The following is a 103669-nucleotide window of genomic DNA, read 5'->3' as shown; positions in this document are numbered from 1 at the left end:
ATTATCTTCTCCACTTTGATTCTCCAAGCATGAGCTGCAAGCCATGCATTCCATCTCTTTTCATGTTCATCAAATATATGTAAAGAAGATTGAAGTTGTTGGAGAAGAGATAATACAGAATTTTGAGAGAAAATTTTCAGAAAAAGAGACTGTCTTCTTCAGTTGGGCTGCTATGAGTTTTTCTTGTTTCTTCACATCTTCAAGTTGATATCAAGTGAAGACAGCAGCGGAACAGACGTTTTCTTGGAGAGTTCATCAAAGGTATATTATGAAAACTCACTTTTTGAGAAGAGCATGCTTTAGTTTTTGCCAAAATTAGTGAATTAGAATGCTTATGGATCCTTGATACTTCTACTGCAGGTTGTTTAAATGGATCATTGATACTTCTACTGCAGGTTGTTTAACTCTTTCATGGGTCTAGGATCGATGAGGGCAGTCATATTAGCATAATCTTGCATTTGTTGCTGGAAAGCTTCCTACACTTTGTTAGCAATGCGATTCTTAACAAAGTGGACAATACCCTTACAACTCTCCTCAACGAGTTACAGACATACCAATCCTCGCTGAAAAGTAAGGAGAGGAAGGGAGGTGAGGCAAATGTTGCCTTGTCTTCAAAGCAGTTCCATCAAGATTCGACCACAGGAATGAAGTCTGCACCTTCTACTTCTAACACTGGAAAGTGGAAGAAAAAGATGGTAAGGGGAAGGGGAAGGAGCTGGATAACCAACCACCTGTTACCCAACGGAATAGGCATCTGACGTCGGTTGACAAGGGAAAGTGTTTCTACTACAACCAAGACAGACACTAAAAGAGGAATTTTCCTCGTTGGTTGAAGGAAAATAAGGTGGCCAAGGCAAACAAAGGTAAATATGATTTACTTGTGTTAGAAACTTGCTTAGTGGAGAATGATGATTTTGCCTGGATAATTGATTCGAGCAGCACTAATCATGTTCGTTCTTCTTTTCAGGGGATTAGATCCTGGCGATAACTGAAGGCTGATGAAATGACGATGCGAGTAGGTACCGGGTACGTCGTCTCAACTGTGGCAGTGGGAGGGATTCAGTTGACTTTACAGAACAAATTTCTTATTTTACAAGATGTATTTGTAGTTCCTGGGTTGAAAAGGAACTTAATTTCTATAAAGTGCTTGTTACAATGCAAATATACTCTTTAGTTTAATGTGAATAAAGTGTTTATTCATAAAGATGGAGTAGAAATTTGTACAGTAAAACTGGAAAATAACTTATATGTGCTAAGGTCGTTAGAATTAATTTCCCTCCATAACATAGAGATGCTTGAAACTGTCGTAACTCCAAATAAACATCAACGTGTTTCTCCAAAAGAAAATGCCCAACTTTGGCACCTTCGATTAAGGCACATCAATCTCAATAGGATTGAGAGGTTGGTGAAGAATGACCTTCTAAGTGAGTTAGAGGAAAATTCTTTATCAATGTGTGAATCTTGCCTCAAGGGTAAGATGACTAAAAGGCCTTTTACTGGAAAAGGTTATCGAGCCAAAGAGCCTCTAGAGTTAGTGCATTCTTACCTTTGTGGTCCTATGAATATGCGATCCAGAGGAGGCTATGAGTATTTTATCAATTTTACTAATGATTACTCTAGGTATGGGTATGTTTATTTGATACAACGAAAGTCTGAATCCTTTGAAAAGTTCAGAGAGTTCAAGGTTGAAGTTGAAAATGTTGGGATTGGTGTCCTAATTCTCCCGGAGTCTCGTTATTTTGTAAAGATACACATTGTTTGATGAATAAAATAAGTGTTATTTAATTCTAGCATTTACTCATATCCAATAAACAAAGCTCCTTGGTTATCTTATGTGAAATTAAGCATGTATATGTGATATACAAGTGGATTATGGCTTAAGTGATAACCTAAATAGGTCTGTAGTATACGGATTAAGGTGGGATACGTGATCCTGGTGACATTACGGATACGACCCGCTTTGTGGAGGTTTGCAAGTGTTGTAAACTAATACAAATGGTAGATCCTAACCATTCATGTGGAGACGTGCGAGCGGAGGTGTCCTATATGAAGAACTTGTATAAGACCTAGACCATGATATGACTAGACTCTGTATATAACGTCGTTGATACTATAGACTTACATCTCACATAAACGACCATAGTTGACACGACCTCAATCTCGAGTGTTTTGGGAACTTCTGCCTTTGACGACGATCCTTTGATTAGTATGAGTGAGAGTGGCGAGATTGCCAACTCAACATGCCTACCTTTTTGGGGACTTGTCTGATATGAGAGCTGGGAACTCAATCTACAAGATGAAATTCACTCATTTCTCGAAGCAGGGATAAGTAGAGAGATTGCTCCCTTAAGGGCTGATTATGGGGCTTGAACATAGTGGCCACAGCTTCTCTTTGGAAGAGAAGACTCAGTCATAGTAAGACTATGACTTATGTTCGTTAGAGGGATTAGTGGTACTTAAGGAGATAAGTGTAACTACAATGGTAAAACGGTTATTGGCCAAGCTGTATTTACGAGCGATCTGTGAAGGGTTGTCGCACTGCTGATAGGTTAAGATGGACACATAATATATTTGTGGTAAGAAGAGTTCAACTGTCGGTCTTTAGTGGAGTGCCTGACAGTTAACGGATGGTGGATCCCATTACTAAAGAGTTTAGTCAGTTATTCACGTACCGTTAGAGCTTCGAGTTACAGGTCTACAAGGTCCCCTTGGTAGCTCAATGGATTCAGTTGAGGATCAATTATTGGTGTTAATTTTAAATGTTCAAATTGACAGGAGGTATTTTGATTATATATGATATAATCGGTATGAAGTATGAGATACATCTAGTGGAAGATTGATGTAAATGAGATTTACATTGAGTACCATGGAATAGAAAAAGAACTATGGTTAATATGTTTCATGAGATGAAATATTAAAACTATAGGTTGTAAATATAGTATGATAAGTTTGTTATCATTTATATTTATAATAATATTAATTATTGGATAATTAATTCTTTTTCTTCAATAACCAATTAAGGGTGTGGTTATTGGTGATTCATGGTAACCGTGAGTTAAAATGAAATTTATTTTTCTAATTTTAGTAAGGTTTTTACAAACATTGATTTTTTTTAATGAGTTTTCTCTCGCAAAAAGAAACTCACGGCACTTGTCAAGTAAATACGAATTTACTAAGCAACATCGTGTTTTAGTAAACGATCGTGTAGTGTTTTGTAGGCGACAGACATTGAGCTAAACGATCGCTTAACTTTTCTAGACAATCTTAGCTTTAGCTAAATGATTGGGCATCGACCTATGCGATAGGTTCCTGTCATCTCCCACTTGCCCAATCGTGTACACGATTGTTCTTTCCTCATTCGTCTGCCTCATACCAAGTCCGAACAGAGCCCACCCTTTGGATTCTCACACTGAGAATACCAAGGTAACCTTTTTGGTGGTGTCATACTCAACTCGACACCGTCGAGGTTCTGTGAAGGCCATTCGTGTTGCTAGAGTGTTCGTGATCGAGGCGATCGCTGAGAACGAGCGCGAAGTGTTCATGCAGAGTTGCGGTCGTGTTGTTCGAGCATTCTAGGTTACTGTGTTCGAGCGTTCGTGAGCAAGAAGCGTGGAGACGAGTCTACAAATGTTCGTAGAATTTCTCCTTGTTCATTTGTAGTTGTTCATAATTTATATATTGATTGTACAACCACATGTTTCTGTACGATTGTAATTTGTAATGTTCATTCATGATTGTAATTTGGAATGATATTATTTTCGCTGTTAATGAAAATCTCGAGTTTAATTTCCTTCAGATAATGCATTAGATAGATGGATTAAAACACTTTGATCGGATCAAGGTTGAGAGTTTTTGGATTCGGGATTCTAGGACTACTTAATAAAACATGGAATCATTTTCCAACTTCCAGCGTCGGGTACACCTCAGTAGAATGGTGTAGCGGAGAGGAGAAACATGACTTTATTGGACATGGTTCGTTCAATGATGAGTTACGCTTCCTTACCGAACTTATTTTGGGGTTTTGTAATGGAAACTGCAGTATATATACTCAACTGTGTTCCTTCCCAGAGTGTTGCGAGAACACCTCTGAAGTTGTGGAATAGGCGTCAAGCTAGATTACGTCACTTTCGCATATGAGGTTGCCGAACACATGTGCTTAAGGCCAATCAAAAGAAATTGGAACCACGGTTCAGGTTGTGCCTCTTTGTATACTCCTCAAGGAAGTTTTGTTTCCACAAATGTTACCTTCCTTGAGAAGTATCATATTAGGGAGCACAGCCTACGTAGTAAGGTTATATTACGTGAGCTTTCTAATGAAACTACTGAAACTTCAGGGTCTGCTTCATCAGCAAGAATTGTTGATGATAATTCATCTGGTAGGTCGGTTCCACCTCAAGAGTTTAAGGAACCTCAACACAGTAGGAGGGTTTCGAACCCATCTGTTCGCTATCTGGGTTTCACGAAAATCCTGGCTATGGTAGCCGATGGCGACGTTGAGGATTCGTTGTCTTATCAGAAGGCAATGGAGGATGTTGATCGAGATGAATGGGTCAAATCCATGGATCTCGAGATGGAGTCGATGTACTTCAACTAGTTTTGAGATCTTGTAGATGAGCCTGATGGGTTAAGACCTATAGGTTGTAAGTGGATCTACAAGAGGAAACGGGGTGCCGATGGGAAGGTGCAAACTTTAAAGGATCGACTTGTGGTAAAGGGTTAGATCTAGGTGGAGGGAGTCGACTATGAGGAGACTTCCTCGCCTATTGCCATGTTGAAGTCGATCTGCATCTTCCTGTCCATTGCCACTTATTATGATTATGAGATTTGGCAAATGGACGTCAAGACGGCCTTTCTGAATTGAAATCTCGAGGAGACCATTTATATTGTGCAGCCCGAGGGATTCATTGCCCAAGGTCAAGAGCAAAAGTTTACAAACTGAATCAGTCCATTTATGGGCTGAAACAGACGTCTCGATCTTGGAATATTTGGTTTGATACTATGATCACATCGTACGATTTTGACCAAAATGTTGACGAGCCTTGTGTCTATAAGAAGATCTCAATGGTTCAGTAGTGTTGTATGTAGACGATATCCTACTCATTGGGAATGATATAGGTTTACTGACTGCAGTTAAGAATTGGCTAGCGACCTAATTTCAAATGAAAGATTTGGAAGAGCCTCAGTTTGTTATGGGTATACAGATCTTTCAGGATCGTAGAAACAAATTGCTAGCGCTGTCTCAGGCATCGTACATTGACAAGATGTTGCTCAAGTACTTGATGCAGAACTCCAAAAGGGGCCTACTACCATTCAGCCATAGAGTTACACTGTTTAAGGAAATGTGTCCTAAAACGCCTCAAAAAGTTGAGAAGATGAGAGGGTCCCATATACATCTGTTGTTGGCAGTTTGATGTACGCGATACTCTGTACTAGACTAAACATCAACGATGCTATGAGAATAGTCAGTAGGTATCAGTCTAACCCAGGCTAGGGTCATTGAACCATAGTTAAGAACATCCTCAAGTATCTTCGGAGAACGAGGGACTACATGTTTATGTATGGAACTAGGGATTTTGATCCTTACTGAATACACGGATTTTGACTTTCAAACTGATAAGAACTCTTGAAAGTCCACTTTAGGGTCAATTTTTAATCTTAACGAAGGAGCAGTAGTGTGGCGAAACACTAAGTAGGGGTGCATCGCCGACTCCACGATGAAGGCCGAGTACATAGCGGCTTGCAAAGTTGCTAAGGAGGTCGTTTGGCTCAGGAAGTTCCTGACAGAGCTGGAAGTTGTTCCAGACATGTCTAGACCCATAATGCTCTATTGTGACAATAGTGGTGCTGTGACGAACTCCAAGGAGCCTAAGAGTCACGGGCGCGACAAACACATGGAGTGGAAGTATTGTCTGATCTGCGAGATAGTGCATCGAGGGGACATGATAGTTACAAAGATCATTTCGGAGCACAATGTTGCTGACCCGTTCATGAAAGCTCTCACGGCTATAGTGTTTGAGGGTAACCTTCAGAGCTTGGGTCTATGGGACCGCCCGCGGCTGGACTAGAGCAATTTGGAGATATTTTGTACAGGGCCTTAGTGCCCTAGTTTATTATTTTGTACTAGTTGTATGTACACCCTACTCGCTTTTGGAGTTGGGAACTCAGCTACACAAGATGGAATTCACTCATTCCCCAAAGCAGGAATAGGTAGATAGGTTGCTTCCTTAAGGGCTGATCTCGGGGCTTGAATGATGTGTTCAAGAATCTCAAAACTTTGAATGAAAAAGAAAATACTAACAACACCCTCAAATTTAGTTTCCTTAAGGGTTGATGCGTGACAACTCATCTAAGATGCCCAAGATTGGTTCTTGGACATCATCATGCAACAATCTATACAACTCATCATGTCCAGATCGATAAGCTCATTAAGTATTGGTGTGCTACATCGAGGTTCGTTGTGGAGGTTTGATGGATGCTTACTTATCTCACCAATGCCTGCCCAACGACCTGATTGTGAAGTATTTGGGTTGTGAAAGCTTGGGTCATCAATAATAGAGGTAGGCAGAAGAGGGGCTAGATGCGCCGACTCCTCAGAGATCAAAGTCTTTTCTTTCTCTTCTTCTATTGAAGGCAGAGGTGGAGTCTTTTACTGCAAATCAGGATGCGGGTGAGAAGGTATGTGTTCTTTCAAGAGAAAGAGAGGAGGAAGTGCATTGAGGTCAACCGCCGGTCTAGGGGACTCTTCTATTAATTTTTCATGAGGGGGGAGAAAGTATCTCAACCCAAAAATCTTCTTGTTGCGGAGAATTAGTCTTTCTCCTAGGTTACAGCGAAAGAGATTTTTCTTCTTGTACTTCAATTTGAAAAGAAGAAGATCTTATACAATCATCAACCTGAGAAGGCAGTGAGATGATATCCTTGCTTTCCTCTATTGGTAAAGAAGATGCGCGGAGCCGATCTTCTTCTTTAACTACTTTTAACACAATACTTGACGCTTGGATCTCAAAATCCCTCTTCACCAATCTCCTCCTCTTTTTGGGTTGTGAAGGTTGTGGGGAGGAAGTGGTCTCGGAGTGAGAAGGTCGTTTCTTTGTCGTTTTAGGCTTAACAGCCTGAGTCCCTTAACAATCGCCAGATGATGTTATTAGTGATAATTCCTTTGATAGGCACCTCCTGTTCATCTTCGATCAAGCCTGCATTGGCACATAGCCTCATCAAGTGTAAAGGAAGAAAAGCTAACTTCTAGGCTTGAAGAACATAGCCTAAATTTGGGAAGTAATGATATGGCCAACTTCCATGGAGACGTATCACATAATGCAGTAGATTACCATCACTTGGTCCCTTTATATAGATATTGGGGTTGATGCCCTAAAGTCTCGTGTCTTATAGTTTGTAAACTGTTTGTACGAACGCTTGTGTTGTATAATATATGATATTTACTTCACATTTTGATTTTGCTCAGTTGTATGTTTTATTTGCTTTACCACAAACCAATAAACATAAAATCCCTTGTTATTTGTATGTAACTTAAACATGTATTTGGTGACATACAAGTGGATCATGTCTTGAGTGATAACCAAAATGGTCTGTAGTATATGGATATATAAGGGAAACCTTATCTTAGTAACGCTACGGATGCGACCCGCTTTGTGGAATGGTCACAAGTATTATGACTTGTCACAAATGGTCTGATCCTGATCATTTATGTACGTGACATGTGAGCGAGGGCATCCTATACAAAGAGTTTGTATAAGTCCTAACCATAAAGTGTTAACGTCTCATTATATAACACCATTCATGACAGAGACTTCACTTCACTAGGATAACCATAAGTAACATGACCTCAATCCTGAGTGAGTTAGGAACTCCTACCATTGAGGTCGATCCTTTGATTTGTATGGGTGTGAGTGGCCAAGTCGCCGATTCAAACCTACCATTTTGGGGATTCGTCTGATTTGGGAGCTGGGAACTCAACTACACAAGATGAAATTCACTCCTTCCCCGAAGCAGGGTAGCTCCCTTAAGGGTTGATTCCAGGGCTTGAATGATGTTGCGCCATACACCTTATCATGGCCTGAGAGGTATCCACGCATATTGGGACCGTGTTGTATTGTTCATTAGAGGGATCAGTGGTAATTAAGAAGTTAGATGTAACTACAGGGGTAAAACAGTAAATTGGTCTAGCTGTATGTACGAGCATCTGTGACGGTTATCGTACTGTTGATTGGTTATATCTGATGCACACAGAAATATATCTGTGGTAAGAAGAGTTTAGTTGTCGGTCTTTAGTAGAATGCCTAGCAGTTAACAGATGATAAATCTCGTGGCTAAAGAGTTTAATTAGCTATTCACATACCGTTGGAGCTTTGAGCCATAGGTTCATAAGGTCCCCTTGGTAGCTCAATGGATTCAACTTGAGAATCAGTTTTTGGGTCAGTTTGAAGTATTCAAATTGACAAGAGGGAGTTTGATTATATATGATATTATTGAATTGGTTAATTAAATATGATGTGATTGACTTTATGTATGAGATACATTATTTGGAGGAAAATTGTTATAAGTATGATTTATATCTAATGGAGGAGAAAATACTATGGTTTATATGTGATATTGAACCATAGGTTAACGAATATAATATGATTATATTTATTTTTTAATTGGACAATTATAGGATAATTGTGCCGACTTTTTCTCCGTAACCGTGTGATAGTGGGAGATTTCATTCAGTTTTTGTAACTGAAGAATAAAATGAAATTTTTTTTCATTTTGCAAAGAGATCGGTCATTCGCTTACATGAAATGTATACTGCCTACCACACAGTAAACCGAAAGCCTACACGATAGCTCAAGGTTTCTACACGATCATATACATGTGCGCCTCTTTCTAAACATCACATAGGATTTGCTAAATGATCGTCTAGCCATTTCCTGAACGATCGCACACTCGATCATTTACTAAATGATCTCTATACGATCGCAGTCTATTTACTAAATGATTGTATATCTTTTTCTAAATGATCAAGCATTGTTTATACGATAGACCCGATATTCTCCCACTTGCTTGGTCATGGTATACAATCTTCATTTCCACATTCCCGCTACCAAATCCAACAGATTTCACATCACCTGGATTCTCACACCAAGAATACCGAGGGTTCTACATGGTGGTGTCATCCCCTTTTTTGTATTCGTGTGGAGGTCGTTCATGAGTAGACGATCGGTGTTTTGGTGAACGATTGGCTTGGACTTTCCCAGCGAGAGCGAGAGGAGCATTCCTTGGAGAGAATGAGATTTTGCTGAAAAAGAGTTCTTCAACTAGTACATATTTCGTTCTCTTGTTGTTTAATTGTTCAAAGCATGCCAGTAATTTATTGTATGTTGCATAACCTATCTGTTAGATTGTAAATGTGATAATTCTGTCACAATGTATTTGGAACGATCTGCTTCTATGCAGAGGTACTCTTGTATAAGAGTTCCTTCAATTGGTATCAGAATTGAAGGAATGCTTTGATTCATGAGGATCTTTGCTTAAGACAATGGTCAATGCATCTACAGGAGGATCTTTGCTTAAGAAGTTCATAAATAAAGCTAAAGAAATAATAGATATGATTGTAAACAACAATCAGAATTGGGGTGATGAAGAACATATTCCAATTTTTAAACTTTTGTTAAAATACAAGAAGTGGATACACTCGCATCCATGAACCAATAGTTGACAGCTATCGAAAATATGATTCAACATGTTATGAGGGACCACAAAAAAGTGGCAATTGTCCAAGTTGAACCTCAATCGCAAACCTGTTACCAAAAGGCGTAAGAGCACTGAGACCCGTATTCTAGCACCTATAACCCAGGATGACGGTTACACCCGGATTTTGCATGGGCAAAATCTAGTAACAGTACAGCTACATCTCAGCAGCAGGCGAGGAAGCTCCACCAGGATTCCTTCAAATGTCGCGACAGTAATTGCAAGTGCAGCCACCAACACCTCTCCTTGAGACGAGAACTACAATTATAGTGTTAGGTTTTATACCCTAAAACTCATAGATAGTAAATGTTATTAATTGACTGTTATCAATAAAGAGTTATAGATGTTAAATTAATAAATATTATTGTTTGTATTGTTGTCTATTTTATCTAAATAACCCTAAATCCAATAAACTAACATCCAAAGCTGCCTTATGACTCGAACTATATGTATATAGGGATCAATGTTCAAGATACAACCTAAAGGGTCTATAGTATAGGGATAAGGTTGGATACCCTATTATGGCAACACTATGGATACGACCCACTCTGTATTTGATACAAACGTTATAACATTCCGAGTATTTTGTAATTTAATTCAGCACTTTCTTTGTATTATTTAAGGACATTTTTGTCAGTTTGAAATTTAGTTGCTTAAAGGAAAACTTTGTATTTTTATGTTCATTAATGTAATTTCAAGTTAAAGTAAAAAATTGAGATTTTATTGGGATAATTGATTTAATTTGAAATTTGGGTTTTAAAGAGAAAAATGAAAGAATTATATATATATATACACACACACATAGTTATTTGGGTTTTAAAGAATAAAATAAAATAAAAAATGACAACCAGTATTTTATTTTATTTTAGTGTATTATTTCTTTTAAAATTAACCTTCTCCCTATCCATTTCGTTTGACCCACGCGACCCCTCACTCCCCCACCGAAATCCACGCCACCCTTCACACCGTGTTCCCCTCGCCGCTCAGGCCCAGCTGAATGCTGCCGTCGAAGCTCAGCTCATGCCAGGCAATTTGAGTTGCCGTTCACCGCTCGTTTCTTCGCGCCACCGCCAATCGCTCGCTTCTCCACGCCGCTGTCAGCCGTGGCCATCTACTTCAACCCAACTGTGCGTTAGATCCACCAATCATGGGTTCCGCTGTCACTGCTCAGATCTATCCAGCCGCCACACCTCAACGTCTAGCCCAGATCCGCTTCACCTCATCGTCAGATCTGCGCCATCACGCCGGATCTATTGCCTAGCCGCCAGCCACGCGCCGCCAGACTTTTTTTGTCACCGCCACTGTTGCTTGTGCCAAAATCTGGAAGTATTTGGGTAAGATATGAGTCTTTTAGAATTATCTTGAGGATTTTCGAATACTCGGTTGATTTTGGCTAAAATTGTGAATAACCATCATGTTTGGGCGATAGATTTGAGTGTTAGAAGAATTTCAAGGTCGAAATGGGTCGTGCAGTGTTGCAAAAGTTGTTTCGGGTTGGTCAAGAAAACTTTTGGTTGTGGATTTGATCTTGGACTGAGACACAACTTTTGTAAGTTAGTTTGAGGTTCGTTGGATTTACTTTGCTATATGTTTGGTTGTGGCCCCAGGATTTTAAAATTGTATTGTGTTTTGTGTTAGGGGATTTAATTCGGAGCTTACTTTCGTTGGAGACTTTTTTATTGGGTTGATTTTGGGTCTGATTTTGAGGTAAGTAATCTTACTACTGAAATCGCCTTTGTGTCAGACGATAAGATTAAGGATAATTTTGTTGGTTATAAGATTGAATGAATTGTTTAGAAAGAATATATGAGCATGTGATAATACGTTTGAAGCATGTTATATGTATGAGCATGATTTAGAATTTTTACGAGGTATATTAAAAGAACTATTGAGCTTAAGCCTAAATTATAAGATAAGGGACACTAGTACTGAACTTCCATAGTGATTGACGAAAATTAGATATATGTTGATGTACATGTTTTCATGAGATTTATTTTTGGATCTATGAATGTATGTCGTGTGATTTACCATTAAATTATGAATGATCCATTATGTAAATGTTTTAAGGAGTCTAATGCATGAAGAGATGTACTAGGGTCGATTCATTTTCACGAGATTACACATTCTTGTCGAGACTGATCTGCATGATATTATTTACAAGATTTTATAAGACTCATGAATAGGTAAACGTTACATGTAATATAATCTTTGATGCAATCTCTTTTCCTTTCCAATATTTGATTTATTTGTGTGCATGAAAGTGATGCATGTCTAGGAGCATTAGTGCATGAAAGAGATGTACTAGGGTCTTTATGTATGAAAGTGATACATACCTATAGGGGCCTGACGTGTACGAAAGAGGTGCACGCTCAATGGGTTATGTGTATACGAAAGAGGTGTATACATAACCATATGTACGAAAGAGGTGCACATCCCTGCATTCATAGAAAAAACCTGAGGTGTATTAAAGTGATGCATTCCTAGAGGGTTCAAAGTCTATGAAAAAGATATACATCGTACCTGATGTGTGTGAAAGTGATGCACGTCTAAAGGAAAGGTAAAAGAATGGGCCAATTAATATAAATCTTTAGGTCTCGCTAGTATAGAGTTTTAGTTCATGTGGTATTTATTGGACATAAATGCTTAGCCTGACCCCGGTAGTGGGGTTATTTACAAAGTATTTTATACTCATCATTTCCATGTTTATGTTTTAGGTAAGGGTAAGGACGCGCTGGCGAATGACAAGGAATTATCCGTGATCGAGCTACTAGGACCATCATATGCTTCCGCTCATGTTTTCAGGATTTTTTGGGTTTTTTATTTCTAGTTTTGATATATGAACTCAAGGATTTAGTATTTGCGCTTTAGACTTTTAAGGATGTTTTCTAGTTTTGTTTTATGGCTTTATGGGTACCCTACTATTCGAACTTCAGTTATTTGGTTTTTAATGAAATTAATCATTTTTCATCATTGGTTTTTACTAAGTTACGAAAAGATGTCAATTTGAATTTCATGCATGCATGTCTATAGTAACGGCCTAGCTTAGGTCCTAAGGAGTCGGGTGGTTACAAACGTAATGATCCAACGCGTTCGTGTAGGTGACACGTGAGTGAAGGTATCCTATGTAACGAGTTTGCATAAGACTGGACCGCAAAATAGTAACTACTGGATGTAGCACCATTGACTAGTTAGGTTTTTATTTCAATATGATGACTTAGGTGACTTAATCTTAATCCTGAGTCTATTATGAACTCCTGTTCACAAGGAATTGTCTTTTAATTTGCATAGGTAAGGGTGGTCAGTTCGCCGACCCAATATGTCTACCATTTTGGGGACGAGACCCAATGGGGAGCTGGAAAAATAATAATACAAGATGGAATTCACTGTCTCCCTCATTGAGGGTAAGTAGATGAGTATTCCCTTAAGTGGTGTCTCCAGGACTTGAACAAAGAGTCCTACCCTATAATTGGCCCGATACGGGTTCCTGTTTATTGGTGGACCATAAACAGGTTGTTCATTAAAGGAGCACTGGTACTTAAGGATTCAAAGGTAACCTAAGGGTAAAACGCAATTGACGTTGCGAACACTCGTGAAGGACTAACTTACTAGTATTAGTCTATATCTGTTGACACAAAAATATATTTGAAGTGAGAATAGTGCAGTTGTGGATCCTTAGTGGTGGAGTGTACCCACAGTTAATGAATATTGATTAACTTGGTTAATGAGTTTGATCGATTAATCTCATATCGTTGGAGCTTCTAATTGCTGGGGTTGATTCCCTAAATTTCGTAGGGTCATATAGTTTGTAAACTTTATATGAACAAACTCTTATGTGATTAATAATATATGATATTTTTATTCACCTTGTCTATAAAATATGTGATATTTTAGTTGCATTAACTACAAACCAATAAACTAACATCCAAGGTTATCGTTGTAACTTAAACATGTATGTGAAGACATATAGGTGGATCATGTTTAAGTGATAACCTAAATGGTTTGTAGTATATGGATAAGACTGAGTACCTTATCTTGGTGACACTAGTGTTACAAATGTTGTAAAGTGCTAGAAATGATCGATCCTGATGATTCATGTATTAGACATGTGAGCGGGATATTCCATACAAATGAGTCTGTATAAGTCCGGACAACGAAATGTTTAGTCTCATTATATGACGTCGTTCATAATAAATACTTTCATTTCACTAGGATGACTATAGGTAACATGACTTCAATCCTGAGTGAGTTGTGAACTCCTGCCTATGAGGGCGGTTCTTTGATTTGTATGGGTGAGAATGGCCAGATTGTCGACTCAACAAGCCTACCATTTTGGGGATTCGTCTGATTGGGGAGCTGGGAACACAACTACACAAGATTAAATTCACTCATTCCCTGAAGTAGGGGTAAGTAGATAAATTGCTCCCTTAATGGCTGATTTCGGGTCTTGAACAATGTGGTGTCACACCCTCTCCTATCCTGAGAGGGGATTAGTCATAGTGAGACTATGATCTATTGTTCATTAGAGGAATTAGTGGTACTTAAGGAGTTAGATGTAACTACAGAGGCAAGATGATAATTTGGCCTAGCTGTACTTACGAGCAATTTGTGAAGGGTCATCGTACTGTTGATTGGTTATATCCAATGGACATAGAAATATATCTGTAGTGTGAAGAGTGCAACTGTTAGTCTTTAGTAGAATGGCCGACAGTTAACAGATGGTGGATAATGTAATTAAAGAGTTTAATTAATTATTCATATACCGTTGGAGCTTCAAGATACAAGTCCATAAGGTCCCCTTGGTAGCTCAAAAGAATTTAGTCGATAATCAGTTTTTGGGTTAATTTGAATTGTTCAAATTAATGAGAGGGAATTTAATTGTATATGATATAATTAAATTGATTCAGTTATATATGATATAATTGTTATAATGTATTTGATACATTATAATTTAATTGGATGAAATAAATATTTGAATGGGATTCAAGTATATTTTCTATGAATGTGATTCATAGTTGTTATTTAATATAAATATAATTTATATTAAATGCCATAAAATAGAGAAAATGAACTATAGTTTATATTGTATATTATACAATATTAAAACTATAGGTTATGTGTTATATTTGATATAACATATAGTTTAATATAAATAAGATATGATAAGTTAGTTGTCATATTTATTTATATTATTTTATTATTTTGAATAATAAATTTATATTTTCTCTCCAACTATCTTAGTGGGTAGTTAATTGGTTTTATGGTAAAAGGAATAAAAGAAATTAGTTTCTATTATTCTTTACAAGACTAACATGAAAGTACCTACACGATAGAAGACTTTGCTAAACGATTGAACATCACAGAAACATTTTGTCTTCTTCAATCTTCATCTTCCTCCAAACTCAAACAAACCCTCCTATCCAAAATAGTCAGAACCCACCACTCGTGGGTTCTCACCCTGAGAATACCAAAGGCTCACTGTGGCAGTATCTTTTTTTTGTTCGTGAAGTTCTTGAAGAAAGTCTTCAAGTTGCTGAGTTCGAGGTTTGTAACCGTTCGAGGGATTTAAAAGAAGAAAGGTTCTTCAAAGGTAATATCTCTTGAATCATTTTCATTGTAAAAAGCATGTTATAATTTGTTTACGAATGCATATCTTGTATGTTTATTGTAAATTTAGTTTTCAATCAAAATGGAATTTGGATGATTCACTTTTGCTCAAGGATCTCCTGTGAAACGAGTTCATTCACTAATCTATAGGTCCACCAGGTCCCCTTGTTAGCTCACTAGAGAATACTTAAAGATGGATAATTTGAATGGTTCAAATTAATTTGAGAAAGCTATATATTAATAAGATTAATATATAATTAATTATGGATATGATCTATAATTAAATTGGAGAGCAATATTTAAATAAGATTCAAATTAATTCAAGTGAATTAATAGAGAGATCTTGCATAAATACATGGGATGTATATGATAGTTAAATGTATACACTAAATTGGGTTTGATGTATAAGCAGTTATTTAATTATTGTACAGATAAAAAAATTAAATGAGTGTTATTTAATTATGCAAATTAAAAAGTGTTACTTAATTGGATTAATTGATTAAATAAGTGTTATTTAATTAAATGGACTAATTAATTAAATAAATATTATTTTATTAATTATTAAAAAGGAAGATATATTAGGAAATATGCCTCACTCTTTTATAAATAAAGACCTTCCCATGACCCTTTGGCAACACACACTTTGATTGCAAAAAAATCTGACAATACACAACTCCTTAGTGTTATTGTGCAGAATTTTCTCTAAGTCATAAATCTTCTCAACTCACAAAAACACTTTTCTCCTCTCCCTCTCCCTCTCCCAATAGTTGGATACCACCTATCACTCTATTGGAATCTTAGAGAATTACAAGGTAACTTTTGTGGTAGTATTTGAGATCGCTCTAGGAGTTGTTCGTGATCGAGGCCATTTGGAGATTCGTTCATTGGAACCTTGGAGAAGATTGTTCGTGGCACTTGGGGAATCTACAAAGGTAAGAATCATCCTAACTCTTTCCCCAATAACATGCTAGTTTATGTGTTTATTCATTCTATTTAGTATAACGTTTTTGTTTATTGTAAAAATCGAATCATGGGATTCAATCCCTTAAGGTAGATTTACTAAGAGAATATATGGCAAGAAATGATGTCGCTCTTCATAACTTGGAGATACAAGTGGGACAACTAACTAAAGAGATTCAAAGTAGACCTCTAGGGACACTATCTAGTAGCACGAAGGCTCCAAAGTCAAATGGAAAAGAACACTACAAAGTTGTCACCCTAAGAAATGGGTTGGAATATGAAGGACCAAAAGTGCCTGGAAAGCAATAACATAACTAAGGAAGGATCAACTGATATTAAGTCTAAGGAAAGGATGACCCCAACAGTGGAAGAAAGAAAAATATGGCGGAAAAAGACAAAAAGAAAGAGGAATGAGAGTAGTTAGTGGTTGCAAAAGACAAGAAAACAGTTTGAGTGTACATGCTGCCAATACTTTTTCCCTATAGATTGAAAAAGGTGAACCAAGATACACAATTCAAGAAGTTCTTGAACATTTTAAAGCAGTTTCATATCAACATTCTACTAGTTGAGGAATTAGAGGAAATGCCCAACTATGTGAAATTTTCAAAACACATCCTGTTTAAGAAGCGCAACCTACCAAAGTATGAAATGGTTGCATTAACTGAGTGTTGTAACTCCTTGGTAAGCAGCAAGGTTCCTTCAAAGCTGAAAGACCCAGGAAACTTCACCATCCCGTGTTCTATTGGAGGACAAAGTCTATGCATAACACTATGCGATCTGGGAGCTAACATTAATCTGATGTCGTATTCAGTGTTTGCGCAGTTAGGGATTGGAAAAGTAAAGTTGACGACTGTAACTCTTCGATTAGCTGCCAAGTCCACAACTAAGCCAGTAGGAAAGATCGAAGATGTTTTGGTAAAGGTCGATAAGTTTGTGTTCCTTGCAGACTTCATAATTTTGGATTGTGAAGCAGGTAGAGAAGTACAAAAAATTCTAGGATGATCATTTTTAGCAACAAGGACTTTAATTGACGGACATAAGGGATAGTTAACCATACGAGCCAATGATTAGAAGATTACTTTTAATGTGTTAAAAGCATTAAAATTTCCATGAGACATGAAAGAATGTTCTTTAATTGAACAGTCCTACAACTTGACCCCACGTGAGATACATGAGTTCGTAAAAAAGGAAAGCTCGAGACGTAAGTTGGACGAGGAAACAAAAGATGTGGCAGAATAAGTCGATTACTTGCAAAATGTAGCCAACACTGCACCAGAAATGCTCTTCAAGGAAGGTAACACCAAATCATCTAAGCTTATAGAGGAAAATATCCAACAACCAAAACAAGATATGATGGAAGCTATCGATATGCAACTCAAATCAATAGTGTTCTCTCTTCTATAAAGTTTGAGTATTCACTTTAAAAAGTCGAGCTACAAAAATAGGGTTTTTAGAAAGAGAAGAAGAAAAGAGACACAATAGAAGGAAAGAGTTTGTACCACAAGTTTAAAGGACGGGAGACAAAAGCAACCCTTTAATTCATGTGATAGAACAATCAGTTTTCAAGGTAGGGAAATAGATGCTTTCAAGATGACCAGACAACAAGTGAAGGCAAGTTGGAAAGAAGTGTTGAATTGAGACAAAACCTTTGTCTTAGTCTAAGTGTAAGATTGGGCACTGAATGCACAGGTACGTTTTTGTTTTATTTTGTTTATTCTATTTTGTTAAAAAGAAAAAAAAAGAGTTTTGAGTTTTTATCTACTTTAATAAATAAACTCTTGTCTAGGTTGGTCTTGTCTAAAGAATAAGTATTTAAGATGACCGTAGGAAACACCTCAGCCTGAAAACTTACCCGAGAGTTTGTTTAGTTGGTTGAAATTTCTAATTTTTCATTTGAGTGTGCAAATAAAGAAAAAATGGGAAAGAGAAGGTTGTGCGCCCGCATCAAACGACTGTGACACCACCGTATCTTTGGAACGTGTGATGCTTTTATATAGTATCATGATGCAACTTCCTATTAATGTGGGAGGTATCATCAATCAAGTGATGTTGTAATGTGGCCCTAGAACAAGGGGACATTTGTTATTTCTCTCTCTAACCGCAAGTTGTGTGAAAGGGTCGGGGTGGTGATGGATGCGACTGAGGATGTCTACAAAGTTAAAGTTGTTATTGTTATAACTATGATTAAGAGGTTATAAAGGAATATGGTAGCTCGTAAGGGCAAATCCATAAAGACCCCATCCCTTGTTGTCCCCTCCTTCTGTCAAGGCAACTCCATCTGGGAGTTTTGTACCACCTTCTCTCCAGGAGGACACATTTGACATAGATTTTCATATTTTTTCTTTGGTAAAATAGGTTATAGTCTTAAGCCTCCACCCAGCAAAAAAGATGCCCCTCTCGGTTCTGCCCCTGTTTTTTATGCGCTTGCAGCAGCAGATGATGCTTCAGCAATACCTCATCAACAATTGCATAATATTAGTGCTTCTATTGTTGTAGGGGGCACTCAATTGGAGAGGTTTATGAGGTAGACCCGCGCATATTGGCAGTATGTTAGGGACTGTGTTGTGACTTTTATAACATTCCTTTCTCATGCTCGTCTTAGGCATTATTCGACTTTCGGGCCCTTCCTCGATCACATCTTCCAATATCCTGTTGATGAAGAATGAGACCCTAAATTTGATGATGATGCTCTAGCTCAATAGGGGAGTATCATGTTTCTTCTCTCGTTGTTTTCTCTTATGACTCAAAACTCCATTTATTTTGTTTTAATTTTTTTAGTGTTGTTCGGTTAAGTTTTTCTTTTCTTTTATGCTAGTTGTTATTTTTGTTGGTTACTATTATGAAGCTTTTGGTTGTTGTGCAAAAATGCTCTTCATGATAATACTTAGGACGTATCTCTTTTCTGTCTACCTTGCTTTTAACCCCAAAAAGATGCAAAACCAAGAGTTCCATATTTGTTTATTTGTGCAAAACCTTTATGGGCTAGTCTTCTGCATACACACTAGTTTTGTGTACCAAAAGATCCTAGCCATACATTTTGCAACCAAGCCGAAGCACCATTTTCTTGTTTTTGCCCCTTTTGTAGATTCTCTTTCTTAAACAATAAAGATATCATTTATTTTAAGTTTAAGGGGGGAGGGGGGGAAAACTCTTGCATTATGTTTATCAATGTAATATTTATTGTGAATATGTGTATATGTATGTATTCTAAGCCTTAAAAAAAAAAAATAGAAAGGGAGAGCTAGGATGACACTCCTCCTTTATAAGGTGGCTATAAAAAAGTAGCTAGAAGTAGAGCATGATATACTCGTGCTCTCTTTATGTGAAATGTTAGCTTAGAAAGTGAGTGTTTTACATCAAGTATGATTCTTGCTCGTAGTCAGATGCTCACAGGTAACTTCTAGGGTAAGTTGGAATGAAGGTGAGAATGACACCGAGGATCGTTCCTAGGCAAGAAAACTTTGAAAAAGAAGGGGAAAAAAAATAAAGAAAAATGTGAAGCCTTGTAAGATGTAAGCCTTAAGGCTAACAAAAAACGTAAGTTTGAGGGAAGGAAGGAAAAGTTCCTTATGTGATCTATATTAGTTTGATGTTAGGTGAGGTCGTGATATGTTGTGGATCCCCTTAGGGTCAATGATTGGTAGCTTAGCTAGTTTGGCATGTTGTGGTGGCAAGTGGGAAAGTTGAGCCTATAAGGATCGAATCCTGAGCGAAAGCGTTATTATCGTCTTACATTCGATTTTTCCATTTTAAATTAGAAAAAAATCAATAAGCTAAAAGATAGAATAAAAAGATAAACAACATAAATTAAATCTTACGACATTCTTTATAAAAAGAGAAACAATGGGAAGAACGATTTTTACCTTTTGTAGACCCTCGAGCTCCTCGAAATTCCTCTTATTCTTCACATGAACGTCTCCTCTATGATCACCAACACTACCATAAGAATAACCTTGTTATTCTCTAGGATTCCAAGAGTTGGATGAGTGGTCTCCAACCCTTAGAATAGGAAGAAATCAAGAGTTGTAGAGAGAGTGTAGAGAGGAATTAATTTGTGGAGTATGGGGTATGTTTTTCACCAAAAACAATTTTTGCCCTAAATGGGCTAATGAGATGATTATATATAGAGAAGGGTTTACCCCTTCTCCAAGCATTTTCATTTTTACCCTCGATCCAATTAATTAAATAACCACTTATTTAATTAATTGGCATATTAACTAAATAACTACATACTAAATCTAATTTAATATATATAGTTAATTAGTTAATATATATATATAAACATCACATGTTTATATTCTTCCACCTCTCTATCATTTCTTAATCAATTAGTTAACCATTAATTAATCAATCAAGTAACTATATTTAATATAGAGTCAACTAACATCTGAATATCACGTATTTATGTATATACATATCTTTAGGAATTCGACTCATATAAATCTAATATTTGAATCTCATTCAAATATATATATATTTTACATAATTTGAATTATAGATCACATCTATCAATATACAATTTCCTCAATTGATTTGACAATTCAAATCATTCATCATTAATATCATTTAGTGAGCTAACAAAGGGACCTGGTGGACCTACAAATCATAGGCCCCAACGAGATGAGATTAATTGACTAAACTCATTAAGCAAATTAATTAATATTCGCTAACTATGAGTACACTTCATTAAAGACTCATAACTGCATTTTTCTCACTGTATATATATTTCTGTGTCCACAGATACAGACCAATAACAACAAGTTAATCCTTCATGAGTGTTCGTAACATCAATTGGGTCAAATTACCGTTTTACCTGAGTTACCTCTGTATCCTTAAGTACCAGTGCTTCTCTAATGAATAACCTGTTTATGATCCAACTATCAAACAAAAATCCTTCCCGGGCCAATGAGAGAGCATGGCTCTTTTTTCAAGTCTCGGATGAAGGAACTCTAAATCTAGAGAACCAGTGAGCGAAAGAAAATCGTTCTAAACCTCATTGTGAAAGAACAAGAACATTTACAATTAAACAGAACAGTTATGCATCAAAGATAAAAATCACAACATGCTTCAAGGTTAAATACAAAAGGATCGAGTAAACATACCTTTGAAGAACCCTTTCTTCTAGTATTTCCTCGATCAAACTCGAACACGTTAATCAACACAAATGAAACGAGCAAATCAGCAAACAACACGAACTGGTAGATCCTCGATCACAATCAAGTAAAACTCGATCCTCGACACTACCATAAAGTTACCTTGGTATTCTCGATGTGAGAATCCAGGAGGTGTGGGCTCTGTATGGATTTGGGAAGAGGGAAGGAGGAACTAAACGATTGAGTAAGCGATCAAATAGGCGGCAGAAAGAATAAGTCTATCGTATAGAAAAACTCAATCGATCGTTTAGTAGCGAGTAACTATCGTATAGAATAGAAAAACTCGATCGATCGTTTACTCTTTCAACAAGTTATCGTATAACTTGATTCTTTTGCTCTTGTTATGACAAAATGAAAACTATTTTTACTTTATCCATCAGTTAGCCATAAACCGTGCGTAACCAACCACTAAGTCGATTATTGGAGAAAAAGATAACTAATTATCTCATAATTGATTATTTATAAATAAATACAATAACTACTTTACCATATTATATTTATAACCTATAGTTTTAATATCACATCATATGCAACATATAAACCATAGTTCTTTTTCTCCTTTATGGCATTTAATATAAATCATATTTATATTATTTCCTCTAATAAAATAATGTATCAAATACATTATATCAATTATATCACATATAATCGAATCAATTTAATTATATCATATATAATCAAATTCCCTCTTGTTAATTTGAACAATTCAGACTAACCCAGAAACTGATTCTCAACATGAATCAATTGAGCTACCAAGGGGACCTTATGAACCTGTAGCTTGAAGCTCCAACGGTACGTGAATAACTGACTAAACTCTTTAATCACGATATCCACCATCCCTTAACTGTCGGATACTCCACTAAAGACCGACAGCTGCACTCTTTGCACTACAAATATATTTCTGTGTCCATCGAATATAATCAATCAACGGTACAATGACCTTTCACAAATTGCTCGTAAGTACAGCTGGCCAAATTTGTCGTTTTGCCCCTGTAGTTACATCTAACTTCTTAAACACCATTGATCCTCTAATGAACAATACATCATAGTCTCACTATGACTAAACTCTTCTCGGGCAAAGAGAAGGTGTGGTGCCACATTGTTCAAGCCTTGGAATCAACCCTTAAGGGAGTAATTTATCTACTTGCCCCTGCTTTGGGGAAGGAGTAAATTTCGTCTTGTGTAGCTGAATTTCCAACTCCTCAATCAGACGAATCCCCAAAGTGGTAGGTTTGAGTCGACAATCTGGCCACTCGCACTCATGCAAATCAAAGGACCACCCTCATAGGTAGGAGTTCACAACTCACTCATGATTAAGGTCATGTTACCTATGGTCATCCTAGTGAAATGAAAGTCTCTATCATGAACGACGTTATATAACGAGACTAAACATTTCATGGTCCGGTCTTATATAAACTCCTTTGTATAGAGCATCCTCGCTCGCATGTCTAATACACGAATGATCAAGATCAGACCATTTGTAGCTCAATATAACATTTGTAACATCTACAAAGCGGGTCACACTCGTAGTGTCACTAGGATAAGGTTTCCCTCCTTTATCCATATACTACAGACCATTTAGGTTATCACTTAAAGCACGATCCACTTATATGTCTCCACATACATGTTTAAGTTACAACGATAACCAGGGATCTAAGTTTATTGGTTTGTGGTTAATGCAACTAAAATATCTCATATTTCATAGACTGGAGTGAATAAAATATCTCATATTATATATCACAAAACTGTTTGTTCATATAGATGTTTATAAACTACATGACCCTATGAGATTTAGGACATCAATCCCAACACCGAAGACATCACTCAAGGAAACACTCGTCTACTTACCCTAAAGTGTGGAATGAGTGAATTTCTTCTTGTATTATTATGTTCCCAGCTCCCTTCTCGATCTTGTCCCCAAAACGTAGGTTTATCGAGTTAGTGAACTGGCCACTCTCACCCATACAGATTAAAGGACAATCCTTCGTGAATAGGAGTTCATAATACACCCAAGGTTAAGATTAAGTTGCCCAAGTCATCCTATTGAAACAGAAACAGTTAGTCAACGACGTTACATTTAGTGGTTATATTTTGCAGTCTGGTCTCATGCAAACTCATTGCATAAGATACCCCCACTCGTATGTCACCTACCGATAACTTGTAGAAATACAAGTTATTTATGCCACCTTATCTAGATATTGCGGCCAAAAATTAGTAATTATGCATCAATTGTGTGAAAATTAGCCTAGTATTGCAATAATTATAAATGTTTGCAATTACACCCACTAACACCAAAAAGATGGAAGACAAGCCAAACTTTACTCTGTTTTGTAGGAGACCAAGTCACTGCTTGCGCTCAAGGCTCACGAGAGACTAATCAACGCATCTCTGTCACATTGCACCCGTCGATCCACAATGAAGAGACGATTACAGCAATGACGGCGTAATGCGACAGTCGATTCAAGAGCTGTGCTTCAACCGCATACATAATAAAAACAAACACCGCATGTGAACCTATGATCGAATGATGCAGCTGAGCAATGCAAGAGCGGAGGATTGAGACACGTGTACAACTAACAATTGTGCAGAATTGACAGTCTGATTTCATAATAGAAGGAATAATATCCCTCCATCTTTGAAATTACCATAAACATGAGTGGGGACCACAAGGCCAGAGTAAAAAATCTGCACCTATAAATACCCCATTGATTTCTGAGAAAATATATGCTACTTGATACGGGGCTAAGTGCTGCTAGATTGTAGAGAAAAGGCTGAGTTGAGTGCTTAAGAGAAGAAATCCGGGAAGAAGACGAGATAAGGTCAAAAAGTGAATCTCATATCCAATCTGCCATACACCCGATCGGAAGCTCTGTGCAAAAATCCTTGCTACCAATAGAGCAAGCCTGAGAGGAAAGCTCTTCCTACCATCAAATCTATCCTATCCGGCAAACAAATCTCCATTAAATCTGTGCCAAGACATTGACACTTATTTGTATCTATTCTATCTCTCTTTCATTGTGTATTTCATGTTTTCTTTATCTCTTTATTCACACACCATGTATCAAACGCTTAGTAGAAATATTAAATGTTTCGATAGATTCCATTTACCATTTTCTGTCTATTTCTGTTCACCCATCCATCACTTTCTTCATAATGTCTCTTAACCCCCCTGATGAGCAATATGAATCACTAAGAACTTAATCTGTATTAAATATATAAAATACGTTTAGCTAAAGCATGCTACACTTATTTGTATCTATTCTATCTCTCTTTCATTATGTATTTCATGTTTTCTTTATCTTTTTATTCACACACCATGTATCAAACGCTTAGTAGAAATATTAAATGTTTCGATAGATTCCATTTACCATTTTCTGTCTATTTCTGTTCACCCATCCATCACTTTCTTCATAATGTCTCTTAACCCCCCTGATGAGCAATATGAATCACTAAGAACTTAATCTGTATTAAATATATAAAATACGTTTAGCTAAAGCATGCTAGATGACATCTTCAACTGTGAGAGCAGAAGTGAAGGTGTCATTCTGATTTGCCGAGAGAAGGTCAGAAGAATGCGTTAACTAAAGTGAGCAGTACTTCTAGACATGGAAGCAACCTTACGTTCATTACGTTAGTTTCTGTTTCACCACAGACATATGGGAGCGCGACCGATCACTGAGAGGTGTACGCCAAGAGAAGAACGGAACAATATTTGTACCTTCAATCCAATTAAGAACTTGCGTTATTTGTATTATTTGTCTTTCTCTTTCTATTATGTTCATAAGACTTGTCGCCGCATCCCACGTCTTTGCATAACTTTCATAGCCAGCTTAATCCCAGCATCTTGTACATGAAGTTTGTATCTTATATCATCTAGCTTAGGTTTACTGTATTTTTATGTTTTTATCACATTTTTACTGTTTTCCTTTCTTTTATTGCAATTTATATACTTATACAAACTCATTTTTAAAGATTGAAAACCTGGTCGCATATATCATGAACATACCGCAATAACCTAAACCATTCCTCGTGTTCGACCTTGGATCACACCGAGAAACTTGCGGTGAAATTACACTTGGTTCCATCATAAGGAAACTTGTGACAACGCATGGCATACTACATGAACATCCATAATTAATGCATAACTAGAAGTAGTATCGCATTATTGTGAGCGATTTATATCATCAATCCAAACCCGTTACACCTACACGAACGTATTAGATCATTGCGTTTGTATCAAATAGAAAGTGGATTGTATCCATAATATCACCATGATAAGGTACCAACCTTATCCCTATACTATAAATCTTTTACGCAGTATCTTGAACATTAATCTTTGTATGTCTTCACATACTGTTCAAGACTAATATGACAGCCTTAGATGTTAGTTGATTATATTTAGGATTATTAAGACAAAATAGAATGCAACACAATGAATAAAATTTATTGAAATAACTTTGATAACTCTTTGTTAATGACGGTCAATTATTTACATTTACTATCTACGAGTTTTAGGGCATAAAACCCAACATAATCATTGGCTATATGGAAACTCTTGTGACGATTATCAAGGAGTTTATTGTTTGGCTAGTATTGGATTAGAGATCTCTTCTGAAAGTTGTTTTCTTTGCACTTATTAAACTGAGCATGCGTGTTTGGGCTTTAGGTATTTATTATTATTATTATATTTTTCTTGAGGGCAAGAAAAGATTCAAGTTTGGGGGGTGTTATGAATTGCATGTTTTTAAGCCATTTTTATGCACCTTTTACTAGGAAAAACGAGTTATCGCATGGGTTTTCTCTTGAATTTTGACTTAATTCACAAAAGTTAGCTTTCTAAGGTCTAATTGGGCTTTAATTATGATATTTGATGATTTAAAGCTAATTTTGGTGAGTTTTGGCAATTTTTGGCAACTTCTCTAGGATTTTAATCTGATGCACCAACGATAGTTTGATGTAGTTGCGTATTGGGCCCTAAAATTCTAGATTTCATATAATTCAAGATCGGTTTCGATTTTCTCGAGTATATCAGTTGTTCAGTTTCAATTTTACCTGGAAGTCGCTCAGACCTTGAATTTTGATCTTCCTCAACTACTTTAGGACTTATAAGAGGGAAATAAGCCCTCCAAGTGGAGATTATCAACTCCTTGGAACCCATTTTCTTCTTCATCATTTCTGTCATTTTCCAACAGTCACCTTGAATTCATTTTCACGTTTCAAGTTATAACCTTAAAAATGGAAGTTCTTCTAAGTTGTTTTGGCTCTAGGATTTCTTGTTTCACGGAAGTGAGTGTTGATGAATGATTTCCACATAGGAAAATGGGAGGTTACCCTAGGGAAAGGCTTGAAACTTGAAGATTTATCTCAAGTTCATTGGAGCTGCAATTGTCTAACATTTCTTTTCTTTTATTTATTTCTCGTAGTTATTTTTATTATGTTCATTTATTTCCAATCTAACTACATTACAGCTGGGTTTTTTTTTTTTATCTAATAAAAATGTTTATTTTGTCATTTATCATGAGCTAAATTGCTTTAAGGGTTCAACAATGTGCATGCCCTAGGATCTTTATGGCTTAAGTAATATTACACTTCACACCAACTTGATTTATGCATTCTCTTTATTGAAATTAAAGTTAATATTAGTAAATTAACCTGGCCACTTAATTTAACAATATAGTAGAACTTTAATGTTAAGAAGGCTAAAGTGTAAACAGATCTCACAAAGGGATATGGGATCTTGCCTAGGTATAGGAGGGTTACGTCACCTTAGGAATAAGAGACACCATAGGGTAAAGAAACTGAACTTAAATTAATTTAGGGTTCAGCTACCCAAGGGAATATTCGTTGGTAGCTACTTGTAACTCCTAAAGGAACTGGACACCAGACTGAATAGGTATAGATTTTTTCGCATGTATATTTCACTGTCTTGGTTGGGGGTGTTTAATGAACCAATTGTTAGGGTTGATGCCCTAAATCTTGTAGGGTCCTATAGTTTGAAAACACGTGTATGAAATGAGATAGTTTATTCACTACTATCTATGAAATATGAGATATTTTAATTACATTAACTACAAACCAATAAACTAAGATCTCTGGTTATCGTTATAACTTAAGCATGTATGTGGAGACATACAAATGGATCATGCCTTAAGTGATAACCTAAATGGTTTGTAATATATGGATAAAGGAGGGAAACCTTATCTTGGTGTGATATGGCCTGCTTTGTAGATGTTACAAGTGTTGTAAAGTGCTACAGATGATATGATCCTAGTCATTCATGTGGAAACATACGAGCGAGGGTATCCTATACAAAGGAGTTTGTATAAGACCGTACCACTAAATATTTAGTCTTGTTATATAACGGCACTCATGACAAAGACTTTCATTTCACTAGGATGACCATAGGTAACATGACCTTAATCATGAGTGAGTTGGGAGCTCCTGCCTATGAGAGCGATCCTTTGATTTACATGGGTGTGAGTGGCCAGATGTACTTACGAGCAATTTGTGAAGGGTCATCGTACTGTTGATTGGTTATATCCAGTGGACACATAAATATATCTATAGTGCGAAGAGTGCAGCTGTCGATTTTTAGTGGAATGCCCGACAGTTAACGAATGGTGGATATCATGATTAAAGAGTTTAGTCAGTTATTCACGTACTGTTGGAGCTTCAAGCTACAGATCCATAAGATCCCCTTGGTAGTTCAATGGATTCATGTTGAGAATCAGTTTTTGGCTTAGTTTGAAGTGTTCAAATTAACAAAAGGGATTTTGATTATATATGATATAATTAAATTAGTTCAATTATATGTGATATAATTGATTTGATATATTAGATACATTAATTTGAGAAATTACTATAAATATGATTTATATTAAATGCAGTAAAGGATAGAAAGAACTGTGGTTTAAATATTACATATAATGTGATATTAAAACTATAGGTTATAAATATAACATGATAAATTAGCTATTATATTTGTTTATAATAAAATAATTATAAGATAATTGTTTGGTTGGTTATTAATTTCTCCCTTAACCATTGCAAGTGGGAAATTTTAAATCAATTTTAATAGTTCATGGATAAAAGTGAAAAGGTTTCATTTTTTTTTATAATGACATCACATTTGATTGAGTGAAAGAAAAAGCTATACGATAGTCTTTGAGAGAGTGAACGATGAGGCATTGAGTTTACTAGACGACAGCTTCTTGTTTATTATACGATCAAGTACCTAGTCTATACGATAGACTTAGACATTCTCCCACTTACTCAATCATTTACTCGATCGTAGATTTCCTCGTTCCCTCTACCAAATTCACATAGAGCCCACACCTCTGGAATTATCACATTGAGAATACCTAGGTAACCTCTTGGCAGTGCCGAGTGTTTCTGTTTGAGGGTCGAAGATCGAGTTTTACTCGATAGTGTTCGAGGATCTGGCAGTTCGTGATTTGCACTGGTTGTTCGTTGCGTTCGTGAAATTGATCGAGTTTGTTGAAACACATGACTAGTGTAAATTGAGAAATACTCGAAGAAGAGTTCTTCAAAGGTATGTCACTCGATTTCCTTTGATTTTAAATGAAAAGCATGATGTAATTTACTCGATGATGCATAACTGTTCTTGTATGTTTGTAAATGCTTTGTTCTTTCACAATGGGTTTGGAACGATCTTGCTTCTGTTCACCAGTTCTCTTGTTTAAGAGTTCCTTCACCAACAACCTGAACAATCCGGATTACCCAACCCAAAATGTAAGGGTTGAGTTGGTTTAGTTTTATTCTTGGGTTGGCTAAAAAAAAAAATAGGTTGACCCATCCCAACCTGATTATATATATACATACACATATATATATTTCTCTTTGTTTAAAGCTTGATTAATTTGTGAATTCTTAATATTTTTCTTTTAAAATTGTTATGATATTTGTCTTTATTTAAAGTTTTTAATGAATATCATAGATATTTGGTATTTAATGTTTGAATTTTACGAGATTTTAGTTACTAGTTATGTGTTGCAGATAATTTTACATATTTTTAGTTAAAAAGAAAAAAAGTTTTAACCTGACAACCCAATCCGAATTTTAAGAGTTGAGTTGGGTTGGGTTGGAGATCTTGTTTGGGTGTTTTGGGTTGGTTGGGTTTTTCGAATTGGTCCAAAAAATACCCCACCCCACCCCAACCCAACTCATGTACACACCTATTCCTAGTGTGATGTGACCGCGTCACTTTCGATATAAAGTTTGAAAGGTTGAAGCACTGTTAGGCCTGTTAGATTACCATTATTTATTGTTTTATTTTTTACCTCGATTTCTACTCATTCACAACACAATTCATTTTGGTTACCTTTGGTTGCATTAAATTTACAGTATTGATCAAATTAAGCTATTGTTAGTCCTGTGGGTTCAATACTCTGAATACTTCGAGATTTTTACTTATTCGTCAGTGTATGCTTGCACTTAGACGTCACTTTTCTAAAATAGTTTACTTTCCATAAATTTGGTCGATCAACCTAGGTCTTTATAGTCCATAAAAGGTGTTGATTTCATCTATAAAGCATCAATGGAATAATCAACCACCAATCTATAAACTCTTAGAGTTTTTACTGTTTTCTATATTTTCATTTTTATGTAAGAACGCTCTAAAGAGTTATTGTTTGATCTTCTCTTATCTTGCAAAATCTCTTTCGAGTGTTTGATTTGAACGAACAAGCACAAGGTTATTGTTCATCTCGAAGTAATGGACTTAACTAGATTGGGATGCGATTTTGGAGAATTTTCTCGTGCTTTCTTTATTTTTCGTCTCTTGTACCGCTTTCTTCTTTTTACAACAATTCATTTTATATCTCTAGCTACTGGTGTTCATACCTTTACATTAGAATAAGTTTTGTATTATTTTTCTATTTTTTGGTAATATGAGTTCGTTTATTCTCTTTGTGTTCTTCATTTTCTCCGAGGAGTCGAATATAAGTTAAATTTGATTCATGTGGCTAAGTGTTGGTTAGGGTAGATTGCAAGTGCAATCTTATAGCATACAACTTAACCCTTCTCGACTCGAAAGGGCAAGGATGCAGGCTTATCTAGGTCGAATGCCAAATTGTGTATGGGTCTAGTTGGGCAAAATAAACGTGGGTACATAGTCCATCAGAAGGTTGAAACTTTATTTTGAATCCATCTTTATTTTATATCTTTTACATCATATCTTTCTCTACTGGTTTCTTACTGTGTACCATCACTTAATTTCTTTATTTCAGAAGCACATCACAAATCAAATCATTCAAGTTCTCTTACTCGAATTTTTTGGTAGAGTTTTTCCACAAAAAATAACAAAAGCTGGAATTATGGTGAGAAAAGGAAAAAAATCAATCTACACTTTTAAACTTTAAACTAATAATTCTATAAAATATATTATGTTCAGTTTGGGCAAACATCACATGACACTTAGGGGGTGTTTGACTCACCAACATGAGTTGAATTGAGTTGGTATAATATACCAACTCATTGTTTGGTCTACCAACTTTAAATGTTGGTGGAGTTGAGTTGGTATATTTTACCAACTCACCCCAACTCTCCCTTCTTCCCATGTTTTCAGTGGCTCCATACATTGGCCACTGCTACATTCCAAGAACTAACTCTAGTTTCCGACAACTACCTCCGATAATAATTCCGGTGATGAAATTCAACTCCGACAATCACCTCTGACGACAGCTATGGCGACCAACTTCGAGCTCCAACAACCTTCGCATGACCAACTCCGACAACCAGTTATGGCCTCCGATACCCACCTCTGGTGACCCAACTCTGATACCACCTTTACGCTACCAACTCTGACGACCAATTGGCTCCAACAACAAACTCTGATGACCAACTCCGACGACCACCTTCATAGGCTCCGACAATCACCTCTGACTACAAACTTCGATGAAAATCACATTCGATAGTCATCTTTGAGCGAACAACTCCAACGACCAACTCGATGTTCAACAACCACCTTCAACAAAAACTCCGATAACCAACTATAATACCATCTTCATGCGACTAACTTTGGGCTCTAGTTGTCACCTTCGACTACAATCTCTAGTGAAAATCATCTTCGATGATCAACTTCGACGACCACTTTCGCTCGACCAACTCTGGGATTTAAAAACCACATCCGATGACAAACTTCGACAAGCAACTCCAATACACCTTCACGTGACCAACATTAGGCTTAGACAACCACCCCTGACTACAAATTCCAGCAAAAACCATATCCATTATCAACTTCGACAATTACTTTCGGTTACTATAAGACTGATGACTGTTGAAATATGTTGTAGGGTTGTTGATTATATAAAAAATATTATTTTGTCTACATTAAGTGCAATATTTATACGTAACGAATTCACATATCAAATGAGTGTTATGAATATTTAGACAAGAAATATGTATGTAGTTGAAAAGTATGTAACATATAACAAAAGAAAAAAAAACCATAAAATGAAATTTTTTCTGGGAACATTTTCTAGCAAGAATTAGTGAAAAATAAAGATTTGTTCTCTGATAATTCTCCAAATTTAGAGGAAATAAAAGTGAAACTGTTGAAGAAATGTGGTGACATTCCATTAGTTGTTACAACGATGAGGGAGATTTAATTAAAAAAAATTCATGACATAGTAAAAATATAGAGCAACCATAGGAATAAAAAGATGATAATGAAATTCATGGAGAAAAATTAGATAGAATCAAAAGTTTTTATTTCGCTTTAGTTTCTCATTTTATTTAACCATATTTCTACAAGAAATGTAATTAGTTAATTGTTGTCCATTGCCCAAAAAAGAAAGAAAGAAAGAAAGAAAAGTTTTAAAAATTAAAAGAAAAAAATTGCAATCCCTATTTTTTTCAAACAAAGATGAGTAGAATTATTGAATAAAAAAGTTTCAAAACAAAAATAGTAATCATAAAAGCATATTATTTAGAGTTAAAAAAACTGTATACATATGAATTCAATTATGCACCCCAAACACAAACATATGAACTAGACCAAATAACTCTCACCCCAAACATAAACATATGAACTCTACACATATATGAACTCGAGACATCCCATCTCAACCCTGTTCCCTAAACAACCCCTTATAATTTTATAGAAAATTCTTATAAATAGAAAAATCTAAAAAATATAAAACACTTTTGGAACTTTTTGTTATATAAATATTTTTAAATATATATATTTTTTATATTTAAAAGGCCCTTCATTTTATCGATTAAACCTTAAACTTTTGTCTTAAAAAATAACCCTAAACATTCATGAATGAATAAATTGATTTTAATTGTCTTAGAGAGTATTCATTGATAAAAAAAACTTCAAAATTAAATTGATATAATAATAATAAGTTTTGAATTTAAATTGAAACAATTCTTTTATCCTGTAATTTTTTTTTAAAAAAAAAAAAAAAAAGCTAGCAAAGGATTTGAAAACCTTGAGTTCGGTTAAATTCCATTTTCCCCAAAACCAAGGATACAAAAATCCTGATGCAACTTAATCATCGCTTTCTTTGAAAACTTCAGTACCTGCAGTCACAGTCCCTTGATATTCTCCTGGCTTTCTACTCTAAAACCCGCCAAAATCGGCAGAATCAAATTGAGACAAGATTGGGCGTGGAAACTCGGAAGCCAGAAGAGAACGGAAGTCCGGTGGCAGAATTTGTGATATGAAATGGACCCAATTGTAGCAACAAAGGAGCTATCATTTCGTGTCGGTTTTTCCGGTCACAGCGGTCATCTCAGGGTCGAGCCTCTTTCAACTGTCGAGCGCTCCAACCCGATTCGATCGCTCCCGGATTTCATACTTGTAAGTTGTGTTTTCTTATAGTATAGCCCTTTTTGAAGCTTAAAGTTAGTATGTGGCTGCTTGCAGTTCTGTTTTGCAGTTGATTGTTTTTTGAACATTTCCGTTTTAAATTGTTTTTAGGGTTTATCAACATTATACTCTTTTTCATTTATGAGCATTGGGTTTTTAGAAATTATGCAATCTTGTGCATGTAGCAATCGCGGTGTTACAATTTCACTATAGCGTGTCTCCATGATTAAATTGCGTGCCACTTGCAAGCAAAAGCAAGCAAGGCGTAGGTGACGACACAATGGGCTATCTCGGACCCTCCACCCACATTTGTTTGAAAATGATTTTATAAAATGTGGTTGGAGAAAACATTTTTAAAGCATTTTTTACCGCATTAATAAAACCAACCATGCGTAAGCTTAAAAAGCATAGAAAAGGTCTACGATCATGTTGATTGGACCTTCCTAGACAAGGAGTTTGCATATTAGTGGAGGAGTGTTAGTTATTTCGTTTTCGTTAATGGGAGGTTAATGGGTTTGATCAAGGTCTCAAGAGGTTTTAGATAGGCTGACCCTCTAACCGCTTTTCTTTTCCTGCTTGTTGTGGATGTCCTGAGTAGAATTGTTTCTGAGGTCGTTGAAGGAAAACTTGTTGAGGCCTTTAAGGTTGCCAAGGCTAAAGTGCCTTGTCGATGTAGTAGGATTAGAGTAAAGAAAGAAGAAATCGTGGACTTTTTTCCCCCAAGATTTCGCAAGCACGATTACTGATCAAAGAAGACGCCCAAGAAGAAATAGTTGGTATAGGCAACAAAATCAAATTTGCTCCAAAAGACAGTGTTGGAACTCTGACTCAAGTGATTCGGAAGAGGAATTTTAACGTTAGAACTAATCAAGATCCACATTGGATATTTGATTCTAGCGGTTTAAGCGATGTAGATGTAAATGAAGATTGGAATACAGTTCGAAAAATAAAAACAAATCGACATTACCAAGAAAAAACTTGAAGATCTAATCAAACCAGTTTTTTTCAATAAATTATTGTGAGAGTTGGGACTGGATGATTCAGAAAGTGACTCAGAGTGTGAAAATTATTATGGCCAACATAAAACAGCACCCATGAATCATTACTACTACACCAATTCGAAGGTTGAATCGATTTCAAGAACAAGGTCAAATTTGGATGAAAACATAAATGAGGAGGAAATTTGGACAGTAATGGATAAAACTGGTAAAGATTGGAGAAAATTCAAGAAAAACAAGAATTGCCTCGAAGTTGTGAATTTGCGCACAAAAAAGCCAAGAGTCTCGGTTAAAGAGTGTAGGTGAACATGAGGAAATAAAAAACGAAAAGCAGTACAGAACAGAAGTTGATGAGAACAAAGATAATAGAAAAAAAGGAAAAATCCAAGCTACGAGGGAGACCAGCCACACAAGGAACAAATGAAGCGAAATTTGAAAGTGAAAGAAAGTCGTTGAAGAATTTGATATAAAAGGAGAAAGTGTAACTAGCTTGGAGCTTATGCGACCCAATCTGAAGGTTATAGGGAAGCCCGTGTTTTGTTATTTGGCTTGTTTTGTTGCATTTTTTGTCGGATCCCAGAACTTAAGGACACGACTGTACAACTTATAGAATCTATTATATTCAAATAAGGTCGTGCATTCCTCTGGAGATGTGAGTTTGCGAGGTCTGTGTGGAGTTATTTTTTTGAGGTGTTTGGCTTCATGTGCGCCCTCCATAGGGATGTGAGTGATATGATTGGAGAGTTCCTCCATCCACCTTTCCTGAAAAAGACCAATGTTTATGGCTCGTTGGGTGTGTGCTATTTTGTGAGATCTTTGGGAAGAGAGAAATAATAGTGTGTTTAGAGGTTTGGAGAGAGATCCAAGTGCTGTTTGGTTCCTTGTTAGATTTCATGTTTCTTTGTGGGTTTTGGTTTTGAAGGTCACTTGTAATTATCCTGATTGCACAATTGGAGTTCATTTCTTTATTGGGGGCTTCCTTTTGAGAAAAACTCTCAATATAACAGTTGAGGAAAAGACGTCCTTCAATTTTTCTTGCATATAAAGATGTCCTAGATCTTTGTTTTTCCCCTTCAGCAAGGAAAGATTTCTTGCCAACCTAAGTACATTGATTAAGGCATTAGTAATTTTCCTTATAGATGGAATGGTTGAATCTCCATCTCCATATTTATAATGTGATTTTCTAAACAAAAGGGATGCTTCTTAATTGCCACCAAGGCATCAACTTTGCACTGTATTTATTACCTAGGAATCAACTTTGCACTGTATTTATTTTTACTTTTGTTTCAAATTCAGCCACCTGCATTTCCTAAGGAAACTCCTGAAACGATAAAGAACTACATAGAAGAGACTTATCTCCAGCCAAGGTTAGACCCCGATGAATTCTCCCCTGAAAAAGTGGGAAGACAGTGGGATTTTGATTGGTTTGAAATGGCAAAAATATCCTTGGATCCATCTCAGCCAAGATCTGTCATGGTTCCTACATGGGTGTTGCCATTTGAACGCCCCAAGAAGGATGGAACTGCAGGAGGGACGTGGGAACCTGATTCTCTGCAGGTACTGCTTGATTGTAAATCAACGTTCTCAGCTATATTTACTTATGACCGACTTTCCAATTTGACTAATGTCTCTCATTAGGTGGATGTTTCCGAGTTAAACGTGGAGACTCAGGATTCTGGTTCACAGCCACGAGTGCCTGGACCAGCAAAAGATTTTGTAAGGGGAAGCATAAATAATCGTCCTTTTCGACCTGGGGGTTTGGACGATTCCCAATCTATTGATAGAATTCTTCCTGATGCAGCTTCTAATGGTGAGTGGGTTCATGAAGTTCTAAATGGTGGCCCTGCTCAATTTGTTCCACCTATTTTAAAGCAAGGATTGGACCTTGGTGATCTCAAGGTAATTTCTCTTATCATTGAGAACTATCAAACCAAATTCTGTTACTGGAGAATCTGTTGACTTTGTAGTTTGTTTATATTTATACTTTGCTCCTTTTTTTTTGTTGTTATAACTTTCTCTTTTGGGTTGTAAGGAATATCCTAACTCGTGGAATGTTTATGAGGACCAACGTTCATCTTCATTCAAGACCTCACCAGTTGAAAACCTGGTTTGTTATAATACCTTTGTTTCATTATAAATTGTTGAAAAGTATTTTTGTGTTTGGAGAATATTTATTGAACACCTTCCTTAATGAGCATCTTCGTTATCAAGTTATCCTGTTTCTGACTGAGCTATCTGCCAATTTCACAGCAGAGTGAATTGTCTGTACAATTTGATGATTTGTTCAAGAAGGCCTGGGAAGAGGATGCCATAGTATCTGTGGAAGATGGTGTGTGTTCTGGTATCTATAAACTGAAACACCATAATCTTAAATTGACGGTCATGTCCACGAGAGTGTCTTTTTGATACATAATGATGAAACACTGAATTCTACCATATTTGTATGTCACGAGTCACTTTCCTGCTTCAACTTTTTTCTTTTTGCCCTTAAACTTATTCCAAAAATGTTATTTTTTAAAGAAAAAGAATACAAAACTTTTTATTAAGGAAGTGAAAAGAGTCTAATAATCCGAGATACGAAAGGATACAAGGAATAACACATAACATTGATTAATAAAAACAAGAAACTTAGAAGAGCACAAAATTATAAAGAAGTAATGAATGCGGGCCAATTAGAATAGATATCTTGAATTGAAAATCCTTCAAACATTCATCTGTGCATTGAAAATTAACCTTCGTCTTCTTGGTTGGAAATATTTGCCTATTGGGTCTAAATATGTCCAGTCAGCATGTTGTCGTAGGAAACTTTATACACTTACAAAGCTTTGGCCTTTGAAGACTGAAAACAAGTTAACCACTATTCTTGTTAGTTGGTGCTTCAGGAGGTTGGTATGGTGGTATGACAGAATTGTCTTGGAATGTACTATAGCTGTAAGCATGATACACTTGCATGAAGGAAAACTTTATGTAAGGAGAATATATTCTTTTAATGAAAGTATGGTTCTTGTTGTTTGACTCCCTCTTTCAATCTCTTGTTATCTATTATAATGGTCGAGAAGGTCAATCACCGAAAGCAGAATCTATCAAGTCAGAAGCTCAAGTAAATGAGCTCGAAGCCATTAGCATTGCACCTGCACCTGGAATATCTGCGTTGGATGAAATTTTGTCCCTTGAATCTGGAGGATTGTCATTAAGACCCGATCAAGCTACTGATGGTGGAGGACAAAAGAGGGAGGTAAGTAGTTGTTTCAATCAGCTTTACATGTTAGCTTTTCATTCTTTTCTCTTTGTCACTGTTGTTTGCTTTGATTGATGAGCAGGCTTGGGTTGTAGTTGGTGACCGTGAAGAGATCTCTTTGCGCTTTCATGAGCTTGTACCTGATATGGCCCTTGATTTTCCTTTCGAATTAGACACTTTTCAGAAGGAGGTAGTTATTACTATTATTTTCTCAAGCAGAATCGAGTTTTATTTCTACAAAATATTAAATTTACTATAACCCAATAGCAAGCTTTTGAGTTTAGTGGTGGTTTAACATGGTATCATGGTAGGAGGTTCTATGTTCACATGTTTGTAAATGTCATTTTCTCTTCCATTAATATGGATATTCATTTATTGGGTCTTGTTTAAATTTCAGACCCACAAGTGTCGATGAGTTTTAGTACGAACAAAAGATTAAATTTCTTGATGTATTCAAAGGGAGTTCTTTTATTAAGAGAGAAGAATGAGCCAAAAACTCAACTCAGCCGTTTATATATAGGCTTGAGGGAACATCATCCTAGGGGAAAACAGCTTAATAACTAAAGGTGTAAAAATTACAAGAAATTAAGAATAAAGGGTATTTCTGAAGATTTAAAGAACAAGAAACAACCCAAAGAAATACAAGATTGTTCCAAGAAAGTACACGGAGCCCAAGAATAGATGCCCTACATCAGATCCATCTCTCCAAATGAACTTGTCCTCGCATTAGGTCTGTAAAGAAAACATCCGGTGCATGGTAAGGAAATATATCAGCCACATCGAAGGATTTGCTGATGTGTAAATGGGAAAGAAGATCCATGCAATAAGAATTATTCCCCAGTTTTTCAATGAGAGAAAAAGGGACCAGCTTCTTATTGGTGAGTGTGTTGTGATGGCCAGCTGGAAGGCAAGACATCCAGAAGTGCACCATTACTAAATCTCCAACAGCAAAATCCTTAACCCTATGATGAAAATCTGCCAGGGTTTTCTAAGAAGCATTAGCCTTCTCCAAATGTTCCTTAACTACAGAATGAGTAGATTTGAGAGGTCATGCTTTCAGCATCAGGACTAAGGTCGATAATAGATGGACCGTTAGCTAAACCCATTGTGAGATGAGGGAGAAAAGTGTAAACAATCTCAAATGGGGACTTCCTTGTAGACCAGTTCTTCATGTGATTAAAAGCAAACTCCGCTTGAGCCAAAATGAGGTCCCACTGTTTTGGCTCATCACCACATAGCAACGGACAAGATTGCCAAGAGTGCGATTGGTTGTCAATTATATCAGTGGAAGAAGAAAGAATACAAGAAGAAAAGAAAAACAAGAAGAAAAGGGAAGAAGAATGGAAAATGAAAAGACAGCCCGTGGAAGAAAGAATATGAGGAAAACGACAAGTCGGTGGGTTTAGGGTTAACATTGAAATCTGTGACATAGTATTTTGAAGTTATTGAACATTTGGCTATTTATTTCTCTATCTTCGACTTGGCTATTTATATTTATATCAATGTTATTTGTCGGTGTGAAACTACGATACACAATACATTATGATGCACATACACTTAATTTTAATTTTGATACATTTTGTTTCATCATTCAGGAGCTAACAACCTTGTTAAGGAAGATGTTTGGAAGTTTCTCCATGAGTTTTTTTGGAGAGTGGATTATTGATGTCTCAATGTATAAATCTACATTTTTCTTATTTTTGAAAGGGAAATGGCAAGGAGAGTGAAGAAGTTCAGGTTCATAAGCCTTGTCATGAGTCTATGTGAGACTATTGCTAAAGTTTTGGTTGATGGGTTGAGGAAGACCCTTCCTAGCACGATTTTTAACGTTCAGTGGGCTTTTATTTTGAGGAGACAAATTCTAGATCGGCTTTTATTTTGAGGCTATTGAGGATTTTAGGATGATGTAATTGTTAAGGTTGACTCTGAAAAAGCTTATGATCATGTAGATTAAGATTTGAGAAGATCCTTTTTCCTTGCTACTTCCTTCTTTATTTGGCCTGTCCTTTTAGAAAGAAGGTTAAAACTTCCAAAAGAATCAAATTCTATGCAAGACATTGCCTGTCTTGCATAGGAGAGCTAACACTATGAATTGTACCTAGTGATAATCTTCCTCCTTTATTGGCCGTGGTTCTGTAGGCCCAGTTGCTTTTGCTTTTGTTCGTTTTGTTTCTTCATTCTTATTTTTCTGAATGAAAGTTTGCTTCTTCTTCTATTCCAGACCTATGCCAATATTAAGAAACAATAAAAAAGTTTCCATCCATTTTTCATGATATTTAATACATGAATAATATATCTCATGATGGATGACCGTTGTTGGAGCTCCCTGATGTAGTAGGATCATGGTAAATTAGGATATTTTGGTTAAATCCTTAATTAATTAGGATTATGATTAGTTTCATTGGTTTATAGGATTAGGATTAGTTTCTTTGATTAATTAGGATTAGGATTAGTTTGCTTTACAATTCTCTATAAACAGAAGAATTGTCTTCTTGCATTAATAACTTTTGATTCATAATAAAGAATTCTTTAGACATCTGGAGATAATTCTCCTTTTATCTCTTTAGGCTACATCAATTTGGTATAAGAGCAGCTGTCTGGGACAACATTGACTGCCGCCGGTGGAAGACTGGAAAACTCTTGGCGACACCGATCACAAGAGGGAGCTTCGTGAGTTGTGCTCATTGTTGAACAGTCCATATCTATATAGGAGGAATCCTTTAAATTCTAGAAAGAAAGAAGATACCACTTTTTTTTTCAAGATTTTGCAAGAATGGATTATTACCGGTCAAGGAAGACGCCAAAGAAAAAATATAGCAGTTGGTATAGGCAAGAAAGTCAAATATACTCCTAAAAGTAGCGATGGCATTCTGACTCAAGTGATTCAGAAGAAGAATTCCAACATAATAATTTCTCTCGTGCTCGATTTTCTCAAAAGACCTATCATCATCCACATTGGAAATTTGGTAATAGTGTTGATATAAAGGCCCCCCAGTTGAGGTTGAAATTTGAAAGACTATAGGCAAGGAAAGGATTGGAGAGGATGCACCAGGAGGAGGCTTGACGATGGGCGGCTTCAAAGCGGTCTTGGCATCTAGTAGCTTTGTTATGGAAAATCCTTTGATTTTTTTCAAACCAAAGGTCTGTCAATAAGGCTTTTACTGCATTACACCATAACAGACGGATGGATTTGTGGAAAATGGGGCCGGCAAGGAGTTGAAACACATTACTTTTGAAATCATTGCACAAGATCCATGAAAAGTTGAAGAAACACAATAGCTTTTTCCAACACTAATTTGAATAAGGGCATGTAAAGAAGAGGTGAAGGGAGTCCTCACTATGTTGGAGGCAGAATGGGCAAGCTGTGGGAGAAAAGGAGGATGCTGGTTGCTTTCTCTGAAGAACTTCGGCTACATTCAGCTGACTGAAAAGCATAATCCAAATGAGGATGTTGACTCTTCTTGAACTCTTTGTTTTCCAAATAGCCGAGAAGAGGGGCTTTTCCAAGGGGGAGAATGGTGTTAGGTGGACTTTAAGGGATTTAACGATGTATTGGCCAGTGGTTGAGATGGACCACACTCTTTTATCAAAAGAGAGAGAAAGACTTCTACTTACAATTTTTCCTCAACAAGTCTTGGAAGGCCAACACTTCTTCATCTTTGAGCGACCTTCGGAAGGTGATGGACCAAGAAGCTATGCTACTATCCCAATGATCGGCAACTGAGCCATTGGGGAGCATGGTAATTCTAAATAAGCTTGGATAAAGGATGCCAAAGGGGGAAGGTCCTTCCCAAGTGTCTAACTAGAAAGCAATTCGGCTGCCATTACCAAGTTTGAAAGTGGCCAAAGATTCTACCTTAAGCCATGTCTTTGAGATGCTAATCCATGGACTTTTCAAGCTCCTACCACCTTTTCCTGCCGTGTACCAATCAAAAGCATCCTTACCATGAATACTTCTAACAACTTTGCCCCAAAGAGAGTTTTCCTCATAAAAAAATCTCCATCCCCATTTAGCAAGGAGTGCAATGTTCATAGATTTGAACCCCCCTAGGCCTAGACCACCATCTGCTATAGGTTTTTGAACCAATTCCCATTTAACCAAGTGATTTTGCTTGCTGCCCTTATTGCCTTCCCAAAAGAAGCTTCGAATTATCCTTTCCATTTTAGTTGCTACTCCTTCGGGCATAAGGAAGATGGCCAAGTAATGAGTTGGAAGGTTTGAGAGGACTGAGGTGCATAGAGTGGCTCTTCCACCCCTAGATAGATTGAATCTCCTCCATTTGTCAAGTTTACCTTGTACTTTGTCTAGGACCGGCCTCCAAAAGGAGGCTCTTTTCGAGTAACCCCTAGAGGCAATCCTAGATAATAAAAAGGAAGGTGGTCAGCCAAAACATTCAAAGAAGCCGCTGTATTATAAAGGTCACTGTCATCCACATTAATGCCATAGAGGGCTGATTTATCCCAATTTACCTTTTGCCCTGAACACCATTCAAAAAGCTCCACTGTATGATTAAGTTTTGACAGCATAGTGCTGTCATATTTGCAAAACAGTAAGGTATCGTCTGCAAATTGGAGTATGGAGACTTGAACTTGCTCTTTACCTACTAAAAAACCTTCAATGATGCCGGAGTGGTTGAGTCTGGAAATTAAAGCACTCAGTACTTCGCTGACTAGAAGATAAAGAAAAGGGGAGAGAGGATCACCTTGTCTTAGCCCTCTTGAAGCGGCCACTCTTCCCCTTGGTCTCCCGTCAATGAAGATCGAGTAAAGTGGGTTTTTGACACATCCCAATATCCATTCTATCCATTTCTAATTGAAATTCTTGGCCCATAGCACTTTTTCTAGAAAATCCCAATCAACTCGGTCGAAAGCTTTCTCCATATCAAGTTTAAGGATCCAACCCTTCTTCTTTTTTGCTCTATACTCTTCAACCGCTTCATTGGCTATAAGTATGGGATCCAAAATTTGCCTTCCTTCTATGAAAGCACATTGGGAGGGAGCAATGATGCTGGGCATAATCCCTTTCAATCTCTCAACTAGCACCTTAGCAATGACTTTGTAAATTAAGGAGATTAAGCTAATGGGTCTGTAATCATTGACCTTGATTGCTACTTCTTTTGAATTAAGCATATGAAGTTCTCCTTTATACACACATTGATCTTGCTATTCTTGTAGAAGTCATTAAAGGTATCTTGGAAGCTTGACTTTAGAATAGACCTAAATTTCAGCAAAAATTCTGTGGTGAAGCCATCGGGGCCTGGGGCTTTGCTTTTGCCAAGGGTTTTTATGGCTGAGAAGATTTCTGTGGCTGAAAAATTATTTTGCAGGAGGAGATTCTGATTCGAATTCACACAAGGCCAATCTAGGTTTAAAGGAAGATGCCTCTGCCCTGGTGAATTTAGAAAAAGGCTATTGTAAAAATTGATTATTAGGCTTTCAATTTCTGCACTTGACTTTGTTGACACTCCTTGCTCATCAAATAACTCATTTATAAAATTTCTCCTCTTTTTTGCTGCTAAGAATTTGTGGAAAAAGCTTGTATTCTCATCTCCTTGCTTGAGCCAATTTAACTTACTTTTCTGCAATAGGTTAATTTCTTCCAACCTATATAAGGCCATTAGTTCTGATTTTGATGAAGACCAAACTGCATAGTCATTGCTGGAAAGGGGGGAAATCTCGGCAAGAGTGTCCCAATTTTCTATTTCTGCTAGCAGCCTCTCCTCTTTCTGTTTTATTTCTTCCTTATTGCTGTGATGCCATTTTTTTACTGTTGTTTTCAATTTTTTCAGCTTTTGATTTAGTACAAACCCAGCCCATCCGTGTACTTTACTGTCAAACCATGCTTTCTCTATAATTTGGGTGCAATCTTTGTTAAGTAGCCAGCTATTGCAAAACCTGAAAGGTGAAGGACCCCAGCTGAAAGAGCCGGCTTCTAATAAAATTGGGTAGTGATCTGAAAAAATTTGGGCTTGTCTATTGGTTATAGAATTTTCAAATAACTCATCCTAATCTTTTGATATGAAGAAACGGTCTAGTAAGGATCTTGAAACAGTGATGCCTTCCCTTGACCACGTAAATTTCCCATTACTCAACCGGAATTCCATGAGTTTTGCTTGCTCAATGAATTTATTAAACTTTCTCATGCCTCTAGTACTTCTACCCAAGGGGAATCTTTCGTGTGCCCATCTTGTGATATTAAAATCACCACCCATACACCATGCCTCTTCACAACCAAGGAAAGTAGTTCTTCCCACACAAATTTTCTTTCTTTGTAATCGGTTGGCCCATATACATTAGTGACCCAACAAGTCTTTTTACAAGTAGTGTTGCATTTAATTGAGAGGGAGTAACCACCTTTGAGGGTTTCTACTACCGAAATCAAATTTGTGTCCCACATTGTCATGCCTGCCAGAAGTACCAAAAGATTCAACAAATTCCCATCCATCATCTTTAGAACTCCATATAGATTTAATGAAACTTGCATCAAAATTTTTCTTTTTGGATTCTTGAATTAGCACTATTGGAGGGTTAATTTTCTTTAAGAATTGTTTAAGGGCCAGTCTTTTATTATTGTCTTTGAGGTCTCTTGTGTTCCAGGATACTATCTTCATTTTTCGAGAAATGTGTTCAATGCCAACCAATGCTTAGTCCAGTATTAGGCTACAATCAGTAACTAAACTCAGTAGATATGCTGGGAGGTCAGAAGGGGTTGAAGGGGGGACTGAATGGGCAGGGTTGAGGGTTTTTATCCCAGAAGTAAAGTCCTCCTCTGTTTGAAATAGAGTAGTTAGGTCAGCAAGCAGGGATGCTTCCGAATTTGACTCTTCTTGATCTTCTGAATTGATGAACCAATCGTTTTCCTCAGTACTGATACTGAAAGGGGAATCAGGAGGGCAATCCTTCTCATTGATTGCTTGAGGTTTAGGGGGGAAGATTGGGATTTCTTTTGGTAATGGTCTAGCCGGGTTGGAAGGGGGAAGAGAAGATGGATATTCTGACATGGTAATAAAAGGTGTTCTGGAAATGATGGGATTCTGGCTTCTTGGAGCTGACCGGACACTGAATTGAGGGTGATGCTGAGGCTTTTGGGGGTGTTCCCTCAGATGCTTTCTTCTGATAAAATGCTTGGGAAAAGTCTTGAAGAGGCAAGAGGGGTGGCGTGCTCTGTTCAGCCGCTTATGGTATGCTTTGCAGAGTTTAAGGGTTGGTTTAGTGCTAAGGGGAGGAGGAGGAGGCTTGAAGGATGCAGAGACAGAGGTAAAGGTTGCTCTGTTAGGATAGGGGAGGGCAAGGTGGGGGGGGGGGGGGGGGGGCACAGGGGGCAGGGGAAGAGGAAGACTGGAGGGTAGTTTGGGTTTCGGACTTGGTTAAGACATGCTCAGAAGAGGAAGAGGCTGAAGGGAGCACCACGTTGCAAGGGATACAAAACTTTGCTTTCTTTTTTCTTTTTGGCGCAAGTGGCTTTTCAGATTAAAAAGGGAGATATTGGCTGGTACTTCTTTCTCTTTCTTCTTAATGGTAGAAGATGGACTAAAGTCTGGCCGTGGAACATGAGGGGTTTTGGTAATTAAACAAGGTGCCTTAGCTGGAGAAGCATTTAATTCAGGAGACTTTTCGGTTTCCTTTAGATTACAAAAGTTCCTCTCAGATGGCTATGGCTGCAAGGCAGGGGAGGGGGGGTTTTTCGACTTCCTTTGGATTAAAAAAATCCCTCTCAAAAGGCTGCGGCTGTGAGTTGGGGGGGGGGGGGCTTTTCAACTTCCATTCTTCCTAGATTTGCTTCGTCAGAACTTGAAAGGCGGTTTAACACCTCTTTTGACAATGACTTTTGGGATTTTGCATTATTACAAGTTGGCTTTTCGACTTCCCCTGTTTCTCTCATAATGAAATTCGAAGTCTGTGGCTTGTGGATCTCTTTCTTCTTTTCTGCTTTTACGCTTGGACTTCGTGAAAACTTAGGCTTGGATTTAGTTGACAATAGGAAAGACCAATTGGATAAATCAATTAAATCAATTTGGGAGGAGGCATCTTCATCCTTTAGGGCTTCTTGTAATCGAACTAGGTCTATTGGGTTGGAGAAATCCTTAAACAGGACTTTAGAAGGTAGTTTTGAAGGCCGATAACAACAAGCAATATCACCAAAATTTAAGTAAAAGCTTCCACAAATTTCATCCTTAATTTTAACGGTGGCTGGCATGAATCCACATAAAATTTTCCTTGACTTGAATTTTAGCTTCTAAACAGTTGATGAGATTAAGAGTTTCTGATACAATTGCAATTAGTCCACCAAAATAAGCCCCAATTGCCTCGAAAGTGCTTCTACACCAATAATCTAAGGGAAGGTTTTTGATTGTAATCCATCCCCCATAACCTTGCATTACTGAGGGCCTTCCATGAATAAAAAGGTTCCATTCTTTCAGAAGAAGATGAAAGGGACTGTACTTAGTCCATTTGCCCTGAATTGGCACTTTTTCGGTGAGGTCTCCTTGGCTGAGTTTGATGAGAGCTTTGTCTGCGAACAGAGGATTAATGACAACATTGGTGCCTAGACACTTACTTAGCTCTATCGCAATTTCCTTCCACCTGTTTGATGCCATAAGTCTTGAAATAATCCAAAGATTACTAAAATTTTCAGGCAAGACATCACCATTCTTCTTCAACCAGAAAGCAAGGTTGCTCTGTTTCTTCACGGGTGGAGTAGGGAAGGGTGGAAGGGGATACATTACGGGGGGTAGGGGTTTAGAGGTTTCTATAGGTTCGGGAGAGGAATTCCCACAAGAAGGTAGAGCGGGGCTGGTACTACCGACCGGTCTCTGTTTAGGAGAGGGAGAAAGTGAAAGAGAACTAACCTGGAAAACAGGGGGTATTTTGAAGTTTTGGATGCAACCATCGATCATTTCCTTAAAGTCTTGCCACCCTGCTTTTTCGTTGCCGAACGGGATATGGATGTTCCTTCTTCCTCCTGTGATTGGCCATACAACACATTCTACAAACCATTTCTCCTTTGCACAAAATTTGGCTAGCCTCATGAAGCTTTGATCAACTCTTTCCTTTAGTGAGAAAAATTCAAATGTGGAACCATATAGAAGTCTGCGAAAGCTCTCTAGAAGCCATTTAGTTGAGGTTAAGGAGAGAAGAATGGACTGTCCTTTCTTTAGGTCTTTTAAAAGGAAGTTCGATCCTTCTTGCTCCATAAGGAAGATGTGGTCAAGGATGCGGCAAAGTTAAAAGCCATGGCTGGAAACAGGGCAGAAACAGAGTAAGAGAGGAGGTCGGGGGAAGGGTAGGGGCTGGAAGGAGGGCAGAAGGAGAGGGGTGAGAGAGGCGATCAGAGGGAAGAAAGGCTAGGGAGGGCATGGTGAGCTCCGGTGGGGTGGTCGGAAGGGAGGGTGTGGGGGAAGGGAGAAAAGGAGGAGAGAGGGGAGAGCATTTTTTCCCCGCTGAAGTTTTCCAAGAATTAGTGCTCTTGAGAATCAATTGGCAAGACTTTAAGAACCTCAAGGAATTCAAGATCCATTAGCAAGAAACCAACATTTTAATCAGCCCATTAGAACTAACGAAAACCATCACTTGGGAAGAGATTTTGGATGTCAAATACCGGGATATATGATGGAGGATTCAGAATCTTCGGATGAAGGCTTTGTTGAGCATCATGAAAACTTGAATATGGCTCGAAGAAGATATTATGACGAAAGAACACCCATGAATCACCCCACCATAAATTTGGAGGTCGAAATATTTTCAAGAAAACAGAAATATTCAAATAAAAACATCTATCAGGAGGACTTTCGAAAGGGAATGGATGAAATTTGGATTCTTTTAGGGAAAATTAAGAAAGGCAGAATCATAATCGTCAAGATTTTTCAAGAAACCATCAAGAATTACATTTAATCATTCAAGAAGATGAAGAATACAATCAAACGAACTATGAAATTTTGCAGGAAACAAACACAACAGAGAACAAGTGCGAAGATGGAGAAGAGACACAAAATAAAACGTGAAATAAAATCACTTGACAAAAAGAAAGTAGAACATGCGAGGAGGAGCTTGCATTCGAAGAAGAGAAAATTGATGAAATCGAGGAAGGATACGCGAAAGATACACTTCAGGATCCCAAAAACAAGGTTCATAAACCTGTCAAAGGTGTTCTTAGGCTGGAAATTGAGAAGCATCATATTTGCCATGTTGACAATGAAAACATGTCAAGGTGGTAATGTGATCAGATGATATGATGGATAGTCTGGTTGATTCCACATTTAAGAAGCTCCAAAATTATGGTTCTGATAGCCATCATCTTTGTGGCAACTCGAAGATTTCTCATGAAAATGTCGATACAAATGCAAGTGATTTCCATGCACTTGATGAATTCCAATTTGGAGCCCACTCTCTACAATCCAGTCCATACCCAAATTTACTGAAATATGTAAAACTCATCTCCAATTGGCTTTTTCTTCAGACTTACAAAATGAGTTTTTCTTCATTACCTAAGGAATATGCTCATGTTTCACCAGTAGTAGATTTTCCTTCATTGGCATTGGATGAAAATTTGTTGTTCTTGCCATTGGATGGTCAGAAAAAATTTGGTTTGAATGGTTTACTTTTTTATTTCTATCTTCATTTTTGTTTCAAGAACTCGAGAACAAGTTTTTTTTAGGGATAGAATGATGTAGTAGGACCATAGTAAATTAGGATATCTTGGTTAAATCCTTAATTGATTAGGATTAGGATTGGTTTTCTTGATTGATTAGGATTATGATTAGTTCCCTTGGTTTATTAGGATTAGGATTAGTTTCTTTGATTAATAGGATAGGATTAGTTTGCTTTAAAATTCTCTATAAATAGAAGAATTGTCTTCTTGTATCGATAAATTTTGATATAATAAAGACTTCTTTAGATTCTTGGAGAGAATTCTCCTTTTATCTCTTTAGGCTACGTCACTCCCTTAAGTCGAGAGACAAAGGAACCGTTCTTTAGGGTTCAGGTTATGGAATGGTATTATGAAGCAAAAGGAACCGTTCTTTAATTTTGTTGAGTTTGTGGTGGGAGATGGTAGAATCATAAGGTTTTGGGAAGATCAATGGTGTGCTCCCCAACCTCTTGGGATCTTATACCATGACATCTATGTAATTTCCTAAAAAAAGAATGTTGTGGCCGTGGACTGTTGGAATGATTTGAATTAGGCTTGGGACCAAGGGTTGAGGAGAAGGCAAGATAGAGAAATCGGTAGCTCTATTACTCTTGCCCAGTTGCTGACTGATTGGGTGGTGAGTAGTACCAGGGATAGCTTACGCCGGAGGTTGGAGGCTTGGGGCAAGTTTTCTACCAAATCCACATTCCTGAAGATGACTATGGGGGTTTCGATAACTAAAATTCCTATGGTCAACCTTATTTGGAAGTTAAAAATTGCTAAAACAGTGAAGATCTTCCTCTGGTCTCTTGCTTACAGAAGTCTGAATACGGATGAAAAGCTCCAAAGGAAGTTCCCAAATTGGTCTCTCTCCCCCTGGATGTGCTATCTCTCCCTTCTATGTGCTATCTTTGTCTTAAGGAGATGGAGACCGTGGATCACTTGTTTTTACATTGTGAGTTTGCTTCTAAAGGATGGAGTATTAAGTTTGGGGTGGTTAGTTTTCTCCCTAAGAAGTTTGACGATTGGACGATGGATGGAAACTTTTGTAGAAAAGAAAGAATTCTTTGGAAATGTGCAACCCTTGCGCTTTTGTGGCATCTTTGGAATGAAAGGAATAGTAGGATATTTGATGAAATAAGTTTATCTCTTTTGATTCTTTTTGGGCTCTTTTTCAGCATACTGCCCCTTGGTGGTGTACAAATTACACAAAGCTCTTTTGTAATTATAGCCATTATTAACAACTGGAGGGCTCTTCGGGGGGATGGGGGGTGGGTGCCAAACCCCACCAGCTGTTCTTTTGCTTCTTTGTTTGGTATATTTCTCTGCTTCTTATATATATATATAGATAAAAGATGAATTCTGAGTACAAAGTACATTGGTACATCTATTGGAGAAGCATTGGTCGAATGTATGTGATTTAAGGGTAGAAAATAGGTCTTTTTTTAGTTACTTGACTCAATAATACCAGTGATGTTTGTTTTGGACTATTATTATAATTTTTATAGCACTTTACTTGTACTTTCGTTTGTCTTAAAGAAGCGTTTTTTCCTCTCCCTTTTTCTTTTTTCTTCCTCCATAAAAGGCAGGAATAACAATCAGTGATCTAACTTTGATTAATAGAGGTCTTTTTTTGAGCACTAGTGAATATGGTGGTTTATTGGGAGATACAATTGTTTGGCAGCTTATATTTTGCTAATTTTCTTCCCCCAATCCATATAATAAAGGTTCAATTGTTTCTGTTAAACTATGTGTCAGCCTTTTCAATCTCATACTTTCAATGGTTCTATATTCCCGCATCCATATAAGAGTTAGCTCACTATTGTGGTTGAAATTTGTCTGAGCTGTTGTATTTTTTTGGTAAAGAAAGATAGAGAAACTTGGGTTTTATCTGCAATGTTAGTATTTTTGCTAGTGTTCTTCAGTCAGCTCCCTATAGATAGATTTTGGTTATTTTGAAAGTTATTTTGTTTTACAGAGGTTGATCGGGCCTCTGGGTGCAGTATTGACGGTGAAGAAACCTTATGCTTGGCTTGGTTAGGTGTTTCTATTTTTAAGGATGAAACCAAATCCTATGGAGTGTTTTTAGAAGTTTTTAGCTGCTCCTATAGGCTCCTAGTTGTTCTAAGCTATTATTTTTTCTTTTATCGAGGCATATTTCCAATATAATTTTCTTTGTTTTTTGTTCATCCTTTCATTCCTTTTGGAGGTGGTATCTTTTGAGCATGAGTCTTTCTTTTCATTTATTCAATGAAAAAATTTCATTTTTGTTAAATTATTATATATAATGGATATTAACGAGACATCATTTTCCTTCCATTCTGTCTGCCACCCAACATAGTTCCGTATTTTAAATATCTGATTATCTATCTTTTGGTGGTGTTGCTGATACTTGATATTATTTTCTTTATGTAGATCTTGTAGTAATTAAGACCTAACACTTTTATTTGAAAGAAAAAGGCGAACCAAAAGACTTATTAGCTGTGGAATGAATAATTTTCTATTATTGTTTTGTGACCATTGCAGGCTATATATCATCTTGAAAAGGGTGATTCTGTATTTGTTGCTGCACATACTTCGGCTGGAAAGACTGTTGTTGCAGAGTATGCATTTGCTCTAGCCACCAAAGTATGACCCAATACATCCAAATTCACTATCACCTTTATGAACAACATAGTTGAACCTAACAGTTGACCATGCACTCGAGAGTCCTTTTATTTGTTTTTGCATATTCTTATTCATTGTAAGTGGAACTATTTATTCTTTGTGAATGCTAAGATTTTATTTCTGATCTTAATGTCATACAGCACTGTACCAGGGCCGTATATACAGCTCCCATCAAAACCATCAGTAATCAGAAGTATCGAGATTTTTGTGGGAAATTTGATGTTGGACTTCTGACTGGCGACGTTAGCCTGAGGCCAGAGGCTTCTTGCCTTATAATGACCACCGAAATATTAAGGTCAATGCTTTATCGAGGTGCTGATATTATTCGTGATATTGAATGGGTAAAGGAGCTTATTATGTGTTCATCTTTTAAACTGTAATTTCCTCCCTCTATGAGGACCTTTTCTGTTTTAAATTTTTGTCGTAAATTTTAGTTTCATAATAATATACTAATAAATTACATTAATTTATTTTTTTGCTTGCATGTTTATGGAGATAGGTTATATTTGACGAGGTGCATTATGTCAATGATATTGAAAGAGGTGTTGTTTGGGAAGAAGTTATCATTATGCTTCCAAGACATATCAATATTGTCCTTCTTTCAGCCACGGTATTGTTCTCCATTTAAGTCTCTACTGGTGTGAAGGCTAACTTGGGGGTGTGGGGAGCTAAAATGAGATATTCTTCCGTTATCTTAGTTTCTCTCTTTCCCTTTGTTTTAGAACTTTGAGGGCCACGATAATTCTACCAATAAGATATCCTAAAGTTATAGCAGTATGGACTATAGTGCTTGTTAACGTGGCAGCATAAATTGACTTTTTACTGATACTGTTTCATCTTCAATTTTAGGTTCCAAACACAATCGAATTTGCTGACTGGATTGGTAGGACGAAGCAAAAAAGAATTCATGTCACTGGGTAAGAAGAGATTTGAGACTTCTACTCCTAGCAGCCATATTTGGGAGCTTCAGGGGTTCTTTAACAGATAGTTAAAAACTCATATTTTGTAAGAAATAGTGTTTTGACCTAGAAATTTGTATGGCAGCGTAAGTTCTAAAAATAGTTTTGAGATCCATATTTGGATTATACACGCACCTAAAATTTATGATAGGATTTATTTTTCTTGTCCTTTTCTTTTCCCTACGCGCTTTATTTTATGGATGCTGTAAGATTGTCTTAATGTGATTTCTAGTTACTTGTCTTGACATGAAGGGATTTATTTATTATATATTTTTTATTTTTTTAACTGTTATTTTATTATTGTTGTCTTAATGTTTGTCGTTTTCAGGACTTCCAAAAGACCAGTACCTCTGGAGCATTGCATATTTTATTCTGGTGAATTGTATAAAATATGTGAAAGTGAAATTTTTTTATCTCATGGATTAAAAGCTGCCAAAGATGCATCCAAGAAAAAAAGTTTGAGTGTTGTTGGCGGCACTGGTGGATCTCATGTTGGGGCTTCAGTTGCAAATGACGGAGCAAGGAATCGAAAAATTGAAAGTTTTAATCGAAGTAAACAGAATAAGCATTCGGGTTCCCAGAATTTAGGGAACTTTTCAGGAACAAGTTGGGGAAATCAAAAGAATGGAGATGGCCAAAACAATTGGGGATCAAGGAGATCAGATGCTTCTTTGTGGTTGTTACTTATTAATAGGCTCTCTAAGAAATCTCTATTACCCGTATGCATTCTAAACCCTTTTAACACGCATTTCTATGAGTGCTTGTATGTGTGTGTATAGATTATATGTAGATCGTTCATTCGGATGTGTAATGTCCAAAGTAGGCTTCTTTGTTGTTCATGACTTCAGTAGGCCTCTTTGTTGTTCATGACTTCTTTTTCTCTTTCTTTTTTTAATTGTTTCTACTAACGCATTTTTTACTGCTATTTATGCATTGTACAGGTGGTTATATTTTGCTTCTCAAAAAATCGTTGTGATAAATCAGCTGACAGTATTTATAGTATTGACCTCACTAGTAGTTCTGAGAAAAGTGAAATTCGCGTCTTCTGTGACAAAGCATTTTCTCGTTTAAAGGGATCTGATAGAAGCTTACCTCAGGTTTGGTATATTGGATGCTTGACTAATTAATTAAGGTTAAATTATAAAAATACTCCTGAACATGGAGTTTGTTTTAATTAATACTCTCAAGGTTTTTTTTTTGTTTTTGTTTTTTTCCCCTGAAATGGAAACGAGCCTCTTCATTAATAAAAATGAAATGGAACTTTAGAAATTGGAGGAATAGAAATATTAATCTCCTTTTTCTCTTATTCAATATGTGCAAATTAGGTCTTCTAATATTAGGGGAAAGACCATTTACAAATATGGAAAGAATAAAAACAATAAAGGAAAAAATAAACATAAAGACAATAAAGGAAAAAATATTCATATACAAATATAGAAATTCCAACACTTCCCCTCAAGCTGGTTTGAAGATGGCTTCCATAGCCAGCTTGTCAATCAATCTGTCAAAATTTTTCTTTGGAAGGCCTTTAGTTAGCACATCAACAATTTGCTCTGATGTAGGAAGATAAAGAATACATATTGTTCCTGCTTCAATTTTTTCTTTAATAAAATGCTTATCAACCTCAATGTGTTTGGTTCTATTAGTGTAGAACTGGATTATGGGTAATAGAAATTGCAGCTTTATTGTCACAATAAATCCGTATAGGCATAGTCAAAGAAATCTTCAACTCTTCAAGTATCCTTTTGATCCATATGCTCTCACAAATTCCATGAGCCAAGGCTCTAAACTCTGCTTCAGTACTACTTCTGGCCACCACATTCTGTTTTTTACTCCTCCAAGTAATCAAATTTCCTCCAGCGAAGGAACAATAACCAGAGGTAGATCTTCTATCGGTAGTACTTCCAACCCAATCTGCGTCAGTATAGACTTCCATTTGGAAGTGATTATTCCTTTTGAATAGAATACCTTTTCTAGTAGACCCTTTCAAATATCTCAAAATTCTGTAGGCTGCTTCAGAATGAATTGGTCCAGGAGCATGCATAAACTGACTAACCATGCTCACAACAAATGCAATATCAGGACGTGTATGAGACTATCCATGCTGTTAGAAGTTTTATATTAGGTTCAATAGGAGTTTCTGCAACCTTGCAACCAGGCAAGCCTGTTTCTTTAAGTAAGTAAAGGACATACTTTCTTTGGTTAACAAAGATCTCCTTTTTTGATCTTGCAAATTCCATTCCTAGGAAAGATTTCAACGTTTCCAAGTCCTTAATTTGAAATTCACAAGCCAGTTTTTTCTTGAGATCAGCCAAGCTTGCTTCATCATCACCCGTGAGAATAATATCATCTACATAAACAATCAAAATTGAGATTTTATTATTCTCTGAAAGTTTATAAAATAATGTATGATCTGCTTGACTTTGAAGAAATCTATAATTGGATACAACTTTTCCAAAATGTTCAAACCAAGCTCTTGGGGCCTGTTCAAGACCATAGAGAATTTTTTTTTAATTTGCAAATTTTACTACAACCAACCTCCTCAAAACCTAGTGGTAAGCTCATAAAGACCTTTTCCTCAAGTTCACCATCCAGAAAAATATTTTTCACATCAAGTTGGTAAAACGGTCAATCTAAATTAACTGCAAGAAACACAAAAATTCTAATAGAGTTAATCTTTGCAACAGGGGCAAATGTTGCCTGATAATCAATTCCATATGTCTGAGTGAATTCTTTAGCTACCAGTCTGGCCTTGTATCTTCAGCATGACACTTTATGGTGAAGACCCATTTACACCCCACTGGTTTCTTATTCTTAGGTAATTCTACTATTTCCCAAGTTCCATTTTGTTTTAGAGCATTCATCTCCTCCATAACTGCTAATTTCCAATTTGGATCATCTAAACCCTCATGTATATTCTTTGGAACAAACATGTCATCAATCTTGGATGTGAAAGAGCTTGACTATTTGACAATTTTTGATATGACATAAAGTTTGCAATAGGATGTTTGGTACAACTGCGAATACCTTTTCTAAGAGCAATGGGAACATCGAGATCAGACACTACTGGAAAAGTACTTTGAGTAGTTGAAGGAGTAGGGATAGAAGAAGAATTAACATCGAGATCAGACACTACTTACTGGTAAAGTACTTTGAGTAGTTGAAGGAGTAGGAATAGAAGAAGAATTACCAGTTTCAGTCGTCGGGGTTTCAGATTGGTCATGGGAAGGACCAACTATCTTGTCTTGGTTCCCTTGATTGAATTTTCTTCTAGTATAAAACTTAAACTCAGGCACTTGATCAATATGATCATTTTGTAGTATTTCTCCCCCTGATTGAGAAGTTTCCACACTTGGCATCATAGATCTAGTAACATCTGTACGATTACGATTGGAAGAAGAAATACAAACATCCCAAAAATTTTCTTCCAAATTTGGCTTCTCCCCCTGAAGAGAATTTTGGGGAAAATAGGGTTGATTTTCTAAAAAAGACACATCCATACTCACAAACAATTTTTTTTTTATCAAAGGATCAAAACATTTAAAGAGTTTCTACACTTGGGGTTCCTTTGTTTCTCCCATATTCCTCTAAAGGGTAGCTAAGAATCTTAGTGCCCCAACTTGTGGGGTTTTGTCTTCCTCTGCTTGTATATTCTCGTCCTCTATATGAACAACTTTGCCTTTCAAGTCTGAGGCTAATGAGGCTTGAAAGGCGTTAAAGGCGTTAAAGGCTACTCGTTTCAGACATTCGTTTTCCTCGTGCTGCCCTTTGCATATATAACAGGATAGGGGGCGATAAAAATTATGTTGATTTGGCCCCCGCCATATATTTCCAGTCTTCTGTTGAAGTGGTTTACCATCCCCACTAGTGTCCCTGTCCTCCCTCACTATTTCTTGGTGGGCTTGAGCAATTGCTCTTACTCCCTCTACTCGGGGATCTTGAGTGTTGCCTCATCTCTTGCGATTCATCAATTAAGTCAAACAATCGTTCGGCCGTTGCATATGCGGCTGAGAAATCCTGTACTCTCTGTTCATATAGTTTTGTTTTCACCCACGGTTTCAGACCTTCGACAAAATAGAAAACTTTGTCTTTTTCGGACATATTTCGTATGTCCAACATCAGCCTGGAAAATTGTTTCACATAGTCTCTAATAGTGCCAGTATGTTTCAATTCTCGTAGCTTATGTCTTGCCAAAATTTCAACATTTTTAGGGAAGAACTGAGAACGTAATTCCTGTTTCAGTCTCTCCCATGTGTCGATGGTGCATTGATCCTCTTGGATGTCCATGAAACGGGACATCCACCATAACTTGACATCCTCCATTAGATGCATCATCGCCAAATTGATCTTTGACTCTTTAGTAGCTGTGTTTGTAGCTCTGAAATTATGCTCCATATCGAAGACAAAATTTTCTAGTGCTTTCACGTCACGAGCCCCACAGAAGGGCTTAGGCTCGGGTACTTTTATCCTGTTGAATTGGACTGCACCCCTAGCTGGGGCTTGGTTTCCCACCGCTCTCATGGTGAGGTTAACTCGTGGACTGATGTCAGCAATCTCTACCTGAACGGCATCGAGAGTGGCTTGAAAGTCTTCAGAAAACTCAGTCACCATCTGAATTATCGCTTTCTGCGAGCTATCTAGTTTTTTGACATGATCTTCCATTGGGACAACAGAAGTCATCGAGCCATCCCACGCTTGAAATTACCCTTTCTCATAGCTTTTGCTTCCAGGTTCTCAACCCCTATTAACAATTCCTTGACAGACATTTTGTCCAAGCGGCCAGCCACCACGTCGATTTCATTGGCCTTGTCATAGCTTTTGCTTCCAGGTTCTCGACCAACTGGTCAACATAGGACTTGCCCAATTGCTTCGTAGAGAGGGGAGGAAAGTACAAAGAGAGCCAAGTGGGAAACGAGAAAAAAAATGAAAGAGAAAAGAGAGTAAGAAACTCACCTACGGTGCCATGGCGGGTGAGAGAGATCCCAGAAGATGAGAAGAAGAAATGGAATAGAGAAGGGAAAAAGAGGAGTGGGAAATTGTGGGGGAGAGAGAAGGGGAAGAAAAGACCATTAAAAGAAAAGTTTGAAAATACATTTAGATTTCTTAATAAGGAAATCTTGGGAAAAGTTTGAAAAGACAATTAAATTTTTTTAATAAAGAAATCTTGGGAAGAGTAAAGCTGATGGTCTTTGGTGATGTTTCCAAAGTCGGAAACTCCATAGCAACCCGACAATATAGCAATAAAGAGGTTGTTTGGTTGGTTGGAATGTAATCAGGATTACGGGGAATCTGATTACAGTATTTAGAGTGCAAGGTTAGATTTGTTGTGTTACTGAATATGTGTTTGGATTGCAGGGTTGGAATTGGGTTAGGTTTGACTTTTTAAATTTTTTTTTTTTATAAAAGTTTATTTATTATTATTATTATTATTATTTTTAAATATGTTTTCTAGAGCATACCAAAAAAAAAAAAAAAAAAAAATATTATATCATATAAATCATAATTTTCTAACTTTTAAAGTACTTTCTAAATAAAAAATTTATCCCAGATGCAATTCAAAATCCACGTACCATAAATTTCTTTAGTGCACATACAAAAATTTTTCAAATCATTCGTACAAATCATTCATACAAAGAAAGATAGGTTCTAGCAGAAGATTCATATAAAAAAGTCGAAGACAGCAAATAGTTCATGCAAATAGACAGCAAATAATTTTTGGCTGTTGGAGTGACAAGGGAGAACTTCGATATTCCCTTTGCGTTAGAGGTTCTATAGATTAGGGTTTCAGAGACTAAAAGGACGTGAAATCAGAGAGGAAGACGAAGATCGAAGGAGCATTCATGGTGAAAATCAGATCATTGATTAAGGTTTTAGAGAGGAAGAAGATGGAAGAAGGAGAAAGCTTGTGGAAAGGAGAATACCAAACGAAGAGATTGAGAGAGAGGAGATAGTCTAAAACCACGGGAAGGTGAGGAACATTCATTACTTTGGAAACCGGGGGAAGTGATTACAAATCGTGGGAAGTGGGATGTGAAATGGTGGAATGTAAACTAATACCGCTTAAGTGGGATTGATTACAAAACCGGGCTGGATTACAATGAATCCAAATGTGGGCTTTGAAGCTCATTACATTACATTCCAATCTCATTCCCATCTACCAAACAACCCCAAATAGGTTTCTTAGCTTTTATAGTAATTTGATCGGCCGGTCAGGTTGGCATTTCTTGGGCTTACAGACCAACTGCCAAGTCGGTTTTGTATATTATAAAACCGATTTCGACTGAAATCGGTTCCATCGGTTTTGGATGGTTGACTTGGTTTTTCAGTCTCTTTTGATCACCTCTAGCAAACATGGGTGCTCCCTAGAATGAACGTGCTGTATTACCAATTGTTAGGATACCACCTAACAAGGAAACTCAAAGAAACACAAAGATTACAAAGATAGTAAAATTTGACAATATCAAGAGAAGTTATAATATACTAATAACTTTTTGAGAGGGTAATATACTAATAACTTTTTGAGAGGGTTATCTCTCTCTTACTAATATCATACTAATCTTACCCATATACCCCCGACTAGTACTCTCACAGAATTTAACAACAAAAGTTTTCAAGAGTGGTTTTGAAAAAAAAACTCAAACATCATGAGTTAAAATAAAACTTTTCCAAGTTCAGTAGTATAATTGAAACCAACCCATAAGATCAGTATTCACGGGAATAGTCACTTTGATTGGCACACTTTGGGTAAGGTGAGTTGTAGTCTTCATAGTCCTTGGATAAGTATCTCAAGATCGTGGATGAAAGTGGAAGTGCTGGCAGTGTATAAGTTAGGAAATGGCAGCCGAATAGCCTTCTGGCATGACCCTTGGTTAGACAGAATCCCACTTAAAATCAGTTTCCCGACCTTGTTTGGAATAGCCCTCAACCCAAACGGATCAGTTTTGAACCATTGAGATCATTATACTTCTTCTTGGTCTATCACTTTCAAAAGACTTTTTAAAAGAAGAAGAGATCGTAGAATTTCAAAATTTGCTACGATTTGTTTCCAAGAAAGAGGTAAAGTATTGCCAAGATACATGTTCTTGGTCTCTTGAAGCTAGTGGTTCTTTTTCAGTAAAATCATTGGTCAAGCATCTTTCTTTGGCTTCCCCTCTTGATAATTGTTTACAGAAAGCTTTATGGAAGTCAAAGTGTCCTTCGAGAGTGAGTATTACAGTTTGGATCATGCCGTTTGGATTGCTTAATTGGTCTTCTGTTTTACAACAGAAGCTGTTTTCTCACAGTTTATCTCCTAATTGGTGTGTTTTAAGTAAAGCGGAAGGGGAAGATCTACAACATTTATTCTTTGATTGTGCCTATGCCAATAATTGTTGGAGATCTCTTTTTGAATTCTTTAATATTTGTTGGGTTTTTGATAATGAATTCAAGAATAATGTGCAGCAGATTCTTATAGGGTCAAACTTTTAAGAAAATTTTAAATCTGTTGTGGATTAATGCAATGAAAGCTTTGCTCGTTGAACTTTGGTTTGAAAGAAACCTTGGTTTGCTCGTTTTGAGGCTGCTAGGCTTAATGTTGTAGAAGTTTTGGTTGAAAGCTGTCTTTTTGAATCTTTATTGGTTCATTGTAAGGACTGTTTTAGCATTGAACACTTTTTCATTGAGATTAACTTGTAGGATATGACAAGGGCGCTAAGGGGATGTCAACCTAGTTGAGATGTCCTGTGCGCCTATTGGTCCTTAGGAATTATGCTTTATGCTCTTTGTACACATCTCTTGTACTTTGAGCATTAATCTCATTTAATTATTATAATAAAAAGACTTGTTTCCTTTTAAAAAAAAATTGAAACCAACCCCATAGTTTAGGGGTATTTATGATAATTTAACCATTAATTAATTATTCAATGAACTCTTGCAATATTTATTAAAAAGATACGATATACAGATTGTTAGGGTTCAAGGACTTCTTCGTAGAGGGATTGGAGTGCATCATGCAGGTCTCCTTCCAATTGTTAAAGAAGTTGTTGAAATGCTATTTTGTCGTGGTGTGATAAAGGTAAAGTTGTCTTCTAACAATGCCCCAATTTTATATCATGTTTTTTTTTTTTTATTTATGAAAGAAACACTTTTGGTCCATCAAAAGTTTGAGTTGGGTAGCATTTTGGTTCTTGTTTCAAACAATGCATTTTACCCATGAGATTTGAGTGTGATAGCATTTCATTCTATAATGTCAGTTTTCGATTAATAAGCTTTCTGTTAACTTATTACCAGAAAATTGATGGCAGTGACCAAAATGCTACCAAACCCAAATCTTAGGGGTTAAAATATCGAGTTTGAAACTTTGGGATCAAAATGCTACCAAATCCAAACTCCATGGACTAAAAGTGGAACTTCCCCTTAATTTATCATGTTTCACTTACATTGATTTGAGAATTGCAATTGCATCTTGAGAGTTTACATTAGTCTTTTTTATTAACTAAATTCATTGGTTACAATGGAGTTCAAGCGATCACAGTAGGTCGATGCTTATCTCTGTTTTATTGCAGGTCTTGTTTTCAACAGAGACGTTTGCGATGGGAGTTAATGCACCAGCAAGAACGGTGGGTGTCATTAATCGTCATGGATTGTAATTGAAAAACATTCTTACATATAGTAGGTTTCCCATGGACATGTTCATATGTTTCTTCAAATTCAAGTTTGTTTCATGTATTGCCCTGATTATCTTTGTCAATTGCTGACGTCCTAAACTTAGCTCTTGAAAAGTGAGTTGTCCTTGTAAATTATCAGCTTAACTAGCCTGAATTTGAGCGTGGACTGTTGGGACCACGGTGTTTCTTTCACTCAATGCACAATCTTGTTCTTTATTTTCGGGTAGTTGTATGGCTAATATTCATATTCCTATCAGAAAATGTGAAAACATGGTCAAGAATCAAGATAGGAAAGTTAGTTGCTTTTCTAATGTCCAGGTCTTTTTTTATTTGCCAGGAGATTTATTGACAGTATGCTCTGCTTAGTTCATTTGAACAACTGACATTTTTTATTTTATATAATTTTTATCAAGAGCCGATCCATTCATTTATCTTATGTCTTATATCTGATCTCTAGTGGTTACTTACAGGTTGTTTTTGACACCTTAAGGAAGTTTGATGGGAAGGAGTTCAGGCAATTATTACCAGGGGAATATACCCAAATGGCGGGTCGTGCTGGTAGAAGGGGACTGGATAAAATTGGTACTGTCATTGTAATGTGTCGAGACGAGATTCCAGAAGAGAAGGATTTGAAGCATGTGATAGTTGGAACTGCTACCAAGCTTGAATCTCAATTCCGTTTGACCTATATTATGATCCTACATCTTCTTCGGGTGGAAGAGCTAAAGGTATGTTAGCATGCTTTGGGAAAAAGGTTCTCTCATAGATTATAATAAGCCAAAGGAAAGAATCTGTTAGGAAGCAAGGTGGCGCACATAAGGTGTATGTATATATATTTTTTGTTTACTTCTATTCTTTAATTTTCTTTATATTGTTATTCAAAGCACTATAGTTTTTCATATATAATATTTTCTTTACTATGCGCTCCATACACACAAAAAAATAAGCAAAAAAATGCTCCTTATTTTTTTGTTCACTGCACTTAAACTCCAAAGCATTGATGTCTTTTCGTGTGCTTTGCACTTTAAACATTATTTTTCTGAAACAAGATAACAAGTTTTTCATTAATGTGATAAAAAGGAAAATATTTCAAAAGATACAAACTCCTGACGAGTGAAAAAGTAAAAAGGTCATAAAGAGAGAGTACAAGAATCTTAAGCGGTCCAAATAAAAGCAAATAAATTATTACAAATATCACTAGGTGAAATAAGACGCAAATATCACTAGGAGAGCACCATTGGGATGCTCTGAAATTAACAATGTTGAAGCATTCAACTCAATCTTTTATTTATTTAAAAAAATTCCATTGATTTCACTCAAGTCACGACTCATAAATGATAACCGTTGTTCTTCGCACTTCAAAATCTAGAATACTTATTAAGACATTTTCTGATCAACAGCGAGAAATTTTAATCACATAGTTGAACATTTTGGTTGAGCGGTAAAGCATTTTTCTTGACTGTAGTAAAAGTTTTCTTCCTTTTCCATGTTGTTAATACTGGAGTATGTCAGTGCACTGTTCAAGTTCTCTTAATTCTGTCGATTTAACATGTCATGATAATTATCCCTACAGGTGGAAGACATGTTGAAAAGAAGTTTTGCTGAATTCCACGCACAGAAGAAACTCCCTGAAAAGCAGCAACTTTTAATGCGAAAGCTAGCTCAACCTACAAGAACAGTAGAGTATGTTTACTTTAAAGATATCTATTCACTTAGAAAGTCATTCCAAACGTGCCATTAATTACGTTTTGGGGATTAAATGAAAACTGAAGGAGGTAGAGAACCCTAAATTGATCAATCAAATTTAGCTATTCATAATGTTTCTTCCCAATTTTTTCATTTTGTTTCATTTCGTAAGGAATGCCTTTAATACATCTACCCTATGAGATAAGCCACTTTTTCCTTCGAGGATATACTCTGAGGTAAAATTTTGTCGGTAGATGTGTGGAAATTCATTGTAGGTTAATACTTTGTAGCATGAAGTTTCAACATCTTTTTCAAGATCACTTGCCATCTATTGTCATATTATGTACTAAATATTCAGAGACAAAATCATTTTCTTTTATTGTTCTTGTGCTAAGGCATGCTGGCATTTGTTTTAGATATTCATTTTGTATTGGGGTGTTTCAAATGACTCGAGAAGTAGTCTCCTCCATCTCCTCTTTGGGCCCTCTGTCCCAAAATCATATTTGATAGGGGTAAATGTAGCTAAGTGTCACGCGGTCAGCGTTTGAGATGACCAACGTGCGGCACTTGGAGGCTCTCTCTTGTCAAAGAGTGTACCAAGTAAGCCTTAAGAAGAGTTTTGGCCTATTCAAGGCACAAAGAAAGTCGCTTGAGAGGTTTTAAGATGAGTAGGCAAGGGGTCTTTGGAGTTTGAGTGAATGAGAGCTTTGTTGAATTGTCCAAAGGATGCTTTACAAATGATCTCCACTAGGCTATTTATACACATGCCCCACCGACTTAGGGGGCTTAGAACCGACCAAGGAGGTCGGTTAGTACACTCCTAGACACTTCTACATGTGTCTTAGATGCTTCTTAGGCCATACTAGGCCATTCCAGAACCTATCACGTATATACATGAATATTCTAGACACTTCTAGTCTACTCTAGACTCTTGTAGAGTGTTCTAGGGTATGTACATTTGGACTGAATGTTGGGACTGTCCAGCACGGTCTAGAGTCTTCCGGAACCATCCAGCATGTTCTAACACCTTCTCGGGTCTTCTAGAGGCTTCCGGGACCATCTAACATATTCTAGCACCTTGTGGCACTGTCTAGGGCCTTCCAAACGCATCTAGGGCGCTCATGAGGGGTGCTGGCCTTGTCCAACATCGTCTAGGTCTGTCTAGCCGTGTCTAGAGACTTCCAGGAGCTTCTCGGGCTGTCTGGAGTGCTCTTGGGTCGCCTAGTGTCACGGTCATGCTTGTCCAGGGCCTGTTGCCCATGGCCGCATGCCCGATCCGACCCCCTTCTAGCATACTTTCATATCTTGTATTGTATTAGCTTAGTTAGCTTGCTTTCTTTACATTTTCATTGTAAGTGACCACTCGCCCTTTTGCATATGCAAGGGCGCCAGTTGGCTTTTTGTCCAGAATGCACTATATGGAGATAAGACTAACCATCACTTCCTCATACCCGGAGTAGTACTCTATAAAGCTGTTGTTGTTGCTTATTGCTTTCTAGTCTACTATAATCTTTCTTTCTTTATTCACACTCACAAAACTTCTTACGAAAACCTTTTCTCTAAACCCGTTTTCTGAAACCGTTTTCCCTAAAACGGGGGTGGAGGTTGCGAGAGGCACTCGGTGTGCCATCGGCAGTCCGTATTCGAGTTGGCTGACTTGTTCGTGAGCGGGAACAAGTGCCGCACAATCGCTAAGAGAAGCTTCCGAAAGAGCGATTGTGACACCTAGCATCATCTGGAGGCATCTATCGTTGGGTCGCGTGCGTACGCCGCTCGCGTGCAGGGTTGCCCGACTAGGTGTTGCGCGCGCGCAGGCGCGCTCATGTTGGGGTGTGCGCGTCTGGACTTGCGCACGCTGGGTCTTCGGTCGCACGCCTGGGCGATGTGCGCGCGCGCTTGGCTGCGCGTACGGCCGCGTGCCTGTCCTCGCGCATGCTTGCGCTGATGGTCGTGCGCATGCCTGCTGTCTTGGGCGCTTGGCTGGGCGCCTGTCCAGGCATGTGTCTGCCTTGGCATGCCTTCGCCTGTCGACATGTTAGGCGTCCGTGATGGGCTTGCGCCAGGGATAGGGGCGCACGAATGGGCCATGTGTGGTGACTTGGGGAGGCCTTCCGACGAGTCATGACTCCTTCTCGGCGGTGCTAAAGGAGCCTTGGGCCTTCTATTGGCGCGATTTGGAAAGCCATTTTCGCGGGGTGTGACATAAGTCTGTTATTCAAAGATTTGGTTAGAGTGTAATAAAAAAGGTTTTCAAAACAAGAAGAGAAGTGGGATGGTGGAACCCCTACAACACTTGTAAGCATGGAGCGAAATGGGGATGGACTTCCCTCCCTCTCCCTTATGGGGTTTGGGAATAAGCTGTTCTTTGGGAAATGAATTAGTTTGTTTATGTCTAATTGGTGAAGTACCCAATCATTATCCACTGCTAAAGAGAAGAAAGCTCGAATAATATTTAGTTTTGCTGGGGGGAAAGGTTTTTAGTAATTAATATCACAGAATTGAGTGAATCATTTTGCAACCGGTTCTACTTTAAGCCTATCTATTTCTGCATTGGCTTTGTATTTGATGGTGGAGATCCATTTGCATCATTTAGTTTTCTTTCCTAGGAGTAGGTTTGTTATTTTCCATGTATTCTTCTTCTCCAAAGCATTTATTTCTTCCAAAACAACTTTCTGCCAATCAGTGTCCTTAAGGGCGTCATAAGCATTACTAAGGATTTGTATGTTGGATAGGTTAGAGGTGAACATATACTTAAGTAAACAATACAATTTTAAAGCTTCCTAAAAACATGTTAAAGCAATTCCTATGATGTAGCCTAAGAGATAAAAGGATAAACTCTCTTTACAAATTAAATCAAAATCTTTATTATCGATTAAAAGTTGTCTGTACAAGAAGACAATTTCTCAATTTATAGAGAATTGAGAAGCAAACTAATCCTAATTCTAATTAATCTAAGAAATTAATTATTTTCCTAATAAACCAAGAAAACTGATCCTAATCCTAATCAATTAAAGATTTAACAAAGATACCCTAATTTACCATAATCCTATTACATAACTCTAGCATTATCATAGTGAATATTTTGGATTTTATTGTTGAAGAGGTCGAGTATATGACATACAAATTTTAAAATATGATAGTAACCTTAGACTTTACTTTCATTAAAAACACCGAAGGGAGTTTAGTATGATCACCGATAAAAAAAACATAGCTCCTGTTATGGTTTTAACTCTACAATCCCCCAAATATGTTATGCATCATAGAAAAAGGATGAGAGAGCTCGTAGTTACTTACCAGGTATGAAGATCGAGTTTTCTTAGCCAATTCACACGACTCACGTTGAAAAACTTGAGAACTTCTACTAGAAATATCTGAAAAAATACGTTTCAAATACATAAAATTGGGTTGGCCTAAATGATCATATCATAACATCATTCTACTATCCTAATTGTCTGTAAAAGCAACAAAAATAGCTTTGTTAACACCTAACTTCTTGACTAGAGATTTGGGAATATCTGGGATGTAGTGACCCAATGATTATTTAGCATTGCCAATTTTCGTCCTCGAATTATAATGCAGAAAAATACAACTGCGTGAGTGAAATGTTGCAATGCAATTTTTTATAAAAGTGAGTTTGCTTATGGATAAAAGATTGCATTTAAGGTTTGGAACATGTAGAACATTTTCTAAGCTAAGATGTAAAACACAAGAACATTGTTTGTTCACACTATCTTAGAGTAATTCCCATAACGTGAGGCTCTGATACCATGTTGTTTTGCCAGGCAAAGATTTTGTTTATTCATCTTTGTACAAAGGTACAACCCTAACTCTAAAGAGAGGAGATTAGCCAAATAATGCAATGGAGAGGGAAATGAAAGAATTAAATGCAAAGAAAAGGAAATTACAGAAAAGAAAAAAACTTAATAAATACAATGGAAAAAGCTTTCCTATTTTCAACCTTTAAAAAGAACAGCAATGCTCTCCTTCTCGAATGGCTCAAGAGATTTACTCAAGAAGATGAATCCCTATGGAAGAAAATGATTATTAGTGATGTAAGAACAACCTTTGTTATTCTTGGTTCTTTGTTAGTTTCCTTTTAAGTCTTGTATTTTTCCCATGTATTAGTTCCGGTTCACCTTCTTAACCGGTTACCCATCCTTTCTGTTGAAGGCCCCTCTGTCTTCTATAAATAAAGCAGTCCATCATCAATAAAGTTTGAGGCATTCTTCACTTGTGTGCATATCAAGTGGTATAAGAGCCCCCGATCCAAGGTTGATTTATTTTCAAATTAGATCTTTTTTCACCCACAAAATCCATGGAAATGAAAGCATCCACCACAGATTGCCGATTGCAAGAAGTGGAATTGGCCATTGTGGACATTAACAAAAGCCTATTCACACCCGGGCTATGGATCAACTCGCACAACGGTTCACAACCTTTGCTGTAACTCAATCAGACAAATCCAAGGGCCCTAGATAACCGAGTAGCTAATGTTTGAGAGTTGAGTGTCCATGAAAGAAGGCAAGAAAGGATTCGAGATTTCCCTTTACCTGGGTTTATGGTTGACAATTCTGATTCCTCTTATGAAGAAGAGGAGTTTTATCAAGAACTTCAAGTTAGGAATCAACGAAGACAAAATGGAGATCTAGAAAACCAAGAACACCCTAATTACAATATCAAAATGGATCTTCCAACATTCAATGGTCGTATGGACATTGAAAGGTTTCTAGGTTGGGTCAAGAACGTTGAAAACTTCTTTGCCTACACCAATATTGTCGAAAGGAAGAAGGTTAAACTAGTAGCATATAAACTTCAAAGAGGTGTATTGGCATGGTGGGAGCAAATCGGAACAAATAGGAGATATTATGACAATCCTCCAATTCAAAATTGGCCCAAGATGTCGAGGTTAATGAAAAAGAGATTTCTTCCTATGAATTGTCAACAAGTTTTATACGGTAAATATCAAATTGCTAACAAGGAGATCGATCAATTGCTTATTACATTGAAGAAACCATCGACTTGGCGCTTGGAATAACATACCAGAAAATGAACATCAACAAATTGCAAGATTTGTCTTTGCTTTGCGTGAAGATATTATAAGGTTAGTAAGATATTATCTTGCTGATATGATTTCTTTGGCTACCAAGGTTGAAGAAGGAGAGGAACTAAAACCTGCAAGAACTTATCCAAGGAGGACTTCTTGGGACAAGCAACAATTCACTTCCAAGAAAACCAATCTCGATTACATTCAAAGCATATCTTTTGAAAGAACTACCCATGTTGGATTTCCTTTTATTTCTCTTGTAATATTGGATGTTTAATATGTATATATTTATTATTTATGTCTGTAATATTTTTGCCTTTTTTGGTTGTTGGTCTTTCTCCTATATAAGATCTTGTATTTGATTCATAAGTAAGAAGAATAATACTAAAACTTTTTTTCTAAGAAAGAAAAAGAGAGAGAGAAGAAAGAAAACCCTAAAAACCCTAGCTTCTACTGCCGCCGATCATCCATCTCTGCTTGATTGCCGCTGCCGGTCCTTGAAGCTTCATCGAAGCCACCGCCTAGCTCCACTCCAACCGAATTTCAGTCGCCGCTGCCAACTTTGATGTCCTTCATGTTTGTAGATCTGCCCTACTCGACTTAGACCCATTGTTTTTCAGACGTCTGCGTAGCCCTGCTCCGTTCTCCGCTCGTGGTTCAGTTCGCGTGGGTCTTTTGGGTGGAATTTTCTGGAGATTTGTTTGTGGCTATTTGTTAGATCCGCGCGTGGGTTTCCCATCAACCTCAGATCCACCGTCGTTCAACTAGCCCGAATCTGTTGCATGTCCACCCAACTCTGGTCGTCCATACTACTACATCGGCGCCGTCATGGGTTTCTCCAATCTACCGCCCAACATCATTTATCGTGTTTATGTGGGTTTCATAAGATAAGTTCGGTTCGGTTGGATCGGCCCAGTTCAATCAGTCAGCCCAGTGGATTCAGTTTTAGTTCAGCTGGTTTGGTTCGGTCCGATTCAGTTAACTTCAGTCAAATGGATTTGAATTCGGTTTGGTTCAGCAAGGCTGGTATAGTTTCTTAAATTGGCTTGATTCGGCTCAATTTGTTAAACCGGTTTGGTTCGATTCAAAGCTTTTTTCTTTTTCACTCTAACAATGCAGATTTGTTGTTGGCTCAAGCAACCCTAGTATGGAACAAATTCATCAACTCTTGCAATTATTACAATCCAATTTATTATTTGGTAATCTTTGTGTTTCCTTGGCACAAGTAGGTAACTATCCTCAAGCCTTTTCTTGTAATAGTTCATCCCCTTGGATCATAGATTCTGGGCTATTGATCACATGACTAGTTCATCTCACGTTTTTCATTCGTATTCTATTTCTTATGAAAATAAAAACATTAAAACTACAGATGGTAGTTATTCTCCTATTGCAGAAAAAGGAACCATTAAATTGACTGATAAACTTTCTTTGCAGTCTGTTCTCCATGTCCCTAACCTAGCATGTAACCTATTATCTATTAATAAACTTTATCGAGATTCTAATTGTCGAGTTATCTTCTTTGATTCTCATTGTATCTTTCAGCATCAAGAGTTGAGACAACAGATTTGGAGCGCTAGGATGCTTGATGGTTTCTACTATTTTGATCGAAGTTTTTTTTAGTAATAAAATAACTCAGGGTCTTAGTAGTATCAGTTCTCTTCCTGGTCGTGAACAAATCATGCTTTGGCATCATAGATTAGGACAACTCAATTTTCACTACTTAAACATTTGTTTCCAAATTTGTTCAAGAATATGGATTGTTCCTCTCTTCAATGTGAAAGTTGCATCTTTGCAAAAAGTCATCGATCCACATATTTCCCAAAACGATACACGGGCTCCAAATCATTTTATCTCATTCATAGTGATGTTTGGGGTCCTAAAATTTTGACTCATGATGGTAAAAATGGTTTATTACTTATATTGATGGTCGCACACATGTATCTTGGATCTATTTAATGACGAATAAATCTAAGGTGAAAGATTTTTTCAAACATTTTTATGATATGATTGGAACTCAATTTCAAACGAAAATCAGCATTTTATACTTTGATAATGGAACTGAGTATTTTAATGCATATTTGAGTGATTTTTTAAAGGATAAAGGCATTTTACATCAGTCTACATGTCGTGATACCCCTCAACAAAATGGGATTGTTGAACGAAAGAATAGATACATTTACTTGAAGTTGCACATACCATAATGTTTCCTATGCATGTTCCTAAGTATTTATGGGGGGAAGCTGTACTCACGACTACCTATTTGATAAATAGAATGCTTAGTAAAGTCTTGAATTTTAGAACTCCTTTGAATGTCTTAAAACTTTTTTTCCAACTTGTTACATATATTCTGATTTACCCATGAAGATTTTTGGTTGCACTGTATATGTTTACATACCTAGTTTTTCCCGATCAAAATTTGATCATAAAGCTACAAGGTGCATTTTTTGGGTTTATGCTTCACATCAAAAGGGTTACATAAGTTTTGATCCTTAGACAAACTTTTTTTTATGTGAGTATGGACGTGTCTTTCTTAGAAAGACAACCATATTTTGACAAAAATTCTCATCAGGGGGAGAAGTCAAATTTAGAAGATAATTTTTGGGATATATCTGAATCATTTCCTTATGTTAGTCACCTTGACATTTCTGTCCCAAGTCCTTCAATGTCAGATATAGAAATGTCTCATTAAGGGAGAGATACTTCAAATTGATCCTATAGGTCAAATTCTTGAGTTAAAGTTTTATGCTAGAAGAGCCAACAAGCAAAGGAACCGATTCTCTACACGAAACCAACTTGAAATTCCGATAAATGATGCTGGAAATTCTTTGCCAATTCCCGACGGTAAAAGGTCTGTTGATCCTTCTCCAATTTTGAATGTTCAAAATGCTTTACCTATTATTTCTGATCTTGATATTTCTATTGCTATTAGAAAAGGTACTAGGACTTGTACTAAATATCCTATTGCAAATTACATCTCACATGACAAATTGTCGAATAGCCATAAAACCTTCCCATCTAGGATAGACAACTTATTTGTTCCAAGGAATATACAAGAAGCCCTAGATGATCCAGATTAGAAAGTGGCTGTTATGGAGGAGATGAATGCTTTAAGACAAAATGGTACTTGGGAAATAACAAACTTATCCGAGGATAAGAAGATTGTGGGGTGTAAATGGGTGTTTACAATAAAGTGTAATGCTGATGGTAGTGTTGAAAGGTATAAAGGCAGATTGGTAACTAAAGGCTTTACTCAAATCTACGAAATTAATTATCCGGAGACTTTTGCTCCAGTTGCAAAGATCAACTCCATTAGAATCCTGTTGTATCTTGCAACTAACTTAGATTGACCTCTTCTTCAATTAGATGTTAGAAATGCTTTTCTCAATAGTGATTTAGAAGAGGAAATGCTTATGATTTGAAATGGAATTTGGAAATAACAAAGTTTGAAGATTAAAGAAATCATTATATGGTCTCAAATAGTCTCCAAAAGCTTGGTTTATTGAACGCTTTGGAAAAGCAGTCACTAGTTATGGATACCAGCGAAGTCAAGTAGACCATATAATCTTCTATAAACACTTTGAGAATAATAAAACTGCTATTTTAATCGTCTATGTTGATGATATTATTCTCACATGAAATGATGCAGAAGGTTTGGTTGATCTTAAGAAAAAGCTTGCAAGTGAGTTTCAAATCGAAGACTTGGGAACCTTAAAATATTTTTCAGGGATGGAGTTTGCAAGATCTAAAAAAGGGATTTTTGTTAATCAAAGGAAATATGTTATTGACTTGACAGATTTATTTGGTTGCCGGACAGTAGACACACCTATCGAACCGAATCTGAAATTACAAGTTGCAAGTCCTGAAGAAGTAAAGGACAAAGATAAATACCAAAGACTTGTAGGTCGATTGATCTACTTATCTCATACACGTCCAGATATAGCATTTGCAGTTGGTATGGTGAGTCAATTTATGCATTCATCGGGACCTACTCATTTCGAAGCAGTACAGAATCCCAAGATACTTGAAAGGAACTCCAGACAAAGGTGTATTATTCTAGAAACATGATCGTTTTTAAGTTGAAGCGTACACTGATGCTTGGGCTGGAAGTACTACTGATAGAAGATCTACTTCTGGCTATTGTTCGTTTGTTGGAGGTGGTTATATGGCGCATTAAAAAACAAAATGTAGTAGCCAGGAGTAGTGTTGAAGCAGAATTTAGAGCCTTAGCCCATGGAATTTGTGAAGGTATATGGATCAACAGGATCCTTGAAGAGCTGAAAGTGTCTCAAAAGAGTCCTATATAAGCTTATTGTGATAACAAGACTGCCATCGCTATAACTCATAATTCAGTTCTACATGATAGGACAAAGCACATTGAAGTTGACAAGCATTTCATAAAGGAGAAGGTTGATGTAGCTGTAATATGCATATCTTATCTTCTGACAACAAAACAAATGGCAGTTGTGCTAACTAAAGGCCTTTCGAAAAGAAAATTTGATAAACTTCTCAGCAAGCTGGCTATGGATAACATTTACAAATCAGCTTGAGAGGGAGTGTTGGATTTCCTTTTATTTCTCTTGTAATATTTGATGTTTAATATGTATATATTTATTATTTATGTCCATAATATTTTTTCCTTTTTTGGTTGTTGGTCTTTCTCCTATATAAGAACTTGTATTTGATTCATAAGTAAGAAGAATAATACTACACTATTCTTTTCTCAATTTCAACAACCCAAGATGAGAATGAAGATCATCTTCCTAAGGGAGCATCCACTAGTAAAGGAACCGAAGGTACAAATTTTAAAAAGAACTCCAACATCCCTATAATCGTTCTACATTGGAAAAGTGTTTTAGGTGTAGACAACAAGGTCCCTTATCAAACGAGCGCGCATGAAGAACTCTTGCCATAAGAGAAGAGGAGAATAACGTGGATGATCAAGAAGTAGTAGAATTGGGCGATGACACAAATTTCATTCATGTTGATGATGGTGATCAACTTTGTTGTGTCCTTCAAAAGATCCTCTTCACACCAAACTAAGAGACGTGCTCTTTTTAGAACACGTTGTACAGTGAATGGTAAGGTTTTCCAGGTAATTATAGATATGGTATTAGTGACAATGTAGGGTCTAAAAAATTAATTAATGCCATTAGTTTAGAAACAGTACCACATCTCAACCTTTACAAAATAAGTTGGATTAAAAAGGGTGGAGAAGCTATTGTAAATCAAATATTTTTGTTCCACTCTCTACAGGAAACCATTATACGGATCAAATAGTTCGTGATGTTGATATGGATATTTGTCACATTGTACTAGGAAGAGCTTGGCAACATGATAATCAAGCTTTACACCGTGGTAGAAATAATACATATGAATTTATCTGGTTAGGTAAGAAAGTCGTTCTTCTTCCTTTAGGAAAGCACGAGGATAAGAAACTTTCTAAACCTTCTTGTCAATTATTTACTCTGACCCATAAGGCTGATTTCCTAAAAATTAAAGACCCTATCATTGCTTTTGTTGTCAAACAAGATACTACACTACACAACATACTAACCCAAATGAAGTATCTTCTTTATCAGACAAGTTTTCTAGTTTAATTCAGGAACCTACAAATTTACCATCCTTACGGAACATTAAACGTCAAATTGATCTAGTACCTGGCAGCACACTACCAAATTTACGACACCATAGAATCAGTCCTAAAGAATATGCTATTTTACATGCTTATCCCTTTGGTTGGATTATGGCCAAACAAGAAGGTAAGTGTGGAAGACTTTGGTGGGAACATGGCAAAGAATAGGGTCTTTTTCAATAAGTTCCTCTAGTTGAAAGCTTTATAGGAGATAGAATCATATTTTGAACAGACATTTGGGTGGAAGAGAGCTACTTGAAACCCTTATTTCCTGATCTGTACATCATCTGCAACAAGGAAAAATTCCACTATTGCATAATATTGGAATGAAAGTCATTCTGACTGGGATCTTAACTTCAGAAAATGGCCGTTTCATTGGAAGCTGAACTGTTGGATGGGGCTTGTTGATTTCTTAGATTTGGTGCAGCTTGGGTGGGGCATGGACAGTGTGAGATGCACCTTGGACTTTGGAGGACTCGGGAAGTTTACTACCCCTACTCAGTCTTCCTGAAGCTTACTGAAACAAGACCTACCATCAGGTCCCCTCATATTAACTTGATTTGGAAAGCTAAAAATCCTCAGGTAAAGGTTTTCTCTTTGATCTCTTGCTCATAGGAACCTTAAAACGAATGACAGATTATAAAGTTTGAAGATGGGCCTTGTCTCCTTACATATGCCACCTCTGACTTGTATTGATGGATCCTGTTTCACGTTAGTAATATACCTGTCTAATATGTTAGTGGTTTGGTTTGGTTTTGTTTGTTTGTTTGTTTTTTTTTCTTTTTGATTTCAAAATCATTGGTCGTGAATAAATAATTGATGGTTTCCACTTAATCCTAATGAAAGCATAATAAATGGCTCTGTTGAAGTACGTTGAATTAGCCCTAAGGGCATTTTTGTCTTTTTACTATATTTGCTAAATTAGGGTTTCACCTCATTCTATTTATATCTGAGGTTGGGTCTATTGTAAATATGACATAAAATAATAAGTCCTTTTCTACCGTGGTTTTTCTTCCCTGAATTAGGGTTTTCCACGTAAACTCCTTGTGTCGTCTTCTTTTTCTACTTCAATATGGTATCAGAGCAAGGTGATGAAACTCTAGCCCCGGTAGAAGAAACTCAGTCATCAAACTTGATAGGTGAAGGTACGCTGACTAATGAGGCTGTGATTCAAGCAGCGGTTGACCGCTATCTCCGAACCATCATCCCAGGTGGCTCAGCCGAACAGATCCAGCTGGCGAGCCGAACAGCAGGTGGTGGGATTGCTCCAGCTGGCGCACCAATTAGTTTCCAGTCTCAGCCGTTCCAACCGAACACCATTGATCGGACCTTTCCAGCTGAACAGCAGATGGTGGTGGAAGGTCACGCTTTCCAGCTGGCGCACGCGAACGGGTCACAACCGATCGGACCCTCAACTTCGCACACAACCGTCTCAGCCTCGCACGTTCCCCAGCCGGTGCACGCGATTGATCTACAGCTGATCGGTACCTCGGCGTCGCACAGAATCGGATCTACACCAGACGGTCATGGGTTTGCTCCAGTTGCCGGGTCGGGTCAGATCGGCGCGATTTCTTCAACCTCGTAGTCGATCGCCGAGCCTTCTGTCCGTTACCCACCATCACAGCCGTCTGGGAGCAGCGCCGGTCACGGGTTGCCGAACTTTGCCGCTGGTGGACTTCCGGCAGTAACTTCTTCACAGTACCATGGTGGACAGCTTCTTCCTCATGTATATCCAGTTCAGCCCCAGTTTCGAATGGGTGATTCCATTGAAGAAAATCCCATGGTTTTTAGACAGAAAAATTCCAGATCTGAATCTCATGGGGAACTCCAACAACAATTAGTTAGTCTTCAGCAACAGATGGTCGCCCTGGGAGCCAGATTGAATGGCCATGATTCTTCCCCGATGTATTCAGAAAATCCGGTATCAATGTTTCCTACTCTTCCAACTTCTAATCTTTTATCTGGAACAATTGGAAATTTTGCAGGAATGATCATTGGAGAGAAGTTGAATGGGCAAAATTACTTCTCTTGGTCCCAAACAATTAAAATGGTTCTTGAGGGATGCCATAAGTTTGGATATTTAACTGGAGAGATACCACGACTGAATCCTGGGGGCCTTCAAGAGCGTGTCTGGAAGGCAGAGGATTCTTTGCTCCGCTCAATGTTAATCAGTAGCATGGAACCACAAATCGGGAAACCCTTACTCTATTCAGCCACTGCCTGAGATATTTGGGATGCAGTCCGAGGGTTATATTCGAGGCGTCAGAACGCATCCCGCCTGTATACTCTACGTAAACAGGTTCACGAATGCAAACAAGGGAGCATGGATGTAACGTCATACTTCAGCAAGATGTCATTGTTATGGCAAGAAATGGATCTATGTCGGGAGTTCATCTGGACTTGCCCACAAGATGGAATTTAATACTCCAAGATAGAAGAGGTTGAGCGTGTGTATGATTTTCTTGCCGGGCTGCACCCCAAATTTGATATTGTTCGTAGTAGAATACTAGGGCAGAAACCAATTCCGTCTCTCATGGAGGTCTGTTCAGAAGTTAGATTGGAAGAAGATAGATCGAGTGCAATGAACGGGCCAGGTGTTACCACTGTAGAGTCAGCTGCCTTCGGGGTAAAGTCCGCTGGAGCTGATGGTGACAAGCAGAATAGTAAAACACCCTCAGTTTGTGAGCATTGTAAAAAACAGTGGCACACGAAGGATCAGTGCTGGAAATTGCATGGTCGCCCTCCAAATGGTAAATGTCGCCCTCCGAATGACAAGTCGAAATCTAGGCGTGCTCTAGTAGGTGAATCAGTTGAGGGGGCTGCACAACCTCAGACACAGCCTCCAGTGACTAATCCTGGTGATTCAGGTACCATAGGAATCGGAACAGTTGCTCAATCAGGTAACCCTCAATCTTTTAGTTTCCTTGTTGAAGGGAATGAGTTATGGATTCTAGATTTAGGAGCAACCGATCACTTGACTGGCTCATCCGATCGGTTTCTCTCATACTATCCAAGTGCTGGAAATGAGAGGATTCGAATTGCGGATGGGTCCTTCGCTCCTGTTGCTGGAAAAGACAGACTGTCACCATTTCAGGGATTAACTCTGCAAAATGTCTTACATGTGCCCAAAATTTCTTACAACTTATTATCAATAAGCAAAATAACAAAAGATTTGAACTGTAGAGTTGTCTTCTCACCAGATACTGTTTTGTTTCAGGACTTGAGCTCGGGGAAGACGATTGGCACTGCCCGATATGACAGAGGCCTATATTTCCTTTCTACAGATGCTTCCTCCAGAAGCTTGTTTAGGACTAGTCTTTTATCTTCGTTTACTATATCTGAAACAAATTATTTATTGTGGCATTTTCGTCTTGGACATCCTAGTTTTTAATATATGCGATATTTGTTTCCTCATTTATTCCATAATGTGAATGTTTCTTCATTATCTTGTGATGTCTGTATACGTGCTAAACAACCTCGCGTGTCGTTTGTTTCTCAACCCTATAAACCTACCCAGCCTTTTCACCTGGTCCATAGTGATGTTTGGGGTCCCTCGAGCATCGCTACCCTGTCTGGTAAATGGTGGTTTGTAACTTTCATTGATGACCATACCCGACTTACATGGGTATATCTCCTTGCTGATAAGTCCGAGGTTTTATCTACCTTCAAACAGTTCTATACCACTGTATTAACACAGTTTAACACAAAGATTGCCATCCTCCGAAGTGACAATGGTCGTGAGTTTGTCAACCACACCTTCCAGGAATTCCTAGTGTCAAAAGGGATCATCCATCAAAACTCGTGTGCATATACTCCACAACAAAATGGGGTAGCTGAACGGAAAAATCGCCATCTCATTGAAGTTGCTCGTTCCTTGATAATTCCAGCGTCTCTTCCTTCGTACCTGTGGGGAGATGCGGTTCTTACCGCAGCTCATCTAATTAATAGAATGCCTTCACGAGTTTTAAAGTTTCAAACTCCTCTTGAGTGCTTCAAAGAGTCCTATCAGTCTACCCGTCTTATTCCTGAGGTTCCTCTTCGTGTGTTTGGGTGTACAGCCTTTGTTCATACTCATGGTCCACACCGGACTAAGTTTGCTCCACGAGCTAAAACATGTGTGTTTGTCGGGTATCCCCTTCATCAGCGAGGCTATAAATGCTTTCATCCATCTTCCAGAAAATATTTTGTCACTATGGATGTCACGTTCCTTGAAGAAAAACTGTTCTTTCCCGTTAGTCATCTTCAGAGGGAGACCACGAATGAAGAGACTAACAATTCCATGTACTCCATACCCATTAGCCTCAATCTTGAGCCTAGTCCGAATCTTCCTGAACCTGAGCCTAGTCCCAATGTTCCTGGACCTAGTCTACCTAGTCTTGAACCTAATTCTGCTTCTGTTGTTCCCGTGTTGGTTCTTCCTACTAGACAAGTGCCCTGGATAGCATACTATAGGAGGAATCTCAGAAAGGAAATTCAGGAAACCTCTGGTGTTCCATCGGAAAGTGTCCAAGCCTCAGAACCAGCTCAGGTTCAAGATCCCATTGTTTCAAATGAGAGTCTTGAAGAAAAGTCTGGGAACATAGAAAATGATGAAATGAGCTCAGAGAAGGTTGAAACTTCAGGAAGTAATGAGATGCTGAAAGATCCTCAAGAAGATGCAGAATTGTCTCAAAAGTCTGATACTGAAGAGGGACAGACGAAAACTGACAACTATGATACCACTCTGGATATGCCAATTGCTCTGAGAAAGGGAACCAGGTCATGTACAAAATACCCTTTGCATAGTTTTCTGACCTATAGTAACTTATCTCATTTTTTTAAGGCTTTTACTACTCAGCTAGATGCTCTAACAATACCTACCAGTGTACATGTGGCCATGGAAGTTCCCGAGTGGAAAGCAGCAGTAATGGAGGAAATGAGAGCTCTTGAGGCAAATAAGACTTGGGAGTTAGTAGCTCTCCCTAGGGGTCACAAAACAGTTGGTTGCAAATGGGTGTTCACAGTGAAGTATAAGTCTGACGGAACACTGAGGTATAAAGCCAGGTTAGTTGCTAAAGGATTCACTCAGACGTATGGGATTGATTATTCAGAAACTTTTTCCCCAGTGGCTAAGTTAAACACGATTTGTGTTCTTCTGTCTGTCGCCATGAATAAAGATTGGCCCCTACATCAACTAGATGTAAAGAATGCATTCCTAAATGGTGAGTTGGAAGAGGAAGTTTATATGAGTCCACCTCCAGGTTTCGAAGCTAAGTTTGGGAATCATGTTTGCAAACTCAGGAAGTCTTTATATGGGTTGAAACAGTCTCCTAGGGCCTGGTTTGACAGGTTCACCGTGTTTGTTAAGTCCCAAGGGTTTGTTCAGGGGCATTCTGATCATACCTTGTTTACCAAAAAATCACCCTTGGGAAAGATTGCTGTGTTGGTAGTGTATGTTGATGACATCATCCTATCAGGGGATGATACGGCAGAAATTGCTAAGCTAAAACAAAGGATGACAAGTGAATTTGAAATTAAGGATCTTGGTAGTTTAAGGTATTTTCTAGGGATGGAAGTGGCAAGATCAAAAGCAGGAATATCTGTTTCTCAGCGGAAGTACATTCTGGACTTGTTAAAGGAAACAGGAATGACCGGATGCAAACCTATTGACACTCCTATTGAGGTCAATAGCAAACTGAAAAGTGTTTCGGAAGGAGTTCCTGTGAATAAGGAGAGGTATCAACGCCTAGTAGGAAAACTGATTTACTTGTCTCATACTAGGCCCGACATCTCCTATGCTGTGAGTGTAGTAAGTCAGTTCATGCAGAGTCCATATGAGGAGCACATGGAAGCTGTGACTCGAATTTTGAGATATTTAAAGTCCACCCCTGGGAAGGGCTTGGTGTTCAGGAAACATGACACACGAAGCATCGAGGCATATACTAACTTAGATTGGGCCGGATCTGTGACTGATAGAAGGTCAACCTCAGGGTACTGTACCTTTGTATGGGGAAATTTGGTAACTTGGTGGAGTAAAAAACAGGGTGTAGTGGCCAGAAGTAGTGCTGAGGCAAAGTATAGAGCTATGAATCTGAGAGTGTGTGAAGAAATCTGGTTGCAGAAAGTTTTATCTGATCTTCACAAGAGTAGTCCGGGGCCCATGAAGCTGTATTGTGATAATAAGGCTGCCATCAGTATTGCGAATAATCCCGTGTAACATGATAGAACCAAACATGTGGAAATTGACAGACACTTTATTAAAGAAAAGTTAGACCGCGGAGCTATTTGTATTCCCTATGTACCTTCAGTCCAACAGATTGCAGATGTTTTTACAAAAGGGTTATCGAGACAGACGTTTGAAGCTTGTATTAGCAAGTTGGGTCTTGCCAATATCTATGCCCCAACTTGAGGGGGAGTGTTGAAATACGTTGAATTAGCCCTAAGGGCATTTTTGTCTTTTTACTATATTTGCTAAATTAGGGTTTCACCTCATTCTATTTATATCTGAGGTTGGGTCTATTGTAAATATGACATAAAATAATAAGTCCTTTTCTACCGTGGTTTTTCTTCCCTGAATTAGGGTTTTCCACGTAAACTCCTTGTGTCGTCTTCTTTTTCTACTTCAATAGGCTCATATATCTATTTTCTGGCTGTAGATGTATTAAAGGTGAGCCAACCATTGAAGAATACTACGAGTTATATGCTGAAGCTGAGAAGCCTAGCAACCAGATCTCAGAAGCAGTCATGCAATCGTCTGCAATTCAACAATTTCTTACTCCTGGAAGAGTGGTCATTATAAAATCACAGTCTGTGAGTTCTTATGACAATATTCAGATTAATGTACCATTTGATATGATGTGGACTTCCATTTATATTACATTTTCACCTTGATTTATTTATTTTTAAAATGTTATTATAGCTAAACTCAATGTCACTATTACCAGGCCAAAGATCACTTACTTGGAGTCATTGTCAAAGCCCTTTCTATAGTTAGCAGGCAATACATTGTTCTGGTGCTGAAACCTGATTCACCACCTGTCCAAAGTTCCTCAAGTGGTGATTTAGAAAAGAAAATGGAGGATTTGTCCCAAGGCTACTTTATGGTACCAAAATCAAAACGCGGTCTTGAAAATGATTATTATTCTCCATCAACACGTAAAGGATCTGGTGTTGTGAATATAAGATTACCACATGCTGGTGCAGCAGTGGGCGTAAGTTATGAGGTTAGAGGAGTCGATGCCAAAGAATTTTTGTGTGTATGCAGTAAAAAGATAAAATTAGATCCAGGCAGGCTTCTTGAAGAAGTAAGCAATGTTGCTTACTCCCAGACAGTTCAACAGCTTTTGGATATAAAATCTGATGGGAAGTACCCTCCGGCCTTAGATCCATTAAAAGGTAGCACCTTTATTACCTTTATATAAACACGACAAACAATGTTATGCATTGGTGAATCACTCGACATAGCGTGCGTTCATTCTTATTCAATAGAAATGCAACTTTTGGATGCATGCTTCTGTTAATGTATTGTGCATATTCTGTTACAGTCAAGCTACCTAAACGTACCTTTATTTCCCTTTCTTTTGATGGAAGTTTAAGCTAACTACTAGGAATTTTGAACGTCCTATTTTAAGAAGAGTGAATACCAGAGATTTGCCAGACAGACACACTTAGACATGCTTTTGAGATATGTTTGATACGTGGCTTAGTTTGACTGATCTTATGTTTTTTCTTTTCCAAATCATATTGGAAACACGTTGGGCATGCTCATGACACATAGGAACATTTTATGTGGAGAAAAGAAAATGAAGAAAGGTATTAAAAAAAATGACCGTCCCTTTTGAAGACTAGGAATATTTACATTAAGGAACTAGGTAGTTAAATAACACATAAAAATCTATATAAACTAAAGATTTGTTTGGGAAATGTATTTATTTTTGCCAGACGGCTTTTCGCAGATTTTTGCCAATTTGGAGGTTTTTTCACAGCTTTCTACAATATTTACTACACTCATCTTCTTGGATTTTTATAATTACAGCTTCTCACTGATTCTTGCCAATTGGAGGGCTTTTCTTCACCCACTTGGCTTTCGGGGATATCTCATCCCCTCACTTTATATATTTCACTTTTTTTTTTCATTTTGGATTAATATATTCTCGCTTGATTGTGGTTTTTCATATCCCTTGATTTTGTATCTTAATTTGGATTACTGAATTTTCATTGTAATCTTAAATATGGCCTGTATTGTTGCATAGGGGGTCTTTCTGTTTAGGTTGTTTTGGTTTATTGGCTGTTAGTTGGCGTATTCTTTTGTACATTGAATTTTTGGGATAGTCTTCTTGATTGTATGCTTGTTGGCTAAAAAAGCAGACACTTTGGTTTGGATGATGTGTCAGCTTGAATATGTGTTCAATCTTCTATCACTCTGATATTTGTTGGATACGTGTCGAGCATGTGTTAGCATGTGCCATATACTAGTTGTAAGTATTGGTTTAAGACTAGTTAGGCAATGTCTTAAGCCTAATAAATAGGCATAAATATTAATATAGGAAGCCATAATAAGTTTGAGATCGTAATTCATCAAACTCAAAATGATTGTATATGATTGTATATGCTTATTGGATTTGTTGTATAAAAATAATATATATTTATAAAAATGTATATTCAATAAACATGTCCTTGCCAGGGCTTAAATTTTATAAAATAATGTGTCATTACGTTTATGTCTCGAATCCTATAAAGCATAGACACTCCATTTTAGGCAGAGTGTTTGTGTCAGACACGGACACGCTTTGGACACATGTCCGACATGAAAATTTATCTTGTTTTTATTTATTTATTTTTTATTTCAAAGACGTGGGGATAGGCCTAGGACACTTCCTGGACTCGTGAAATTTTTAGAAGAAAAAATGGTTCAACCTTTTATGTTGGACCCAAATTTAAAGCTCAAATGTTAAACTAAGATTAAAAAAACAAAACAAAAAAAAAAAAAACTCATCTTTTTTAACCAAAGATTAAAAAGAAAATAAACATAAAAAATTGAAGTTAGAAACCTAAATGTTTCATCTGACATTTTATGCTTTTTCTTTTTTAATGGAATGCATTTAGTATTTTATGCTAAGGCTAAATTATAAAAGATGCCCTACTTTGCACTTTGTATAAAAAATACTCTTAAACTTTCAAAAGTTTAAAAAATACCTTTAAACTTTTAAACATAATTCAAAAATACGCTTATCATTAGTTTTGGATGGAAACCATTAGTATTTTGTTTCAAAGATACCCCTAAACTTTCAAAAGTATAAAAAAATATCCTTAAACTTCAAAAGTTCAAAGGTACTCTTACTATTAATATCTGAACAAAAACTAACGGTAAAAGTATTTTTGAACATTTTTGGAAGTTTAAGAGTATTCTTGAATCTTTTAAAAGTTCTAAGAGTTTTTTTGACACAAAGTACAAAGTTTAGGGGTATTTCATATAATTTAGCCTTATGTTAATGATGTAGGATATCTGTTTGTTGTTAAAAGATCTTATCTTGTTGGATCTTGGTTATCTTGTATTTTCTTCTTGGTATTTCCTGTTTCCGGGTGATCCTCTTTTGCTGTACACATCCAATTGTTAGTTCTTATGTTTTCGACTTATTCTTGTTTTTAGTTTAGCCTTTTATCTTTTGTCTCAAGGCTTAGGCTCTAGTTAAATTAGTTCAGCAACTAACTTCGGTTATAAGTTTTTCCAACCTATTTTTCAACAAGAGCTTAACTCAACTGACATCTGTATGTGTTAAGAACCAAAAGGTCCGTAGTTCAAGTCCCTTGTTCCCAATTTGTACTCAAGTTTTTCCAACCTATTTAAATAGCTACTCTTTTTCATTGACAATAACTTTTGAAGCATTATTCAAAAGTTACTTAGTCTACATCAGTTAAATTCATATATATCCTAAAAAAAGAGTGTATTCCCAACGTGTCTGTGTTCTAGTGTATTTTTTTTAGACTGGCATATCACTGTGTCATGTCCGTTGCTAGCGTTCGCGCTTCTTAGCTTGAATCTCTATCCGTGCTTCTTATGTTCGAGATAAGAAATTCATAAAGTAGGTTGTGTGGCTTCTCAGAAGAATTTGTTAGGTTTCTTATCTCCCCACTCTCAGTAAAACCCAGCAAATATAAACAAGAACAGGGGAGTATGAACCCTGCTACGGTATCAATTAAACTCTATGAAATATCTGGCACAAGTTCACAAACGAATCCAAAAGAACAAATACAAAATGGACTGGACAACTGAAAATAAATAGCAACAAGAACAAGATAAAATGGAACCAGCACTTTCGAGACAGCTAGGAATTCTTTCCTCTTCTCAGCCTTCAGCCAAATTCCTCCTCTCTCTAACATCACCCAGGAACCCCTCTTAAACCTCCTCAGTGGTCCCCACTTATAACTGAATTCTTTAGCTCACTTTCGGTGCCTCGTTAGCCTCCTGTGAAATTCCCCTATTACCCAGTTGAGAATACTTATAAAGTGTTAAATGTCATATAATTAAATTTATCTTCATCTATTAGCTTAACCTTTTGGATAAATCAATGATTTAAGATGGTATTAGAGCAGGTGGTCTAGGGAGGTCCTATGTTCAAGCCTTTATATTTTTGTTTTCTCCCCAATTAATATTCATTTCCACTTGTTGGGTCTTCTTCATATTTAAAAGCCCACAAGTGAGGGGGACGTTAGATATTTATAATTAAATTTATCTTCACCTATCATCTTAAGCTCTTGAGTCCATTGGTGATTTAAGGTAAAGGATGGGGGGTCTCACAGAATTTCATCAAGTAGTTGAGAAAAAGCAGAAAAACCACTTTAGGAAAAACACCACATTAGGCTAAACATTTTCAATACTCAGATCTCTCGAGAACCTTCATTTAACAAAAGATCCTTCAATTTCTCTCAATTCTCCTTTTGATACTGATGCTTCCGTGCTGATTCAGAGGTCAGTGTGAGTAGTGAACCAAGATTGCTTTACAAACGCTCTAGTTTCTTTATTTCAGGATTATGATAACGAGTCTTCTCTTCATCCTTCCTCAGTTTCAAGCAAATTTGATTCTCTTATTGGATCTTCTGGTCTTTAGTTGTGTCCTACCTTTGTTATGGCATCTGTGGTCGGACTCAATTTTATTTACTGCAGTTTCCTATCATTGGTTTGTCACGAAGTTGTTTCTTTCTCAAGGCTTTTGGATGAGTGTTTTGTGTTTAGTGAAGAGTTTTATTTTGGTCGTTTTGTGGTTTAAGACTCGTTGTTTGCCTCCTGGTTGTTTTCGTTGTCGGAGTTTAGATCTGTTGAGAACCTTTGCATGCTACATGTCATTTATTCGCATGCTTGCATCTCAAGCACAACTAAATCTCAACGGTACCTAGTTATTTATCCAGAATTTAGTCTGCGTGGAAGATGTGCATATCCCCCGTACATTTTGAGATCTTAATGTAAAGTTTGAGGTATCAATGCATTTAAGTGTACTTGGAGGTCATCACAATCCAATCGGTTGTACATTTTGTAGCTGTTGTCATTCAAGAAAGTTATTGTATGCATCAATTTAAGTATTCATCTATTTGATCTTACTTTAATGTTGTTCCTTTTTAGACTTGAAGTTAAAAGATGTGAATCTTGTGGAGGCGTACAAGGATTTGACTGACATATCGCTAAAGATGGTAGTTAACAAGTGCCATGGGTGTATAAAATTGGGGGAGCACCTGAAATTAGCAGCAGAGATAAAGAAACACAAAGAGGAAGTCAATAACTTGAAGTTTCAAATGTCAGATGAAGCACTTCAACAAATGCCAGACTTTCAGGGCCGGGTACTCATTTGTTTTCCTGGATATATTGTTTTTTCTTAAAAGTCAACTTATTATTATTATTATTATTATTTTGAGTTTGATATCTGGTGCAGCGGCATTCTAAATTTTGGGTTGCATGACAGATTGACGTTTTGAAGGAAATTGGCTGTATAAACGCTGACCTGGTTGTTCAAATCAAAGGTCGGGTTGCCTGTGAGATGAACTCTGGGGAGGAGTTGATCTGTACAGAATGTTTATTTGAGAATCAATTGGACGACCTTGAACCAGAAGAAGCAGTGGCATTAATGTCTGCTTTTGTGTTCCAGCAAAAAAATACGTCCGAACCTTCCCTTACCCCAAAGCTGTCTATGGCTAAAAAAAGGTACATGTTTTCGCACCTCTCTCTCTCTCTTAATTTTTTTCTAAATAGTATTATTTTTGAAAGATGCTAAAATTCTGGACTAAGGATCCTATAATTCAGTTTCATTCAGCTGGTGTAACTTGAAATTCATAATGGACCCCCCTTGAAACAACAAATTTTTTCAGACAATCAAGATTTGGTTACTGTGATTTAGTTTAAAAAGTTGTTTAACAGAAAAGATGGAATGGTAGATATTGAACATTTCTCTGCTACTGTACTTTGTCATTCCAAGGCATTCTTTATGGCAGTTGGCTTCTTTGGCCACACAGGTTTTGTTAATAATTTCATGACCATGTATATGCTACTTGACTACTTTTGTGTTAGAATTTATGCAAGATATAAATAAATGTAGAATAAACTAAATTATATTTCAAGCTCTCATTTAACAGATTAGAATGGATTATTTACTTATTTGGTTCTGTTAGAACTAGATAAGTAAACGATCACAAAATAATAAATAATAGTCATAATAAAAATGATATAATCGACAGGCAAAAAAATGCTCTCCCCCCCCCCCCCCTCCCCTCCCCCTATCTTTCCATAACTGAATTTCTGCCATGGCCTCCACCGTGAAACCACCCACCACCATCTACCTAACCTGTTCCATCCTTATTGATTGGAAAATCTTCACGCTGCAGTGTGATGCCGCCTCAAATGGACAATTAGTATTGATCTTGGAACAAGGAAAATCCACCACCTAATCCCTCAATCTCTCCTGGAAAGCGCTGGACTGGTTGGTATCCTCCTTCAATATGCTCCATCGAGATCCATGCAATTTCAAGTTCTTCAAGAAGTTCAATGATGCAAATGCCACACTCTGGTTGGGAAAACACAGTAACAAAAATGGTTACTTTGCTGAATAACCCACTTATACCACACGGGGCGCCGAACCAAGCTTTTTATCCTATCAGAAGACCAAAAATAGGGATGGTTCTCTTTCTTCTCTTTGATCTCCGACTACAAGATTGATTCGTTGGATTTACTTTGCTGAATTAACCCACTTATACCACACGGGGTGCCGAATCAAACTTTTTATCCCATCAGAAGATCAAAAATAGGGATGGTTCTCTTTCTTCTCTTTTATCTCCGATTGATTTGTTGGATTTACTTTGCTGAATTAACCCACTTATACCACACGGGGTGCCGAATCAAACTTTTTATCCCATCAGAAGATCAAAAATAGGGATGGTTCTCTTTCTTCTCTTTTATCTCCGACTACAAGATTGATTTGTTGGATTTCCTTTTTATTTCTCTTGTAATATTGGATGTTTAATATGTATATATTTATCATTTATGTCTGTGAAAGAAAGCCAAGTACTCCCACTTCAGCTAAGTGGTACCAACTCACATATTCTTCATCTTGAACACCCCTTTTTGAAGATGTTATGTTTTGCAAATGGCTTGAGTTCTTCCTTCAAGCATACTACCAATTTGGAGACTTTATCTTTGATCTTAGCAACTGCTTTGGCCTTCCACTTTGATACTTTTACTCACCTAGGCGACTTCTTCAATCCATTCGAATTGGGGTTCATGATAGCCATTAACATTCTCATTCTCTCTCGGACTTTCCAATTGTTTCTAAACTGATGGATATTAATTTAACTAATCAAAATTTGCTATCATTGTTGCTTGCTCAAATGTACCTTTGTACCTACCATCTGCAGCTTAATTGGCATCCACCGTCTCTTTGATCTTTTGGCAACACGGAACTGACATCTGTACAATGAAATCTTTGTGATCAATTGCCACTGGGATCCTAACCTGAGTTTACATTGGCGATTACTAAACTTATAACTGGAACCCTCATCATTCATCTACCAGTAGAGATGAGATTTATCTTCATCCTAGGCACAAACCTGACATTGCGTAGTACTAGCATTTCTCTACACTCCATTTTCAGATTAATATCCCAAATTCTAATGATCTTTGAAACTCCACCTTTCTCCATCCTCACTAGACTATGATGTTCTAATGTGAAAGATGTAAACAAATTTCATAGCTGAAAGTTACACTATTAATTGTCCATTCAAATCAGTGGCTACTCTTATCCGTGTTACTCAACACAGGAACAAACATCATCAATTTCATCAACTTCAACAATATTTGCCCCTGCTTTTTTTTTTTTTTTTCTTTTCTTTTCTGTTCCTCTTTCAGTTTCTTACACTGACTTGTGACCTTTCTTGTGACATTTAAAAACTCTCTTTATTTCTATTACTCCATTTTTTCTTACCGCTACTCGGTCTATCATTTTTAGAATTTAACTTGTCTTTACTTTTATTCACAACCAACCTACTGCAGATTCTTTACTATTGTCCTTTCGAATTTCCTTAGCTATATCTAAATCACAAATTCCTGAAAACTTCAAAATGTTATCTCCAATCAAATTACACATTACTGTCTTCATTGTTTCCCAAGGCAAAGACATTAACAACTAAAATACACTTCATCAGTAAACTCTACTGTTTGAAGCAATAATTTGTATGAAAATAACAATCTCGATTGATACAAATTGGCACATTTTGTAAATAAGTTCAAAGTATCATTTAAAAAATCCTTTAATCATTTTTTTTTGTAAACATTTGTTTTTATATATACTTCGTCAGTATTCTTGCAATATAACAAAATTAATACATGATTTCATGATGAGCAGCTCCAAATTCCGTTGCATTGCCTTACATATGTTGTTATTGTTCATAAATGATTTATTTTGATAAAATTTTTAAGAAATGTATTATTTATCAGATTGTATGAGACAGCAATAAGACTTGGCCAGCTTCAAGCGCAGTTCAGACTTCAAGTTGACCCCGAGGAATATGCTCGAGACAACCTCAAGTTCGGTCTCGTCGAAGTAGTCTACGAATGGGCTAAAGTAACCATTTTTCTGCAAAATGTTAATAGAACCTCTTGAGTTTGTGCTTTTGTTGTCTGGGCCTCTCAGCTTGACATGCTTTGAAAATTGCAGGGAACTCCATTTGCAGATATTTGTGAGCTTACAGATGTTCCTGAAGGCATGATAGTGAGAACTATAGTCAGACTGGACGAAACGTGCCGAGAATTCAAAAACGCAGCGGCTATTATGGGTAATTCTGCACTCCATAAGAAGATGGAAACTGCCTCGAATGCTATAAAGCGCGATATCGTCTTTGCTGCTAGTTTGTACATTACTGGACTCTGAAATGGACAATTTTAAGGTATGTTGCCTCATCCATTCTTGAAATAACAGTGAGCCAATTTAGAATAGAATGTGGAACTCTAGTAGGCGTAGAACTTGTACATTATCAGGTTCTCTCTTTGTTAGAGAAGTATTGAGATAAATTAATTAGTTTAATGATAGAAGCTTGTAAGTTTCATTAACTTTATAATTAGTTCAGTATCATCTCTTGAACTTGTATTGTATTACCAAATTATTTCTTAAGCTGAGTGAGAAAATGTAATATTTGAATAGACATTGATGCTCATGTACGAAGCTGAAAAAGTAATGATCATTTTTTTGTGATATTTTTCATACCACGTCATGTTTAGTAGTATCAGGTTATACATCTTGTGAATAAAAAGTCAGTTTTTTCCTCCTTTTTTTTGTTATAAAAAATAATTTGCATGTTCTGTGTTGTTGAATGTCTATTTCAATATCGATATTTCAATTTATGGATATATTGATAAACTATCAATATTGATGTGCTTTTGTAAATAAAAAAGTTTATAAAATTTATTTTGTTTGAAGAATTTATAAAAACTATTTAAATGAATAGTTAAGTTGATTTCACTCCCAAATTAAGTTACTGATCTTGTGTTTATATCTTCATATTGGAATTTATAGATGATATTTTTAGAGAATTGCAATGGGTAGCAAAATCAATAGGGAAGTTGCATATGTAGTTAGGGTTTCGGAGTGTACAGATTTAACAAAATTTTCAAATTTTCTTTTATTCTTTTTGATGGTCTGATTGTACCTCGAACAAAATCCCCAAGCTCTTCCTCTCTTGCATGCTCGCTAAAATTGCCAAGCTCTTCCTCTCTGTCGCTTTTGCCTCGAAGCCATGGTCTACATAACTTCCCGGGATGAATTCATCGAATGTTAGGTGCAATCATTTCGTTTGGTTCCCAATACAATAAGTATGTACTTCAAAATCTGATTCCTATTATTTTCTGTTTGAATTTTGAGAAATTAACATGACATTCTTTTTAACAGAAACAAAGCAATCTTCCATTGAAAAATCACAATCACTTGTTTCTTATCTTCTTTCAGATCTGTTTAATCCCCAATACAGTCTTTCCTCTCCTTCCTCCTATCCTATTTTCTCCTATTTTGTAGAAAACCCTTTCAGCTCTTGAAGACTGGCGTAGCTCTTCCTCATCATTGTGTCAATTTGTCGACAGTCTCCCAATGTTATTCCCCCACGTCTTCCCAAGAAAACATCACATATGAGAAATTAGATCGTGTTGTTGTATTGTCATTCTCCAATTGCATAATGTATTGTGAAGGCCATTCTAATCCATTTATTCAGATGAGAAATTAAGTCATTTGTTGATTGTTATTTCATAGGTCGGGTTTTGGATCTTTAATTGTAAATATTCCAAATTTTCATTTGTTATGCAGTTTACAAGTTTTATCTTCCTTCCATTTATTTTTCACTTTGATTTATTTTTCCTCGGAGACGCCTTTCCAAAAAAGGAAATAAAAGACTAAAACATTAAGTTGAGCGGCTCTGCAATTTTTCTCTATTGCATTTCAGATAGTAATTAGGCCACAATCTTATAGTAACCAACATCATTGATAATTAGATATCAATCAGTATAAAATAACAATCAGATAACAAATCAATATCATTAGTAATTAGTATAAGATACAAAAGTATAAAAGAATAATCAAATATCATTAAGTACCAACATCAAATAGTAATCAAACAACAATCAATATTATTAGCAAATTAGTATTATATAGTAATCAGACAATAATCAGATAATAATCGATATCATTAGAAATTAGATAATAACCAACATCAAATAACAATCAGAAAATAATTAGATAGTAAATTAATATTGTTAACAATTAGTATTAAGATAACAATTAAATTACAATTGGTATCAAATAACAACAATTATTAAATGACATTTAGTATCATTAAGGATCACCATAAGATAGTAATTAGAAAAGAAATCAGATAGTAATTGGTGTCATTGGCAATTAGCATAAGATAATCAATCAGTAATAAGATAACAATCGATATCACTAGCGATCATATAACGATCAATATCAAATAGAAATATGTTAATAATCAGTATCATTAACAATCAGTATCAAATAACTAATCAAACAACAATAAGATAATAATCGATTTCATTGAAAATTAGATTACGATCATTATCAAATAACAATAAGAAAATAATTAGATAGTAAATTAGTATAGTTAGCAATTAGCATAAGATAGCAATTAAATCACAATCAATATTAAATAACATTCAGTATCATTAAGAATTAGTATTGGATGGTAATCAGAAATGAAATCAAATAGTAATTGGTGTCAGACAATTAGTATTAAATAATCAGACGACAATAAGATAATAATTGATATCATTAGCAATCATATAACGATCAATATCAAATAGAAATTTGCTAACAGTTAGTATTGTTAACAATTTATATCAAATAATAATCAAATGGTAATTTCGATGTTGAAAAGGATGTGGTGGAAGCATTTGACAACGTTGTTGTGGTGATGTTGAACGCCATTGTGAGGAAGAATACATCCATTAGTGAGACTTTGAAATTTGCGACAAGTAAATTTTAGAGATGAAATGGTTTTACAAACTGGGACAGTGTAGTGAAAATTTGTCCAATTTTCAATTGCGGGAAATGCTAGAGACGTGTGGTTGAAAATGTGCAATAATATTATTGTAGTTGAAAATTTGTGATCGATAATACTATTTAGTGGGGAGGGAGCTAGAATTTTGTCTCCCAATTAGTACTTTGTTACTTGATATCAAATAGAAATCACAATTTACTTAGCATTAAATAGTAATCACATGATAATAAAATAACAATCACAAAGTTTTTAGTGTTATCACAATTTACTTAGCATCAAATAACAATCACATGATAATAAAATAACAATCACAAAGTATTAGATAACAATCAAATAGAATTCACAAACTACTTTGCATCAGTTTAGGCTTATCTTGTGAAGCTTTTCTTGTTTGCATGTTCTCGAAAACCTAAAAAAATAAGAATGAACAAGCAATAAGCATAATATAGTAATAAGATAGAAATCAAATATAAATAAAAATCTATTTAGTTTCAAATAGCAATCATAGTAAATCAAATAACAATCATAAAGTACTAAGATACTAATAAAAAAGTAATAGCATAACAATTAGATCCAATACAGAAAGTTACTGAATCAATGTTTTAACTGTAAGGAGTATTTTTTATTTTTTTTCATTTAAATGCATTGTTTAAATTGGGTTGAGCTTGCCGATTTCACAATTTTTGAATTCATATTATTGGACTATGACCATAATTTTTTTAGAGTTGTTTTGTCATTCTTGCAATTGACCCATATTTTTATATTTTATGAGTATTTATAAAAAGAAATGAAAGATGTCAATTAATCTTTAATATCAACGTTTAGTCTTCTAATTTGCGAATCGACATGCCGATGAATTTTATTTCAAATACATGTATAGAATTCATTTAGCGATCACAAATTAGGAATCGAAGTAGTCGGGAATTGAAAAGCTAATACATTATCAGAATTCAAAAATTAAGCCTACATAAATAGCATAGTACACCGCTAAGTGTCCAAATTTAAGTTTACATAGTATCTGTTTTTTTTTCTTCTTTTTTTTGTCAAATTGGACCATAAGTAACAATAATGATATAAAATTATTCAGCGTACTTCTCCATGCAACGTCTAACTTCTTAAGAATGGCGACAATAACTCGTTTTTGTTCTTCACTAATTATCACTTCTGTTCGGCTTCCCAGAGCCAAAAGTAAAATATCCCTGAAAATAAATCCGAATAACTTAACTTTTAGACGAATTAAAAAAAAAAAAAAAAAAACTCTCCTCAAATATGTTGGTAGTTGTAAATACTCCCGAATTTTAAAGTAAAAATTAAGCCTCCCAACTTATACAAGTTTTAAAGATTGAATATGTTAAAAGACTTAGGAGATGTTTAGAACAAAAAACTGGTTATTATAATTGAGTTATAATAGTTTGTGCTTGAGGCATAGATTATTTTAGTTTGAATTATAATAACATGTGTTTGAAATATAAACTATTTTAGTTGAGAGGAAATAATAAACACAGTAACAAAGAATAAAAAAACAAAGAATGTAAAATAGTAAAAACAGTAGCAAATGAGAGTTTTGAAATAACGTTGACGGTAGTTAATTGGGAGCTATGAAATCGTATTTACTATAGCGATAGTTCTTACCTCAAACGTTCCCATAAGCTCCGTTTAGTAACATTTCTTTTTTTCTTTTTAGTTTTTTTGTTACAATGATGTACATTAAGTTGAATCTTCGCCAAATTTTAGAAATAAAAACTATTTTTAGCCAAATTTCAAAAACAAAAACTAACTTTTTTGAATGTTACTTTTTAGTTATCAAAATTTGGCTTGATTTTTTAAACCAAATAACAAAATAAGAAATTTGTTAAAAGACTTAAAGATCCATTTGGTAATTATTTCCTCTTTTATTTTTGAAGACTTAAAGATCCATTTGGTAATTATTTCCTCTTTTATTTTTGGTTTTTTCTTGCATCTTTCTTAAATTCGAGATAGTTGAATTCTCAGTCAAATTTTAGAAATAAAAACTAACTTTTTTTTTTTAAATTACTTTTTTTAATTTTCAAAATATGGCTTAATTTTTTAAACTATTGATGAAAATTAGATAACAAATGAAAAAATTTGGGGTGGTAATAGGTGTCATAGGCTTAATTTTTAAAAATAAAATAATTACTAAATGGAAGTTAATTAGACCCTTTTAAAATTTAGAGACCGGATGAATACACATTTTTTTCAATTTTGAAACATTTTTTAAAGATATGATAAAAACAAACACGTTCATTTTAAAAAATTTAACCAAACTTTCCTTTAAAAAAAAAGGAAAATTACTCTAAATAACCATCCTGTTAAAACTATTTTCCACTAATAACAAAATATCACATTTGAGAAAGACAGTCCTAGACTGACTCATAAATAGACAATAAATTGTAATATTTTTCTATTATTTATAAATATTTTGATTCATTTTCCTATCGACCTTGAAAAAAACAAACTAATAGGAAAGAAAACCCAGTCGTTGAAGTGAATTCATCCAAGCAAACACAATCAGTTGAAGTGAATCATGGAGATTTTACCAGATCATTAGTGGCCGGAATCCAGTCGTTGTTCGCCGGATTACCCCTGCAAGAGCCATGGCAGCAACCGGCAGTTGCAGAATCTGCCGAAAGTCTGAAGCCTTTGCAATCTCCATTCTCCATTTTTATGAATCCTGTTCCTGTCTGAGATCAAAATTCAACTACTTCGTTAGCGAACACACACACAGATCAGCCTGATCGATCCTTCGTTGGAGTAGAGAATTACCGTATGGTGCTGTTTGTCTGCACAATTGAGATCGTCGTAATACTTCGTCTCCACAAATTCCTCAGAGATCTTGCCGTTCCGGGCATCATAAGTAAGTCTCTGCTCAAATTTCAAAGCTAAATTCAATTTCTCCACAAATTTAAACCTCAACATTTGATTTGAGTCTATTTTCTAAAAAGTGTAACTACAAATTGGCACATAATCAGTGTACCGAATTTCAGAGACCTAAAGAATCGATAAAGAAAATTGATCGGAAAACTAACCTCGTGGGGATCGGATTCAAGGCGCTGAAACTCGGCGAGTTCAGGAATGTAATCGTTTTTGCCATTTACTTTGTCGACGTAATGAGCAGAGAACTCGCTGCGCTGAGGCTTAGTGTGGCGTTTCGGTGCTACGCTATTGAAGTACTCTCGAGTTTTGGCCTCCATTTCTCTTTCTTCCTCCATGGATAGACGAGCGTCGCTCCTTCCAGGCCTTCTGCCGTTCTCCATTGCTGTTGATTCTCTGAATCTTCTTTTTCGATCGTCTTTGTGGTTAAGATCGATTTATTGCTGCAAGACTATTTGAACGAAAGAGGAGTCGGTTGAATGGCAGATATTTTTGAGATTTTTTGTACGGATTTTGAAATTTTCTTTTATTTATTTATTTACTTTTTACTGAAGTCACGTATCAAAATAAAGCAAAACCAATCCGTTGTTAAAAAATCACCTTCGCATTATGAAATCGCATTAGGGATCCCAAAAAATTGCTATGACACTTTGAAATGGCCATAGGGATCCAAATCATTTGCTATTAGTGAAAAAGAACTCGAAAAATTTCCAATACTACGATAGTATGAAATTTATTTGATAAAGTGGAGTTCATGAAATAAATTAATATATCATTTGTTGATGTGTAGAATTATGAATGTACAGTAAAAAAATATTTTCATGAGAACTCTGAATTTATATTGTTTAGTGTTATGTGATGTAAGTAGATATTTTTGAGTTTTTTTGGTACGGATCTTGAAATACAAAAAAGGTAATACTTGGGTGCATTTCAGGCATCACCATCTTTTATTCATCTCTTTTTATCACTCATATCTAATAAATATTAAAATATTAAAAAAAGCATCACCCATTATATTCCTTTTTACCACTCAAATCTAAACAATATTAAAATATTTGAAAAAGAGGAAAAATTCAAATTTACCACATGGCAAGTTATGATTGGATAATTGGTGTGATGTAATAAGATAGGTGATTTTTGAGATGTACCTAAATATTTTTTTTGAACAAAATCGCTTTAGGGATCTCATATCACTAAATAAGGATCAAAACAAAGCAAAACCAATCCGTTAGAAAATCACCTTGGCATTATGAAATCACGTTAAGGATCCCAAAATATTGCTATGACACTTTGAAATCGCCATAGAAATCCAAATCCTTTGCTATTTGTGATGAACTAGAAAAATTTTCCAAAGTATAATAATATGAAATTCTTTTTTAGAATCATGAATGAGAATAATAGATACTATTGTAGTATAATAAATTTTCTTTAGAACTCTGTGAGTGTATATTGTAAATAGATATATGTTCTCGGAGTAGGCTTGGGGATGGTTTTTCTGTTCCCCATTCCCATTCCTGTGAAATTTCTTCAGGATCAGACTAAAGATCGTATTAGGTTCCCCATAAGGTGGGGTTCACGATAAATTAATATATCATTTGTTAATGTGTAAAATTATGAATGAGAATAGTAGGTATGTAGTATAAGAAACTTTTTTCGTCAGAACTCGTGAATGTATATTGTTTAGTGCTATGTGATGTAAGTAGATATGTCCTCCGGGCAGGGTTGGGGATGGTTTCCCATCTCCCATCTCTTAGCCCTACAAAATTTTTCTTGGGGATCGGACAAAGATTCCCCATGAAAAATTCGGAAGAATTGAGTTCCTCATGAGATTTTTTTTTTCGTTTAATTTCCTTAAAAAGAATAATTAACTTAAGTTACCACTATGGAAAAAATAATAATTAAATAATTAAATAATTAAATTTCTCACTCATTTGTAGTAAAAAGATAATTAAAATATTTATTTTTTATAATCTCTAAAATTAAAATTAAATATTAAAACAAATTCTAATCTCAACTTAATAATAATTAATATGTATGTATATAAACTAACAAGTTACAACTCTTATAAATTCACACAATGAGTTTATATATATAACTCACAGTAATCTTTTTATAAACTCATAAATTCATATAAATTCATGGTGAATATGAGTTCGGTGAATTAATATATATAATCAAGGTGAAGAATATAACAGAAACGGAGAAAAAAATTCACCAATTTCTAGTCTAATCGACAAATTTTCACCCAATTTTTTACCCTATTCGAGCGGAATTCCAACTCTTTGGTTAAATGAACATATATAAATGCAAGAAGGTTAGAGGTCATTTGGAGAGTTGGAATGTAATTAAAGATTATTAGGTTGAAAATTGTGGAAACAGAATGAATTTGGTATTATAAATTAAGTCTAAAACACTCCATCTAAATATGAATTTTGAATTATATTATATTACAACCTCATTCTATTACGATCTCATAAACAAATGGACAGTAAAAAATCTGGATATTTTTAGATCCGCCATTATTAGTTTAGTGAAATGGTACAGAGATTTTGGGGCCCAAAACTGAAAAAAGTATCACTTTTTTGGTGCAACAAGAAAAATATCTTCGCAACCTTATCCTTTCTACCTATGTATGATATAACTTTCCAGCCTTTTGCTTGGTCCACCATGGCGTCGCATACCCTAGGCATCTTCATGCACGTGAATTTGCTTTCTTAAATTCAAATTTCCAACCGGTAGAACCTTCAACGTCCTAGCAGAAAAATTATGAAATTTATACGGATGATTAAAAAATTGGATTTAAAATGTCAAATGATTCAAATTTTCAGAAAATGTGAAATGACCATCAAGTTTGAGTAAAATTACCAAAATGAACTCACGCATGCAGAAAAGCCCATCTCGCTCTCGCGACAATCCATTTACAAACATCCATGGAACATTAGGTCGTCTTCTTCCTCGCTCTTACTCGTCTCGCTCTAGCTTTGATTGTGCAATGTTGGTCGGAGCTGCAGTGTCGTGAACAAGCTCTCACTCTCTTTTGTTCTCTCGCACATCGTTGGTTGTAGTTGGTCATGTATTGTTCGTCGGATATGTAAGGCAAAGCATCGTTGGTCTAAGCTCCATGGTTGCGTAGAAGAAGAAATCGTGCCAGATTTTTTCCAAAAGCTGGGTCTCCAAAGGAAGAAGAAGGAAATTATGTCCTAGGAAGGAGGAAAAAAGAAAGAGCAAATGTGTAACTTCATGTGTCTTTGATATCAACCAAAGCTCATTTGCCATTTTTTCAAAAGCGGGGTCATTTACCATTTTGGACCTTTAAAATAAGTTTTTTGTACAATTTTCCTAAAAATTATTCAAAATTACCTTTTTGGTCAATGAGTTTTAGATTCATTTGGTCCTACTTTTTGAAATAGATTTTTTTAGTCCTTAAGTTTTGAAGAATAGATTTAAATGGTCCCTGGAGTTAAGTTTACCGTTTACCATAGTAACACCTCTTTTTTTTTTTTTCATATTGTTTTTTAATGCTAAAAATGTAATAAATAATCAACTTAATAATAAAAACAAAATATCTTTCCCTCTCATCTTCTCCTTCTCGCTCCAAATTATTCTTATGTGAGATTGAGGATTTTTTTTTTTTAAATAATGCTTTTAAATATATAATGACAAAAATAGGGTTGGAGGGAAACTTTTTCTAAGAATAGGTGTTTGGGGAAACTATTGACAAATTTGGAGTAGTGAAATCGTGTACGGGGTACCGAGTACCATTTAATCTAGTCAACACCATGTTGGCTGATTGGTTGACCGGTCAAATGCAAACTCGTGGACCCGGTACACGATTTGCATACTTTTTTCTTTTTTTTTTTTTAAAGTGTGTTGACTATTTTTTTTTTAATTGTAGATGTACAAAAATATTAAAACTTTAGGAATGGGTCCAAAAATTCCTTCATTATTAAACTTAATTATATATTTAATCTACCATGAAAATATCTTGCACTCATATTAAAAAAAAATGTCATGATGTTAAAGAATATTTACAATTTGAAAATAAAAGTCTACATGAAATTTAAAAACGACCCCCTGGCCCTTACCCCTCATGGGGTTGTCTTCGTGTCCCTCTAAATTAGGTTCACTCTATTGTCGTTGTGGTCTACAACGAATACGTCTTCGATCGGTGTCTGCAACATTGAGTAGTTTTTGACACATGGTATGTTTTTTTATTTTTTGGATTAATTTTAAAAAGAAAATGAATTTCAAAAGAAAATGAATTTAATATTATATTTTGTATCTTGTTTGTTGAATAATACCTTCTACGTTGACCAATGTTTGCTGACACATTAAGTCCAATTCTGGTAAGTTATTCTGCACTGAATATTGTTGAACATCGCCGATAAAATTACTCTGTACAATTAAAAAAATAAATATTAAACAATATTCATATCATATATATGGAAAATGTCTGATTTTAAATCTCTTACCATGCAGTAATAGTAAGCACCATCAGATAAATCACCTCGTGATCGAATTGTACCAGGAAAAGTAGTCGTCTGATACAGCTGACCCATTTGTTAATTTTTCCTATGCACGATCATGTCGTCCATGCTAGTAGGATAAATATTCCGCATGGATTCGACGCCAGTCTTGGTCATGCTTACCTCTTGTGCATACTTACGTACGCTGATGTTGTCAGCATCGGGAGGTAATTCTGGAAACTGGGACGTCAACCAGAGGATACTCAATCTTGATCCTTTCAAATCCTCTGGTAGAACGCCTGAGAGCTCTTCACAAACGTTCTTCCAATCATACTGTAGTGAACTTGTCAATAGTTGCCTGTCCACTCGTAACCCAAATTGTATGGCAAAATCCTGCAGTGTAATCGTACATTCCCCACAAGGCAGGTGAAATGTGTGGGTTTCTGGTCTCCAACGCTCAACTAGAGTGCTAATCAAACTGGATAAAACTAATTTGTGCAACCTCAAGAAAACCTGCCTGCTGAACCTAGGGAATAATGCGGTGATCAAATGGGATAGTATGTTGTGCAGTCGCCTCCCTTCTCCGACAACTCAACACTACAGTGGAAGAACTATCCCATACTGATTGTGAATGATGCATATTTTGTTGGTATAATTGTAGAAGGACCAGACTCCATTACCTAAGAAGTTCAAATTACATTACATAATAAAATCCATGACATAAAAGATACATAAAAAGTACATAAAAAGATACAATTACATAAAATAAATTCATTACATAAAATATACAAGTATATAAAATATACAATTACATAAAATGAAACAATTACATAAAAAGTATAAGTACATACCAATTCTTCTTTGGTATTAAACAACATTCTTTTTTTTATTAAACTACAATTATCTACACCTATATTCCTTTCTTCCAAAGTAGACCTTAGTTCACACGTTGAATTTGTCATTTCCCAATCTATTTGGGTGAATATTTCTGACGGACTACTGTCGTTTCCAAATAATTCATCAACTTCAACGTACGTCAATGTCACTATCTCCATCATTTACAGGTTCAAGAATAACTAAATCTTCAGGATGTATCGACATATTTATTATGATTTTTTCAACTGTTATAGTTTGAAAAAAATATGTTAATATGTCAACCCAACAAAATCAAATTTCTAGGTTCAATATATAAGATCTAAATATTATACATTTAAATCAGTCCAAATCTAAGATTCATAAACTATATATTTAAATCATCCCAAATCTAAGATTCATAAACTAAGATCCATAAACTATATATTTAAATCGGCCCAAATCTAAAATCCATAAACTATACATTTAAATCACCCAAAATCTAAGATCCATAAACTATATATTTAAATCAGCCCAAATCTAAGATCCATAAACTATACATTTAAATTAGCCAAAAAAAAAAAAAAACAAAATAATATATCCATGAATCATACATTTAATTCAACCCAAATGCAAACAAAGTAATATATCCATGAATCATATGCCTAAATGCAAAAAAGTAATATATACATGAATCATACATTTAATTCAGCCCAAATGCAAAAAAGTAATATATCCATGAATCATACATTTAATTAAGCCCAAATACAAAAAAAGTAATATATCCATAAATTATACATTTAATTCAGCCCAAATGCAAACAAAATAATATATATATATATATATGAACCAATCTTCATTTTTTTAAATATATATATATATATATATTTCTACATTCAACCCAACAAATACATAATCATCCAACAAATTAATCATAAAAAATAGCCCAAAAAATAAACAAACATAATAGTCCAGAAAAATAGCTCAACAAAATCAGACCAACAAAATCTAATTTCTAAGTTCATAAACTACAATGGACAAAATCAACCCAACAAATAGACAAATATATACATATATTTTTAGATTCAACCCAACAAATAAATTATGGATCCATAAACTACACATTAAGTTCAGCCCAAATGCAAACAAAATGATATATATAGGAAGATTATATATTGGAAAACTATGTAGAGAAAGAATTTTACCATAAAAGCGTTCAGACAATTTTGGACGGACGAACAAATGGAGGACGATTTCGAACAATTTTGGATGGACGAACAAATGGAGGCGTTTGGATGCACAAGACAAAAGAAAAATGAGGAAGATTTCGGAATTTTGGATGGAGAAACGCAACAAAAGAAGGCAGAAAGCTTGAAATTGGACGGAGAAGGTAGAAGGTCGGATGAGGAAGAAGAAAGGGCGCGACGGGATTTAATAGAGGAGGAAGTCGTGTACCGGGTACACGACTTAAGGTAATCGTGTAACGGGTATACGATTACCTCAGTCAACCCTGCATGACTGCCACGACAGATTGCGCGTGCCAGATGGACAGGAACTCGTGTACCCGGTACACGATTTAGTGCTAATCATGTACCAGGTACACGATTAAGGTATAATTGTGTACCCGGTACACGATTTAAAAACCTATTTTTGAGAATACTTTTCCTCCTACCCTATTTTTGTCATTATATATTAAAAAAAACATTATTATTTTTTTTAAAATCGAGATTGAGTTCAAGGAATCCCATTTCTTCCTTTTTGACATTAATGCCCTCCCCCATGTTTAGCTGATAGACCCCAATTAAACGGCCAGGAAGTCGCATCAAATGGACCAAAGCAACTATTCCATATTGGTCAAATCAATGGCAGAAATTGCAGAGTTCAATACCTCATTATTAGCATATTTACTTTAAATCTATATCGAATAGATTAACCTTGGAATCATTTACGTCAAATTTCTAAGAATAAATAACATACTGAGTTTCATTGAAATTGATGATAATTTCAAGATAATGATAGCTTTAAGATGACTATAGTCTTTCTATATCAAAACTCTGAATGCTCTTAGGGGTTCTCTGTAGATGGGATTCAATTCGGGGCCCTAAGGTCTCTATAACTATACTAATTCAATTAGGGTTCTCATTAAACCTTAATTAACTAGGAATGAGCTTCTACCCAATGTGACAAAATATTAACTCAAATACATAACCCACATTTTAATTATACGTATTATTATTTAAAATACATCACAAAAATTATCAATAAAAAATCAATCTTAAATCCATAATATGATTAATTAAGCTTAAATCTGTTGTATTATATCGCATATAATATAACTATAGTTTATTAATCTCTCATATAACCTATAGAATTGGTGTAAATCACATTCATATTAATTTTAACTTATAGTTTTTATATGAATCATATTCATATAATTCATATTTGAATCATATTCAAATATTTATTTCTCTCATTAAAGCTTTATATTATAATGTATTATATAAATTATATCTTATATAATTAATCATCTTTAATTAATTTGAACAATTCAAACTAATCCAAAAAATAATTCGATTCTCATTCATCCTAATTGAGCTAACGAGGGGACCTTATCAACCTATAGATTGAAGCTCCAATGGTACTTGATTAATTAACTAAACTCTTTAATTAAATTAATCAACTTCCATTAATTGTCGGTCACTTTACAAAAGACTGATAGCTGCACTCTTCAAACTATAGATATATTTTTGTGTCCTTTGGATATAATCAATCAACAGTGCGTCGACCCTTCACAAATTTTTCAAAAGTACAATTGGGCCAAAATTACCATTTTTCCCCTGTAGTTACATCCAACTTCTTAAGTACCATTAATTCCTCTAATGAACAATTAGTTGTAGCCCAACTATAACTAAACTCCTCTTGGACAAGAAGAGGGTGTTGCACCACATTATTAAAGCCCTAGAATCAGCCTTTAAGGGAGTAGTTTACTTACACTAATAACAGGGAAGGAGTGAATTCTTTCTTGTGTAGCGTTCCCAACTCTCCAATCCGACGAATCCCTAAAATGATAGGCATCTTGACTCGGCAAAACTGGTCACTCTCATACATGCAGATCAAAACCACCCTCATAGGCAGGAGTTCACAACTCACTTAGGATTCAGGTCAAGTCACCTATAGTCATTTTGGTGAAATGTAAGTCTCTTCTAGCAACAATGTTAGAAAGAGAGACTATTCATTTCATGGTCCGGTCTTATACAAACTCTTTATATAGGATAACCATGTTCACATCTCTTCTTATGAATGATTAGGATCAAATCATTTATAGCACTTTACTGTTGGGGTTGATGCCCTAAAATCTCATATGGTCCTGTAGTTTATAAACATTTGTATGAACAAACATTCTATGATTAATAATATATGATATTTTATTCACTTCTGTCTATGAAATATATAATATTTTAGTTGCATTAACCACAAACCAATACACTAAGATCCATGGTTATCGTTGTAACTTAAACATGTATGTGGAGACATACAAGTGGATCGTGTTTAATTGATAACCTAAATGACCTGTAGTATATGGATAAGGCTGGGTACCTAATCCTAGTGACACTACGAGTATGACCCGCTTTGTAGGTGTTATAAATGTTGTAAAGTGCTACAAATGATCTGATCCTGATTATTCATGTATTAGACATGCGAGCGGGGATATTCTATACAAAGGAGCTTGTATAAGACCGGACCACGAAATGTTTAGTCTCGTTATATAATGCCATTCATAATTGAGACTTTCATTTCACTAGGATGACCATAGGTAACATGACTTAAATTCTGAGTGAGTTGTGAGCTCCTGCCTATGAGAGCGGTCCTTTGATTTGCATGGGTGAGAATTTAATAAGTTATTCACGTATTGTTGGAGCTTCAAGCTATAGGTTCATGAGGTCCCCTTGGTAGCTCAATGAATTTAAGTTGAGAATCAGTTTTTAGGTTAATTTGAAATGTTCAAATTAACAAGAGAGAATTTGATTATATATGATATAATTGATATAATCTATTTGATAAATTATTATATAATTGAAGGAATAAATATTTGAATATGATTCAAATATATTTTCTATGAATAAGATTCATAGTTATTAAATTTAATATAAATATGATTTATATTAAATGCCATAAAATAGAGAAAAAGAACTATGGTTTATATATTGTATATGATGCAATATTAAAACTATAGATTATAAATGTAATATGATAAGTTAGTTATCATATTTATTTATAATTTATTAATTATTTGATAATTATTCTTTTTCTCTCTAACCACCCTTAGTGGGTAGTTATTTGGTTTTATGGCAAACGTGAGATAAATAAAAATTGGATTTTTAATTATTTTAAGATATCAGATATACGATCGAGTGTAAAGAGAGTTACTACACGATTGATTCCTTTGAGAGACTATATGATCGAGTGTAAAAAGAGTTACTGCACGATTGATTCCTTTGAAAGACTGAACGATCGAGTAAGCTTGTCTATGTGATAGACTAGTTCGTCTACACGATAGTGTTGTTCACTACACGATCGTCTTCCTACTCAAATTTCAAACTTCCCCTCTAACCAAAATTATCCAGAGCCTACCATTCCTGGATTCTCA

General features: G+C 36.1%; 3 protein-coding genes and 1 long non-coding RNA gene across 8 annotated transcripts; 2 read left to right on the top strand and 2 right to left on the bottom strand.

Moving 5' to 3' along the window:
• The first annotated feature begins 32945 nt into the window (after positions 1–32945).
• LOC120084213 (RNA helicase, ATP-dependent, SK12/DOB1 protein) lies at positions 32946–88517 on the top strand. Of its 4 annotated transcripts, none has more exons than XM_039040111.1 (23): positions 32946–33291; positions 35595–35855; positions 35937–36197; positions 36331–36405; positions 36549–36627; positions 37358–37533; positions 37619–37726; positions 50690–50791; positions 50971–51171; positions 51330–51440; positions 51680–51747; positions 52118–52508; positions 52731–52886; positions 59732–59842; positions 60333–60386; positions 60905–61162; positions 62008–62117; positions 79432–79585; positions 79720–80170; positions 84393–84607; positions 84730–84968; positions 87750–87876; positions 87970–88517. In XM_039040111.1, exons 1-23 carry the CDS (start codon positions 33157–33159, stop codon positions 88180–88182), a joined length of 4056 nt encoding a protein of 1351 aa, XP_038896039.1. In that variant the 5' UTR covers positions 32946–33156; the 3' UTR covers positions 88183–88517. The 4 variants fall into 4 exon arrangements, with proteins under 4 accessions (XP_038896039.1, XP_038896040.1, XP_038896037.1 ...); XM_039040112.2 differs by having other exon boundaries at positions 32949–33291; positions 36552–36627; XM_039040109.2 differs by having other exon boundaries at positions 32963–33291; positions 36549–36639.
• On the top strand, positions 75330–76148 carry LOC150034409 (uncharacterized). Its single transcript, XM_090316348.1, has 2 exons — positions 75330–75696; positions 76014–76148. Exons 1-2 carry the CDS (start codon positions 75330–75332, stop codon positions 76052–76054), a joined length of 408 nt encoding a protein of 135 aa, XP_090172474.1. The 3' UTR covers positions 76055–76148.
• A 2465-nt stretch (positions 88518–90982) lies between the features above and the next one.
• Positions 90983–94126, bottom strand: LOC120082446 (uncharacterized). 2 transcript variants are annotated; one of them, XM_039037621.2, is made up of 4 exons: positions 93859–94126; positions 93596–93694; positions 93370–93513; positions 90983–91220 (listed from the first exon to the last, which is right to left on the bottom strand). In XM_039037621.2, the coding sequence occupies exons 1-4, from the start codon at positions 94084–94086 to the stop codon at positions 91152–91154; spliced, it is 540 nt and encodes a 179-aa protein (XP_038893549.1). In that variant the 5' UTR covers positions 94087–94126; the 3' UTR covers positions 90983–91151. The 2 variants fall into 2 exon arrangements, with proteins under 2 accessions (XP_038893549.1, XP_038893550.1); XM_039037622.2 differs by lacking the exon at positions 90983–91220 and adding an exon at positions 91726–92010.
• A 2077-nt stretch (positions 94127–96203) lies between these two features.
• Positions 96204–96905, bottom strand: LOC150034408 (uncharacterized). Its single transcript, XR_016531033.1, has 2 exons — positions 96569–96905; positions 96204–96455 (listed from the first exon to the last, which is right to left on the bottom strand). It is a non-coding gene; the product is annotated as an uncharacterized LOC150034408 (long non-coding RNA).
• Positions 96906–103669: the final 6764 nt, after the last annotated feature.

This window comes from Benincasa hispida, chromosome 8 (genome assembly GCF_027475165.1).
Source record: "Benincasa hispida cultivar pf3 chromosome 8, pf3_genome.v1.1, whole genome shotgun sequence".
NCBI lineage: Eukaryota > Viridiplantae > Streptophyta > Magnoliopsida > Cucurbitales > Cucurbitaceae > Benincasa > Benincasa hispida.
The sequence above is the reverse complement of the archived record's forward strand: the minus strand, read 5'-3'. Positions and strand labels throughout refer to the sequence as shown.

Bases quoted from the DNA above. Each gene is read 5' to 3' on its own strand.
- LOC120082446 (XM_039037621.2), bottom strand. From the start codon at position 94,086: ATGGAGAACGGCAGAAGGCCTGGAAGGAGCGACGCTCGTCTATCCATG. The intron at 93,695-93,858 runs GTTAGTTTTCCG...AAATTTGAGCAG, and splicing joins TTGAATCCGATCCCCACGAG to AGACTTACTTATGATGCCCG. The intron at 93,514-93,595 runs GTAATTCTCTAC...TTTTGATCTCAG, and splicing joins CAGACAAACAGCACCATACG to ACAGGAACAGGATTCATAAA.
- LOC150034409 (XM_090316348.1), top strand. From the start codon at position 75,330: ATGGAGGTCTGTTCAGAAGTTAGATTGGAAGAAGATAGATCGAGTGCA. The intron at 75,697-76,013 runs GTAACCCTCAAT...GTTTTGTTTCAG, and splicing joins CGGAACAGTTGCTCAATCAG to GACTTGAGCTCGGGGAAGAC.
- LOC120084213 (XM_039040109.2), top strand. From the start codon at position 33,157: ATGGACCCAATTGTAGCAACAAAGGAGCTATCATTTCGTGTCGGTTTT. The intron at 36,640-37,357 runs GTATCTATAAAC...ATGGTCGAGAAG, and splicing joins GGAAGATGGTGTGTGTTCTG to GTCAATCACCGAAAGCAGAA. The intron at 37,534-37,618 runs GTAAGTAGTTGT...ATTGATGAGCAG, and splicing joins GTGGAGGACAAAAGAGGGAG to GCTTGGGTTGTAGTTGGTGA.